General features: G+C 47.9%; 2 protein-coding genes and 1 long non-coding RNA gene across 10 annotated transcripts in view; 2 read left to right on the top strand and 1 right to left on the bottom strand.

Annotated features, from left to right (window-relative positions):
* The window catches only part of CGNL1 (cingulin like 1), a 69,084-nt gene extending 22,421 nt beyond the window's left edge, over positions 1–46,663 (top strand). For 4 of the 6 annotated variants that reach the window (XM_053272529.1, XM_053272527.1, XM_053272528.1 and 1 more), the window contains exons 2-19: positions 1,858–3,443; positions 5,642–5,736; positions 6,066–6,159; positions 6,497–6,598; positions 8,168–8,316; positions 9,103–9,238; positions 9,638–9,850; positions 19,853–20,059; positions 20,495–20,599; positions 24,689–24,841; positions 26,408–26,578; positions 29,101–29,262; positions 30,815–30,904; positions 35,425–35,508; positions 38,993–39,117; positions 40,092–40,200; positions 40,902–41,065; positions 41,854–43,593. In XM_053272529.1, the coding sequence (XP_053128504.1) occupies positions 1,878–3,443; positions 5,642–5,736; positions 6,066–6,159; positions 6,497–6,598; positions 8,168–8,316; positions 9,103–9,238; positions 9,638–9,850; positions 19,853–20,059; positions 20,495–20,599; positions 24,689–24,841; positions 26,408–26,578; positions 29,101–29,262; positions 30,815–30,904; positions 35,425–35,508; positions 38,993–39,117; positions 40,092–40,200; positions 40,902–41,065; positions 41,854–42,175 (4,047 nt within the window). In that variant the 5' untranslated portion in view covers positions 1,858–1,877 and the 3' untranslated portion in view covers positions 42,176–43,593. The other 2 variants (XM_053272532.1, XM_053272531.1) reach the window with 2 other exon arrangements.
* A 14,389-nt stretch (positions 46,664–61,052) lies between these two features.
* Positions 61,053–77,984, bottom strand: LOC128334948 (uncharacterized). Its single transcript, XR_008311456.1, has 4 exons — positions 77,774–77,984; positions 73,495–73,695; positions 64,990–65,101; positions 61,053–62,269 (listed from the first exon to the last, which is right to left on the bottom strand). It is a non-coding gene; the product is annotated as an uncharacterized LOC128334948 (long non-coding RNA).
* Positions 77,247–136,559, top strand: MYZAP (myocardial zonula adherens protein). 3 transcript variants are annotated; one of them, XM_053272536.1, is made up of 15 exons: positions 77,247–77,726; positions 85,269–85,352; positions 91,310–91,465; positions 92,517–92,609; positions 94,873–94,986; positions 96,077–96,229; positions 97,472–97,597; positions 98,211–98,339; positions 101,106–101,191; positions 104,511–104,616; positions 116,688–116,771; positions 117,794–117,894; positions 131,577–132,239; positions 133,129–133,339; positions 136,009–136,559. In XM_053272536.1, exons 1-15 carry the CDS (start codon positions 77,262–77,264, stop codon positions 136,147–136,149), a joined length of 2,712 nt encoding a protein of 903 aa, XP_053128511.1. In that variant the 5' UTR covers positions 77,247–77,261; the 3' UTR covers positions 136,150–136,559. The 3 variants fall into 3 exon arrangements, with proteins under 3 accessions (XP_053128511.1, XP_053128508.1, XP_053128509.1); XM_053272533.1 differs by lacking the exons at positions 131,577–132,239; positions 133,129–133,339; positions 136,009–136,559 and adding an exon at positions 119,528–122,570; XM_053272534.1 differs by lacking the exons at positions 77,247–77,726; positions 131,577–132,239; positions 133,129–133,339; positions 136,009–136,559 and adding exons at positions 77,924–78,361; positions 119,528–122,570.
* The last annotated feature ends 5,757 nt before the right edge of the window (positions 136,560–142,316 follow it).

The following is a 142,316-nucleotide window of genomic DNA, read 5'->3' as shown; positions in this document are numbered from 1 at the left end:
TGTGATTTCCCCCCTAAATGTTGAAGAACTGCAGACTGAAGAATCTTCCTAGCTGTCAATAAATGGCATGACCGAAATTGGAATGATCAGCTTTAGGAATAGCTAGACATGTTTTTCCTCCCGTTTCAGTGAAAAATCAAAATGCCAGGTGCTGAAGATAAGCTTTTTGGCCCAGATCCAAACACTGATGCAGCAGGAAGAGCATCACCAAGCTAACTCTTTTGTGGAGTTCTCCGCTGCAGATCACGGGCTTCCCATGTCAGCAGAGGCAGTGAAGGGCTTTCCTCTCAAAGCAGGCGGAGGTGGGTGGCTGGGGAGGGGAGGGTGGAAACAGGGTGGCTGGCTAGCAGGGCGGCATGGCAGAGGCTGTCGGGGCTGAGGGCCCTTGAAGGAGGAGGAACTCCTCCTCCTCCTCCTCCTGCTGTATGCTTCTCCACGATGACTTCTCCAGGGCAAGCCCTTCTCCAAGTTCCTCCATCTTCTGCAGTTAGGCTAGTGGCTACTAGGAAGATGGTTGCCCACTCAGTAAGGGTGTTGTCTTGAAGAGACCCGGAAGACTCACGTGACCCTTCTTTCTTTTTTCGGGACCCTGGTGAAGAGGTTTCCCTTCAGGCAGGCCTTTGGTCAACAGTGGCTGCTGCTGCTGCTTCTCTCTTGACTGACTGAGTGCTGGGAGTGTGAGGTGACTTTGGCTGCAGTGTGAGCTGCCTCAAGAGCCCTACGAGGGGGCTAGTGGGCAGACGTTTGGCGTGTTTCAAGAAGGGAGCAGCAGCAGCCACCGCCCAGCTGTCTTTATCCTTGCTGCCCCCCGCCACACACACACACACACACACTGCTTGCTCCTCACATGGCATCTGCCTTCCATGTGGGGAGAGCTGGCTTGTGCCCCAAATCTAATGTTTTCCATCTCTGTGCAGAATGAGTTTTCTTCTGGGTGGCAGTATCCAGGTAGGGTGTGTGCACCATGTGCATTCAGAGTGGGGCCTTCCTGATCCAACCTGAGCAGGGTCTAAATTGAACTGAGCAGACATCCAAGAACCTGTGAGTGCGTGCACACACCTTCGAGGGAACAGTGCCCCAAATCCTTTCAAGGAAGCTTTGCCTTTTAGCTATCACTTGTGGCTGAGTTGCAGCAAAGTGCTTGAAGGACTCAGTAGAGCAAAGCTGTAGCAAAGAAGGCGTCCACCTCCCCTGCTCTGACCTCTGACTTGTTAGCCTGAGATGCCTCTTCTCGGGGCGGGGGGTGGGGAGATTGATAGATGTTTCTGGCAAAAGATAATGGCTGAAGGTCATTGTGGCTTGGGGTGGTGGGAGTTGTTGTCCATCAACATCTGGGGACCAAGTTGGAGAACTCCTGGCCTAAGGACTTCCTTATTGCTTCACAGAATTTGCCTGTTTAAGGCATTTGCTATTCTTATGGTTCAGCACTGTGTGTGGCTTTTGATTCTGCTCTTGCCATTGTTGTTGTTGTTTTTGTTGTGTACTGCGTTAGACACATCATGGAGTTTTGTAAACAAAAAGCCCCGTTGCCGTTTGCAAGATGACAAATTGTTTCTGAAGGTGCTGGGTGCCAGGAAGGGCAGAGGACACTGAGCAGAAGCGTGGCTGCTGTCCAGTGGGGAATTCTCCTATGAAACTCCGTGGAAATGGGCGCTTTGGAGGACTCCAGCCATGCCTTTGTATGGCTCACGTCATTCCCCAGTGTATTTGGCGGATGCGATTAGGGTGTCCACTTCCGGTGACCCCAGGTGGCCTTTGAGTCAGCCCTGTACTCCGGCTCAAAGGCCCCGGGTTTCCTGCAATGAGAATGCAAGTGACAAGCTGCTGCTGCTTCCTCTCCCTCTCTTCTCCTTGCAGAGCGCAAGTTCCTCTGAAGTATGGAGTCCTGTTTCAGCAGTTTCAGGCATGTGCCGCAGCAGCAGGACTCTGGGGTCCCGCTCAAGCTGGCCAGTGACGAGGCCCAAAAGGCAAAGAAGGCAGGCTCCTATGGAGTCAGTATTCGGGTCCAAGGGATTGATGGGCATCCGTATATTGTGCTCAACAATACAGAAGGAGGAGGCCTGTCTGAGGATCACCTGGCATCTGAAAATGGTCCGCAGGCTGCATCTCAGACACCTCCTAGATCAGTGCCAATCTCCTCTTCTGCTCCTGATCTTGAGAAGAAAATTGGAGACAGCAGGCAATTTTGGGGAACCTGCAGTGCACCACCGAGTCTGTTTAAAAGCCTAAAGCAGGCAAGCATGGACGAGGGAGAGAACCCTGCGTCGCAATTCAAAGGTGCCTCCCCTCAGTCCTCCAGCCTACTGAATTTCCAGAGGCATCCTGAGCTTCTGCAGCCCTATGATCCTGACAAGAGTATCTTGAACTTGCATGGCTTTCCTCCACCTCTGTTCAGTAAGCCCCAAACTCTTGCAGATGAAGCGAAACACGATCCCAAGCCTTGGAGTTCACCACAGAAAGCTGTACCATTGGATAGAACAAACTTCCAGTTGGCAGAGCTGGCCAAATCAAAAGCAAAAACTGTGGATTTGACCAAGCCTGCAGCAGAGGAAGACCGAAGCCTGCAGGAACTGGAATGTGCGAGTGGCATGGACAGACCTAATGGAATGCACGAATTGCTTCCTTCTAGTGGTGGATCTCCATATGCTGTAAGCTCACCCACCTACCAGGAAACAAAGAAATGTAGACCTGACCTCCTTCCTTTTCGCAGACAAGATTCAGCAGGATCCATCCTGAACGGCTCATGGCGGTCATCTTCTTCATCAACAACTCCAACTTCTGCAGCTTCTTTGTACAAGTTCTTCCTGGATGACCAAGAGTGTGCCATCTATGCTGACAATGTTAACCGGCACCAAAACAGAAGGTACATCCCCTTTTTGCCTGGAACTGGTCGTGATATTGATACTGGTTCAATTCCTGCAGTCGATCAGCTTATTGAAAAATTTGACAAGAAGGTTGGTCCCCACAGAAGAGGCAGATTGGGAATTAGGAACAGGATCCATCCAGATGACCGCAAGCGGTCAAGGAGTGTGGACAGTGCTCTGTCCTGTGGCCTCAAGATGAATCCTGATTGTTTAGATGAATTTAGCAAAAGTTTGGGAACGTCTTCTGAACACTTACTACAACCGTCAAAAGTTTGCCTTCAGAAGCAATTGTCTCCCGAGCAGAAGTCAGCCTCTCATGGGGAACAGCCTGCCCTTCGGACTGTTGGCAAGCTCCAAGCAGCACAGAGAGACTCTCCTGGAAGCCAGTTCAATTCTTTGCAGTGTCATAAGGGAAGGAGAATCTCTGCTGAGAGCTTGACGTATAAATCATCCACCCTTCCAGTCCAGAATAAAAAAAGTGAACAGAAAATGGTGACTTCCACTCTCTTGTTACCGAACTGTGTTGCAACTCAGAAAATTTATGTGAAACCACTTGCTGCTTCTGCTTCAAATGCTCAGGTAACTTTACAGCATGCAGTATGTTTGTGACAGAACTAGAGTTTCATAGGATGTTAGGAACATAGGAAGCTGCCATATGCTCAGTCAGACATGGGTCCATGTAGCTCAGTATTGTCTGCACAGACTGGCAGCGGCTTCTCCAAGGTTGCAGGCAGGAATCTCTCTCAGCCCTATTTTGGAGATGCTGCCAGGGAGGGAACTGGGAACCTTCTGCTCCTTCCAGAGCGGCTCCATTGCCTACTAAGGGGAATCTCTTGCAGTGCTCTCACTTCTAGTCTCCCTTTCATCTGCAACCAGGGCAGACCCTGCTTAGCTAAGGGGACCAGTCCTGCTTGCTGCCACCAGACCAGCTCTCCTCTCCTTGTTAGAGTTGGAAGGATGTTAGAGGCGTTGTAGTCCAACCCTTTGCTTAATGCAGGAAGCTGCCCCAAGATGCCTGTTGCCAGTCCTTGGATGCCCTCCTCCAAAGAGACTCCTCTGGCTGTATTGCCAGACTGTCCATTCTGCCTGGGCCTTCTGGCCCAGCCATGCCGGGAGGGGCAACTTGGCATAAAGTGATTGGGGAGCTCAACTGCCCAGCGGCTTCCACCCTCTGCACAGCTAGTGCAGGATGGGTTGCGTTGGTGGTGACCGGTTAGGAGAGCATTGGGGATGTTGGGTTTTAAGCATGTATTTGTTCATTCATTCAGTTTATATACCCCCTTTCATAAAACTCATCCCAAGGCGGCTAACAAAAGTTAATACAATAAAATTCCATAAGATCACAGTAACATGTTAAAATCAATTAAAGGTCAAGGGTGCCGTCAAGTCGGTGCCGACTCCTGGCACCCACAGAGCCCTGTGGTTTTCTTTTGGTAGAATACAGGAGGGGTTGACCATGGCCTCCTCCTGCACAGTGTGAGATGATGATGCCTTTCAGCATCTTCCTATATCGCTGCTGCCCAATATAGTCCCAGCAGGGATTCGAACCGGCAACCTTCTGCTTGCTAGGACCATAAAAAACACACAAGACCATAAAAACACAGAGCTGTCTCTGAGGCAGTGAGGAGGGCCTGACTGGGCTCTGTCTCCCTGTAGACGGGCAGGGAGCCGTCCCTGGGCGGCCGGCTTGGCTGCCCACCTGGTTACCGGTTCCATCGCAGAGCTGGTCGGGATGGTGGAGATCGGGGGCCGCCTGGCCCCTGGAAGTCCCCAGATGTCCCCCGTGAGTGCGCAGGGCATGCTGGGGAGACCCCTGAGGCTGGGAGGCTTGTTTCAGCCTCCTGGTGGGGGTCTCCTCATGAGTTGCGGTGGTGTCTCACGATCGGGTAAATGGGGTTAGTGGAGCGTGTTCTCCCCTAAGCTTGTTTAAGGGGAGGGGTGTTCTTGGAGGTTTGCTGCTGGGAGCCAGAGGACCCGGAGAAAGCGGGCGAGGCTCCCTTAGCCTGATCTCTCCTGGGGGTGGGAATAGCCTCTCAGTTTCCAAAGCAAAGTGCTGAACAGAGTTGTAAGGAGGTGGAATCTGTTTTGTCTGCCTTGGGGCCAACACCGCCCCCCTTCTTTTCTGTCTATTTTTAGGAACATTAACTTAGCAGGATGTGATCCGAGACTGAATCCCAGGACCTCTGGCAGTGTCAGAGCCTGGCCATAGTTCTCTTTTATCCACACTAGACATGTGGGCCTGTCTCTGAAGGCTGCCCAGGAACTTCAGTTTGTTGGAAATGCAGCTGCTGGGTTCCTCACTGAGACTAGCCGTGGGGACCACATCTCTCTGGTTCTTAAAGAGCTGTGCTGACGGCTGGTCTCTCTCAAAGTGCTGACGCTTCATTATGCGGCCCTTCTAACCCTTGGGAGCCAGATCCCTGGAAAACCACCACCTCCCACAGCAGCCGGCCCAGACACTGAGAACATTTGCTGAGGTCACCCTCTGAAAAAGCATTTCCCTTTGCAGTGCTTTCTCCCGGAAGCCTTGCCTGGCACATTTTCTTAAGTCTTTGGCACCAGATGGAGGCCTTTTAAAATACATTCAGAATTGGTTCATTCTGCTGCTGCTATGCTTTTCTCGGCTCTGCTGTTTTAAGACCTTGGTTTTACAGCTTTTAATGGGGGCATCGCATTGTCTTGGGCTTGACCCTATTTGTGCTGCTGAGCTGTCCCTCTGTCACCCGACTTGAAACAAAAAGGTGTTCTTTATTGGTCTTCTGACTTTATATTTCTAGGTGACTCCTGATCTGCTAAAGGACCAGCAGCAACTTGCGCAGCAAACCAATGAGGAAACCGCCAAGCAGATCCTTTACAACTATCTTAAGGAAGGGTTAGTGGGCTTGCATGAACCTACGGTGGGAGTGGCATTAGCGAAACCACTTAAAGAGAGGACTACTAAAGATTGGTGCATATGAGCCCAACGTAAATATCTCCCTCCCTAACGGCAAATCCTCAGGACAGGCTTGAGCCAGAGCCGCCTTGCTGGGCCCACACAGGGGCGATGCGAACCGACAGCTTGCACTTCAACTTTTCCCCCTAAAGAAGTGGTTCTTGGAGACCTCTGGAGGATTGGGGGGCATTTGGATTTCCTGGCGGTGTGAGGGGGCCTCGAGGCATGCTACATTGCGGCCTTGCTGCCTGGTTTTTTTCATGTTTCAGGAGCAGTGAAAATGATGATGCAACGAAGAGAAAGGTCAACTTGGTGTTTGAGAAAATCCAGACCTTGAAGTCCAGAGCGGCTGGGAGTACGCAGGTAAAAGCCACAAGGAAAGCCACGGGGCCTCTCCAGAACTTCCACATCTCTATCCAGAGGGGAACGTGGCAGGGTGGTGGTGGGTGTGGGAAGTCACTCCAGACGCCTGGCCCTGTAGGGACTCGGATATGCGCCTGGAGCGCTGTGGCCATTTGAACTAACAGCCCACCCCAGATGATCAGGGGACGGGCTAGGAGGGTATTGGGATGTTTGCGGGAAACGTCCCAACGGTGGGCACACACACTCGCGGTGCTTCCCCTTTCTGATCCATGGGCTGGGAAGGTGTCAACCAAGTCTCTTTGAGGGCTCAGAAGTAACGGACGTTGTGTAACTGCAGGTTTCTGACACTTCAGCTGAAGTCAAAGAACTGAGGGAACAGAAGCAGGCGCTGGAAAAGGTGGTTTCTGAGTTGCAGAGAAAGCTGGAACTGGAAGTCAGGGTAGGAGTTTCTTCTCGTTATTGCATCAAGGTTGAAAAGTAAGAGAAATGCGACACAGTTTAGCCTACAGATCACTGCTTTCTAAGACAGACGACGTCAGCAATGGAAAAAACAGATTATTCCAGAGATGAGTAAATTAGGCTTATAATCCTGAAATCAGCAAACGTGTTTACACAGGCAGAGAATCCAGGGTCCTTTACAGCAAGTCAGCTGTGGACACAGCAGGGCACAAGCTGGAGCCATGTCTCCAGTGAACCCCTGCAAGTCATCTTAATTTGGGTGAGGGGCGGGGGGCTGAAGGCAGTGCCGTGGGGGGCTTGGCCTTTCCCTCTGAATGTTCACATTCTGCATTCCTCACAACAAGGATCAGCAAAGCTTGCGAGGTCTGCTTTCATGCGTCCATTCTCCCCCCCCCCCCCGCTACCAGATGGCGTCCTGGGTCAATCCTTCTCTGCTATATCTGTCCTGTGAAGGTCAGATTAATGATTCACCTAATAAACTCGCACCTTACGCCTAGGTAAGCCACCTCTACCCTTATTGCTTCCAGACCATTGTTTCAGGTCTGCTGGATGAACAGCAGCTCTGACTTTCTAATTGTGGCTTTCTGGTAGGAAATAAATTAATTTCTCAGGCACTAGACTTCTCCCCATATATTATAGTAAATATGGTTACTGAAGCACCATGGAAGACACACTTAATCTTCTGCTCCTTTTACTGCAAAGAACTCTGAAGCCTCCTGCTTTATGAGACGGACTAGTTCCAGGGCCTTCCCTTCATCCATCTTCCCCCCACGGTGTGGGGTGGCTTCAACAGTGTTCAGTAGCATGGAGTGATGTCACAAAGGGGCACGGAGTCAGATATAGGGTTTTCCCAGAAAATAGTGGATTAAAATATCCCCCTCCTTTGCATAAAATCTGCATTGATTTTTTTCTTTAAAAATGTATCAATTTTCCTGATGCCTTAAATAGATTGTGATCCAATTTGGCATGTTGCTTGATCTCCTAATGGTGCAGCAGGGAAATGACTTGACTAGCAAGCCAGAGGTTGCCGGAATCCCCGCTGGTCTGTTCCCCAGACTCTGGGCAATATCAGGCAGCAGCAATACAGGAAGGTGCGGAAAGGCATCATCTCATATTGCACGGGAGGAGGCCATGGTCAGCCCCTCCTGGATTCTCCCAAAGACAGCCACAGGGCTCAGTGGTCGCCAGGAGTTGACACCGACTTGATGGCACACTTTACTTTTGATCTATTTAAACACCCTGCAGCTTATTAATTTCCATTCACTGTGTCTTAAAAAGTTTTTCAAATAGCCAAGTAGAAATTTTAGAAACAGATAATTTTCGATGGGGGGAAAAAGTATGAGAAAAATATCTGGGAAATGCCCCGCACCTCTGGGTGGACCCTCTGCTCCATTAAATGAGGGCCTTTTGCCTCGGGGGATGGTCTCTTTTGCCTTCATTAAAAAATGCTGGGAGCCCCTCGAGGTTCTTGGGCCAGGGGACTTCCTCAGACTCTTCCTGCCGCTCGCTTGGATGCGCTTCTGAGCAGTCCTGATGTCCGCTGGTTTAGAATCAGCAGAACCTCAAAGATGAGAGAGACGCAACCCGAGCAGAGCTGAGGGAGCTTCAGCGCCGGCTTGAAGAAAGCCTGGAGGAGAAGGAGGCCTTCAGCAAGCAGCTCGAGGAAAGCGAGAAGGAGCTCCGGCAACACCTGGAGGAGTGAGTGGGGGGGGGGTCTGGTGGGCGGGTTGGAGACGGTCCCCCCCTTTGGAAGATGGCGACCCCTGCAGTCCCACCAGCCCTCTTTTGTCCTCGCTCTCCTGTTTTCCAGCATGGTGCCCGCTGAATGGAACCCTGGGTTATGGGAGTGTGATTCATGGCCCTCATAGTGAGCCTCCAAACTTTGAAAACCTGCCATTTGTTCATTGCCCTGGGGTGCTTCTCGGCCACTGCACTGTGGATGATGGGAGTTGTAGTCCAATAACATCTGGGGATCTCAGGTTGGGAAGCCCTGCTCTAGCAAGCAGAGCAATCAGCAGCATCTTCCCGAGTGTCTGGAAAGGGCCGCTCAGGGCACCTCCTCGGGTGAGGAGCTGCAGGGGTGCGAACGGGGATCAGCACTGAGGCCTGAGGTCTTGCCTGCTGGCAGGGCTCACGTTGGGCCCTCTTCTGATGGAGCTGTTCACAGAAATGCCGCTGGTGCTAACTAGGCCAAGAGGCACCTTTTTAACGTGGGGATTCTCTCTTTTGAGCAGGGGGAGAGCAACTGGCCCTCTCCGCCCCCAGCAAGCACCATCCCTCCAGTGGCTGTTGCTGGGGTCTACCTGATGTGCCTTTTTAGATGGTGAGCCCTTTGGGGACAGGGAGCCATCTTCTTCTTTATTTCTTTCTCTATGTGAACTGCTTTGGACACTTGTGTTGAAAAGCGGCATCTCAATATTTGGTGGTGGTGGTGATCCGTGAAACAATCCAGTTCAAAGGGTGTCTCTTCCTTTTCCTCTTGAGGCTCTTCCAAGTGAAAATGGAGAGGGAGCAGCATCAGACGGAAATACGAGACCTGCAGGACCAACTGTCGGAGATGCATGACGAGCTGGATGGCGCAAAGCGTGCCGAGGATGGCGAGAAGGAGCTCCTCGTGGAGGTGAGCCCGGCTGGGCGGCATCGACAAGCTGCGGCGAAACCGGGCAGGAACCAGCCGGCCTCCAGCAGGGCGACAGTGGCTTTGGGGATGATGTCTCTGTTTCCTGGAGGATTCGGGATGCGTCTTATTTGGGGTGGCTCTTTGCTTTTCTGCGCACAGGCAACCGACGCATGGACCGTCCTGCAAGCAGAAGAGCCGCTCCTGTGCTTGAGGGGGGCCTGGACCGGGGGGCGGGGGGGGCATCATCCCAGGCTGCTCACCGCCAGGCCAGGAGAGCCAGCCTTGGGATCTCTGGCCGGCCCCGGGCTGAGCTTGGAGGGGCATTTGGGCTGCCGCCTTCAGGAGCTCTCCTTCCTCGGGGGCCGCCCTGTAATGTCTTCCCCCCTTGGCCTGCTTTAGGAGCTGCTGCAGCTGAAGGAGGAGCTGCCAGCCGTCCTGCTGGCCAAAGAGCAGCTGGAGGAGCTGCTGCGCAGGCGGGAGCGCGAACTGACGGCCCTCAAGGGAGCCCTGAAGGAAGAGGTGTCCGGCCACGACCAGGAGCTGGACCAGCTCAGAGAGCAGCACAGCCGGGAGCTCCAGGCTCGGAGGCAGGCGCTGGCAGAAGCTGCGGAGGTGCGCAAACTGGGCCGGGAGCAGGGAGGGGGGCCGGGCAGCGGGCAGGGGAGGCACCCCACCCCTGCGCAGCTGGTTGCTGGGCCCTTGGGCGCGCCGGCACTCGGGGCAGCAGAGCCCCAGGGCTCTCTCAGCTGGGTCCATCCCCAGCCCAGATGCACAGGGCAGTGTTGCCCGCCAGCCGCTCCTTCGCCCACCAGGTCCCGTGTGGCTTGCCGGGCTCTTCAGGGGGTGTCCCCTGCTTGCTCCTCGCCCCTTGTGGGCAGCTGTGGGCCCAGGGCCTTCCCCACCTCCCCGTCCTGGGCGCCTCCTCGCTTCCTCTGTGGGCTCTTCCCAGAACCGGCTTCCCTCTGCCTGCCTGCTGACCAGGTTTCTCTGCCCGGGCTTGGGCTGCCTGTTTCCTTCCCAACCCCACGGCGTCTCCAGGTGAAACGCCACGATGCCTCCTCTGCATTAAACCTGCTGGGGTCAGCAGGCGGGGAGAGTTTGTGCTCAGTCCAAGAGGGGAGACGGGGACGCTTGCAAAACAGTTGGTTGAGCAGTCAGTCATCCCAGAGGCGGCTCAAGCCCAGCCCCGGTGAACAGCCTCTCCGAGATGCTGCCTGGGAACTGACTGTTTTTCAATTATGCAGCTGAAATGACAAATGACAGGAAATGAAAGAGGGGCCTGTTTGAAGCAGCAACAACACAGTCGGGGAAAAGATGCTGGGTTTGGGGGGCTGGGGCTGACGGGGAGTTATAAAGAGCCATTCTTAGCTTGCCAGCAGGACAGGCCTTAAGCTGTGGGGCTGGGCTGGGCTTGGCTGAGGAGCATTTTGCAGCTGCCCCCTCCCTGCCTGGGTTCGAGGGGCTTGTTTGGCACAGGCCAGAGATCTCTCTTCACTGAACTGAACGGGATGCTGGAAAGATAGGAATGATACGAATATGCAGAGTGGCCCAATGGAGTTGCTTTGTGTAGGGCCAGGAGTGACTAATGCAAGTCTTCCTTCGTACAACAAAGAATTAACTAGTGGAACTCACTGCCACAAGATCTGATGATGACTTCAAAAAAATATGTTGAGGGAAATTCCTGGAAGTCAGGTCTATGAGGCATGATAACTACATGGGACTTCCATGTGCAGAGGTGATCTGGGGATGGGCAAGAGGTGAAGGCCGGTTCTTCCAGTTGGGACACGTGGCTGCCCACAGTTGGAAACAGGATGCTGGACAGACAGGTTGTTGGTCGGGTCCAGCTGGCAGGGACTAGTCACTGTGCCTGGGCCCTGAACCCCTCCTGACTTTAGTGCTGCCTCTTGGGACCCCGGGGTTTCTCTCTGAAGAGGAACGCCTGTGGCTCGTGGCCATTGCCTTGTGGAAGAAGGAAGCGTGGCTTGTTTTGCTCTAGGCCACAGCTTTTGAAGGAAGCTCCCTGGAAGAGCCTCACTCCCTGCAAAGGGGTGTCAGTCTGGAGCCCAGTAATTTGGTTGCACTGACAAATATCTCCGTGTTCGAGGGTGGCCAGTGCGAGAGCAAAGCCTGCTGCTGGTGCACAGCACTAAGCGAGGCGGACAGGGCTCCTGAGCCCAGCCCAGCGGGGTCTTCCCTCCTCCGTCTCCAGGAGGTTTTCCCCACATGGCTTTATGCCTCGGGTCTCTGAGGAGCGCCTTCTACTTCGTCGCTGCTTCGAGGGGAATGAGGGGGGCAGTTCACATCGCCATCCGCTCCCCCCCCGGACTCCCTGCCATCTCTCTCCTTTGTGCGTCCTCACGGATTGCTCTGGGCTTTTTCTCCATTTCTCGCCTGACTGGGCTGGGGGTGGGTGAGGTTTGGAGCAGCTGGTGGCGCTCCTGGAGTCTCTCTGGCCAGGCAGGCAAGGGGGGCGGTGATGGGGGTTGCCTGGCAGGGAGGGAGGGCGTGCCCAGGACCCCCAGCAGCCAGGGAGGATGGCTGCAGAAGCTTCTGTGCTTCAACCTGGCACCCCCCTGCTGCTACTGCGGCTGCATCCCTGCGCTTCTTGCTCGGCACGGGGAGTCGATCCCCCAAATCCTCCTGGTTGGTGTGCCCCAGCAGGGATTTTCATTGCTGCTGCCGCCGCTGCTCCCGAGCCCATGATCCGACACAGCCGGCGGCCAGAAAAACAAAACGGGCACATACTAGGGGCGAGAGCGAGGAGGGGCGGGCAGGCGGGCGTGACGCAGGGAGGTCTTCACAGCTCAGAGGCGCTTTGCTCCAAAGGCATCGCCCCCTCCCCCAGGGCGAGCTGGGAAAGGGGTCACACGGTGGCGGCGGGGCTGCCTCTGCTCCCCACAGCAGACCAGAGATGTGGGCAGGCAACTTGCTGACCCTCCAAGCAGGGGGAGGCTGGGAGGAGAGTCAGCAGAGATTCCAGTCACATCCGAGACAGAGGAGAAGATGAGAGAGCTTGGCAGCTGGTGACGGAAGAGCAGAGTTTCACCAATCTGCCACAACACACACACCTGCTTGCAATTGCAAATCACTCCTAGCAGGCCAGTCTATACATAAAAGGAGGAATCCTGCGCCATTCAAGAAAGCGCGGGTCTTCAAAGAAAAGCTGCTGCAAATAGAGAATTTCTTTTACTCCGGACATAATTTGGGCCAAGCTAGAATGTGCAGTAATTCTTAACAGTAATTCGGGGGAAAGCAGAGTCAGTTGTGTCCTGGTCCCTGATAGCTGGCAGGGACTTTGGGGTTAATCCAGCTGATATGTGGACTTGCAGCCTCCATTCAGGAGGGGATGTGGGCTAAACGCCTTGTGTGAAAAGCCTCCAGGGGAGCATGTTTCACAGGACACCCAGGGCTGTCCTGGCCCCACCCAAGGAAAGCGGGGGCCTCTGCGGCCCTTGGAATCGTTCTTGGAAGGGTGTTCCCTAGCCATCTAGGCACTGGCTCCGGCAGTGTGTCAGGCGCTGATCAAAACAGTGCAGTTGGCACAAGAGATGTTTTAGTTTAGGGGTGGTCCTGGGTTCAAGTCCTGCCCAGGAGATTGGCTGGCTGTTCCTCTAGGGGAGGACCATAGCTGCATGCTCTGTGTGCAGAAGGGCTCCGGTTGCCGGTAGACAGTCCTGTGCTGGGAGGAGTGACGGTTATAGCATAAGGACCCTTGCAAGGCATTATAACCGTGATGTGCCTCGTGGTGGGTCCAATACGTGGCCCTGAATGACACCCCAAGTCCACTACTTTGCTCGGCCTTGGCCTCTCCCATTCCCAGCTTTTGCTCCTTTTATTTGCAGTCTTTTCAGGACGGGCACCCAGGAGCTCTTGAATGGCTCCAGAGCATCAGAGGGCCTGCATGTGATGCAGCCAAGGTCTCTGTAATGACTTTGGCGAGTCACTATTCAAAGCCTGCAAGAGACTGACTAGAGGGTCCCTTTATCCCTCGAAGCCTCTGAGCAGGCAAGGGCTGTGGCCTCGGCACGCCCCTCCCCCTCTGGTGGGTGCTGAAGGCTGACCAGCCCCCCCCCCTTGTGAACCCCCCCCCCAGCAGCAGGAGAGTCGTTGGAAGGCAGGAGGTGCTAACTTGTTCTTTGCAGCGGCCCTGCGGGAGGCTGAGGAGGTTTCAGGTGGACTTCATCCCCCCCCCCGTCCTCACTGGGAATTTGACCATCTCCACCGTGACCCGTGTTCTGGGCTGCTGCCTCCGATGTGGCCTCTTCCAGTTGTGTGTGGCAGGGATTGGAGCAGTGGCATCGTGAAGCGCAAGGGACACCCTGCTGCCCCCGGCTTCCCGCTTTGCTCCCCCGCTGGCCCCCCCCGGTGACGGCAGAGGCATTCCCGTGCGCCAGCCGCGGCAGCAGGTGGTGCCACGCTGGAGATGGGCAGCGCAGGAAGGGAGCGGAGCGGCTCTGGGAGGAGGCAGGGCCGCGCTGGTTCTTTGGACCTGCCCGCCCTCTGGAAGCTCCAGCTCTGGACTGGCGTCCTCTGACTAGATGGGTGGTTTTGTGTCTGGGGTCCACTGACCCTTCTTTCATCCCAGCATGATGAGTGGTGGGGGTGGGGGTGGTCCTAACCGCCCTGAACCATCTTTGGAAGGGCGTTCTATATAAATAATAATAAATACATACATGATGCTTTATAAACTTGCTCTACATGCCTATATGGGATGATCTGCTTGGCTGTCGCTGAGGAATCTGCAAGTTCATGGGCCAAGTTTATATATATATTTACTTGAACAAATGTTTTAAAACAAATTCAGTGTGAGCTAAAACAACTGTTGCTGTGGATGGAAGGAAAAGTCAAGCAATTTGCATTATTAGCTGGCATTATTTACACAGAATGCAGAAATTTGTTGCTTTACGGCATCTTTTAAAGCCCTTTCTCACTCATAGTTTTGCTGATCTCAGGAAGGCAAACTATGAAGAGTTTCTGTTCAGGTTCATCCGTATTTTTAAAGCTCTGATTCAGTTCTAATCAAACACTAACTTTAAAAAGTAGTTCAGATACAGGGATATTGCAGAATATTATCAGCTTTTGCTTGTAGTGCCACCCTGTTTATTATTTATTGTATAAATAATGCAGTGTTAGCTATTTAACTTAAGACATTTTTTTCATCTTTGTGTTTGAACTCTTAAAAGGTTTTTTTAAACAAACAAAATATAAAATGATAAAACATGCAGAAAATAAGCCATTAATTGTATAATTGGCATCTGAGGACATGGTGATCGAGGCTTTCTTTAGAACCAGTGATCACTTTTTGTGTTGAAGGTTTTGGTTCAGGTTCAATGTAACCAAGAGATCTTAGCTTTGAGTTTTGTTCCAGGTCATTGATAAGCTTTTCTGAACCAGTTTTGGGGTTCAGGTCTAGTTCACCTCACTGGCTGACATCCCTACTGGGGTCATTCAATTTTCTATAAGTACATTATTCAAGTGGTCCAGAAGAATCTCCCCATTTCTAGGAACTAAGATCCAAACTTAAATACTGTTTTGTGCAAAGGAATCTTTTATGTGGTTACTTGCAACCGCATGCAGAGAGCACAGCCATGTTGACTGTTATATCCTGACTGAAGGATCATCTTGAAATGATGGATTCAGGCGGGTTTGGGGGTCTCTGGGCGAGCTTTTGATCATCTGACAGATGACTAGGCATAGGGAGGTGCCTCCTTGGCTCTATGAGTTGAGGAGGCTTAGATGGCTTTTTTCTGGCCATGCTCAGGACAGAGAATGTGTCTGGGCATTAAGATGAATTGAGGATGAGGAGCAGGAGCAGGAACCTTTAGGGGCCATCAACTGCTTCTTCACTCTGTGATGGGGTTTGGGGTTCAAAATGGAACCTGGGAGACTTGAGCTACTCAGACTCTGATGGGGAGATCTCCAGTACAGGCCAGCCGGGGGCACCTTCTTACTACCAAACTTCCTGTCTCTAGTTCTGGGAATTCTTCATGTCCTGGTGTGTGTGTGTATATCCCAAATCATGTGAGGATGGTGTAGCCTAAACCCAGCGGGACATCAGAAGGTGTATCACTGAATAGCCTTCAGAAATGTATCCAACTTCTGTTTTGCACTGAGCGATATTCTTTATTCTTGTGGTGGACTCTTCCAAAATGGTAGACCTCTGAGAGTTTAGAAACAAATCCAGCTTTGTTTTCCACTTGAATCTACAACTACAACAACAACAACAAATATTTATATACTGCTTTTCAACAAAAGTTTCCAAAGCGAAACACAGAGAAATAATAAATAAATAAGATGGCTCCCTGTCCCCAAAGGGCTCACATTCTAAAAAAAACCCCACAAGATAGACACCAGCAACAGTCACTGGAGGTACTGTGCTGGGGGTGGATAGGACCAGTTACTCTCCCCCTGCTCAACAAAGAGAATCACCACGGTAAAAGGTGCCTCCTTGCCAAGTTAGCAGGGGAGAGTAAAGACACATCTACTGTTGTGTGTTTGTAGTCCAGCCGTCTAAGCTCAGCAGCTCTCTTCCCACCACTGTGCTGCTGCTGCCGCTGCCGCCGGATTGAGGGGGGCTTTGGTGGTTCCCCCCGTCCACAGTAGGCTTGCTCTGGAGTCAGCTGTTCAGACAGTGACATCCTTCTATCCAGTTAGGATAACCAGCTTATTCTGTATCCAGCATTAAGTCTGTTCAGCAAATCCGTCTGCAAGGTCACAAGGAGTGAGTGGCCGGACCCCTCAGGGCCTGTCTGAGAGATGCTGGCGTCGTTTGCTTTGAACTTGACTGCTGACATGAAGGGATGGTGGCCATCTACAAGAGCCTGCAGCTGTGTAGTTCATGGTAGATGAGGATGCAGCCAATCTCGGTGATACTGGGCTGTATCCGTGGCAATTGGGGCGCTGGTACAGGAGACACCCGTGCACTTGTGACAGCGCCCCCCCCCCCCCGGTGGTGAAATGCAAGGCCTGAGGCTCTGGCCCTCCGAGGCTCCTCTGCGGGGATTCTGGGTTCTTGATACATTTGGAGCAAGGAACTCCGCCTTTGTCTGCAGGAATGTCGCCCAACCAGTTCTGCTGCTGCTGTCCTGGGCGGTGTATTGACAGGAGTCCTTGCATTTTCACCCTTGGAAGTCGTCACTGAGAGGCACAGTTGGTGGTGGCACAGCCGTGGTCCGATACAGAGAGCCACCTCCAGCCCTCGCCTGGCCTTCCGATATGCCTGCCTTCCAGACGTTCTGAACGGGGGCCTGCGTTGGTGACCTGGGTTCTAGGGCCTGAATGGTGGGCATGGCCCAGTGCTCTCCGAGGCATCATTCCTGGCATCGCTCACCCAAGCTGTGCCCGGCCTGCAGAGAGAGCCCACAGGGACTGCTGTCTGTGATCCAGGCAGGGGATGGTGGCAGAGAGGGGTCGGGGGGTCCCCGAGAGAACCTGGCTTGGCTGCAGTGCCAGTCCAACCCCCAGGCCACTGCAGAGTTCGTTTTAGTCCAGAATTCGAATCTCTTCTGGCAGCCTTGCTTTGGGGCATGTTGAGGACTCTCGGTTGCACAACATGAAATGCAGCAAGCTGTTTTCAGCTGGCTTTCCTCTCAAGTGTTCTGTTATTATTGAATGCAGTATTTTATTGTTTCATCCCACTCTTCCTTCAGGGGGTTCAGGGAAGCTTATATCGCACCCACCACCGCCAGCTTTAATTACTCACAACGATCCTGTGAGGCGGGTTCAGCTGAGAGAGAGCAAGGTCACGCAGTGAGCTACCCAACCAAGTGGGGGGTTCGGAACCTGACCCACTCTGGCGCTTGAGCCCCCAGAGGTGGCTGGACTTCAACTCCCATCACCCCCTGCCACAACGACCATTGTGGCTGGGCACTGTGGGGGTTGAAGTCCAACCACCTCTGGGGACCCACCTTTGAGGAGCCCTGCATGACCCCCCCCCCCGTAGTCATATATTCATATCCTGACACTCCTCTTCAACCGTGAGTCAGGAGAGGGCACGTCTCTGGGGAAGTGTGGGTCCCAGGCAGTTTCCTCGTGGCTGTGCTGCTCCTTCCGGAGGCTGTTTCCAAGGACCTTGAGGGGCACCTTTGTGCTTGACGGAGCGTCAGGGCCGGCAGAGGCTGGGCTTCCCCTCACATGTCCTCATCTCTCTCTGGCTTTCTTGAAAGGCAACGTATAAACAAACTTTGTGTTCAGAGAGGTCAGCAGGGACAGTGTGAGGCTGTGCAACATTTTCATTTTTAAAACTCCAGCTGTTCAGTTTTTGGGTGTGGACTTCATGCCTCTGAACTTCACCTGATATCCAGAACGAGATGTTTGATGGCAGTGGGAGGAATTCCACTCTCTGTGGGTGAAGAAATGCTTGTACTCTGAAGATGCACAGGGTTGCTTTTGGAAGGGCCATTGGCAGGAGGGCCGAGCTGCCCTTGGTGTGGCTGCCAAGGTCTTGGGGGGCTGGGGGATTAAGGGCCGACCCACAGCTCTGGGTTGCCCTGGCCAGCTCCCCCCGCGTAGGCCCAGCCCCCCCTCCCTTCACAGCCTCGTGATGCTGACTAATGCGTCTGTGTGTGTGTGTGGGGGGGGGATACTTGGAACCTGTGTCCATGGTGTGCTTCTTTTAAAAGAACACCCTCATGATTGTATTCCTTTTCCTGGCAGGCTTTTCCAGATATGTCCAGAAAGAACCGAAAGGGGCAGACTAATTCTGATTAATTGGCACAGAGGGGCTGAGCTGGCCAGCCTCAGAGAGGGCAGTTTTGTACAGAGGCCTTTTGGGCTGGAGAGGTGATGGCCCTCCCTTCTCAGCTTAGTTTAATTTTTCTCCAGAAAGTGAGGCACCATTTGGATCAACTTGTGTTTCAAAATATCACCTCTAGGCTCAGATTTCGTCAGCTGGGCCTTGCTTCCTGGTTGCTTCCTCAAACACCTGGCAGCATGGGGCTGTTTTGAAGGGGGAGGTCATAGCAATGCCCCCCGCCCACCCCCTTTGCATTCTTTCCTGATCCAGCCTCTGCAGACACAGACAAATGCCGGGGACGCCTCCCCGGAGGGGCAGGGCTGGGTGCCCGTTTCACGGGGACTTGTCCTGGCCCAGCAGTGTACCTACAAGTGGGTTTGATGATGTCGTTGAGGCTGTGGGGTATGAATGAGAGCGCGAGAGAGACTCGAGGGACTCCACCCCCAGAGCCCCCCAGCATGCTCATGTGTAAAACTCTGCTCCGTGTTTGGGGAACTTGAAACAAGCCTGTATGGCAGTCCTAAAAAAACACTGGCTGTGTCTGTGTGTGCGCGCACACTTCATTTATATCCCATTTTCCGGCCAGTGGATCAAGACCGTTTACAGTTTAAAGCAGGCAAATAGATGCAATACGGTACTAGGGCAAAAGGGTTGGGGAGGGGAGGGGGGAATCGATGTGTTCCGGTGCGAATTCTTCATCAAGCTTCACACAAATGTTTCATGACCAGTGGCGGGGCGGGGGGGGGGAGACCCTTCTTCTGGCAGGGAGGAGCCAAAGAGCAGAGGCCCCTGCCAGGCGAGTGGAGGGTCCCCAAGGGCTGCCTCTCCCTCTGACGCAGCCAGGCTCTCAGACGCCGTGGCCTCTGCGGAGGTGGCTGCTGGGCTGCGGCTTCCTCTGGCCACCTGCCTCGCGGCGAGCAGCAGGAAGTGCCCCGGCCGTGGCCCTGCTCTTCCTTGCCCCCCTCCCCACACTGCTTGTCCATTCCCGCAAAGCAGGGGGTGGCGGCAAAGAGAGTGGGAGGGGGTTGGGGTCCTCTACACACGCGGTGTCCCACTCGCTGCGTTGGGCAGTGATGGCAGCCCAGAAAGGGCAGGGGCAGAGATGGGGTTGCCTGGAAGCCGTTGGCAGGAGGAGCCAGGGCAGGAGCGGGAGCTCCACTTGGGCCGGGTCGGCCCCACTCTGCACATCTCTGGGGGAGGAGGTCAGGCGGGATGGGGGTTGGGCAGTCCCTCTCGGGCGCAGCGCCTAGCCTGCCCTCCTTGAGGCTCAGGTGAGATGCACACAGCGGGGCGGCCTCTTCCTCCTCCTGGCAGGGGACCCCAAGTGTCATGCAGACAAGGACAGTGGCACCTCCCGCCTTCGATCTTCCTAGCTCCCAGAGTCGAGGAGTTTCTGTTGCATCTTCAGGCTCCCCTGAGCCATCTGCTGACACCACACCCATATGCTCAGCAAAGACCCTGACAAGATCCAGGCAGGCGACAGATGGAGCTGCCGCCGACAGCCTGCTGGGCGGCTGAAATCGCCCGGTGTGGTGTCCTGCCGGCATCCTGCTGACACCTGGCCTCTCCTCTCCTCTCTCGCAGCTGGCCAGGATGCCGCCTCTTGAGCAGGCGCTCACCTTGTCAGCCTCTCCAAGAAGGGTTAGGGTGGTTCCTCGAAGGGCCAGGGAGGGGCCTTTTTGCCGTCCTCGGAGCGCTGCCTCGGGGGTCCATGTCCTGCTTTAGGACATGGCTCTCATGCCTCCTGGTGCCACTTAGGAATGGCAAGCCAAACACTGCAGGGGGAGCCGGGTGGAAAGGCCAGCAGCCAGCTGGCGGGTCAGGATCTTGTGGCCTTGCCGCTGCTCGCTGCTGACCCACAGAATGTGTTGCGCTCCTAGCAAGTGGCAGGCCTGTCCCGGGCCAAGGCTGCCGCGGAAGAGATGCACAGGAGGGCAGAAGAGCGAGCGAGGGAGATGGAGGAAGAAAGCCAGCAGCTGCGGGGAAGCCTAGCCAAGCTGGAGAGCCAAAGGCAGGGCCTCTGCCACGAAATTGACGGCCTGCGAGGAGCAGCCGAGGAAACGGAGGCGAGACGAAAGCAATTCGAGGTAGGTGGCAAAGTGCTCAGCTGAAAAAGGGGCCAAGCGGAGGAGGAGGAGGGCTGGAGCCAGGAGCATCCGGCAGGGTGGAGTGGAGGAGCACTGGCGTAGGTCTTTCCGGGTGGCATCCCGAGGCCAAAGGCTGAGCAGAAGATGTGAACCTGACCTCTAGGGCAGTGGGCACTGCTGTGCAAGGCAGGGTGGTCTTCTGTCTGCTCTGCTGTGTCCCATGAGACTTGGGACCCAGAACGAGCAAGATCTGCCTCCCGGCGGCCAGGCCAGGCCAGCCAAGAGCCAAACGGAAGGCAGGCACCAAGGCCTTGGAAGGGGAGGCAGCCACTCTTCAAGGAAAGCGTCCCCATGGGGGCAGTGGGGGGGGTGGGGCTCCTTGGGAAGGCAGGAGGAAGAGGGCTCCGTCCTGGCTGACCACGTCTTTTCTGGCAGAAAGACAAGCTGCACTTGGAGGAGACCTTGGCTTGTGCCGAAGAGAGAGGCCAGGAGCTGGCATTGGCCAAAACCTCTCTGGAAGCCCAGCTGCAGGATGCGGAGGTGAGGCACTTCCCAGGAACCGGCTCTGGCTCCCCGCCAGAAAGCTGTGCTCCTCCTGCAAGGAGGCCACTCAAGGAACGGGGGCCTTCTTTCTCCCAACAAGCCTCCGTTTCACCATGGGTGAAACGCCCCGGGGTGTTCCTTCATGGCATTGGCTTTTGCTTTCCGTGGTTAAGTTTGTGCCTTCATCTAACCAGAGGTTTTGGATTTTCTCATGTCCGCCCCCCCCCCGGTCTTTCCCTTTTCTGCCTCTTTCTTTGAGCCATTTGGTTTCTAATTCTTAAGCCAGCGTTGTGTCATTCAGGAGCCAGTGTGCCCTATAACCAAGAAGAGCAAGTGGGGCGGCACGGTGCTGTGCTTGTGTGTGATGAGATCGCAGCCCAGCTGGCAGGATGGCACCTCCTCTCCAGGCCGGCCCTCTTCCTTTGGTCCCTTCAGGCTGCTGCTGCCTCCCTGCTTCCCTTGGACAAGCAGTCTTTACCCACCTTTTTCATCCCAAGGCACACTCGAAATGAAAAGGAATTGGGAGTGCTGCCTCCCGCAATGCCTCTTTGTGATTTTTTTAACATAAGCTCTGCTGGATCAGAGCCCTCAAGGAGGCCCATCTAGTCCAGCATCCTGTTTCCCACAGTGGCCCACCAGATGCCTCTGGGAAGCCTACAGGCAGGAGTTGAGGGCATGCCCTCCTCTCTCCTGCTATTGCTCCCCTGCAACTGGTATCGAGAGGCATCGTGCCTCTGAGGCTGAAGGTGGCCTTTAGCCGTCAAGACTAGTAGCTGTGGATAGCCCTGTCCTCCATGAATTTATCTAAGCCTTTCTTAAAGCCATCCAAGTTGGTGGCTGTCACCACATCTTGTGGCAAAAAAATTCCTTAGGTTGATTATGCATTGTCTGCAAAAGTACTTCCTTTTGTTGGCCCTAATCTTTCTTTTTCTATCTTTCTGTCTATTTATTACAATTCTATACTGCCCCATCCAAAGGCTCTGGGCGGTGCACAACAAGTACAATACTACAACAAACAGCATTTAAAACAAATAGGTTAAAAAATATATAAACGCAAATTTAAAACTGACATCAGACGCAGGGAGGGTTCAGCCACACCCCCACATCTGACGTCAGACACGGGAGTGGGGTTTCGCTCCCAAATGGGGTCGTGCGGCCCTGTTTAGGAGCTCAGTCTGCCAGTGCTGCGTTCGCCATGCTGTCTGATCTAACTCCAGAATGGGGCTGTGCAGCCCCGTTGGGAACAAAATCAACCAGTGCTGTGAACACAGCATGGCCAGGAGCAGCTCTGCCTGCCTTTAAAAGGCAGGGAGAGTTGCTCTGGCCATGCTGCAAACGCAGCACTTGCCTCGTAAGGTGCTCCAGTCCCGATCATCTTGGTTGCCCTAGGCAATGCTGTGCTAGATCATCTTGGTTGTCCTCTTCTGCACCTTTCCCAGTTCTGCAACGTCCCCCGTTCTTTAAAAAATGGTTCTATCCCACTCTTCTTCTAAGGAGCCCAGAGCAGTGTACATGGTTATGTTTATTCTCACAACAGCCCTGTAAGGTAGGTTTGGCTGAGAGACACATGATTGGGCCAGAGTCACCCAGTGAGCTTCATGGCTGAATGGGGATTTCAACTTGGGTCTTTTGATCCTAGTCCAGCACTCTAACCACTATGGCATGCTGGCTCTTCTTCTTAAGATATAGTGACCAGAACTATACTCAGTGCTCCAAATGTGGCCGCACCACAGTTTTGTAGAAGGGCATCATGATATTAGCAGTTTACTTTTCAACCCCCTTCCTAATGGGTCCAAGCATGGAATTGGCCTTTTTCACAGCTGCGGCACATTGAGTCGTCACGTTCAATGAGCTGTCCAGCATGACCCCAAGATCCCTCTCCTGGCCAGTCATTGACAGCTCAGACCCCATCAACATATACGTGAAGTTGGGTTTTTCCATCCCAGTGTGCATCATACATTTTTACTTGCTTCCTCTTCTTTTCTTATTCATTGCTGTCTCTCACATCCCTTCCGGGGTCAGCTCCGAAAGGAGGAATCTCACCGCCCTGCTTCTGGAGCGGACTTGGAGCAAGGCCATGTGGCACACGGGAGACAATGGGGGGCGGGGTGTGTGTGGTTGTGGGGCCTCACAGTGTTGTTTATTATTGCATTTGTTTATTGAGAACATTTATATACCGCCCCATACAAAAGGGTCCCTGGCGGTTCACAGTCACTTCTATTTGCTTTGTAAGATTTCAAGCTGCCATTTTGTTTTGACAAGTTTATTGCCTGGCCTGGTTTATGTGGATCGTGCAGGACAGGAGTCGAATCAAAATGTGAGAGCTGGAGTGACAAGGCACACCACCCGCAAGGGGCCCTTGAGAGGAGAGAGGCGGCCGGGGGCTGTGCTGGGAGCCAGACACGCAGAGGGCTTCTGGCCCTTGGGAGCTGGAGGAGTTGCTGCCTCTCTGTGGCTTCTGAGGCCTGGCACGCCTCTGGTTGGCCACCTGGGCCACAGGCCGGCCCTGTGCTTTTGCCTCCTGGCACAGCAGCTGGCCCCGGCCTTGCCCCCCCCCCCGCTCTGCATCTCTGCTGGTGGTTTTTCAAGGATGTATAAACACAGGGTGAGGTTAGATGGCCTGTAGAGGATGGATTTGTGAGGCTGGGTGCGTGTGTTGGAATGAGGTGTGCAGACAGGCCTTCTAAATTTTTGTTTTTAACCCTCCATGGTCAGATTGTCTTCCAGGCTGTTAAAAGTTGCATTTCTAGCTGAGGCCATTTTTCTTAAGCAGCACTCGAGCCTCAAGCTCCGAGGTGCTGCTAGGAATGTGTGCCCTCAAGCCCTCTTCACGTCACTCCCAGTCACGCTGGGTAGCTGATCAGAGGCCACGATTCCTTTTCCCAGGTCAAAGCCATTGCCGTGGCTTCTGCTGTTGGGGGCCTCATTCGCCCCATGATTGGTGTGGGGGGAGGGGGGATCTTGCTGCTCTTAACTGGGGTCGAGCCACAGGCAGGAGGGGATGGAGGGTCCCCAGAGCATGCTTTCCAGCAGGCTGATGCTCCCCTTCCTCTTGCTTGGGGAATTCCATGCAGAAGCCGGTGACTGGAGCAGAGTTTTCAAAGCTGAGAATATGAGGACTTGGCGGGGTGGGGGGGGTCATCTTATTAAAGGGACGGCAAGTTTCTGGTGTTTGTGGCCGTGGAGATAGAGTTGAAAATGCCCAGGCAATGTTCCTGGCAAGGTGTCTCTTGAATGCCTCACCTGATCTGTCTCTCTTCAGATGCATCCCCTCTCTTGGCCATTCATTCATTCATCCAAAATACGATATATAGGATACTTAAAACATTCATAGTGCTTCACAGTAAAAGTTTCTTCGTAAAAGAACCAAAACTGCAATCTGGTTTCTTCTTTCTCCCTTTCAAATTTGTAGACCATCCCAAACTTCTGTCTCTCTGGGAGGTTTACAACAACATAAAACAGATTAAAAATGGAAAAGAAAAAAACCAATTTAAAACCACAATCCAGTTAAAAAGCATGGGTGAATATTCAAGGTAAGCAGAAGAGCCCACAAGAACTCAAGCCTAAGAACAGCACCAAACCAGAGAAGCTTCCTCTTCCTTCTGGATTAAAAGGTCTGATTTCTAGGAAAAGCTCAAATCCCGAATGGAGCATATCTATGGAGCAGCCTTGGTTTGTTCTGGAAGAAGCAAGTCCCCCCTGCCTCCCCCCCCCTTGTGTGCCTCAATCCTTTTGACCTGCCGTAGGTCGTTTCATGTCGAACTGGGACTCCTTTTGGCCTGCAATACCAGCACCTCTGACGCTGGGGGTGTCTGCAAGTCATTTCTCCTAGAATAAAGCACCAGCCTTTCCCCCCCTTTTCTTATTTCTAATCGTTTCAACCCCTGAAATACATACTTCTTCTATTCTTATTGTTGCACTATCAAGACAGCTCCCTGCTCTGAGGAACTTAGGTTCTAAATGCTTTTCTCTTGTTAATGGGAGTGCTTGTTAGTCTAGTAACTTTGTTTTTTGCTTGGGATAATTCAGTGTACTGGATCCGAAAATGCTCAAGTTTCACAGCATTGCTTTTTTTTTTGGCTTCAGAAAAACATCAGTTGGCTAAGCCAGGAGCAGCAACAGTTAAATGACCGGCTGAAAGATGAAGCGAACCAGAAAGATCAGTTGAAGAGGATGAAGAGTGAACTGGAGAATGAGCGGTGGCAACTGGACAAGACCATTGAGAAGTTGCACAAGGAGGCAAGATTAAATATCGAGTGTGTGTGCAATTGTGGCGGAGGGAGGGGGGGAGCAAATAAAAGGCCAAATTGTACAAGAGGCTCTAAAAGGGTACAAATGGAAGTGAAATGTGAACTTTGTGCTTAATGTCTGTGACCTAGCGAGGATCAATAGCAGCTTTTAGGAGTCAGAGTTGAGGCAGGAACAGGCCTGTCCCACATGAAAACCTGCAGGAAGAAGCCGTGAAGGCACTGCACACTCTGCAGCTAGGGCTTGCGGTGTCACTCCTGGAGGAGAATTCATGATTTATTTCCAAGAAGTCTAAGAACAAAATGTTGGCGTTCTGTCGTTTTTAAACCTCAGCGGTTCAGGGCTGTTGCTGCATAGAGAAACAAAGGGGTACATCAAAGCAAGCTGTCAGCATCACAATGCAGATTAAACGCCTGGGCGCTTTCCAGATTAGACCCTGCAAGCGGGTCACGACGAATCTCTGAAGTGTGCTTCCACTCTTCCTGAGTTGTAACATCGCAATGCCTATGCTGACAGCAGGGTGCCGTTCATATTTCCAATGCACTGTTTCGAATTTAATCGCTGCAATATAGTGCTATGACGTCGTATATCCGGCGTAAAAAGGTTGCTGTTTTGGGGGGTTGTTAGTTTTCACGAGACTGCTCCCCCTGCTGGGCGCTTTGCTATTTATGTTTTGAATGCGATTTGCCTGAACGGAAGCATTTTGCCACTGTTGAGGGGCTAACTGGAAAGCACCCAGGTGCTGAGCTCTGCATATGGAGGGCGCCCTCTAGGCTGCAGTACCAGCCTGGCCAAGCAGGGTCGGTGATCCCAACAGATGGGGACCCACGTTGGAGAAGCCCCCTCTGCTCTCCTGCCTGAGCCACTGGTCCCATGCGCAAGGGCACTTCCCAACTAGGCTCCTCTCCCTTTCCCTGCACATCCAGCCATCAAATAATGTCAGAGAGAAGGAAGTGGAAGCTCAGCAAAGGGCTGTGGATTGAGATGGAAGGCTGAGGGGGCAGTTGTAGGGCAACATCGCTGGGGGACTCATTTCTGAGCCCCTCTGCCTTAGGGACTTTGTTGTGCAGATATAATTTGCGGAACTGGAATGTTTGTCAAGAGTCCTAGAACTGCCAGGGCCAATTGTCACCTACTAAGCCAGATTCTCTTGTTCTTAAGGCCACCATCACGACTCTCATGGTGGAGGCCAAATGGCCAAGATGGGGGGCAGCCGTAGCCCAGGTCTGCTCCCCTTTCAGCTGGGCAAAGAGTTCTTCTTCTAAGTGCTCGCGAAGGGGGTCAGAGCAAGGGGACACACACACACACACACTCTCTCTCTCTCTCTCTCTACTCCAGTGGCCATTTGGTTGGTACAAACATTTACTGATGACTAGACAGCATCTTATGTGCGCAACTCAAGCTGAAAAAAGAAATCTCCTGGCAGCTTGCTCTTTGGGCTTCTGTATTTGAGCTCAGAGGTTGGGTGCATGCATTTCCTCCTTGGAAGTCTTTGGAACACTCCTTGTTTCTTCCTCTCTCCCCCCTCCCCCCCCCCTTTATTTTCTGATTTGCTAGATGGCTGAAATTGTAGAGGTTTCCCGGACGTCAACCCAAGAGCTCCAGAACCAGCTTGATGAATACAAGGAGAAGAACCGCAGGGAACTTGCTGAGACGCAGAGACAGTTGAAAGACAAAAACCTTGAGTTAGAAAAGGCACGCCTGACAGCCATCAAAATGCAGGAGGAGGTAATGGCTTTGGAGCAGAATGACATTTGTCAATTCAATGCAAATTTTATGCAAATGAGGGGATATTTTAATTCACTGTTTTCTGGGGAAACCATATATCTGACTTGGTGCCCCTTTATGACATCACTCCGTGCTACTGAACACTGATGAAGCCACCCCACACTGTGGGGGGAAAGATGGATGAAGGGAAGGCCCTAGAACCAGTCTATCTCATAAAGCTCAAAGCAGTTTACATAGCTATAAATAAATACATGATTGAATGAATAAAATAAAATGGCTGCCTGTCCCCAAAGGGCTCACAATCTAAAAAAGAAACATCTTTTTCACAATCTAAAAAAGAAACAAGACAGACAGCAGCAGCTGCCACTGGAGGGATGCTGTGCTGTGGGTGGATAGGGCCAGTTGCTCTCCCCCTGCTCAAGAAAGAGAGTCACTACTTTGAAAAGGTGCCTCTTTGCTCAGCAAGCAGGGGACAACTGGGGAAAAAATCACTTTATTTTTTCTATCCAAAGTTGCAAAAGAAACCACAGTCAGGTTTAAAGTTGGGTTCAGATTGCAATTTACCTTTCACCTTTGAGGCAGAAGAAGCCGAGATCAGTTGGTTCGACCATGACAGTCCATCTTGGCTTGTTTCTGACTGCAGTCAGGAGTGGAATACTTGTGGGGCTTCTGCAGACAGGGGGGCAGGGGGCTAAGTGACGGCATGCAAAGCCGAGCTTTAGTGCGAGGTCTCCACGTGACGGCTGGATCGGCCCACTCTGGCCTGTTTAGCTTTGGCAATTGGCCATCACCACATTTCTGGCTTCAAGAAGAGTGCTAGTAAGTGGCTCTTGACAAGTGAGCCAGGAGCCTCCACTTAAACAGGCGCTCTGCTCCTCACTTTGAATGAGCGTCACTAGCTGGCTGTGCAAAGACTGGAGTGGGTGAGAGGGCTCCTTGTCCCAGGAGAACTGACCATGTACAGAAGTGCTAGAAAGCTGGGCGAGTGTGGCTAGGTGCCTGGGTTATGGAAATAAACATGTGTTTTCTGTCTGAGCAGCACACCTGCCTCCCCATCTGCCACACCATCCCTTCCCACAAAGCCACTGGAGTGCTGCCATCTTGTGGCTGGAAAAAAGAAGGCACATGGTCCTTGATATAGGAAGCTGCCACATACTGAGTCAGAGACCCTTGGTCCACCTAGCTCAGTATTGTCTGCACAGATTGGCAGCGACTTCTCCAAGGTTGCAGGCAGGAGTCTCTCTCAGCCCTCTCTTGGAGATGCTTCCAGGGAAGGAACTTGCAACCTAGATCCTCTTCCCAGAGCAGCTCCATCCCCTGGGGGGAGGGGGGGAGATATCTTACAGTGCCGACACATGTAGTCTCCCATGCATATGCAACCAGGGCAGACCCTGCTTAGCTAAGGGGAAAAGTCATGCTTGCTACCACAAGACCAGCTCTCCTCTCATGACATGAACAGGTGAGGGATGCTTTAGACTTAACATTAACACAGAGACCTTTTTTTCACACAGTTGTGTGAACAGTTCCATGTGGAAAAAATGTGTAAGGATTAGTCATCTGCACAACGTTCCTAGAACTGCATCCAGGGACCAGATCTGGCAGAGATTCAGGGTCCACCCTTGAAAGCGTAGTTTTCACATCCTCTTTCCACATGAAGTGCTTATGGAGTCACCTTAAAAGTCTGTTCATGAGCACAGGACACCTTGGCAGAGACAGTGCCTGTCAGGCCACGACTGGCCCGTTTCTTAATGGCCCAGCTGCAGTTCCTTTCCACAAGCGTCTTTGTCTATTGGTCTGTTCCTTGGAGCTTTTTCTTGCCTCTCCAGCTGGTGTCAGACTACCCTGCTTACCAGCTTGCATCCTGCTGCCCAGAACTGCAGTGAGTTTTGCTTGTGGAGCTTGTCTAGTGCCCTTTGTTCAATGATGCGGCCACCAACACTCCAGGGTATGAAAGCAGAAAGACCAGGAGTTCTCTCTGCAGTAAGGGGCTGCAGTGGAGTGGAGGAGGAGTACACACGTTTGCATGCCGGAGGTCCCAATCCCTGGCATCTCCAACACTGATGGTTACATCAGCTAGTCATTTTTCTTCCGGTGCCCAGTTCTTCTTCCTCTTCCCCCCACCCCTCGTGTCTGTATCCTAAGATTCCTTTTCTTCCCCTCAGAAATTGAGTATCCCCCACCCCCCCGCCAAATGGTTAAGCTGTTTTCACTTTGGCTGGGTGGCTTAAACCTCACGGTAAGGTTGCTTTCCTTATAAGAGGCCTGCACTCCAGCAGGGAGCAAGCCCGTTTGCCCACAGGATGACCCTTTGGTCTTCTGGGGAGCTGCCAGCAGGCCCATTGCAGGTCTGAATCAAGCTTGGATTGAGGGGAGGCAGATTTCCAGCTCAGCTGGGCCCACGGATCTCTGCCGGCAAGAGGAATGTGTTTTTGTCTGCACCTGTACTGTCTGCTGCTCAGAAGACAGAAGTGAGTTTGTCTCAGCCCAGAGTGACGGACAGTTCACCTTTCCTTTGGTTTTAGATGCGTTTTATGGAAGAAGAATTACGGGATCACCAGAGAGCCCAAGATGAGGCTATTACTAAAACGCAGATTCTGGAACAGACTGTGAAAGCCTTGGAATATGAACTGGAAGCCAAAAGCCACTTGAAAGAAGACTGGGCAAGACAAGCCAAGATCGTGGAGGTAGGAGGAGATGGAGCTGTGTGGGGTGGATGTCTGTGCGTGCACAATTGGGCAGAGTCGTGCTGCATGGCTGGCCACAGCAAAAGCTCATTCTTGCTTCAGCGGCCTGTGAAGAGCTTTCCATACCCCGAGTGTCGCCAAGGGCTCCAAGGGAGCTCTGATCTGGCCGTGTTTCTTCTTGGGCTCCATACAACTGAGAGCCAGCATGGTGTAGTGGTTAGAGTGCTGGACTAGGATCGGGGAGAGCCGAGTTCAAATCCCCATTCAGCCATGAAACTAGCTGGGTGACTCTGGGCCAGTCACTTCTCTCTCAGCCTAACCTACTTCACAGGGTTGTTGTGGAAGAGAAACTCAAGTATGTAGTACACCGCTCTGGGCTCCTTGGAGGAAGAGCGGGATATAAATGAAAAAATATAATAATAATAATAATACAATTTTATTGTCAATGTTGTTGCTGTTGTTATAGATATCGTCACAGAATATAGGCTGTTCCCAGTAAAGCTGCTTTTTGTAATTGGCTGATGGTGCATCCCAGGTCCTTGGGAAGGACTCGATGTCTGGATAAAACAAATCAGTCAATAACACCTGTCTGACTGTGTAAAATAAAATAATAATAATAATAATAATACAACTGAGGTCCATACTATGGTTCTCCCTTCTAGGTTCAGTGCCTTTTCAGTGCTGCCTCCTTTCCCCCGGCTTCATTTGGTTTCCATGTGGCAGCTATTTGATAAAGGATCCAGATGTGGCCTTCTGGTTACTGAAATGCAGCCAGATCTCCATGGCATGTCCCTCTCCTGTTGTTCTGGCAGTCTCGTGCAAGAGAGAGCACAAAGTTCCCTTGGCACTGAGGGACAGAGCAGGACCTGCCCCTGTGGCTGTCAGGGCTCCGGGGGGGGGGGACATGTTTTGGGTCACACACCGCTTCATTGGCCCCCTGCAAATGCTGCTGCCCCAAGTGAGCCCTTGAGTTGCATTCAGCCCATCTGGTTATGGGCACAGCAGCTGCTCTGCAGGGGTGTGCCCAACCTCCAGGCAACCCGTCCCCGCCACTTTCCCTTTTGTAGCCACAGGAAGGGGATTGTGAGGCCTGTGCTTCGGTTGGCAAAGGCCCCTGACTCCATGGCTAGTATGAGACACGGGCATGTAGTGCGATAGCATCCCCACTGACGATGGGCAGCAGCAGGTCTTGGCTGCGTTTGCACACAGTCCTGGAGAACATGGCGCTGCAGTTCATGGCTGACTTTGTCCTTAAACTTGAGAGCTTCACACTGAGATTGAGTGGGATCTTTCTTTAAATTCTGACACAGATTGTGTTTCTGAATTCTCATGACTCAGGGATTGCAACTTGGGCAGGCTCCCTTCTCTGTGTCTTGCATGTTGGGTTCTGTGTCACCTTGAAGGGGAGCTCTTCAGTAGCTCTGCTTGAAGCCCCGTGACATAAGAACCTAAAAACAGCCCTGCTGGATCAGGCCCAAGAAGGCCCATCTAGTCCAGCATCCTGTTTCCCACAGTGGCCCACCCGGAGCTTGTACTGTGTTCTCCCTTTTAGGACAAGATGTCTCAACTGGAATTCGAGCTTGAAGAAGAAAGGAACAATTCAGACATTTTGTCAGAAAGAATCAGCCGGTGCAGAGAGCAGGTACTTGATTGGAGAGGACAAAGTGTCCCGTCATCAAATGCTGGCCAGTTGCTGGGGTGGGTGGGGAGCAAGTTAAAGTTGCTGACGACCCTCTAGGTGGTGATGGTTGGGGCCAGACCAGCAGCAACTTTCCCCGTACAATGGAGCAGCATGAGTGGGCTAAATACTGTTGCTGCTGCACAAGGCATCCACTGGTGATGGTCACATCCTGCATTCTTCCAAGCTCACTGAACACTGCCTCTGAATGTGGAAGTTCCCTTTAGCTGTTGATAGACCCACAAATGGGTCCTGCTGCTCCCAGCCTCTCACCACCTCCTTTGGTAACAAACGCCATAACTGTGCAGCTGCAGTCTGTGATCCGCCTGTTTTTCTGAGACCACGTGGTCTCTGCAGTGATTTTGAGTGCCACGAGCTCATCCCCATCTGAGGCCAGGCCCCCTGGTTTGGTGGGGACACTTCCTAGGCTGCAGCCCCTTCATAGGCCAGAAGTCCTTTGCGATCAGAGCATGAGGAGATGCTGCTGTGACTTCAGTTCTGAAAATGAAAGGGAAATTTACACCACAGCTGGACAGCCGGCAGGTTGCCTCATTGGGGCAAGATAGGTGTTTCTCCCAAAGGGTCCGGAGCCCCTCATTTCAAGCGGGAGTTACAGAAGCGGCCTTGTTCTGAATCAGGGTTGGGCTAGCCAAGGGGGAAGAGATTCCCAGGACACTGTTTCATGGTCTGCTGAGCATCCACAATCAGGCGAGGAGTCCATAATGGGTTTGTTTTGGTAAACATCGGCAATTAGGGTGGTTGTCATCTGGCCACAAAAGGAAAGGGTCTGGCCTGTTTCTGTACCTTTCACCGAGGCTTGATCTGCAGCCTTGAGGAGGTGGTCTGGAGCCGGACGTGCACCTTCACTCGTGCCTGGGGGTCCAGCCACTGCCTTCTCTCACTGCAATGAAGAACCGTCGATCGCGACATGCAGCAGGACACAGAAAATGCTGCCTCTGTTTTCTGGGGAGTTTGCTGCTGCTGCTGCAGTTGGCCATAATTGGGAGACCAAACCCTTCTGCATGTGTACATACTGCCTTTGAATGCTGTTGGGGCCCATCTGGTTTTAGTAGTGTTGGCAGATGGGCATCATGGTGGCCTGACCCTGGGGGGGCTGTGAGAGGAAAGGACCCATTGGAACATTGCTGTAGGATGCACAGCACAACGCCGTGAGATCCTGCCCATTGCCAGTCCATCTGTTTGTGGTTGTAACCACAGGTCATCACACAGGCCATGTTTCCTGGGGAGTGAACTGCTGCAGCTGCAGCATATTTCCAGGCAAAGTACAAAGTGCTGGTTATAACCTTTAAGGCCCTGAAAGGCTTCGGCCCGGGTAACCTGAGGGAGCGCCTTTCTCTACAGGATCCTGACCCCTCCCTATGATCATCAGGAGGCGTCCATCTTCGGGTGCCACTGGTTCATCTGGTGGCCACCTGGGACCAGGCCTTCTCAGTTGTCGCCCCTGGGTTGTGGAAGGTGCTCCCTATGGATGTCAGAGGATGATTTTTCCTGGAGAACTTCAGGAGAGCCTTCAAGAGCCGTCTTTTTAGCCTGGCTTTTAATGATGTCTAGTTTTAGTTTTAATCTGGCTTAAATGTTTTTATTTTATTTTAATTGTTTTATGATGTGTGTTTGATTTCGAATGTAATCTGCCCTTAGCCACCTTAAGAAGTGCGGTATATAAATATTTATGTACACTGAATGAATGAATGCATGCATGCATGCATGACAGACACAGGCCCATTGCTGTGCTGGCATCAAAGCTGGGGCTAGAGAGGGCATGTTAGGAAGCCACCTCTGGGGGTCAGTGTGAGGGTGGTGTCCCTGTCTGCAGGCATAGCACTGCTTGAAGCAGTAGAGTTGGGATCCAGGAGCCCAGCACTCCAGAATAGGAGGGGCCTTCTGGGCGGAGTGACAGCAGTGCTCAGGAATGGCAGTTGCTTTTTCTGTTGGGACGCCTCCGTGTTGAGGCCTGCACTTGGACCTTCCTGGGCTGAGAGGGGGGCCCCACTTGGTGAGCTGCCTGGGTGTCGCCTCAAGCACAGAGAGGGATGCCCGGCCAGCCCCTGCCAGGGGAAGGCAGTCTCTCCCCACCCGCCTCTGGGTTCGGGGCCAAGGCTGGCCTGGCCTTCCACGCTTCTGCGCCTGCTGCCTGTCAGCTCCAGCATTCAGTCTTGCTCAGGCCCGGCTTTGATGTGTGGCAGCCACCCTCAGGAGAAGGAGAACGCCCTGCTTATAGCCTGGGTGGAGGTCTGGCCATCCACAGCCCCAGCCTGGCATGGCCTGAATGGGGTCTTGATTGCGACGCAAGGAGTGGCCTGGAGCTCTGCTCTGGCTGCGGGTGTGCTCCTTGCATGCCTGCAGCAACCCCTCAGATCTTTCTGTGGGGAGGCCCATCTGGCAGGAGTTGGCTGTTTGCTCCCCCACCAAGACACCCCGAACTGCCTTGATAACAGGGGCAAGGGTGGTGGGCTATTCCTTTGAACCTCCTCCCTGTGAAGATTCTGGCTGCCGCCTGCAAGAGTTGGCATCGAGTGATGGGTGGGATTCTGGGGGTGGGTTCAAGTCTCGGCTCGGAGACCTTCACATGGAAGCCCACACCTACGGAATGCAAAAATATTGCCAATCACCTAAAAGGCTGAAAGGCAAGGGACAGAGTGTGTGTGTGTGTGTGTGTGTACACACAGAGAGAGCGGGATGGCCCTCTTTCAGTGTCTCACACAGTTGTGTTCCCAGTGTCATTCCTTACCATTAAGTTAAATCAGTCATTCCTTACCGTTAAGTTAAATAGCTCCCTTTCGCTTACTGCCTCAGAGGATTCTTGGTGTGCAACAACTACAGGAAAAAAGAGTCTGCACATGAATTAATTGACTTCAGAAGATCGTCTAGTATCTGTGCATGAGGCCCGTTTCCATGGCGATGGCCGAGTAAATGAGCAAAGGATGGCGCTCCGCTGACAGCGCCATTCATTTCCTTTCACCAAGCAGTCCCAGTGGGGGCCACACATCTGCTCCTCGCTTGCTGCAGGTGTGCAGCGCAGGCAAATGAAAATGCGGGAAGGGAAGGCTCCTTTTTGGCAGCCAGGCATTGATGTTCCCATTAGCTCCCTTTTTATTGAGCAGCTGAACGTTTCTGCTGAGTCAGCCGGTTTAGGGGAACAGGAAGGCGTATATTTTATTTTCCTCCTGCTTTTCCCTTTTGCAAGAACGGTTTGTGTTGGAAAACGGCAGCTGTAGCAGTCTTAAAGCTATTAAAAATCAAATTACTTTTTCCTTGACAACCAGCCCTGCAGCTGCTCCCCGTCCAAGGAATGGTTGTCTTTAATCAAGCTACACAGAATCCAGTGCGTCTGCTCCCCACAATGCCTCCTATCCAGCTGGGACAGGTGCTGTCTGAAGCAACACACTTAAGACTTTCCTCTTGTCATGGAATTAGAATGGCTTAGAGGTTTTGGAGACAGGAAGAGAGAGGAGGAGGCTTGCATCCAGAGCCAGAGGCAGCCGAGATTTCTCCCGGCCCAGGCGGAAGCCCACGGAGGGCCAGAGGCAAACGTGTCTTGTCCAGGACACTCTCACTACAGGAGGGGCACCGCCGTTTTCAACTCCCTCTGGCCATCCACACCTCTTGTGCCAGAAGATTCAGTCACTATGGGATTCACTGCCACAGAATGTGGGGTGTCTGCTTCCTTAGATGGAAAAGAGGTTGAGACAGATTCATAGGAGGAGGATGTCAGTGGTGAATAGGCACGATAGCCCATATGGAATCTGCACGGCAGTGCCCAATGCTGGCCACCTGTACCAAGGGGCAACCATCCACTCTCGTGCCCTGCTTGTGAGTGTCCAACAGCAGCAGCTGGTGGGTCAGAGGGCAGGATAGGCGTGACCCTAGCTGGATCTTGTCCACAGTGAGCAAAGGGGGTGTGGCCTAGCTGCATGGGCATTTCATGGGATGTTGCTAAGGACTAGCTGCCATCCCTAGGAACAGAGAAAACATGACCATGTACATCACTCCGGGCTCCCTGGAGGAAGAGTGGGATATAAATGAACACAAACCAGAGCTGAACAGCTGCTTAGGGTGCTTGCCAGACCTCTGGGTTGGGTTTGCTTTTGAACTTCCCCACCTGCCATTGAGGGCCCCTCTTCCCCCACTGTGGCCCAGCTCCTCTTCTGCTAGTGCCTTTTGCCTGATTCACCAGCCCCGTTGCACCTGGGAACTGTCTCCTTCCTCTCCCACTGCTTCTACAACAGCCTGATGCTTCCGGATCGGTTCCTCCAGTTCTCATCTGCCTACTCTGCCCCTCCCCACCAATCCTATCTTGCTTCTGCCCTGCCTGTCCATTGCAGACTGCCCAGCCACTAAGGCCAGGTCCAGCACTGCTGGCCAGAAGTTGTGGGACTGTTAAGTTGTAGAAATCTGAATCCTTGAGAGAGTGACTGTTGCTACAGTTGGGTAATCTCAGCCCCTTTTTCTTTTCCCAACCACAGATTGAGCAAATGAGGAATGAACTACTCCAGGAAAGAGCTGCTAGGCAGGATTTGGAGTGTGACAAGATTTCACTGGAAAGACAGGTAAGGATGCTCGGAATGTGACTGCGGGGGCTCCACTCTGCTCTGGGTTCATCACCCTCCGCACCAGGGCTGAGCAATGGGGGATGTGCGGACTAGTCTTTAAGAAAAGTGCCTCCAAGCTTGGGTCGAGTGAGTGATGACAGTGGATGGCCCATCACCTAGGCGGAATCCAAGCTTAAACTCAGAGTGCCACCTAGTGGCAGACCTGCTCTTTGGTTGGCTATCCAAAAGGAGACACATTTCCTTTTCAAAAAGGGAAAGAAAGATTGTGCTGTTGAGTCGGTGTTGACTCCTGGTGACCACAGAGCCATGTGGTTTTCTTGGAGTGGTTTACCATTGCCCAGGCAGTATGAGATTATGCCCTTGCTCTTGTCACTGAATTGAACATCCGCCTCCAGCACCTTCCTCTATCGCTGCTGCCTGACATAGGTGACTACAAACATATATATTTACTAGGCACAGTCTCGGAAGCACACCAGTGAGTAGGGTTACTATATTCTGGCTTTCCCAATCCCGGTGCCTAATTTGCATATTATGTAAATTGGCTTTTTGCACATGCAAATTAGCAGCTGCACTCTTCAGTTGACTTGTGTTTGCTCTGGATAGCTACCAACAATAGTTGAGGAAGATAGCTTTGCCTGACCACTTTCCCTGACATGTTAACAGCAGCAACAGAACAAAAAAGGAAAGAAAAAGCACAGCTTTTTAATTAAGGCTGCAATTCTGTACACACTTATTTGAGAGAAAATCTTATTGAAACCAAGGGTGCTTATTTCTAAGTAGGCATGCATTGATCGTAAAGCCAAGAAAGTTAAACATCACAATACACAGCCTGGTAGGCAGGCAGTGATTTACATCAAAATCAAACTATCTTCTCAATTGCCCGATACAGATCCCCTGCTGATAAAAAAAAAACCAAAGGCAACATTCTTCAAGGGATTACTGTACTTAAAAGTAAAACCCTTCCAGCTAGCATCCTGTGCTATTCCTCTTTTAATCCAAGTCCAGTGGTTGAGCAGAATAGTGACTGCACGTTTTGCTCCATAACTCTGCTTCTACAAGAGCTTAGCTTTTTTTTTTTTTTAGCAAAGAAATGAAAGCTGAAATCTGGGTGACTCTGGGTGGGCTAAGCAATCCAGGTGAGATGCTTGAAACCGGGGTGAAACCTGGAATTCTGGTGGGCACAGCAACTCTCACAGCGGGGATTTGAACTAACAGCCTCTTGCTCCCTAGGCAAGCTGATTCCCCACTGCTCCACTACAGCTGATTTCCTTTTCAAAAGTGCTATTTCTAGCATGTTGAGAAATGTAGATGTTTCACGTTGTTCAGCTTCTTGCTCTTTCATTATCAAGTTTTAAATCCCTTTGAAAGATAGTGCAAATGGTGGTGAATACAAAGAGATTCTAGTCCCCAAAGATAATCAATAGCGATAAACTTCTAAAAGGAGACTTATTGGGTCTTATTTATTTATTATTCAGTTTTTATACCACCTTTCATAAAGCCTCCCAAGGCAGTGTACAAAAGTTAAAATACAATAAAATTCTATAAAAATTGCATATAAAGCCTAAAAATCGGTTAAACAATAAAACACCAAAAAACAACCACCTTGAAAAAAACAGAAGCAGGAGAGCTGAGCGACTTGGCAGCCCCTGAGTGGTAAAAGCCTGAACAAATAAAAAGGTCTTTAGTTGTTTTTAAAAAGCAGCCACAAATGTCAAAGAGTGGCCATTCACCGGGAGAGCATTCCAGAGCTGGGGGCCTGTCCCACGTGCAGGACAATTTCGTCTCTCTCCGTGTCGGCACACGGAGCAAAGGCCCCCAGACGACCTTGTTGGGTGGGCAGAAGCTGTGGGAGCAGGTGCTCCTTCAGGTATCCAGAGCCCAAACTGCCAAGGGCTTTCAAGGTAATAAGCAGCACCCTGAAAGGGATCTGGAAACCATTTTTCAGCCAGGGTAGCTCTTTCAAAATAGGTGACATATACTCGGAGCGAGCAGTTCCAGAGAGGACCCTGGCAATGGCATTCTGCACCAACTGAAGTTTCCAGATATTCTTCAAGGGTGGCCCCCATGTACAGCACATTCCAGCAATCCAGCTGCGGCGTAACTAAGGCATGGGTAACCATGGCCAGATCGGATTTCTCAATAAAGGGATGCAGCTGGTGCACGTCCAGAAGCTGTGCAAAGGCATTGCTGGCCATCGCCTCCACCTGAGCATCCAAAGGCAGAGCCGGGTCCAGCAACACCCCACCCCCCAGCTGCACACTTGCGCTTTCAAGGGGAGTGCCACCCCTTCCAGAGCTGGTTGAATCACCCTGTCCTGATTGGCTTTCCTGCTGACCAGCAGCCCCTGACTTGTCTGGATTCAACCCCACATCCAGCCCATCACTGCCTCCAGCCCCCGATTCAGTACATCCACTGCTTCCCTGTGATCTGATGTCAGGGAAGGGTAGAGCTGAGCGTCATCTGCATGTTGTGGACACTTCAGTCCAAACCCCCTGAAGAGAGGAGAGCTAGTCTTGTGGTCGCAAGCATGACTTGTCCCCTTAGCCAAGCAGGGTCCACCCTGGTTGCATATGAATGGGAGACTAGAAGTGTGTGAGCACTGTAAGATCTTCCCCTCAGGGGATGGAGCTGCTCTGGGGAGAGCAGAAGGTTCCAAGTTCCCTCCCTGGCAGCATCTCCAAGATAGGCCTGAGAGCGATTTCTGCCTGCAACCTTGGAGAAGCTGCTGCCAGTCTGTGTAGACAGTACTGAGCTAGATGGACCAATGGTCTGACTCAGTATATGGCAGCTTCCTATGTTCCTATGACCTCTCAGGGTCTTGTCAGGGTTGCTTGGAATCTCCCCCCTCTCCGCTATGTATAAGAAAGCTGTGCTTACCCACTGATAAAAAGGTTCTCTTCACATGCCCAATCACCCGATCACCATAATGGAGATATTAAGCTGTCTTCTACTCATTGGCCCATGGAGGGTCCAGGATTGTCTACACCGGCTGGCAGTGGCTCTCCAGGGTCTTAGCAGAGGATGGCCTTTCCCAGCCCTTCTTGGAGATCCCACCAGGGACTGGGTTTTGGATTTTTTGCATGCAAAGCAGGTGCTCTGCCTTGATGTGGTGGCCTCTCCCTGTCAGATTGGATGCTTGTATTTGCTGCAGCAGAGATCTGACTTCTAAGAAATTTTACACAGTGTAAACCATGGGATACTTTGAGGGATCTTCTCCATTAAGGTCAGTTTTGCATGTGTGTTAATCAGAGGGCTTGCAATGAGGTGGACTTTGAGTATGTACCCTTAAGGGTGGCAGAGTGAGAGATGGAAAGGCTTGAGCCAGAGGCCACGATCCACAAGGAAGCTCCCACCTATTTTAGTGAGAGGTTTTCCAGATGGACTGTGCCTCTAGCTGATCAGTGGGAGGAGGTGCCATTTTGGGTCTTCTGTCTTGGACCAGCTCCATCTAGTCAATAAACTCGGCACTTTCTTACTCCAGAACAAAGATTTGAAAAGTCGAATCCTTCACCTTGAAGGCTCCTACCGGTCCAACAAAGAAGGGCTCGTGGTTCAAATGGAAGCCAGGATTGTGGAGCTGGAGGGGCGGCTAGAGAATGAAGAGCGGTAAGGTGACCCCCAATAAGTTCCAGGGAAGTTGCATCTCCACAAGGCTCTCAGCAGCTTTAAGAGATGCAGAAGTCCTCCTAGCTGAATAGTGGGTGTCCATGATAGAACCTCCATGTTTAGAGGCAGTGTGCTGAGGAGCCACTCCAGGAGAAGGCTGCTGCCTTCATGGGCTGCTTGTGGGCTTCTTAGAGGCATCTGGCTGGTTGTTGTTGAAAATAGAGAGCTGCACTGGATGACTCTTCAGTCTGCTCCAAAGGGGGCTCCTCTGGAGTCATGTGAGTTCACTGCCCCCCTCCTTCAGTCGCTTCAAGAGGAGGGTTGAGAGAACAGATCCCCCCGTCTGCCTAAGAGGGTTGAGCCTTGGCTGGCTCAAATGCCTTCGCAGCCACTAACTCTCCAGGTGAGCCTCGGAAGGGGCATAAGTGTACCGATGACACTGCAGGTCAGTTGTAAGGAGCCTGCTGGGCTAATGCATGTGAAGTACTCCCTGAACGCTAGAAACGTGCTGCGTCATTCCCAAACTTTGTGCCGCAAGCAATGAGTGGGATTGTGAAAGGCTACTGTGAGTTTCCAGGAGATTCAGGGAGGAGTCTTCCTGCTGGGTCTCTGCCCGATCCACTGCTCCAGTCATCCTTCAGAGAGAAGGGAAATTTCGCCCCATCTCTGCCTCACATGTGAATGGAACAATCACTCCTCAATGAGACCTGCGGCAGAATTACCTGCTCTCTGAGGGTGGCACACACCCTCCTCTGCCCTCTGCAGAAATGACAAGGTGGGGCTCATCTGAGGGTGCCTCGTTCTTACGTTCTCCTGCACAAGCACAAACCCTCCATGATGCAAGGCTGAAGCGTTCTGCATGAAAATGAAAGGCAGAGTGTGCCTCGTGCGTCAGGAGTCTGAGACCCTGTCTGCAAGGTGAGTCCTCCATGGTGAGGTTCCCATGCATGTGTGTTCCCCTCCTGTTCTTCCAGGGATCGGGCTAACCTCCAGCTGAGTAACCGCAGGCTTGAAAGGAAAGTGAAAGAGCTGGTGATGCAAGTGGATGATGAACACCTGTCCCTGACAGACCAGAAGGACCAGGTAGAATGCCAAGGATCTGGCAGGCTGATGTGCTTCAGATGGGGCTGTCCGGGGCCCCCAGAGCACACTGAGTGGGGTATCAAAGCCTTCGCAGCGCCGTGCTATTCCTTTGCCCGTGTGTCCCTCCTGGCCACGCAGCCCCAGTGACTGTGCCCCACTTGCCTTGCTTGGGGTTTCTGCCCTCTCTCTCTCTCATTGCTAACATTTCAGTATTCTTTGGGGTCCGAATAAATGGTAAGCAGATATAGATGGGTTGGTTGAGTTTAGTTTACACCACATATTCCAGGCACGGGATCCTTCAGACTTCCCTTTGAAGAGCAGGACTCCTGCTCGGCTCACTTCTTCCCAGTGCTAGCTAGCAGCTGCAGCCGTGGGGCCCTGACAGCCTCCTCTTCTGTCCAAGGCATGTTCTGAAGGGCATGGGGAGCAGGAGGATGTGTCTCCCACCTCGCACACGGACTCCTTCTCCAGGTGAAACGTTCTTCTCGGAAGCTGCAGCTGCTCCCTTTTCGACTCTGGCTGAGCTGCAGCCAGAAGGTGCTCAGCAGCAGTTATGCCTTGCCCTGTTCACAGAAGTGGCACTTCTGTGATTAATGCCTTGCCGAGGCAGAGATCTTGCTCTACAGCCTCGGTCATGGATCGCTAAGGAGTAACAACTTGTTCTCCACCCCAGCTTTAATTGGCCCGTTTTCCTTTCACAGCTTAGCTTGCGTTTGAAAGCAATGAAGCGCCAAGTGGAGGAGGCGGAAGAAGAAATAGACAGGCTGGAAAGTGCCAAGAAGAAACTTCAGAGGGAGCTGGAAGAGCAAGTGGACTTGAACGACCAGCTCCAAGGGCAGCTGAATGCAGTCAAAAAGGAACTCAGGTGAGGAGGAGCAGGAGGCGGCAGCAGAAAGGAGCCTTAGAATCCCAGGCGGCTGCCCTCCCTCTGCCCTCCTGGCTCTCCAAGACTGGCAGGCCTGCCTTTGTGGTTTCTAGGATGGGGGCTCTGTGGCCCCAACATAAGGGCATAGAAAGCTGCCTTGTGCCAAGTCAGACCCTTGGTCCATCTAGCTCATTACGGAAAAGACCTGCCTGCAACCCTGGAGAAGCCACTGCCAGTCAGTGTAGATAATATTGAGCTAGAGGGACCAAGGGTCTGACTCAGTATAAGGCAGCTTTCTCTGCTCCAAAGGGTATGGAGAGCCTTGCATGTTGATAACATTTTGGGTGGCAGTCTCCTGTTGACTAATGCATCTTGTCACAGCTACTGGCTAATCATCCCTTGGTTAGACAAATTCCTGATTAATCACCCAGAATGACTGGCTGATGGGAGCAAATGGCGGAGAGATAGTGGGGAATCTCTCTGAGACAGAGAGGAGGGCAGGGAGAGAGCTGCTGAGTTAGCAGAAGGCAAGAAGCCCATTGGGGTCTCTCTTCAAGGCTCTGCTGTGTGCTGGCAGGTCTGCTGCCTTGTAGGAGTCTCTACTGATTGTCTCCGTGTATGCTGCACTTGTGTGTCTGTAAATCACACATTACAAAGATGCCAGCAGTCTTCAGCACGCTGTCTCAGGAGTTCCCAGCCTTAGTCCCTAGATGATGCTGGACTACATAGGAAAAACATAGGGACATTGGAAGCTGTCCTATACTGAGTCAGACCTTTGGTCCTTCTAGATCAGTAGAGTCTACACAGACTGGCAGCGGCTTCTCCAAGGTTGCAGGCAGGAGTCTCTCTCAGCCCTATCTTGGAGATGCGAGAGAAGGAACTTGGAACCTTCTGCATGCAAGCAGGCAGATGCTCTTCCCAGAGCGGCCCCCTTATCCCCCTAAGGGGAATTATCTTGCAGTGCTCACTCATGTAGTCTCCCATCCAAATGCAACCCAGCATGGACCCTCCTTAGCAAAGGGGGCCGTTCATGCTTGCGACCTCAAGACCCACTCTCCCCCTATCCCTTCTCCTTTCCCAACTGACTTGGGACCTCATCTAATTGAGTAGACCGCCTCCACAGCAAAGCATGTTCCTGTATCGTCTGATCCGTTCTTTGGTAAGTGGATCCCACCATTCAGCCTTCCCCAGACTCATTGTCCAAACTGGAGCCTTTTCCTGCCATTTACAGCCATTGACCGGACTGAGCTATTGCTCTGCAGACCTGCTCACCTTTGGCCCCCCTGCTGTTTTTGGACTTCAACTCCCATAATCCCCAGCCACAGTAGCCAATAACCAGGGATTATGGGAGTTGTAGGCCAACAACTGCAGGAGGGCCAAAGAATTTTTTAAAAAACATTTTATTTTAAAGAACAAACATTACAGTCCAAGACACTCCCCAAAATGAAACACTTTCATAAAAAGTTTTAAAAGGAAAAGGAGGGCCGAAGTTGAGCAGCCCTGCTCTAGAGCCATTGCAGTAGAACTCTCAAGGAGCTTCCTTCTTGCCTTACCTTGGAAGGAGGAGGACAGCTCCCTGGAGGCATTTCTGTGCTTGCCAAGTTGCACAAAGAGAAGATGTCCAGAACCAAGAACTAGAATGCCTGTTCAGGTGCAGGGCAACTTCTGCAGTTCACAAGACTGCAGAGGAGCCAGCTACCTAGATTACCTTTTCCAACCAGTCATGTCCATATCTTTGCAGACATCGGAGTAACTCACTTGGACTGTGTACAATTCTGGTCAGCACATCTAAGAAAGTTCATTGTAGAACTGGAAAAGGTGCAGAAGAGGGCAACCAAGACGATCAGGGGCCTAGAGCACCTTCCTTATGAGGCAAGGCTACAACACCTGGGGCTATATAGTTTAGAAAAAAGATGACTGCGGGGAGACATGATAGAGGTCTATAAAATCATGCATGGCATGGAGAAAGTGGATAGAGAGAAATTCTTCTCCCTCTCATATAACACTAGAACCAGGGGTCATCCCATGAAATTGATTGCCAAATTTAGGACCAGCAAAAGGAGGTACTTTTTCACACAACGCATAATCAACTTGTGGAATTCTCTATCACAAGATGTGACAGCCAACAACCTGGAAGGCTTTAAGAAGGGTTTGGATAACTTCATGGAGAAGAGGTCTATCAAGGGCTACTAGTTGGAGGGCTATAGGCCACCTCCAGCCTCCAAGGCAGGATGCCTCTGAGTACCAGTTGCAGGGGAGTCACAGCAGGAGAGAGGGCATGCCCTCAACTCCTGCCTGTAGGCTTCCAGTGGCATCTGGTGGGCCAATGTGTGAAACACAGTGGCCTAGATGGGCCTCCTGGACTAGATGGGCCTCCTTGGGCCTGATCCAGCAGGGCTGTTCTTATGTTCTTATATTCTTAACCAACCAGTGTCTTCGAAATATTGCATAAAAGCAGCTCACATGTTGGCAGGCACTTTGTACTGTAGAACACTGACCACCCTGTATATCTACACTTGCATGCTTCTGTCACTCTGCTTTAGCAGGCGCAGGAAGACCTCAAGTAAAATGCTGAGTGACCTGGATGACGAGGACGATGAGGACGATTTCAGCACTGATGGGGAGAGCCTTTACGAAGCACCTTCTGGATTTAAATATGTAAAGGATGATGACATCAAAAGCGAAAAATGAAGCAATCCCTTAACTCTGTCAGGGTGACGGATGCTCCATGGATGCTCCTCCCTAACTAGTTGTTAGGGAACTCCAGACCCCTGAAAGCCATGGCTGCAGGAACTGGAGTGCCGGGAGAATTTTAACTAGCCTTCCATAGTGTGTGCCATTTTTAGACTTGGATCAATATCAGAAATAAACATTTTAAACCAGAAATAACTTGCCTTCCAAACCATCTAGAAATACCATAGGTGCCTAAAACCATGGAGGGCATACAGCTCAATTATGGTGATGTCTTCAGCAGAAATAGGATTCTTACTAAACATTCTCTTCTAAGGTGCAAGAGCATTTCTGCTGCTGAGGAACCTCAGCTGAGTCTATCTGTAATGAATGCTACAGATAAAACAAGAGAGCAAAGGGTATTATTTAACCACTGTAAGTGGAGGAAATCATGTATGGAATGTACATATTTTAAAGTAGACATTTTTATGAACCATTCTAGTGCCACTTTTTGTAAAGCTGTGGTTTTATAGAACATGTGAAAAGTGCAGAAATTTTCATGGAGTATCATAGTGGGTTTTTAAGTTTAAAAAGCCAGTTACATGAGAGGCAAGTTTTTAGTTCTCAAAGTGAGTGGGATGACCCAGTGGCAGAGTCAGAACAGCTCTTACTCTCAGAGCTGTGTGTAGACCATTTGGAGCAAGGTCTTAGCATTGAGGTGTGTACTTCTAATACCCAGGTTCTCCAAGGCCACCCTCACTTTGCCTTCCACAGATAGTGTTGGGTAGCCCTAGGATAGCCCATCTGAGATTTGATTGTGCACTACTGGAGTGAAGAGACGGGAATTTGCTCCTGCGAGGAGATTCCACGCCCAGTGACCATCTCAAGATGAATGCAGAATGTCCTTGCGTTGCAGCAGGGTTTCCAGAAGCACACACGCAGCCTGCAGTGTGCCTAGAGCCTCTTTAGCTGCTGAGGCCTTCCACCATTCGTGAGAGCTCCCTGTGGAGAAGAGGTTCACCTGTGGATATGCAAAAGCTGTCCCCCGCCCATCAGCAAGGGCTCATTCCCAGCAAAGCACCTGACACAAGGTGGACACAGAACTCGTGACGTCAGAAGCCTTTGAGCTACCGTGCTGCAGAGCTGACTGGAGCCCAAACTGAGGCAGGAGAGACTTGCTCCCCCAGCCCCAAAGCTGCCATGACTTCTGACACGTTGGCTTCTGACACGTGGATCTGGCCTCCTGGATCGCCCTTTGTAAGCCCGAATAAACATGTGGGGAAAGGAGTTTCCCCCCGCCTTGTTTTATGGTGGTCTTGCTTGCTTGCATTTATCTGTAGGAGTCTGCGAGTCTGCTGTCGGGGTCTCTGTGTCTATTTTGAAAGGTCTTGTTGCAAGTTGCTGTCTTCTGTTAACTGATGCACTGCTCCTCTTTTCTCCACAGCCACACTCTGCAGTGTTTCCAAAAGGGTAGTCTGCTACATTTGGTGGAAGCTGCATTAGCTAGAGTCACCTTGAGGCTTGGATCAGTTTTGGGAATCCATGGTTAAAACATAGTGGGAATAAGCTGACTTTGAATGCTTCTCTGTTAGCAACTAGGGAACATGCTTCGATTCACTGTGGGGACAAAGAGAACGTTTCTCTTTGAATTATGGTGACTTTAGTTATCCTGGAAGCAGCAAAATCCACCCAGTTCTGCAAGGCTGCCTGTGTAAGAGGCTGCTAAAGGATGCACTAAAAGGGGTGAAACAAGAACAAGTCTTGCTGAAAGGGTACGTGGCATCCGTGCAGAGCACTGCTTTGAATAAGATCCAGAGCTGCCTTTGGCTTCACAGGAGTCAGATGCAGAGCCATTTCAAGTCCTTGTGAATCCAAACAATCAGGCCTGCATGCCTCCATTGTGTGTACACAATACAGCCGCTAAACGGGCAGCACCATAGACAAGTCCTGAAGGCGATGGAGAAGGCAGTCCACATAGCTTGCACGTGTCTGAATAAGCACACCCAAGCACAGGCACTGAAGACTCGGTTGAAAATGGCAGCTCCTTAGTTTTAGATCACCTGGGCTGCAGCCTGATTCTGTTCATGCTGGGTAAAAGTTTCCATGGACTGGTAGAGGCTTGGGGAGGTCTGGGCGTGAAGAGAGGCCCCAAAGCCCTGAGAGTGGCTAGCAGAGGAGGTGACAGAGTGGTCTGACCCCCAGGTAAGTTCTCCCATGCAAGCCTCACTGGAACAAAGAGGGACTTGCCAAGGAGATGGTGGGTGGTGCCCCATCTGACTTTGCTGGAGGCGGGGTGCCACCTCAGCCACCATGTGAGCCTGGCTTCCTTTCATGGCAATGCATAGGGTTAGGGTTAGGGTTAGGGTTGTCAATTGCCTGCAATGATGTCAGCTTCTAGAGAAATCCCTATAAACGGGGTAATGGGAATCTTTCAAGCATGCATGGTTTCTGGCCAGCATTGTGGGTCTTCCTCTCATTTCATCAGCACTCCTCCCCTCCCCCTATGTAACTCCTGACCCAGCGGCATCAATGAGACATGACACTGTGGGATGAAGCATTTTTAGAACGAATCAAGAAACTGGAAGCCTATTGTGTTGACAATCAAGAGATGTAGTCTGTTGTGATTTATTTTTGTGCTGAAATTTTATAATATAGACTTTATTTTACACAACTGGATATAGTTCTTTTTAGCAGTTCTTCCACATTTTGCCTTAACAAGTATAGGACAGACTCCACTTGGAAGTTCTCCTGTGCAGACCTTCTTGGTTTCCAAGACTTGTGCAGAAGAACTTCCTGGGGGGTTGTGCCCGTAAATGGAGATGTGTTCTCAAGCCATGTGAGAAAATACCAAGTCATTTTGCAGCTACCTCCAGTTATTCCCAACTGTAAAAGATGAGAGACGCTTTGAAATAAACTGCATTGGCCAAATCTCTCTGCTTCAGCGTTGGAGTCTCTTTGCATGGGGCCTGTGCCTTCTGCCTTGGAGGGACGGTCAGCAGGCAGGGAGGGCCCTGCCGTGAGAGAAGGCAAGGCAGGCCCTCAGGTGGCTGATGTCAGGCACTGGGGAGGACAGCAGAGCAGAATGCTGGTTTCAGCCATGGGCCCAATCCACTAAGAGCCTCTCTTCTTTAAACCTTGGGGTAGGGGTCAGTAGTTGCCATTAGGAGAAAACTCAGTGCAGGCAGAATGTTTTCTGATCTCTTAACCAGAGGCGTAACTAGGGAAAACGGCGCCTAGGGCAAGCACTGAAATCCACCCCCCACCCCCAAGTTACCATGGGCTGAAAAGGGAAGTTCCTATATAACGCTAAAAAGATGAGTGCATATCATCTTTTAAATAGTTTTCCCTATTAGGGAAAGAGGCGCCTTTTAATGTGGTGATTCTCTTTATTTAGCAGGGGAGAGTAACTGGCCCTATCAACCCCTAGCACAGTACCTACAGTGACTGTTGCTGGTTTCTATCTCATGTTTCTTTTTAGACTGTGAGCCCTTTGGGATCCATCTTATTTATTTATTATTTCTCTGTGTAAATTGCTGTTTTTTGAAGGGTGGTATAGAAATCAAATAAGTAAATAAGTAAGTAAAATACTATACTATACTCTGTTACCCTACCTTCCACCTCAAGTTATGCAATTATGATGGAGTCAATTCAAGTGTTAAGAAGTCTCAGACCTTGGGATAAGATAATTCTGTACTCAAGAATACACATTCATAATTCAAATTTGTAATGCATGGCTAAGTATGCACATTGCTGTAATTGGCATTGTCCAACAGAAACCGCAGCAATTTTTGGTTTCCAGGCTTGTTCTATGGCTAACATATAGCCCTGGGTCCACATCAGACAACACATTACTGCTGACAAATTGAGTTCCTGCCCTTTAAAGCAGGAGTGGACATCCCAATCTGAGAACATACCTCATGGTAAATTCCAGTGAACAAACCCTACTTCCAACTGTGTGTACTCAGAACCACACCAGTATGCACAGAAGAGAGAGAAGAATGTTGCATGCTTGCTATGCTAACAACACAAAAGCCACCACTGAAATCAGAAAATGTAACACTCATGTTCTGTCTAAGCCATAGCAAGGCCAATATTGCATGCTTCACTTATAAAATGAGAAGAAGCTAGGGAGAAATCAAATTTCTAACAAGGCTTTTACTAATAGATGTAAGTGGTAAGCCACTTGCAAGATAACTGTGGCCATCAAACACATACTGTAATAACAGCTTTAAGCTACTACACATACCTTGCAGGGAACAAGTGCCCCAGTGGGACACAAACTCAGCCAGAGGCTGTACTTTGGAGCGGGGGCAGGGGAGGGAAAGGTAACGTCAAGGAATCTGGGCTGGCAGTCCAAAATTTCAGTTGTGGTTTTTGGAATTAAAAGACCATTTTACCTCGAGAAGGGACGGGAGACCCTGGTAACCCACTACATAGTTTAGTGAAGGAGAAATCTCACAAGCTCTGAAGGGGAAAGCACTATGTACATAACATGAAAATGCGTAGAAGATGCGGAATCTTGGGCTGGAAAGAGAGGAAGCAAGCATTTTGGTCTCTCTGGTCTAGGAGAAGAAGAAGCAGCACCAGCCTGGCACACGACTCCACCTGTAAGTAGCTGTCCTTCCTTCCCTCCCTGCCACCCCCCCCCCGCGCCCTGTCTATCTTGCCAGACTAGCTAGGGGGAGAAAAGCGGGCAAAGAGCCGGGAAATATGCTGAGCCTGTCTGTATGCAGGGGGCAGGGGCGAAAATCACAGTTCTTCTGTGTCGCCTCTGGAGGGAACTGACTTATGTGTTATGTCCCATTCCTCCCCCTAGAAGACGCCACCCATATTTTATTGTGCACAACAGACTTTTGAAGACATGATCAGATTCTTCCCTTCCTAAAAACCTCCCTTTATGCGTGGCGGGCGGCTGCATTTCGCTTTGCTTCGCAGTTTTCCACCCAACACTAACAAGGAACGGAAACAAAACACAAGCAGCAAGGAGGCCACGAGACCCCCTCCCCTCTGGATACAGCGTGAGGCGCTTTCCTCGCCCTTCCCGCTCTCTTCTTCCCTTTGAAGCTGCGCGCACACGCGCGCCAGAGGATCCCGCCTCAGGACTCACCGTTGTCGGCGTGGCCGCCTCAGCCTCCGTCCTACCAACCTGGCCAGGTAGTGCCAGCGGTGGCGAGCTTGGGCGCCACACGCCATACACGCCACTCTCTCTGCCTCCAGTCCTGCACGATGGCGCGGATTGAAACCCGACTCGCGCATGCGCGACTCAGTGGGGGGGGGGCAGGGATTCGAGTCCCAGCCCCGGAAGAGGTCCGTCGTCCGTGTGTGCGGCACAGCCATGCCCAATGCTGAAGGCAGCAGCAAAAGCAGCAAAGGCGCTCGCCGCCCAGCCAGCCGGAGCTGAGCAATGGGGGGGAGTGAGCTCGGCATGTGGTTGGCTGCTCGGTTGCTCAGTCTGTGTGGCGACGACAGCAATCCAAACAAGGGGGGGGGGATTCGGGAAAGGAAGGGGATCGGCGGGGGCACTTTTTGGTGCCCCCTACCAAGTGGCGCCCAGGGCACGTGCCCTGCCTGCCCCCATCGTTATGCCCCTGCTCTTAACCATGATTAGGAGGCTGGAAGTTCCTATGGTTTCCCCACACAGTCTTAGGAACACAGGAAGCTGTCATATTCTGAGTCAGACTCTTGGTCCATCTAGCTCAGTATTGTCTACACAGGATGGCAGTGGGTTCTCCAAGGAGTCTCTCCCAGCCCTATCTTGGAGAAGTTGCCAGGGAGGGAACTTGGGACCTTCTGCTCTTCCCAGAGCAGCTCATCCCCTGAGGGGAAATTTCTCACAGTGCTCACACATCAAGTCTCCCTTTCATATGCAACCAGGGTGGACCCTGCTTAGTTAAGGGGACAAGTCATGCTCGCTACCACAAGACCAGCTCTATTCCTCTTCCTTTTTGTGATCTGGAGCTCCCTTACCTCCTCCTGCTTCCATTTTCTATTGTTAATGTGAAGAATCCTTTAAAGTTGAGATGTTTGCAGTATAATCTTTGAACAGGGGGACTATTTAGTTCTCCTTGTGAAGTACTGTATACTATAGTGATCTGTACTATTTTTCAAGTGGGGGCCACTCTGGCAAAAACCCCTTCAAGGTGAGAGCCATTTCCCACTGCACTAACCTCCACACACTCCCTTCGAGAGAGCCCTCTCTTAAGATCTCTAGGAAGAAAGCACTCGGAAGGAGGACACTTCCCAGCACTCTGGGCACACCTTCCAAGATTATGAGCTCCGTTTCCCTTAAAGAAACCCTCAGCGCTGGGCAAAGTGAAGCACAGCACAGGGGCAATTGTTATCTTCACTTGCTGCCAGGTGGGGTGACTGCAGAGTATTCAGCTCTGGGCAAAGCTTTACACAGGCCCAATAACCAATTAGTGAGCTGCACTTCAGTGTTGCTGGGGCTCTTGCAGTGAAGAACACTGACAGAGGGGGTGCACAGACGTGCAAATGAAGAAGCACCATCAACCATATGCTTACATGGGCTGAAGATGTTGAACAGACATCCATACCTGACTGTGGGGGTGGGAGGTGAACAACCAAATCAAAGGTGATGGTGTATAATGTTCCAAGCCTAACTGACAAAAATTAACAAGTTGCCAGGTCTGTATGGCACTCACCCAAGGGTTCTTAAATGTAAAATTGGCATCATGAGTACTGTAATGCCTCTACGATGGGTTGTATTTAGAATGCTATGTACACTTCCAGTGATGCCCAGCTCAGCAAGAACTAGAAAAAATGTTGGGGGGAAAGGCAAGAGAGATTAACACCTAGGACAACTGTGCCAGAAACAGCCGTTGAATTCAAAGGCTTTTTCTTTTTACCAATGACAGAATAGCCATCCAGATAATATTTTTGGACTTGAAACATCTTTAAGCATAGACGGGCCAGTGTGAGGTATTGAAGAGGGTCAATGCCAACAGCCTTCTTGACAAAGCTGTCACCCTTGGGCACTGTAGTTACCTGCCCGGTCATTTCAAGAGCCTGTACAGGCTTGCTCCAAGATGTTTACATCTTGATAGCAGTAACGCAGTTCTTTCTGCATGTGAAAGTGTTTGCCTTGTTCTCTTCATACCACTTTAGGAACACAGCCCTTTCAGCAGGCATCATAGTTTCAGCCCCGTAGTATTTTACATCTGGCATCTCCCCAACATACTTCTCATTTTCTTTGGTATTAGAGAAATGGGGAAAATACGCTTTGGTGCCCTGAAATCCCATAGCTTTAGGTAGTTTTGCCATGGCCATAGGTAAATGAGAGAGGGAATCTATACATTTTATATTTAAGTATTTGACTGTGATACACAACGGTTTTCCACACTGAGTGATCAATTCATCCAACCTCCGTTTCATCATTTCGTGGAGGACTAGGATTCCATTGTATCCTTTGCTATTGTGTGCCAGCAGGGTACAATTTTTAAAGTGTGTGTTGTGTGTGTTGCTAGTGACTGGACGAAGTCTGCAAGGCATGATCCACTGTGAAATTCCCAGAATTGTCCAGCAAGCTTCCATGCTTCCTTTTTCTTATTACATTCTCGAATGCCTTTCACTGTTTCAGATTGAAAAGCCTTTGCAAATATGTAATTAGCAATATGCTTGCCCGTTTCTTGCCTGCATTCACAATCATAAAAGACACACCTTACAAATATTTCTGGGTACTTAATTCTCCCCATATAGCACACATACGTTGTTCAAGGTCCTCAGCATAATCCCAGCACACTCTGCACTGCTTCTCCCGGCACTCTGTGTCAACATAATGTTCACACTTGCTACATAGTTTTAATAATTGAAATATCAATTCTATTTCAAGGACAACCCTTTAACGTGACAATTCTTCAATTCTATGCTCAAGTTCGGTCTGAAATTGACAGAACATGCAAGCAAGATCTGATGCTGGTGGTTGGAGACTGGAATGCCAACGTTGGAAATGGTAAGGAGGAAAACACAGTTAGACTGTATGGCCTAGGAAACAGAAATGAAGCAGGAGAAAGACTTACTAGTTTCTGCCAAGCCAACGATCTCTTCATTGCTAACACATTCTTCAGACAACCAAAGAAATGCATATACACATGGACATTACCAGATGAAGTACACAGAAATAAAATCCATTATATTATTGGTGCAAGGAGGTGGAAGAGCTCAGTTATAACAGCAAAGACATGGCCGCGGGCCGATTGTGGAACAGATCATGAACTGCTCATGTGCAAGTTCCAAGTCATGCTAAAGCGGAAAAACAAAGCTATCCAGCTTCCACAATATGATCTTGAGAATGCACCAACCATTTTCAAGGAGAACATCAAGAACCGCTTTGAAGTTCTGAACCTCACTGATAGGGAACCAGAGGAACTGTGCAATGAAATCAAAGAAGTTGTTAAGGACAAATGTGAAAAGAGACTGCCCAAGACGAAGAAGCAGAAGAAAACAAAATGGATGTCAGAACATATGGTGGAAATTGCCAAGAAGAGGAGAGAAGCCAAAGTCAAGAAAGATAGACCTCAGGAAGAAACTTAATAGGGAATTTCAGAAAGCTGTTAGAAGAGACAAGGAGCAGTACTACAATGACATCTGTAAAGACCTTAAGGATGGAAATAAACATAGAAAAAACAAGGAAAGTTTTTCAAAAGATCTCTGAACTCAGAAGGAGGTTCCAACCTCAAATTGGCATGTTAAGGGATGCCAAAGGACTGATAGTAACTGATTCAGCGAAGATCAAACAGAGATGGAAGGAGTATATTGAAAATCTGTACAGCGAGGATGTCAACATCCAAGATTCCCTACTTGCAAGACCCTTTAGTATGGGAAGATGAAGTTAGATCAGCACTCTAGTCATTACCAAGTCGGAAGGCTACAGGAATTGATGGAACAGCTATAGAAATATTGCAGGCCACAGAAGAAGAATCAGTCAAGGCTCTAACCAAACTATGCCAGCAAATTTGGAGAACAACACAGTGGCCAACAGATTGGAAGAGGTCAGTCTACATACCCATACCAAAGAAAGGAGACTGAACTAATTGCAAAAACCACCTCACCATATCCTTAATTTCACACGCTAGCAAAATAATGCTCAGGATCATCTAACACAGATTAGAATCCTACGTGGAAAGGGAAATGCCAGCATGGTTTTAAAGTTGGAGGAAGAAACATCAATAACATGTGCTACGCTGATGACACCACTCTGATAGCTGAAAAGCAGGATGATCTGCAAACTCTAGGCATGAAACTCAAGGAGCACAGTGAAAAAATGGGACTACGACTAAATGTAAAGAAGACTAAACTAATGACAACGGGTACTGCCACCAGCCTTAGAATTGATAATGAAGTCATTAGGAACACAGGAACATAGGAAGCTGCCATATACTGAGTCAGACCATTGGTCTATCTAGCTCAGTATTGTCTTCACAGACTGGCAGCAGCTTCTCCAAGGTTGCAGCAGGAATCTCTCTCAGCCCTATCTTGGAGAAGCCAGGGAGGGAACTTGGAACCTTCTGCTCTTCCTAGAGCGGCTCCATCCCCTGAGGGGAATCTCTTACAGTGCTCACACTTCTAGTCTCCCTTTCATATGCAACCAGGGTGGACCCTGCTTAGCTAAGGGGACAAGTCATGCTTGCTACCACAAGACCAGCTCTCCTCTCCTAAGAAGAGGTTTGGCTATCCACCATTGAAGTTTGGTGGATAGCTTCTTCCTTTTAGGATCGACCATCAACAGTAAAGGATCCATTAGTCAAGAAATATGCCTCAGACTAACACTTGCTAGGGTTGCAATGAAGGCCTTGGAAAGGATTTTTAGATGCAGTTACGTGCCTATACCTACAAAGATTAGAATCGTTTGGACAATAGTTTTCCCTGTGACACTCGATGGATGTGAAAGCTGGGCTTTAAAGAAGCAAGATAGAAAAAGTATTGACGCTTTTGAACTTTGGTGCTGGAAAAGACTTTTGAAGATACCATGGACTGCCAGGAAAACAAAAAAATGGGTCATAGAACAAATCAATCTGGAATATTCACTCGAGGCACAAATGACAAGGGTCAAACTATCCTACTTCGAACACATTATGTGAAGATCCAGCTCCCTTGAGAAGTCCAGAATGCTGGAAAAAGTGGACGGAAAGAGAAGAAGAGGACGACCAGCAATAAGGTGGATGGACTCGATTACAACAGTAATGAATGCACCACTGAGAGACCTTAAAGGCCAAGTTGAAGACAGATCATTCTGGAGAGAATCTATCTATGTGCTCACTAAGAGTTGACAGTGACTTGACGCCACTTTATCAATCAATGACTCAATCAAATGTCTCCTAAACTACTTGCAGCATAGACAGAGAAAGTAATTAACAAAAAACCCCACATACTTATCTTATAGAATTTGCTTCCACAAGATTGCTGCTGGCCATTGGCTCAGAGATGGATTTAAAGGGCAATTGTTCAGAGGAAGTAGACCGGTCATGGGGAGGAGGAGCAGTAACACCAGGGGAGGTCTTTGTGCCCTGCCTGAGAACTTCCTGGTGGCTAGTTAGCCCTTTGGAAAGGAGACAGCTGGACAAGATGGCCGTGTACTTGGATGGATGCTCTTCAGTGCTCTTCTCAAGGCCTCCCTGTCTCCTGTTTCTCACCATATGATCATTCCTGAGGAGCACTTGGACGTTTGGTTGTTATTATTATTTCTTGTTTACACAGTCAGACAGGTGTTATTGACTGGTTTGTTTTATCCAGACATCGAGTCCTTCCCAAGGACCTGGGATGGCTGAATTTTATCATCAATACTGTTGGTTATTATAGATATCGTCGCAAAATATAGGCTCTTCCCAGTAAAGCTGCTTTTTGTAACTGGCTGATGGTGATTTCTGTGGCCCCTATGGTGTTGAGGTGCTCTTCAAGGTCTTTTGGAACTGCACCCAGGGCGCCAATTACCACTGGGATTATTTTGGTCTTTTTCTGCCACAGCCTTTCAATTTCAATTTGTAGATCTTTGTATTTGGTGATTTTTTCTATTTCTTTTTCTTCTATTCTGCTATCCCCTGGTATTGCTATGTCGATTATTTTGACTTCTTTTTCTTTCTTCTCGACTACAGTTATATCTGGTGTATTGTGTGGCAGATTTATTATTATTATTATTATTATTATTATTATTATTATTATTATTATTATTAAAGAGCAACACAGGCTCAAGATATGGAAGAAGAATTACCACCAACCGAAGAAGTTGCTCAGGCGCAGGTGGAGGAGGAGGTGTTGGAAATAGAGGATGCCACCGTTGTTGAACTGTTTCAGAATCAAAACCAGGCAACCTCCCCTGTGCCTTCACCTCAAAAACCCGAATGCCATTTAACAGAAAAGCAACAAGAACTAAAGCAAAAAATAACTGAGCACATGAACCAAACAAACACCAGGGTTCGACTTCCAGCTCTAAAAACAGTTGCCAAAAAACAACTTGCTCAGGCATTAAAAGATGTCAGTGCTGCACTTGCAGAAATAACAACAAATAATTTGCAAGAAACAAACCAACTAATGTACAGTGCTGCAACAATAACAACACAAGAGCTCGGATATAAGATTAGGAGACCTGTTAAAAAAGAAAGTTGTATATCACCTAAATGGAAGATTAGATTAGAAAATAAAATCGCCAGGCTTAGATCAGACGCTAGTAAATTGAAAAATATGAAAGACAAGAAGCTGAAGAATGAAAACACCAAACAGTATCTGATCCAAAAATACCATCTAGATTCAAGGAAAATTAGAGAAGTCCTGGAAAAAATAAAGCAGCAAATAACAGCAGTGTCAAAGAAGATTAGCAGATACGAAGCCAGAATTACACAATACAGGCAGAATCTCCAATTCCAGTCAAATCAGAAACGTTTCTACCAAAGCATAGAAGGAGAAACTGCAAGAAATATAGAAACACCAAATAAAGAAGAAACAGTGCAATTCTGGGGGAAATTATGGGACAATCCAATAGATTATAATAAAAAGCAGGCTGGGTAAAAGAGATCGAAAAATGTAACCAACAAATGCAAGATCTAATAATAACACCAGAATTAATAAGTGAAAGAGCAAAGAAAATTAAAAATTGGAGTTCACCAGGCGACGATGAACTGCATGGCTTTTGGTTTAAACACCTAACAAGCCTTCATAAACAACTATCAAAGCAGTTCAATCACATTTTGCAAGTAGGAGATGTTGAACAATGGTTAACAACTGGCAAAAATCATCTCATAATGAAAGACCCAGCAAAAGGTGTAGTTCCAAGTAATTATAGACTGATAAGCTGCCTGCCAACCAAGTTCAAATTATTAACTGGAATAATAGCAGATGAAGTAATGCAACACTTATTAACTAACAAACAGCTTCCAGTTGAACAGAAAGGAAATTGCCCAAACACCAGAGGCACAAAAGACCAGCTGCTGATTGACAAAATGATTTTAGAAATTTGCAAGAGAAGAAAAACAAATCTAAGTGTTGCATAGATTGACTACAAGAAAGCCTTCGACTCATTGCCTCACACATGGATACTAAAATGTTTAGAAACAACGGGTGTCAGCAAAAACATTCAGATATTTATTAAAAAAGCAATGAGGATGTGGAGTAGACAGTTAACAATCAATGGTGAGACATTTGGACAGGTTAGCATTAGAAGAGGTATTTTCCAAGGGGACTCAATATCCCCTCTGTTGTTTGTAATCGCCATGACTCCACTTTCACAAATACTAAACAAAACAGGCCTTAGATACCAAACATCTAAAACATCAAGTAAAATAAACCATCTGCTGTACATGGACGATTTGAAGTTGTATGGAAAGTTCCAATCAGAAATTGAATCACTGCTAAACACTGTCCATACATTCAGTAGTGATATAGCAATGGAGTTTGGACTAGACAAGTGTGCTGCATTAATAATGAACAGAGGGGAAAATAACAAAAACAGAAGGAATAGAACTGCCCAATGGAAGCAAGATCAAGAACCTGGAAGAGAAAGAACATTACAAATACTTGGGCATTCTCCAGGCTGATAACATCGCACACACTGAAGTTAAAAGAAAAATTGGAAGTGAATACATCAGGAGAGTTAGAAAAATCCTAAAATCCAAACTCAATGGCGGGAACACAATACAAGCCATAAATACCTGCGCTATACCTATTATCAGATACACTGCAGGAATAATAGACTGGACCCAGGCAGAGCTAGAGATGCTAGATCGTAAGACCAGGAAAATCATGACCATCAATCATGCTCTGCACCCCCACAGTGATATAGATAGGCTATACCTCCCTCGCAGCTCAGGTGGAAGAGGAATGCTGCAAGTCCATCAAACAGTAGAGGAGGAGAAAAGAGGCCTTGAAGAATATATCAAGGACAGTGAAGAAGATGCACTTAAAATGGTCAATAACGAGAAACTATTAAACACCAGTGAAACAAAGCAGGCCTACAAGAAAGAACAAATTAAGAACCGAACAGAAAAATGGAAAAATAAGCCACCTCATGGTCAGTATTTGCACAATATAACTAGAAAATCAAACATCACCAAGACCTGGCAATGGCTTAAGAATGGCAACTTGAATAAAGAAACAGAGTGTTTAATATTGGCTGCACAAGAATAGGCACTAACAACAAATGCAATAAGAGCAAAAGTCAAAAAATCAACAACAAACAGCAAATGCCACCTTTGTAAAGAAGCAGATGAAACAGTGGACCACCTAATCAGCTGTTGTAAAAAGATCACATAGACTGACTACAAACAAAGGCATGACAAGGTAGCAGGGATGATACTCTGGAACATCTGCAAAAAATATAAGCTACCTGTAGCCAAAAATTGGTGGGACCATAAAATTGAAAAAGTTGTAGAAAATGAAGATGCAAAAATATTATGGGACTTCCGACTACAAGCAGACAAACATCTGCCACACAATACACCAGATATAGCTGTAGGTTAGGCTGAGAGAGAAATGACTGGCCCAGAGTCACCCAGCAAGTATCATGGCTGAATGGGGATTTGAACTCGGGTCACCCCGGTCCCAGTCCAGCACTCTAACCACCACACCACATCACACTGGTATATTAATATTTGATATATTATATTTTGGCCATCAGCCGTAAATAAAGTATCTATCTATCTTATGAAAATATTATATAGATAGATAGATAGATAGATAACCACAACAAATGCTGTTAAAAGACATGGCTTCTGTGCAATTTAATCTTGAATGCATCCAAGACCAGCCTTTTGATCCTTACTAGCCCAACAGAAACTTCTTCACATCTTCTAGAACCCAAAATGGTATCCCTGGCCATGTTGAACCACATAAAATAACCCCAAGCTACAGACACATTGGTGTTCTTTATGGCACATAGTTTCTTAAATTCTAAGCCAGAGGAATGCACCAATGACATCTCTGGCCTCAAAGGTGCAATCCTGCTAATAGCAGCTTTGTCACACCACCCACAGCTGCCTGACGAATGTCGTATGGAAAGACTTTGTTTTGTTTCTTGCATGATGCTACTGCTGAGATGCCACTCCAGGAAATAGCTAGATAATGTCGCCCCATCAAAGCAACAAGGCAGGGCACATCAGTCTGGTCAGCTGTTTATTGCATTGCTTCTGGGAGGTGTTGCTTTTTCTTTGTTCACAGTTGTTCACAGCTGCTTCATGAATATGCTATGACCGTGGGTGAAACCTTCCTTCACTACAGGTTGTACCAGTTTAACTGCAAACTGGTTCAAACATCAAATCAACCAGATCTGCCTTACTCTCTGGGTTGAAAGCAGAAACTAAGCGCAGAATATAGCTCAGAGAGATGGAAGTGGACACAAAACTTTATTCTTGACTGCCTGGGGACCTGCCTGCTGATGACCTCATGACTTGACAAAGGAGTTGCTTGCTCTGCCCTGGGCTTAATTAATTGTGAAGCCTTGATTGTAAGTGGCACAACTCATATGAAGACGCTATCTCTGAGCATGTGGAGAACTGTTTTCCTTACTGAATATGAGAAAAGGCTTCTGTGGCTAGCAAGCAGCCTTCTGTAGGGGGCATGTCAAATCAACGTTCCATTGCAGGAAGGTTTGTGGAGTTCATGATGCCACACGTCTTTGAACTTTCTATGTTACACAGTTTAGAATCTTCACCTACTTTAATTATTAGTTACAAGAAAACAAATAGTGACTTAAATGCTTCAATAAACACAGATGGATTTCAAGCAAAGCTAAAAGCATTTAGGTCAATGTTTTAAAAAAGAAAGATCTATGCCACTTCTAGGCCTATAAAATTTTACAGAAGTAAGTCAAAATATTCATCATGGGCTGAAGTCCTAATCTATGAATTTGAGACAAGATTCCAGGATTGTGAAATCTGTCAAACCTAATAGTCACTGCTTACATGTGACCAGGAGTGCTTTTTGTCAGCTCTGGCTGATACAGTCATTTCTTAAGGGAAATGACCTTAAACCAGTGGTGTATATGCTGGTAACCTCCAGGCCTGATGATGGTAATGCACTCTATGTGGGGCTGCCTTTGTATATAGTGCGGAAACTACAATTGCTGCAGAATGTGACAGTCAGACTGGTCTCCGGGATAACCCGAAGAGACCATATAACTCAGATCTTAAAAGAACTGCACAGATGTGTTGGACTTTAGAAGAGGAAACTTCTCAAAAATGAGGGGACTGGTAAAAAGGAAGTTGAAAGGGAAAGTCAGGAGGGACAAATCACTCTAGAAAGCACAGAACTCATTTAAAACCACAATACTAGAAGCTCAGTTGGAAAGTATACCAAGAAGGAGGAAAGGTACCACTAAGTTCAGGAGGACGCCAGCATGGCTAACAAGTCGAGTCAGGGAAAGTATAAAAGGGAAGAAGACCGCCTTCAGAAAATGGAAGTCCTGCCCAAATGAAGAGAACAGAAAGCAACATAAACTCTGGCAAAAGAAATGCAAGGATACAAAAAGGGATGCAAAAAGAGAGTTTCAGGAGCACATAGCTAGAAATGTCAAGGGGAATAAATTTATCAGAAGTAGAAAACCTGCTAGGCAGGTGGTCGGCCCCTTAGATGATGAGGGCGTGAAAGGGATTATTAAGGAGGAAAAGGAGATGGCAAAGAAGCGAAATGAGTTCTTTGCATCTGTCTTCATGTCGGAGGATACTGACTGTATACTCTCTTCAGAATTAAGCATTTCAGTTTTAGCAGCTGAATAACTGGGCCAATTTGAGGTGACGAGTTTGAAAAACTAAAAATTAACAAATTGCCAGGGCCAGATGGCATCCACCCAAGAGTTCTGAAGGGATTCAAATGTGAAATTGTTGATCTCCTAGCAAAAATATATAAATTGTCCCTACAATCAGGCTCTGTACCAGAGGATTGGAAAGGAGTCAATGTAACTTCGATTTGCAAAAAGGGATCCAGGGGGGATCCGGGAAATTACAGGCCAGTCAGCTTAACTTTGGTGGAAAACATACTTAAGGACAAAATTGTTAAACATATCGAAGAAAAGGCCTTGCTGAAGGAGGAATACTGAAATATGTTGGATCCAAGAACAGAAATAACAGCAAACAAGATTTTCTCTTTCACCTTCTGTATCTTACTTATCCTGAATTAGAAATCAATCTGATGCTCTAGCTGCAGAATGCAAATGTCTCTAATACTCACTTAAAGGAATCAATTCATTCAGAATACACCCACACGATTACATGCTGGGGTAACACGTTGAAAGCATATAGCTTGGATGTTGTATCAATATTGCTTGCAGTTGTTTTCTGGACAAATTCAAAGCACTGATTTTAAGCAGAAAATAACATTTTCTCATATGAACCTTCTCAGTCTTTCAAATTACATGTGGGTGTAACTGACAATGACAACGACGACAACAACTACTGATACAATTTTATTTATATCTATATCTATCTCAAAGTCTGTTGCAGGGCCTAGTCCCTGGCAGTGAGCCTCATTTGGCCGCTCTACTGTTACTTGTAGCTGTTTTAGATTAAGATTAGAGCTGGAGGGCCCTCAGGAGCTGGGGGCCCGTGTTCTTTGAACCCTTTTGCTCAATTATAGCTACGCCCTAGGCTGTCTGGAAGCAATGATAGGCCCACTATCCAAGACCCGAAAGAAATATCCTGCCTGTAACAGACCCGTCTCTGGAATTTGTCATGGTTAAAGAAATGTGGTTGCTATGAAAGCAGTAGCAGTGCTGCTTTTTGTCCACCAGATGGTAGCAGAATATATTGTTACATTTTCATAGTAGCCAAAAAATGTCAGGCACTCAGTTTGGTCCCATCGAAAAATATCAACCAGAACACTGCTATGATACATTTTATTAGGACCTTCTAACAATTTCAAAACAGAGAGCTGACTTTCAAGTTTCACAGAATTGTGGGGGGGGGGAAGGAGGGAGTATATTGATGAGACGGAGAAAGACAACGGGTTATTGACACAAGATGTGGGAGAAGCACCGTCTGCAATTTGTCATGTTTTTAAAACAGTGATTTGGGAAGCTCTCTGGAGACTTATCTGGCTAGTCTGTGCCTAGAACAGAACTAACTGGAACCCCTGCTTCTTTGTAGGGCGGGCAGCAGAAGGGGTGTGGGTGGCAGCCAGCCCAAGAGGTGTATCTTTGTCAAATAAAAGGACAGCTGCTCCTGAAGAAGGGCCCCCGCCACACCCCAAACACACTGGGCTGTCTTCCTAGCATCACTCGCCTGCCCCCTCTAATCCCATCCACTCTGGGCCCCCAAAGCTCTCAAGCAGGGCAAGGCAGACACAGCCGAGGGGCAGTGACAGCTCCACAGTACTGCTTCCAACAGTCTCCACATTGTCTGTGCACTGCCAACAGGCCTGCGAGGAGGTTTTGTTCGTTTGTTTGTAGATGCCTCACTTAATGGGTAAGATTCACAAAAGTACCCCATTATTCCCACCAAAAATACCAAGAAGCTGAAAAGAATATAAACTGCAGGTGCTTCCTGTCTCTGTGGTGGACTCATTGTCTGCTCTGGTCAATTCCCCATATTGTGCCTCAATAAGTGAGCTGAACGGAACCATGGACGTCAACAGGAATGTTGCTGTTGACCTCACGGGGGACAGGATCAAGGCCTGCTACTATATTAGGACCACGGTAAATATTTTCCTAAAGAGTAGGAACACCGGAATAACCACAATGGAACAAACTGATTCCCCCATAGCCCAGTATCCTGTTTTCCATGCCAGATAATTCACCCAGATGATTAATGCAGAGGAAATCCAGCAGCTCTCCTCTCCACCCCTTCCCTTGCAAAACATTCTGCAAGTTGTGTACTACAGCATGGCTGCAAGCAGTATCCTGGCATGCAGGCAGCGAGCTAGCAGGATGTTCACATCAGATGGTAGCCACTCTGCCCTTCCTTCTATCAGACCATTATTCAGCTCCATGCAGAGTTTTCAGATGAAAGCCATACCTTGACAAAAAGGATGATTCACACCCACTCAGCCAACCAGGGACCCAGTCAGTGTGATGGAGGAGCAGGAGCATCTACAGCAGCCCTAAGTGAGATGAACATATGAAGAGCAGGGTGAGGTTGAGGAGCACAAGCAACCTCTTTCCTCAGGGCTTGCGCAGAGATTCCCTTAAAGAACACTGCAGCTTGAAAATATACTTTCACTACAAAATAGATGTATTTAGCCTCTCAAAAATGCATATTTTAATATTTAGACACAATAGCTGACATGCAGAGCAAGGATGCACCAGTGCGAGAGAACAGCTTGACAGAATTTCCCCACTCACACCAGTGCAGTGAAGAGGCAGCAATTTTTGACACCCCTCCCCTTCCCCAGGAAGCCCTCTAAGGCAACCATAATACGTCCCTGAGTGTTGCACAGCCCTCAGGGACATAGTTTTGTATGGCGCAGAGGGCTTCCTGGGGAAGAGGTAGAGGTCAAAAATGGTCTCTGCTGCACTGGTGCAGTTAGTCAGGAAGTTCTGCCAGGCTGCTCTCTCGCTGTGTAGCCTTGCTCTGTATGTCAAACCATATTATATTGTCAACAGTGTCATGAAAACCTTGCTCCCAAATTAGATTTTATCCAGAATTGCAAAACTCAGATAAGGTATTTTTGGACAGCTTTCTCCATGAACAGTTATGGAACACACAAGCCTTCATGCTGGATGCTGACATTTGTGTAAAAGAGCTGTACATGCATAGGGCTCTTCCAGGCAATCAGAAACCCAAGTGATCAGAGGGAACACACACACAGGTCCCCTTGCACATGCACACGCACACACTCTCCTCCTATAGGTGGGTGTAGAAACAGGGCTATAGTGAGACAACACATACCCATCTATGAAAGAGTTACAGATGGGGGGTCAGCCCCCAGCTTGGCTTCCATTTGCATGGTGCAACCTCCCCACCCTTGTGTTTTATTGCGACGACAGCCTGGCTTTTTTAGAGACTGGGGAAACACATGAGGATACCTTAAATTTACCATATAACCAAGTCAGGCCCAGGCCCAGCCACTTCCAGCTTTTGAGGTCCCTAGTCATAACAAGTTGTTCTAGTAAGAACTAATCAGCCTACTTTCCTTTCACTGTCTCTACAGCTGGACTAAATTTGGTTCAGATCGAGGTCCACAGGTTAGATCTCTTGCACTTCAAATGTTCATGCATCCACCATCTTGGATCAGGGTGGGTGACATTATTACAAACTACACCATTGAGGTGTCCCTGTGTGTCATTCACTACAACTGTATGCAATTTTGTTTAGATCTGGCCACGGTTACCCACGCCTTAGTCACGTCACGGCTGGATTACTGTAACACGCTCTACGTGGGGCTGCCCTTGAAGAATATCCGGAAACTGCAGCTAGTGCAAAACGCGGCAGCGAGGGTTTTATCCAAAGCTGCCCATTGGGAACATATCACCCCCATTTTGAAAGAGCTGCACTGGCTGCCGGTTCGTTTCCGGGTCCAATTCAAGGTGCTGGTTTTGACCTTTAAAGCCCTAAATGGTTTGGGCCCGGGGTATTTGAGGGACCGCCTGCTCCCAAGGGTTGCTGCCCGCTTGACGAGGATATCTGAGGGTGCCAACAATGAGAGAGGCCCGGCTGTCGTGCACTCGGGACAGGGCCTTCTCTGTTGCTGCCCCCAGACTCTGGAATGCTCTCCCAGTGGCCATTTGTTCCTCGGACTCCATCATGGCTTTTAGAAAGCTTGTAAAGACTTGGCTTTTTACCCAGGCTTTTACATAATCATTTTTACTGCTGCTTCTGGGTGTTTTTATTTGTTGTACTGTTTTATGCCTGTTTTTATATGTTTTTATACTCTTAACATGTTGTTTTTATTGTGTTTTTATTGTATGTTTTTAACTTTTGTAAACCGCCTTGGGGCTATATTTTAACGAAAGGCGGTATAAAAATGCAAAAATAAATAAATAAATAAATAAAAATAATAAAAATAAAAGAGGACAACACATGAAAACAAGGAACCAAAAACATAGTTTCTCTGATGGGCTTACATTGGCAGCTCTAAGCTGAGAGTGTGTGTCACATACATTTTGGTCCAACAGGGATACATATAAAAACAAGTTGTGAAACTCATCAATTATCAAAAAATTAAAACTGAGACCCCCTAACCCTAACCCTAACCCTAACCCCCTTTGTGCTTGAGATCCAAGCCAAATGGCCCTCCTGATTCCCGACCATCCCCACCATGTGATTGGCCCTGGTCAGTCCACACCGTAGTGTGGTGGTTAGTGTGTTAGACCAGGACTGGAGAAACCCAGGTTCAAATCTTTCCTCCAGTGTGTATTTCACTGGATAATCCTGGGACAGTTGTTATATCTCAGCCTAACCAACCTCACAGGGTTGTTGTGATTAGAAAATGGGTGCCATTTTCCATCCCCATTGGATGGAAATGGAAAGACCACATACATTGCTTTGAACAATGTACATTGCCATATCCATTGCTTTGCTTTGTCAATAAAGCAGGATAAAAATTTAATAATAATGCAACCATAAGCTCTACTACTCAGCTAGGAGCTCTTCTCTTAGAAAGTAGTGGGGTGGGGGGCAAACTCCAGTTGCCAGGCAGTTGCAGAGGGAACTCCCTCGCCCGCTCTGGGGCTGGCAGGAAATGGGTACTTAGCAGGACTTCCCTGGTGTTAATCTCGCCTCTGCCATCAGCTCACCAGGGCGCTTTCCAGATTAGACCCTGCAATGGGGTCACGACGAATCTCTGAGACTGCTCCCCCTGCTGGGCACTTTGCTATTTACCTTTTGAATGTGATTTGCCTGAATGGAAGCATTTTGCTGCTGTTGAGCAGCTAAACTGGAAGGTGCCCAGGCAGCCTTAGAAAAGCCTCCCTCTCTCCATCTCAGCTTCCCACTGCAATATGAAGATAATACTTACATGAAAGGATTGTTGTAAGGATAACAATAATATGATACAATAACATGATGCACTGTGAACATTCAAAAGCTCTATACAAATGCCAAGTATTGTTATTATTATTACCTTTGTCTTACTAATTGATTTGTTGTGCTTTAGCATACATTGCTTGGTCAAAAATCAAGTTCAGCATGACTTATTATTATTAATTTAGTACACTATGGAAATAACATGTCTGTGGGTGATGTCTCAATAACTGGAAGGTAATGGATACTAAATTTTGGAGGGGGGGAAGGAATACTCGGAAGAGAAGTACAAAAAACCTGTTGAACCAGGAAGCGTGCGTGAACCCTGAGATTTACCGTGACGATTGATATGTTCCTAGGACTATTAAGTAATGCAGTCACAGGGTATGGATAAGCATGTTTTTGCTTGTTTTCATTTGGTAGAAAGTATAACAATACTATTTGCTAAAAACTGAAATGAACCTTGGTTGACTCCAGCATAAAGAGTATGGCTGTTTTGTATATTATTGTTATATATGATCACTTTGTATATACAGTCTTTCTACAGTTTTGTCACTAAATAAAATATGCTATTTTCCAATAAAACACAAGTAATAATTATTTTAAATACGTTATCTTAGACCATTTAATATAATAAAGATAGTAAATGATTATGCATTTGTTCCCCAGCTTCTGGGCAGGACATTTCAACCACCAAACACACACATCCACAACCAAGTGTAGCAGGCTGTGGGGCAATTAGTTTCCATCTTCCTAAGCAGAAACAGAGTGAATCCAGACAACCAACTCATCATGTGGAAAAGGTGTGAGGGAGCCTTCCTACTGGATAAAGACTGCCACATTCACTATAATGAGAATAAGTGGCAGAAAAAGATATACATGATACATGTAGTAATACTGATGATCTAGAAGCCACATGATAGAAAACCATTAAGCCAGTATGAGCCAGCATGTCTTTTTTTTTTTTTAAAGCCAACATGTTCTAGGGATATTAACAGAACTAGCGGGGGCCGGGTCGACGGCGAGGTGGGATGAGGGTGCACTTACCCCCCCCCCACTCCCCCCTCCCATTGGCACTGGCTGGAAAACCGGTCCGGCGGGGTGGCAGCATACCTCCCTCCTGCCCCATCCGCTCTTCGGACTGGAAGTAGCAAGCGTGCGTGTGCACGTCAGGTGAACACATGCCGTGTCTATACCTACAAAGATTAGACAATGGTTTTTCCCTGTGACACTCTATGGTTGTGAAAGCTGGACTTTGAAGAAGCAAGACAGAAAAATATTGACGCTTTTGAACTTTGGTGTTGGAGAAGACTTTTGAGGATACCATGGTCAGCCAGGAAAACAAACAAATGGATCATAGAACAAATCAATCCAGAATTCTCACTTGAGGCACAAATGACTAGGCTCAAACAATCATACTTTGGACACATTGTGCGATGAGCCAGCTCCCTTGAGAAGTCCATAATGCTGGGAAAATTTGAAGGAAAGGGAAGAAGAGGACAACCAGCAGCAAGGTGGATGGACTTGATTACGACAGCAGTTAATGCACCACTGAGAGACCTGAAAGGCCAAGTTCAAGACAGATCATCCTGGAGAGAATCTATCTGTATGGTCACTAAGAGTCGACACTGACTTGACGGCACTTAATCAATCAATTAACTTCAGCCTCTGAATGAAGAACTATTTCACATATATCTACCTATGGGAATTACTTCAGTAAATTTCCACTGATTTATTGCTGATGAAAAAGATTTGATGTGGGAGAGGATATAGGTTGTTAGGGGTAGATATAGTGTGATATGGATGGTGCTCATATGGTCAATTTTCAAAGTATCTTGGGTATGTGTTTCCATGTCCTCCTCAGCACAGGATCTTTCAATAAAAGTTGGGCGCTAGATAATTACAAAATTATTCCTCCTACTGGAATAATTTTATTCCTATTAGTAAGTCACATAGTTATTGAATCACCAGCCCTTCCATCTGAACATATTCTTCATGTTGGTATTAAACCAAACAAGTAGTTTGTAGTAAATCATGACTAGGTTAATAGAGTGCATTGAGACATTTCCCACTCACTCTCAAACTACTAAAATTCAAGGTCACTCAATTAAGTTAATTGGTAGTAGGTTAAGACAAACAAATGGAGTTCTTCACTCAACACACAATTAATGTGTGGAATTCACTGCCATAGAATGCGATGATGGCCTGTAGCTTTGATGGGCTTTAAAAGGGTAAGACAAATTCATGAAGGATATGATTTGTCATCAGCAACTCAGCTATGATAACTCAGTAAATCCTCTATGTATAAGGGCAGTATACCTTTGAGTAACAGGTGCTAAGGAGCCAGAAGAGTCTGGTGGGCTTCTGTTGAAAACAGCATGCTGGACTAGATGGAGTCTGGACTGATAGAACAAGGCATGTTCTCATTTAAGTATACTATTAAAATCAAGTTTACTATTCATGAGAAAATTGAAGTAGCTTCCAAATGTAAATATTCAACAGCCCAGGGCACGCTAAACAGTGAAAGAGCTCACAGCAGCTGATATGGCTCCAATTATCCAGAAGCTTCCTCCATTGTCCTGAGCCTACATACACCAAATCAACTGGTGAATGAGAATTGCCAAAGTGCCTCCTTACACTGAAGAATCCAGATTTCATCCCTAGGAATGAAGATCCAAACATTGTCTCAAAACATATCCACATAGTCCACAAAGAGTTAAGGTTTCCCCATATGAAGCAATCTTAGAAATAATGCTAAGAAGAAAACTTGAAGGAAATGTTCCCAGCAAAGGCCCACTAACCGCAATAGAGCCATCCAGCTGCTATCAGCCAATATACTGATCCAGTGCTGTCAAAAAGATAAATGTCAACCTCTCAAGCAAGCTTTGCTTTCCATGGAAAGAAACGCTTTCTTCCTCCAATCCATCCTTTTCAACAGATGATACAGTGCACAACTAAGCACGGAAGTGATACTGTATGAATGCTGTCCTCTTTTAACATCTCATCACCATTTTCTCACATTCCTCAACAAGAAAGTAATTGGTCATCATGTTCTGAATGTGAAAGAATAGCAAATCATAGGTAAGTGTGCAATGGACAGCCACTTCAGTCTGTTGCACACATAACTGTGATGCATGGTGTGACTCTTTTTCTGTTCCTTCATTTGGTTTAATTGCTCAATTGATGTTGTCAGGGTGACTCCTTGCCCTGCTGCAGTAATGTTGTTATTCCTGTACTGCATATTGTTTGAATGACACGTGCAGATGTTGTATCAGTCCACTTCCACATAATGTGAGGTTTTGTTTTGAGGAAAGGCAATTCTAACTATTGAGTAAAAAGAGACTTAAGCATTAAGGATTAATATTATTATTATTATATCAAATTGGGCATTTACAAGACAGCTAGAAAAACAAAGCAAAGTTTTATTTATTTATTTAACACATTTTTATACCCCCTAAAACGCAAGTTCTCTGGGTGGTTTACGACAAAACAATAAAAACAAGAAGTAAAAAGATTAAAACATTTCAACAATTAAAATTTAAAATGTTAAAATAATTAAAACACAATTAAAACAATATCTAATTAAAAGCCTGGGTGAACAAATGCGTCTTGACTGCCTTTTTTAAAGTTGTAAGAGATGGGGAGGCTCTTATTTCAGCAGGAAGTGTGTTCTAAAGGCTCGGGGCAGCAGTGGAGAAGGCCCGTCCCCGAGTAGCCACCAGACGAGCCGGTGGCAATTGCAGACGAACCTCTCCAGATGATCGCAATGGGCAGTGCGGTTCATAGCACAGAAGACGTTCTCTTAAATACCCAGGGCCCAAGCTGTTTAGGGCTTTATAACCAAAACCTTGTACTTTGCCCAGAAACTTACTGGCAGCCAGTGTAGATCTTTTAAGATAGGTGTGATATGGTCTCTCCAAGATGACCCAGAGACCAACCTGGCCGACACATTCTGGACTAACTGCAGTTTCTGGACTACCTACAAAGGCAGCCCCACATAGAGCGCATTGCAGTAGTCAAGTCTGGAGGTGACCAGCACATGTACTACTGTTCTGAGGTCATTTATCTCAAGAAACGGACACAGCTGGGATATCAGCCAAAGCTGATAAAAGGCACCTCTGGCCACTGCCTCAACCTGGGACACCAGGGAGAGTTTTGTGTCCAGAAGCACCCCCACACAGCATACCTGTTCCTTCTGGGGAAGTATGACCCCATTCAGAACTGGCAGATCAAAATCATCTCCCGCGTTCGGACCCTGCACAATAAGTACCTCCATCTTATCTGGATTCAGCCTCAGCCTGTTACCTCTCATCCAGCCCATCACTGCCTGCAGGCAGGCATTTAGGAAGGTTATGCCTTCTCCTGATGATGTTGACATGGAGAAAAAGTTTTGGGTGTCATCAGCATACTGATAACACCCTGCACCAAATCTCCTAATCTCTCCCAGCGGTTTCATATAGATGTTAAACAACATCGGAGACAATATAGAGCCCTGAGGGACACCATACCGAAGTTCAGTTTTTTAAGAACAATCCTGGGGACACCATCTGGAATCTGCCTGAGAGGTAAGAGTGGAACCACTGCAAAGCAGTGCCTCCCACCCCCAACCCCCTCAGATGCTCCAGAAGGATACTATGGTCAATAGTATCGAAAGCCACCGAGAGGTCCAAAAGGACCAACAGAGTCACACTTCCTCTATCAATTCCCAACTGGAGATCATCCATCAGGCCGACCAAGGCAGTCTCCACCTGATAGCCCACCCAAAAGCCGGTCTGAAACGGGTCTAGATAATCCGTTTCATCCAACACTGCCTGGAGTTGGGAGGCCACCACCCTCTCAATTAACTTGCCCAGACACGGAAGGTTGGAGACAGGCCTATAGTTGCTCAACTCTGAGGAATCCAAGGCAGGCTTCTTCAGAAGTGGTCTAATAATTGCCTGCTTAAGGCAATGAAGCATCCTGCCCTCCCTCAGAGAAGCATTTATGATCTCTGCTAGGCCTTCCACAACAGCCTCCCTGCCAGATAGTATTAGCCATGTCAGGCAAGGGTCAAGAGAGCAGGTGGTAGGCCGCATCGCTCCAAGCAGCTTGTCCACATCCTCACGAGTCACAAACTGAAACTGATCCAGCCTAACCACATAAGAGGAATTGCTGGACACCTCCGATTCAGACACTGCAGTAATTGTGGAGTCTAAATCCAAGTTGGTCCAAATACAAGATTTTATCCACACAAAAATTATTAAACACATCACAACGGGTAATCCAAATTCTGATACAAGGGAGGAGGGGCACTCACTAGCCCTCTCACAACCCTGAACTCCACTGGACGTGAACTTCCAGATGCAATACGGGCCGAAACGAATCGCTTCTTTGCCGCCAGTATTGCCAGAGCATAGATCTCAAATGTGCTCAATGTTGTAATCTGTCGGGTTCGAGTCAAGTCTTCCTCCACATGCGCTCCAGTCGTCTACCTCATCTCTTCAGCCCCCGTAGTTCTTCTGTATACCAAGGGGCCAATTTTGAAACGGGTTGGAGATGACGCTTAGGTGTGATCATGTCTACTGCCCTGGTGAGCTTGCTGTTCCAGTTCTCCACCAGGGCATCAATAGGATCACCAGCAGAGCCAACACTAAATCCCTCCAAGGCTTCTTGGAACCCTATTGGATCCAATAACCTTCTCGGGCAGGCCATTCTAATGGGCCACTCACCCCTGCAGAGGTAGGACGCAACTGTGAGTCCAAACTTAACCAGATGGTGGTCCGTCCATGACAATGGGGAAATCACAGGAGTCCCCACCCACAGAACACCACCCTGATCAGAATGAAAGACCAGATCAAGTGTGCGACCTGCAATGTGTGTCGGTCTCGAGATCCTTTGGGATAGGTCCATAGTCATTATGGCCGCTATGAACTCCTGAGCCGTACCAGACAAATTGGCCCCAAAGTGGACATTGAAGTCCCCCAGCACCACAAGCCTGGGAGACTCCAACGCCAAACCCAAGACCAAGTCCGTCAGCTCAGTTAGGGACTCCATGGGGAAGCGGGGCAATTGGTACACCAAGAGAAATCCCAGTCTGTCTCTGGTCCGCAAACTTAGGTAGACACATTCAATATGGTCAGACACTTCCACAGGGATTCTGGTCAGGGAGAGGTTATTCTTATAGACCACAGCAACTCTACCTCCCAGCACCTGCTCCTCAACAGAGTACTCTGGAGGAAGAAACTGGGACCAGACTGGGCCACCAGCCTTCCCCAATCAAGTCTCTGTAATACATACCAGGTCTGCCCCCTCATCCAGAATCAGATCATGGATGGTTTCCAACTTATTCTGTACAGACCTGGCATTACAGAGGAGTAAGGAGAGAGTCTGTGGGAGGTTGGCACTGTTCCCCAAGGTCAAAGAGCTGGCAGGGCAGCCGGAAGGGGAAACAGCTAATAGATTTCTGACTTCCCTTCCCCTGTAACGACACGCTGACCTGCCAACTTTACTTCCTCTATTCCCCACCACCACCGGAATAGCCATCCCACAGTCAGTGGACACACCCCTTGTCTCCCCATCCCCAGACAAACCAAGACACATATGAAACACCCAGGATCCAAAAACAACAACAGAAGCAAAAAAATACCACCAGGTATTCATTGCCCCCCAAAGTGGCTCCCCCAAAGGGGCAGCAGCCCTTTTATAAGCTTTTATATACAGTACCGATGCAGTGTTGCAGATTATACATTTGTTGTTGCAAGTTGCCTTGGTGGCCATTATGGGCCAAAGAATGGGATGGAGGTCTTAAGCACATAAATGCAGACTTTGGATTCTGCTGCTACATAGACAGAGAGACTCAGGCCCAAACCCTACTTGCCCAGGACTGTACGCTCAAGTCGGTGTCGACTCTTAGCAACCACACAGATAAATTCTCTCCAGGATGATCTGTCTTGGCCTTTGAGGTCGCTCAGTGGTTAGGGATGTGCATGGAACTGGCAGGGGGAGGTTCCGAAGGTGGTGGGGGGATAAGAACATAAGAACAGCCCTGCTGGATCAGGCCCAAGGCCCATCTAGTCCAGCATCCTGTTTCGCACAGTGGCCCACCAGATGCCGCTGGAAGCCACAGACAGGAGTTGAGGGCGTGCCCTCTCACCTGCCATTACTCCCCTGCAACTGGTACTCAGAGACATTCTGCCTTGAGGCTGGAGGTGGCCCACAGCCCTCCGACTAGTAGCCATTGATAACTCCTCCATAAAGTCATCCAAACCCCTCTTAAAGCCATCTAGGTTGTTGGCTGTCACCACATCTTGTGGCAGAGAGTTCCACAAGTGGATCACGCATTGTGTGAAAAAGTACTTCCATTTGTTGGTCCTAGACCTCCTGGCAATCAATTTCATGGAGTGACCCCTGGTTCTAGTGTTGTGTGAGAGGGAAAAGAATTTCTCTCTCTCCACTTTCTCCACACCATGCATGGTTTTATAGACCTCTATCATGTCTCCCCGCAGTCGTCTTTTTTCTAAACTAAAAAGCCCCAGGTGTTGTAGTCTTGCCTCATAAGAAAGGTGCTCTAGGCCCCTGATCATCTTGGTTGCCCTCTTCTGTACCTTCTCCAGTTCAACAATGCCCTTTTTAAGATGTGGTGACCAGAATTGTATGCAGTACTCCAAGTGTGGTCGCACCATAGTTTTGTATAAGGGCATTATAATGTTAGCCGTTTTATTTTCAATCCCCTTCTAATGATCCCTAGCATTGAATTTGCCTTTTTCACAGCTGCCGCACATTGAGTCAACACTTTCAACGAGCTGTCCACCACAACCCCAAGATCCCTCTCCTGGTCCGTCACTGACAGCTCAGATCCCATCAGCATATACTAGAAGTTGGGGTTTTTCGTCCCAGTGTGCATCACTTTACATTTGCTAACATTGAACCGCATTTGCCATTTTGTTACCCACTCCCCCAGTTTGGAGAGATCCTTTTGGAGCTGCTCACAATCCGTTTTGGATTTCACTACCCGGAAGAGTTTGGTATCATCTGCAAATTTGGCCACATCGCTGCTTACCCCTGCTTCTAGATCATTTATGAATAAACTAAAAAGCACCGGTCCCAGTACAGATCCTTGGGGGACCCCACTTCTTACTTCTCTCCATTGTGAAAACTCTCCATTTATACCTACCCTCTGTTTCCTGTCTTTCAACCAGTTAGCAATCCACACATGTAGTTGTCCCCTTATCCCATGACCGCTAAGTTTCCTCAGGAGTCTTTGATGAGGAACTTTGTCAAAAGCTTTTTGGAAGTCCAGGTAGACTATGTCAACTGGATCACCTTGATCCACACACTCGTTGACACTCTCAAAGAAGTCCAAAAGGTTAGTGAGGCAAGATTTACCTTTGCGGAAGCCATGCTGGCTCACTCCCAGCAGGGCCTGTTCTTCTAGGTGCTTTACAATTTTATCCTTGAGGATGCTTTCCATCAATTTGCCTGGAATGGACGTTAGGCTAACCGGCCTGTAATTTCCCGGATCGCCCCTGGATCCCTTCTTGAAAATCGGTGTTACATTTGCTACTCTCCAGTCCTCTGGTACAGAGCCTGATTGAGGGAAACGTTAAATATTTTAGCAAGGAGGTTGGCAGTTTCACATTTGAGTTCTTTGAGGACTCTTGGATGGATGCCATCCGGCCCTGGTGATTTGTTAGCTTTCAGTTTTTCCAGACAGTTTAGAACATCATCCCTTGTCACTTCTATCTGACTCAGCTCTCTAGCCTCCATCCCTAAAAAGCCTGGTTCAGGAACAGGTATATGCTCAGTATCCTCTGCCGTGAAGACAGATGCAAGGAACTCATTCAGCTTCTCTGCAACCTCCATATCCTCCCTTTCACTCCCTCATTGTCTAATGGTCCAAATGCCTGGCAGGTTTCCTGCTTCTGATGTACTTAAAGAAGTTTTTGTTATTCCCATTGATACTTTTGGCTAAATGTTCCTCACTCTCTTTTTGCCTCCCTTATTGTCACCTTGCATTTCTTTTGCCAGAGGTTGTGTTCCTTTCTGTTCTCTTCGTTTAGACAGGCCTTCCAATTTTAGAAGGAAGTCTTCTTCCCTTTTATGGCTTCCTTGACGGTACCTGTTAGCCATGCTGGCATCCTCCTGGACTTAGTGGAACCTTTCCTCCTTTTGGGTATACAATCTAACTGGGCTTCTAGTATTGTGGTTTTGAGTAAACTCCATGCACTCTGGAGCAAAGTGACTCTCCTGATTTCCCCCCTCAGCTTTCTTTTCACCATACTCCTCATTTTGGAGAAGTTTCCTCTTCTGAAATTCAAAATGTCTGTGTTAGACATCCTTGGTGATTCTCTCCCCGCATGTATACTGAATTTGATGGCACTGTGGTCACTGTTCCCTAAAGGGTCGATGACACGGACGTCACACACCAGGTCCTGGGTGTCACTCAGAATTAGATCCAAGGTCGCCTTCTCTCTGGTTGGTTCCATGACCAACTGTTCTAGGGCACAGTCATTTAGCGTATCTAGAAATTTGACCTCTTTGTCCTGACTTGAATGTGAATTTACCCAGTCTATGTGTGGGTAATTGAAATCACCCATAATTACAGCCCTGCCTCTCCTTGACACATCCCTGATTTCCTCCTGCAACTCCCAGTCACTGTCGGCATTATGATCCAGAGGGCGATAGCACGTCCCCAGTAGCACGTCCCCTTTCCAGCCTTGTATAGTCACCCACAGGGTTTCTGTGGAGGACTCCAGTCCACCTAGGTTTTCTAGCTTGTTAGATTCTATCCCTTCTTTAACATACAGTGCTATCCCTCCTCCAAGGCACCCCTCCCTGTCCTTTCTATAGAGTTTATACCCAGGGATAACAGTGTCCCACTGGTTCTCACTGTTCCACCACGTTTCAGTTATGCCCACTATATCTATTTCTGCGTTAGCAACCAAGCACTCCAGCTCACCCATCTTGGCTCGTAGGCTTCTGGCATTGGCATACAAGCACCTATACACTGAATCTCTCCCCTGATGTATGCTATTCTTTTGACTCTTTGACCTGCTGGCACAGGCTCCCGTCTGCTCTTTATGTGGTTCTGCTCCGTCCCCTTCTGTTTTATCTGAATTCTTTGCAGCCTCACGCTTTAGAGGATGGCTTTTGTCAAACGGGATACTGCCCAGCTCCCATCGGCTGTTCCCCAGGTGTCATTTTAAAAGCTGCTCTGCAACCTTTTTGATTTTAAGCGCCAGCAGTCTGGTTCCATCTTGGTTCAAGTGCAGCCCGTCCCTTTTGTACAGGCCTTGCTTGCCCCAAAATGTGTCCCAGTGCCTAACAAATCTAAACCCCTCCTCCCGGCACCAACGTCTCATCCACGCATTGAAACCCCTCAGCTCTGCCTGTCTCACTGTACTTGCACGTGGAACAGGTAGCATTTCTGAGAATGCTACCTTGGGGGTCCTGGACTTCAAAATGCTACCTATCAGCCTAAATTTGGCTTCTAGGACCTCCCGACTGCATTTCCCCACATCGTTGGCGCCGACGTGCACCACGACAGCTGTCTCCTCCCCAGCACTGCCTAGGAGCCTGTCTAGACGCTGCTTAATGTCCGCAACCTTCGTACCAGGCAGGCAAGTCACCGTGCGGTCAACACGCGGGTCACAAACCCATCTCTCTATCCCTCTAATGACTGAATCACCAACTACAAGGAGCCCCCCCCCCAGAGGAGTATCCCCTGTGCGAGAGGATATGGGCTCATCATCCACGGAAGGGGTCCCTTCCAAAGGAGCATTTCCCTCTTCCTCAGACCGATGTCCTCCTTGCCCAAGACCTTTATTCTCCCTGACAGCAGAGGAGCTACCAGCCCTGGAGTGGGATGCCTCTATCACATCCCTGAAGGTCTCGTCCACATGCCTCTCTGTCTCTCTGAGCTTCTCCAGATCCGCCACCTTGGTCTCAAGGGAACGGATTTGTTCCCTGAGAGCCAGGAGCTCCTTGCACCGAGCGCACACCCATGACTTCTGCCCATGGGGCAAATAGTCATACATGTGGCACTCTGTACAATACACTGGGAAGTGCCCCTTCCCCTGCTGACCTTCTATCTTCATACTGTTTTTGTTGGCTGTTTACAGTATTTAGGGAGCTTATTGTCCGTTTATTAGATACTTTATTAGGATAGGTCTCAGCTGTAATGGTCAACTATTTAACTGTCTAAACAGCCTTTCCCAAGAATATGAGGGAAACGAGGGAGGGATATGTACTTATGTTCTCTTCTCCACCAGGCTCCTTGTGATCGCAGGTGCTTGTTCCAGGCTCCCCCACACACTTCCTGCTAAACTCCTGCAAAACTCCTACGTCCTGTTTGCTATCCCTGTTCGTTATGCTCTGTTCCTTTAAAGGATACCTTTAAAGATGGTGGAGGATGTTTTTATCCCTCCTGCCATGCTTCCCCCACCGGCGCTACACTTTGAAGGGGTCTGGTGGGGCGGCAGCATGCTTCCCTGCTGCCCCTTTGGACCAGAAGTGGCAGGAAGCACCCAACGTGCACGCCCGGGGTAAGAGCACCCTCCCTTGCCCTTAAAGGCATCCCAGGAGCACCCCCAGCTCCACCCCTCCCTATTTGCTTCACGACCTCCCTCACTCCGAGGGGCCGTGGAGGGCTGGGGTGAACACCACGGCCCCCTTCCCCCCAGCTACGCCCCTGCCCTCCACCTTCGAACCGGTCAGGCTGTCAGTTGGGCGAACCTGTGAACCTGTTTGGGGGCCCCTAAGAAGGTGTCCGAAGAGGTCCCGCACAGGCCTGTCAGGGGTGCCTTCAAGGGCATGGTCCACCTGGCCCTCCGCTTGCCCCAGCGTGAGGATGGCCTCCTCCTCCTTCTCCAGGGAGCTGCTGGGTCTCCTCCGCATCATGTGCCAGGAGGGGGAGAGTCCGAGGCTGGCCACGGGGGCCTCGAGTGGGAGGCCTGGCGGGGTCTGTCCTGTCCCACCCCTCGGCTGGTCTTCCTGGCTGTGCTGCGGCAGTGCAGGGGCTCCTCCTCGGCAGCCCCGACCAGCCCCTGCCCTGGAGAGAGCCGGCTGCAAGCAGCGCCCCCTCCCGCCAGCAGCCGAGCCGACAGAGAGGGGCAGCCGGAGGGCTGAGCGGGACCCGGGCGGGGGGGGGCGGGATGGGAGCCCGTGGTGGCGGGGGGGGGCAGGGAGGTCCGGGGAGCGGGGGGAGGAGGCTCGCCCCCCACCGCGCGGGGCTGCCGGCCTTGGCCTGGCCTGAGGCGGGCGCCCGCCCCTCCGCCCAGGGAGAGCAGCGGGGGCGGCCCCCTCCCGTCCGGAGGAGCGCGGGCAGGGCGGCTCGGCCTCCCCAGCCCGCCCCCTCCGGCCCGCCCCCTCCGATCTCAGCCCGGCCCTCCGCGCCGGCCCGGCAGCAGCAGCAGGTCACACACAGGCGGGCGGCTGCTGCTGCTGCTGCTGCCAGGAGGAGCCCTTCCTTGCCCAAGAGGAGGCGGCGGCGGCGGCGGCGGCCTGAGGAGCAGCTGGAGCTGACGCCGGCCGAGATGCTGCGCTACAGCTCGGGGCTGACGCTCACCACCACCACGCCGAGGAAGCCCGAGAGTAGCGGCGGCGGCGCCCGGAGGAAGGTGAGAGGCCCTCCGGCGGGGGCGGCGCGGCGTCTCCGTCGCCTCACCTGGGACTTGGCGAAGCGGCCCAGGAGCAGCAGCAAGAGGCAGGCGCCCCTCCTCCTCCTCCTCCTCCGTCAGTCAGTCAGTCAGTCCGGGGCCGCCGGAGAGAGGAGGGGAGGAGGCGGGCGGCGGCGGCGGGCAGGGCGCATGCGCGGAGAGGAAAAGGCGGGAGGGACGAGGCTGCCTCGAGCCGCGTGCGCCTCCCCAGGGAGCGAGAGGAGACCCCCCCGCTCAGAAACCGGCCTCATAGTAAAGAAAAGAAACGCAGCCGCTGTAGAAGGGCAGCGGCGGGGACTCCCTGAGGCTGTGCAGAGAGCGCGCCCCCCGCGTGGACTGCGAGGCGGGGGGGGCGCGAGAAAAGGCTCCCTGAGAGAGGAGCCCCCGTGGCTAGTCGCACCCCCCCCCCCAAGCTGGGCAGGATTCAAGCAGCCACCAGTCGCCTGATCAGCAGGACGGGCGATACGCCGTGAATGTGCGGAGGAGGCGTGGGGAGGAATCGGGGCCAGAAGAGGCAGACCTGGTCGGGGCCTCGCGAAGTGATCCGCCCCCCAGACATGAGCCGCCGCAGAGACGCCCCTGGGAAAAAGCCTTCGGTGGGGGAGGCTGTTGGGGCTGCCTGGTGCTCGCGGCTGCAGGGCAGGGAGGGCCGCCCCCTCTGGGGACCCAGGAGGGAGGAACCCGGGCCCGAAGGAGGGTCTGGGGGGAGCAGGGGAGGGGCTGCTGAACTGGCCGAGGCCCCCCCCGCCCTGCACTAGGGCCCCCCTGGTGGGCTTCGAAGGGCAGCAAAGCGGGGCGGGGGGGGAGTTGTGAGTGAAAAGGGGCGAGAGAGGGCCGTCCGCTGTGGCTGTTCTAGAGAAGACGACGTATCTCGGGTAGAAGAAGATATCTGGGGAAGGAGCCCGAAGGGTTTCCTTTGCTGGAGCCAGGCGAGGCTAGCCGGGAAAGCCGGCCACTTGGCACCCCGGAGTCTGCACAGGGTCAGTAAAAGTGTTGGGGGGCTGCCAGACTGTGTCCCTGGTAGCCCTCCAAGCGTGACCCTTTGGGTGCCTGCTCTGCTTAGGCTGCCCTGGTGGGACCGCACCAGGTCATGGTGTGGGGCTGGGCTAGGCTGGGCTGAGATCAGGGAGGGCTGAGTTCCAGTCCCTCATTAGCTGTGAAGCTCAGTGGCCTCCTTGGGCCAGCCACTCTCTCTTTCGCAGCCTAGCCTAGCCTAGATATTTGTTAAAATGGGATTAGCCCCCATCGATAGTACCTGGAGCTCCTGGGAGGAAGGGCGAGACAGAAATGTAATAACAAAAATGATGATCTTGGCTCTCCTTGCAATCTCCACCTTGGTAACTCTGTCTGAAATGCATCCCCCCTATAAATGTGAATTCTCTTTCTTTTGTTCTGTATTAATTGTGTTCATGACGCATGATATTCTTTTTTTAAAAAGATTTTTAAAATGCTTTTATTAGTAGTAGAAGTAAAAACAGAAATGTTATATCTCTGGGATTTCGACAAAAATACAAGTTTACAAACAGGATCTTATCCATCCAAGAAAAAAAACCCCGTCATAAGAAAGATACGTGTTTCATGACAGTGATACTCATGGCATTAGAGGGCGGCATGGGAGGTCCTGCTTGCTTCAAACACAGCAACAGCTTGTTATCCAAGTTGTCTTTTTCTTCACACAAGTAGCAGACAACAAAGGTGCTTATACAGAGAATTGTGAATCTTTATCCAAGACACTTTCCTGCCCCAGGCATTTGCTCTCTGCAGCCTGAGAGGAGTGCCCTGGAATCTCTGGCAGTGTTGAGGATGCTGGCATATGCCTCATCTCTTGGATGGCACCTGGCTGCTGCATTGTCATTGTCACTCCTAAAAATATTGCTGCCCCGAGCAACCTGGGTTGCTTGTGCAGACAGGCTGGCCCCAGAGTCATCCATTGATGCCTGTGGAGTTAGAGCCAGTGTAGCAGAAAGAGTACTGGACTTGGGTGAGTGATAACCCAAATCACTGCTTTGCTGGGAAGTTTTCTAGCTGACTATAGTTAAGTTGCTCTGGGCCAGTCACTTCTCTCTAGCCTAACCTACTTCACAGGGTTACTGTGAGGAGACGCTGAAGTATGTAGTACACCGCTCTGGGCTCCTTGGAGGAAGAGTGGGATATAAAATGTAAAAATAATAATAATATTTCAGCCAACACCTACTTTGTGGTGAGGATAAAATGGGAAAACCACCATGCACTCTGTCCAAGCTTTCTTATAGGAAGTGGCAGATGCACTTGTTAGTATGGATCCAATTGAACAGCAGTGGGGGTATGTGCAGATGAGATCCCTACCCTGGTGCTGCCCGATTCAGTCTCAGCTCTAATACCAGCATATTCAGTACAATCCACTTGAGCACGCTCTGTACCATCCTTGAACCAGGTTCTAGGAGGCAGGAAGGAGAGACTCTTTGTATATTGCCTGCATGCCTTGGAATCTATGAAAGTGCATTGCATTTTGACAAACATACTGGAAGTGAGGCATGGGAGATAGCCGACGATGCATGATTCCATTGCCCCATCATTTGTAAATAGGCCTTGAGGTAGATGCTAGTTACCCTCTTATAATCATTCTTGTAAGCATCCATAAATAATGATTTAAAACTTCAGATTAATTAAGATGGGCCTTCTCCGTTGCCGCCCCGAGGCTTTGGAATGTACTCCCTACTGAAATAAGAGCCTCCCCATCTCTGACAATTTAAAAAAAGTCTTTAAAGATGCACTTGTTCACCTAGGCTTTTAACTGATACTGTTTTGATTGTTTTTAATGTTATAGAATATTTTTTTAAAAAATTTAAATTGTCATATTTTAAATTTCTTGGTTTTGTTTTTAACTAATGTTTTAATGTTGTTTTTATTTTGTTGTAAACCGCAAAAAGACGTAAGTTTTGGGCGGTATAAAAATATGTTAGTTAGTTAGTTAAATAAATAAATGCCTAGTATTCTGACACACATTTGGTGCCCCCCCCCATTTTGTGTGGCCTGGACAGGTCCGATTTGGATGGCAAGGAGGGGAAGGCAAGAAGAAGGTGCTCTTGATGGGAAATGCTTGCCTTCTGCCTGATGACAAATTTCAAGACCCACAAAACTGCCTTCTGACTATAAAGATCTCCTTGTGCATTCTGGAATGTCAGTGGCTGCAACCAACTTGATTTGTGGGTTCCTTAGTATTCCACACTTGGTTTAGCTGTAATAATCTGGAAGAGCCTCACCCCACAGGCCCACTGAACACAGAGAGACTGGCTTCTAAGTAAACCTGCTTAGCATTCTGCTCTCTCTCGGATACAAGGTCACATTTTAAAATTCTGATTCCTTTTATCCAGAATACTATATGTGACCCCTTGGGGGATAGGGATCCATCTTTATTTATTCTCATTTCTCTATAAACCATTTTGGGAACTTTTGTTGAAAAGCGGTACTGCATATAAATATTCTTCGTCGACTCACAAACCAGTTCAGCTGTTTACATGTAGAGTGATAATTGGCACATGTACATTTAACAGAGTGAGGAAATCTTTACCTTTTCACTATTTAACCCCAGTGACTGTTTAGGAAAAAAGGGTGTTCCGAGTGTGTTGTCATCTTGAGAGTTTGTTGACATACTGCATTTCAGCCTGCACATGGATTCCATTTGTTGCACAAATGAGCCACAACCCAACCTGGATGTAATCATGCTGAAGTCTAATGAAATCAATTCTTTATGTTCAAGCATGCTTAATTCTGCACTGAATTGTGGCCTTAACCTCATATGCTTTGCATTTCCACATTCCGTATGGTTATAGCCAAGAACAACTCTAATGACTGTAATGGCTTTGACAATTAAAGTATGGGCTACTACAAAATGTAGCGCACACATGCTATAGAAGAATCATGATGTTTCTCTGGAGCGTGTAATGGGTATTTATTTATTTATTACATTTATAGACTGCCCCATCCAAAGGTTCTGGGTGGTGCACAACAAGTTTAAAAAGACATAAAAACTAACACCATTAAAAACACACTGCTTAAAACAATATCACAAGAATTTAAAAACCATTCAAAACCATTTAAAACTAATTGGAATACTAAAAACAATTTTAAAACCTGGGAAGGCCAGGCCAAACAAGTAAATGACAACCTGGGCTTGCGGTGCTCGATAACTTCTACTGCGCAGGCGTGCTCAAGGCCCAGATGGATAGGCCCACCGCCACTGCCACGGGAGGATGAAGCCTGCTCGGCTCACCCCCCCCGCCGTGTACATGGCAGCAGCAAAGATGACAAGGAGCAGCGAGCGCGGGCAGTGGCGGGACAGCAGGAGGCCCCCCCCCACGGACATTTGGAGGTCCCCCTGGACTCAGGAGGCCAAGAATCAGGGCCCCAAGGTCTGGGGGTAAGAGCGCCTCTGTATCTTGCTTCACAAAACTCATCTTCCTACCAGACGAGTGAATGCAGGTTTCTGGGAGTACGAGCTGCGCTCCCAGACAAGCAGCTCTGCCTGGCACAGCACACCGCTAGTCTGGAGTCAATTCTAGTCATTGACTAGAATGAGCAAGAATCCTCCTAGCAAGAATGTTTTGTTCACACATTGCAGTTTTTTGGGTTTACTCCCAAGTGTTCACTTGGAAACTATAGAAAAAAGAAGTAGGAGCAAAACTGTTTTTGCAAGCATGTGTATCAAACACGGATGCTCATTAAGAAGCCAGGAGTGGTGGTGGCTCTCCTCCAAATATGCTTCCAGGTGCATGTCTGGCTTTGTCACTGTGAAAAAGCCCTTGGAGGTCAGAAGTGTCTGCGGCTGTTTTAGACACTGCTAATTATCATTTCAAACATTCAGTGATTCACTAGAAATAGTTAAATTATTTCTGAAATGTCTCCTCATTAAGATAAGATCTTGGCAGCTTTTGAATATGGTGATAAAACTCCAGCAGTTCCAATGCAAAGGACTGCTCATATACTGTCGTCATCCATTCTCGACATAGCTTTTCCCTATTTGTTTGACAACACAGGCTGTTATCATGCAAGGGTGCCTGTTCTTTGCATACTCTAGGGGAGATGAACTGATAGGGCTTATCTTGACAAAGCAGTGATATGGGTGTCTTGGAACAGGGTTATCGCACTCCATACAACAAAAATTCCACTCATAGATTCCGTGTCAACCAGACCAAGGAGGAACTTTCCTAACATTTGTCTCATGCTGTAACCTAGGATGCTTTATTTTACTATTTAAACATCTAAAATAGATGTCTTTCAACACCACTGTATTTGTTCTCAGTTTTTCTTTTGAAAATACATACTGAAAATAGATGTTTCAAAATGGTTAAACAGTTATCCAAAATGAAATCAATGAGAACAAAAGCCTTTTTGTTAAGAGCAGTGCAGCTTCTGCTTCCAGGTTGCTATTTACAGATACATGACTAGCTGATCCAGCGCAGAGCTTCTGTGCCCCTAGTTCTCCCTGTCTCTCCTCCCTTCTTCATTCCCCCCACCCTTCAGCCCCAGCCTGTTCTCCTCCTCCCAGTCCGCTTTCCCTTTCCGGCCAGCCTGGCTGGTGTTTCTAGTTCTCCCCGCCGCTGCCCCTGCCTCCTCCTCGCGCCCGCCCGTGCCGTTGTTTGCCCGTCACCACCGTTATTTCCCCGGCCCGCCATCTCGATGGCTGCTGCCACTGCTGCCATTTCCTTCTGTCTGCCTGTCCCCGTTGCTGTCCGGCAGATTAGCCTTGGATATGCCTTGGCAAATTATATACATTATAACAAAATGTATATTTTCTCCCCTCTAGTGTTCCCTCCCCCCCTCTCTTTGGGTGGCGCCACTCTACCACCACCAGCAGGTCTATAAGTATAAAATGTCAGGTGGGTACCAAGAGCACATGCTAGTGGGTGTGATGTCCAAACCCTCTTCTCCAGTTCCCATGCTTTTTGCCCAACATTCTGTACTCAACTTGGAATCTTAATTACAGATGTTAGCTGGAGAATCTCGGGAACCAGACTTGTCTTGCCCACTGGGAGCACACACTCTCAGTTCCCGACATTTCCCCCACCTACAGACCTGCCGGTGGTCATTTGAAGCTGCCCCCGCCCCCTCAAATAAAATGGCAGCTGCATAGCTTCATGAAATAGGACTGGCATTCCAGTCATTGGAGTGGTCAAATGTAGCCGATTGGCCACCAGTTATTTGACCTTAGCATTGCTAATTTGTCTTTTTGAAATTTCATTGGCACTACTCTTGAGTAATTTTTCTCATAATGTCAGCCATTATTTTAAATATAGTACTTACAGAAAGTACAGATTGCAAGCAGCATCATAGAAGAGGCATCCCTGCTTTACTCGCACATGGGGAGAAGGCCTCTGCTAATATAGCACCTACTACAACTTGCACATTACCCATTTAAAAACAAACAAAATATGCATTTTCCTTCAAAAGTATTTTATAGTCCTATGAAGATTTAATCAATTAACTGATTAGAACTAATTTGTTTAGTTGATGAATTGGATAGCAGCCCTTGTTAGCAGGGGCTGCTGGCTCCTTCCTCTATAGCAGTCGGGCCAAAGATGCCTCTGACAATGCAGAGGCAGCCAAAAAGCCCTGACGCTGAGGCTGCCCACGCTTGAAGGGTGGATTTTAAAAAATGCTTTTGTTTGTTTATGTATGTTTTATTTCATTCAAGAGGTGGACTGTTCAATGAATGGTTCAAATTTACAGAAACTTACATAACCTTGTTATAAGTTATAATAATTGATTACAATTTCTATAAAAGCTAATCTTGTTTCACAATAGGCGTTAGCAAATTTGTTATTTCTCTTTGTAAACCGCCCTGAGCCATTTTTGGAAGGGCGGTATAGAAATTGAATTATTATTATTATTTTCAAAATTAAAATAAGTATCAAACTGGTTGGTGAGTAAATTATCTTTCTGCTGTTCTAATAAAGTTAATGCCTTAACTATCTGCCTGTTGTGTGTGTATGTATTATATATATATATAGAGAGAGAGAGAGAGAGAGAAATCTCCAAATATTAGAATTGGAATTGATTACTTTTGTCTAAAGATCTTCACACTCTGACGTAACTTGTATCTCCTTGTGAAATATGGCAGATAGATGAACCTACCATATGTAAAGTTATATTTGTCCTTTTGTTAGAACAATGAACACCCTTCATTATTTGGCAACATTTGGCCAGCTCACTTGCATATTCTTTTACCAGTCAAGTGCCCAATCCCTACTATGAGAATATTTATTATAGTAATAATTCCAGTGGTCATGAAAGAAGAAACTTTCTTACGAAGAAAGGTGTTGCTCCTAAATAGTCCTTTTCTGTCGCTCCCCTGCTCCCTTTCTTTCAACAACTTCTAATCATTTTTGATACAAAGTTTTCTTTGACCTGTCTTTTTTTGCCTCCTCATCTTTAGGGATTACCCACTGGAAAGTAACGTTTCATCCTTTCACAATGGATGGAGTGTTCTTAATATACTGAAAGCTGGTTTTGTCTTTCCTCTAGGCAAATGTTTGCCGATTGCGCTTAACCCTGCCCCCTGATGAAGGCCCACAGAAAGGAAAAAATAAGACTGAAAGGACAAAAAAGGTGAGTTTTGCTTGGCCCCACAGCCAATAACAATGTGCTGTTGTTTTTCTTCTTCTGTCACAGAAAACAGAAGAGATAAGTGTTCAGTGAGATTTCTGATCTACTTAAAATAAACCAGATGCATCTTTTGTGTTATTATTTATTTAACATATTTGTATATTGCTCAAAATGCAAGTCTCTGGGCGGTTTACAACAAAACAATAAAAACAACAAGTAAAAAGGTTAAAACATTACAACAATTTGAAACTTAAAACGTTAAAACTATTAAAAACCATCAAACTTTTAAAACAGTATCTAATTAAAAGCCTGAGTGTCTTGACTGCCTTGTGTCTTGACTGCCTTTTTAAAAGTTGTGAGAGATGGGGAGGCTCTTATTTCAGCAGGGAGTGCGTTCCAAAGCTTCTGGAGAGCAATGGAGAAAGCCCGTCCCTGAGTAGCCACTAGACGAGCCGGTGGCAACTGCAGACGAACTTCTCCACATGATCTCAATGGGCGGTGGGATTCATAATGAAGAAGACGTTCTCTTAAATACCCAGGTCCCAAGCTGTTTAGGGCTTTATAGGTTATAACCAAGACCTTGTATTTTGCCTGGAAATTTTGTGGCAACCAGTGTAGCTCTTTTAAGATAGGAGTGATATGGTTAAGCAAATGCTTTGGAAATCGGCACTACAATCCCCAGATTTTGCAACTGAACTAAAGGACTACAGTACTTGTTTTATGGAAAGATGCTTATTCTTGCTTGCTTTCTCCTTGAAATTTAGATTTAATATTGTGGTGGTTATGGGTTAATTAAAAGAAAGCAGGCGCATGGGGAGCGCTGGAGGGGTCATCCTTTCCCATGGCGAAAAGTGCCTGGAAGGGCTGCCTTCCTTTCCCAGCGCTCCCCACGTGTTCGTTCCCAGCTGTGGCTGGACGATAGGATCTCTGCTTCCCATAGAGGAGCCCCCTTTCACTGGAGGCGTGCTGGACTGTGTGGCGATGGCTGTGCTGCGAGCAGGAGTGGCTTAACCTAGCGAGCCAGAGGGGTGCCCAAGGAGGCACCCCATCCCACCTCGGCATTAACGAGAGCCATGCTACCGGCATGTGTATGTAGCTCCACCAGACCAGTGGCCAGCCTGCAGGCAGTGTGGCTTTCGTGAACGCTGGGCGGGGCGGGATGGGAGAGAGGGGAGCTGCCAGCAGCCACAGGCAGCTGTGTCTCCTTGGGTGCCCTCCTGCTTGTCTGGGCGGGCTGCTACTGGCCGTGAGAGGCCACCGCCACACAGTACTGATGCAGTGTTGCAGATTATGCCGTTTCGGCAGTGTGGGATCACAGGCCTGCTTCGGTCTGTGATGCCCTTAGCCATCTGTGACTCCTGAATGGTGCTCAGTTGGCACAAGGCTCCTGGCCCCACATTACTGCTGCAGCCACAATTTCATAGGAACAGGGGAAGCTGCCATCTACTGAGTCAGACCATTGGTCTATCTAGCTCAGTATTGTCTTCACAGACTGGCAGCAGCTTCTCTGAGGTTGCAGGCAGGAATCTCTCTCAACCCTGTCTTGGAGATGCTGCCAGGGAGGGAACTTGGAACCTCTCCTCTTAGTCAGAAATGGGATGTGTGCGCTTCTGGCTCAGGATATGAGGACCTTATGGGCAGGATGGCTCTAGGCAGAAGGGATGCTCCTCTCCGCCCACCCCGCTCAACTCCAGTACCTTCCGTAGTGAAGCTGGACTGGCAAAGAGGTGAGGCAATGCTGAGAGCGTAGTAATTGCTCCATTAGCATCACACCCAGGACTTTATGAGGCAGTGTGGAAATAGCTGTGCTCAGTAAATGCCAAGGTGCCTTTGGAAATGGGGCTGGGCTCCATTCCTCTTCCTGGGAGGCCCAGGGTCACGCTGGTGGTGGTGGTGCTTTGGCAGGAGCTGGATTGGCCTGCCAGACCGCTTTTGCAAACTGCTAATCAGCAGCCTTCATTTAAATGATGTGTGCCTCATCATACTCAGGAGGAGAGATATTTTGTTTAGATGCCAGAGTAGCCTGTATTGTAAGGCAACCTTGCAAGTCAGCCCACAGCAGCAACTAGCATGGAGCGAGAGAGAAATCACCTAATCTGCCCGTGGAATAATCTCATGAAGCCACCACAACCGACCCAGAAAAAGGGTACCAGCCCTTTTTTTCAGTTTGCAGACGGTTCCCTGCCTGGCTACCTGGAGGTCATTCTAAGTGGCCAAACTGCATGTTACGTAAAGTGTGTCGTTTAGCTGGCGCATGCTTGGTCCCCACTCCCGAAATGAAGTGTCAGTCAAGAGTGGGACTACCGTGGGGGTGGGGGGGATGGAACTCTTTCCCCTTCTGCAGTCCCAATTCGGGTCAGATTGTCTGAAGATGGCAACTGTCGTTGTTTTCTTTATGTTTAGTGATAGATTAAAAAGGAAAGAAATAGCTGATCATGCCAAGTTGCCCTGGTGAATGAAATCAATATATATACCTTAGCTGTATTTATGATCTGCTGTGGGGTTTTCCACCTCCCCTTTTGGGGTGGAGCATCCTATAGTTGTTGTTGCTAATTTTAAAGGCAGGTTTTGGGAATGCTGATAACATTCTTTTGCTTCAGCTATTGCTGAGTATATATCATTGTACACATCACTGTTATTTTTATGCTGAGCAGGAGTGGGAAAGAGGGTCCTGGGAAAATATACTCCCCATGTTGGGCTTTTTCAGAGCTTGTGGGGGGAAAGATGTCTTAAGCACTGGCCCTCCCTCATTGAGTCTTGAAAAGTGTGCCAACAGTTGTGTGCGTGCAGAAAGACTTTTGCTTATTTCCCAAGTAACAGCTCCCAGAACTGCTTTGCAAGCTTCAGGCAAATCCTTTGATGGCTATGTAACTAGTTAAAAAGGGGAAGAGTAATAATAAAAAAGGAACTTTTTTATAATGGAAGGAAGTAGGCGCTGGGGTTCCCCAGGGGATTTGTAGTGGGGCCATTATTTAAGTTATTCATAAATGATCCAGTCAGGGGTGGACAGTGAGGTAGCCAAAGTACTGTGCAGAATGTCTCCACAGTTTATACCAACCTATTTGGGCAGAGTAGAAACTTGAGAAGAATTTATGGCAGTCTATTCGACTTTTGCAAAACACAAGAGTTTCTGTTTCTGTGTTAAACTGTGATATAGTTCAGCCAACTTTCCTCTGAAGTGAGTTGTGTGAAAAATGTGTGTGTTTGATTTAACACTCCTCCTTGATCGCAGTTCCTTGGCTGCTCTCTTGAATGATGTGTCCGATGCGCCATACTTTCCCCAGTGATGGTAGGCCCAGGGTCACTGCTTCAGGACTTGGTTTCCTTTGGATAAAAGAGAGCACTGGAGATGGGTCTTTGTAGTAGCTACTTACAAATATTTAAGCAAAGCATAGTGGAAATAGACTCCTATAATAAGTAGCACGGAATCTAACCCTGTTCTGAAATGCCAAAGAGGAACCATACTCCAAAGAAGTTTCAGTTGCCAGTGACTCCAGCTGATGTTTGGTCCTGGTTTGTTAACTAACTATGCTTTGAACAAAACATCGTTTCCTGAATTTGGATGTAATGAGAAATCAGTTTTTTACAAACCACAAATAGAAACTTTAAACTCCCTTTCCATTGTGTGTGAGAGAGCAGAGGGGAATGTTCAGGCCCAAGACTTGAGCCTGCTCATGCATAGAATCACAGATCATTATTTGTTATTATGTCTGAATCCAGTTTCAAACTGCTTCTTGCTGTCTGTCCATTTCCCCCACAAATTCTGATGGGTGGCACATTCCCAAAGGCTGGAGAAAGATTCCCGACACTAAAGATTATCATACTTCTTTTGTTAAGCTCCTGATAACTCATCAGGTTAGTCAAAACTACAGTGATAGGATATGGTGACAACAACCAAACTCATACTTTGATGTAGAGTAGACGGTTCTTATCCCTTCATGACAGTTCTAGCATCTAACATTTTTCAGTGTTTTCCGGTTTTATGCAAGCACACTGTGTGGCATGATGAAAAAATGTCTTGAGCAGATGGAATGTGATATTTGTCATGATGCCAGGGCGACTTGTTCCGTGTGTAATGTGCAGGTTCTCAAAAGAGTACATGTTGAAGCAGTTATTCCTAGTTCAAATTACTTTGCATTTTGGTATGTCAAATGATTCTTTAAGGTTTCAGTATGAATAATAGTAGTGTAGGGGAGTGGTTGATACGAAGCCACCAAAGAAAATATTTAACCCAGGAAATGAAAAGCTGTTTATTAGACTGAAAGTCTCGCACTCCACCCAGTTCATATTGAAAGTTCGCTTTCCCCCTCCCTCCCCCCTTGACAAGGTAGAATTCAGTTATGTAAGTGGGACTATAGACATGTATTACAGAGTGAGCTATACATGTTTATTTGCCATTTAGGCGACATACTAAAATGGACTGTAAAGCATTTCTCTGTGTGTAAAAACCAAGTGCAGCAGGAGCTTGAAGAATTTGGCAGTTATTTAGACAGATATGTGGATAGTCTAAAGCATTCTATTCTAAATATATGTAATCTCTGGGTTTATTCTTACAATCTCCACAATGCTGGGAAACAGGAGATTTGTGAGCTGTGTGCATGCCCAATTTCCAATTGTAAGAAGCCAGAAATGTTCAGCAGTGTTGGGTTGGCACCACACCAACCTGGCATTTAACTGGGATTGGCAATCCTAGATAAAATCCCAGATTATCAATCCCAGTTAAATGTTAGGTTGGCACAGTGCCAACCCAACATTGCCAGAAATGTCTAGCCCCTTACTGGAAACCAGGAACAGACATGGCTCTGAATCTCTGGTTCCCTAGCACTGTCGAGATTGAGAGAATTAGCCCTCTCTCTTTATAGACACATACAATGAGATCCTCTAGTGAAGAAAAGCCAACTGTCCCTGAATCAGTACAAGGTAGTTTTTTGCTCGCAGAATTTACACTGAAATATCAATCCATAAATACACTGTAGTGTCCTCTACAAAATCATTGGGTCATATGCTAACAGCTTCATTCAAGTGTGTGCATCATTTTCTCTTCTGCTGCTCTGTCCATAGTGGCCCACTTAGAGTCTTCTCTGTTGCACCCTTAAAATTTTGTAGGTTACCTAGGAGAGCGCCGTCTTCTGCATGATCCCCACCTTCTGCATGATCCCCACCGCACATTGAAATAATCAAGAGAGGTCCGTCTCCGTATGCCTCCGGCTTGTCTGACAGGGACTTGGGAACAGACCTTCTGTCTGTAGTCACTCCTATAGACATTTGCTCCCTATAGACATTTGGTAGTCGCTCCCTATAGATATGCACTCCCTGTAGACATTCAGGGTTTAACATTTTCCCCAGCCTTCAAAAGAGCCCTTAAAACACATTTTTTCAGCCAGACTTTTAGTACTCTCTGAAATTTTGCAATTTTTAAATTGCTGATTTTAACAGTTTGTTTTATTTTTTTCTTGTGTGTGTTTTTGTGAACCGCCTAAAGCCTTTCAAGTCAGGAGGTAAATAAATCTAGTACATAAATAAATAGGCATAGGACACAAATTAAACTTACCTAGTGGGTACCTGTATTGTCCGCAGAGTTGAAGCTTTGGGTTAAAAGGGTGTGATTGGCTGGTACCCTGGATTAGAATTGGAATCCCAAAATCGCCTTTTTAAAGTACACACATAACTATTCTCAGCTAAGTTTACAAGTTGAAGAAAAGAACACTTATTATTTATACATTGTTAGATGTTCCTTATCTATTAGTGTAGTTCAGAATGCAGTTGTTATTGTCTACAGAGTGGTTTTTATGAAGAACACAATAACTGCAGTTTGATTGATTGATTTAAAAATGTGTAGTGCACCTGTCCTAAACTGATGTTCAAGTTGGAACTATCCAATGATGGTCATATAGCATGATATCTCTACCTTTGTTTTTCCATATTTTGAGGATGAAATTATTTTTGTGTCTGTACAGCAGCTCTACCATGTTCCCAACGGATTGTCTTCAGGAAACTTCTCGCATGGTGTGGTGTATGGTGTGGTCCACAGATCCGACGATAATCATAACAAAGAAATGGTGGTTTATGGATGGTCAGCGAACCAGCTGAAAGAAGAAATGAAATATATAAGAGATGTAAGTTATGTTTCGGCACATTGTTTTGTTTTTTGCATAGATGGTTGGCTTCTGATCGGTAAGCCAGCAGCAATACTCACCATAGAGTTGGGGGGAGGAGTGACCCGGCATCCAGGGATTTCCCCAAATGCACTGTGCTGTTTGTGTGGTGCATTGTGGGCTTCCTGGGCGCTGGGCACCCTTCTCTCTGGCTCTCCCTTGCTGCGCCAGTTGCCGCCCTGGTGCTCGTGCGGGCATGTGAGTGGCAGAGCCTTGGTTGGGTTCAGCATTGTGTGCGGGGAAGACAGGTAAGCTCCTGCCTGTCTCTTCCCCAGCTTCCCCCAGGCTGCGTAATTTGGTCTTCTGAGTGGCTTTACTGTGTGCTACCATCCCTGACCAGCCTGACTCTGTCTTCCTGCTCATAGCCTGACCTGTTCAGATAAATGGCACTAAAACAATACTTCCCATTGTTTTCCTGGCCCTGGATTGCATCTTTGATCTGTGTCTTAACTGCGTTTCAGTATTCTGTATGAGAAAAATTTCAAGGTAAACTTTATGTCCAGACTGGTTGGTTTTGACCTCAGCCTGCTCCAATCAAATGTAAAATGCAGGCTCCAATCTTTCAAGCAAGAAGGTTGAATGGAGGAAGGGAACTGAACCCTCCCCGTGCCTGCTGATTACTTCCTACAATCCTTTTTTGGTTGCCACACAATGTCAACAAAAAGAGAGAACCCATCTCAAAATACTTCTAAATGTATGATACTGTATATTTTATTGAAAGCTCAACAAATTTTGGCCCAAACGGCCTTCTTCGGGGCAAGTAGACTGAAAATCATACAAGACAGCTCTGTGAAACTTACTCTTTTCTTACTGAAACAATGAGGTATTAGCCTGATCTTACATACTCAGGTGGACTGGCTGTGTCACTGTAGTGAAAGCAAAAACTGGATTCTGTTATGGAGTAAGTATTGGGTTTTGTTAGTTATCATTATAAAATGCAAGAGTATCTTTGAGATCTATAATCTCCATAGCATTGGGAGCAATATTAAATATTGTAACTTTTCTGTTTCAGGTGAGGCTGACGTTGGAAAAAGTAAGAAAGAAAATGTATGGAGAATATGATGAAATGAAACGCAAGATCCAAGAGCTTACAAATGAACTGACAGTAAGTACCCATGCACTTTTAACAATTACAGAAAAGATGAACGGAATAATTTGTGAATTCTGATGCTATGGAATGGGAATGTTTTACGTCCACCTGTATTCGTTACAAAGGCTGCATTCTCAAGACCTGCATGATGAGTAAGCCAGGTGGGCTCCCGCAGAACATGACATGAGAACACATGCTTTAGCACAGATTGTAGTCCCGCCACTGTGGTTATCTGGGACTAAACTGCGATTGGTGACTGCGATCTGATAGTGTTTACTAGGGCTGTGCAATCAGTCCGATCGGAATATTGGACCAATATGACCGTTATCAGCCATTCTCAGAAGGATTTCTGATACGACAGTAGGGAGTCCTGAGAGTCGGAATTCTAACTAAAATCCTTGCTGTCCTTTTGGAAATCCTTCCCCTTCCAATAGTAATAATGGAGAGAGAAAAAAACAGCCCCACTGCTTGGAAAGACTTTCTAGGCCAGCTGAGGGCTGGTTTTTAAAGCCTACAGCCCCAAAGTCAAGGGGGTGCTAACAATAGTGTTGGGGAGACCCTGTCGGCCCACCCAGTATTTTTATTCCATATTGTTATTGGATCAGAGTTGATCCAAAATTGCTGCTGCTGTACAGGCCTAGTAGTTGCCAATCCTAGTTTAATCCTAGTTGTCTGCGATGGCCGGACTCTGCCTGGCACTGAGGAGTGGGTTCCCACATCACTATCCGTGGAAGTGTGCTCAGCTCTCCAATCAGAGTACTCTGTAACTGCAGTTGAGCAGGTCATGACAATGTGGCCTGTTTGTGAGAAGACGAGAACTATGTTTCCACAGTGAGCATTCCTTGCTTAATGTTGTTGATTTTATCATCTACCTTCCTTCCCTCTTATCAGCCCTAGTTTAGAAACACAGATGGACAGATTATAGGACGCTCTTCCATTCTGTACCTTCTTTGTTTAGCTCCTCCCAAGTTAATTCCCCTTTGGAGTCTGTCTGCGGAATCCTGGCTCTGCATCCTGCACGTGTCTCCAAAGTGCACCTTGGCCAGTGACTGCCTCTGCATGTGCTGGCCTAGTTTTGCGTGGGAACATCAGAACAGCCCTGCTGGATCAGGCCTGAGGCCTAGCTAGTCCAGCCTCCTGTTTCACACACAGTGACCCACCAGATGCCCCTGAGAAGCCCACAGGCAAGAGGTGAGGGCATGCCCTCCTCTCTCCTGCTGTTGCTCCCCTGCAACTGGTATTGAGAGGTATCTTTTCTGAGCCTGGAGGTGGTCTGTAGCCATCAAGACTAGTGCCTTGGCGGGTTAATAAACACTTTAATTTACTAATAAATATTTATGGGAACTGGCCTCCAGAATATTTGATCTAGATGTGGATATCGTTGGCCTTTCAGATTAACTGACATAATTTCTATTTGTGTGGGTTGCAGGTCACAGTTTCTTGTGCTGGACCATCCATGAGATATTCTGCTGTTATCCTGTTCAAATACAGTGGATCTCTACATTTGCTGTTGTCTTGCATTTAGTTTATGCTTTCCTTGTGGGTGTATCTGAAATGATTTCCTGCCCCCAAAATTGGCTGAATCCTGAGCAAATGTGTAATATTTCTTATTATTTAGGGTTATCAGCCTTTCTTCTCTTCAAACTCCTACCCATCTCAGTGAGGAATGTGGAAATACTTACTGGAATTGAGTTTTTCCAGGGAATATCCAGAGTTTTAAAATTGTATGTGGGTTTTTTTAAGGAAGTATGTAGGTGGTTTTTTGGGTAACTCTTTGGCTCTGACCTGTAATCCTGTGAGCTGCTGCATTAACAAAACCTCAGAGTGATGATTGGGAGTGAAGCCCACAAGTGGTACCTTTTCCTGCCTGTCCCCAGTACAGGTGCAACAGTAGCCAATGGAGCTGGTCTCTCCTGTGCCTTAGAAATGCTATATATTGGATGGGCCAGAGTCAGCAGCCCCAACATGGTAGCATACGGCTGCAGATTCTACGCCTTTGGTGTCGTTGTGGGGAAGGGAGGAAGTAGCAAATAAGATGGCTTGAATGGACCCTTCGTGGCAAATGGGGGAGAGCTCCTTGCCAAGCCCAGAATGCAGCCTCACTTGCCCTTGGAAGAGTCTGAGTGCTGGCAAGCAATGCAGGCTTGTAAGATATATATTCCCATCAATATCTGTAACATTCGGAACATCATGTAACTCAAAGCAAGACCAATGCTTGTTAAGTTTGCAGTTCCTGCTAAATCTTTCTAATGGGGAAATCTTGTTTCTGTTTCTCCAGATATCAAACACTCAGCAGGAATCGCTTCAGAATCATGTCCAAGTGCACTCGGCAGCTTTGGATAGCTTCAGTGAAATGAACAGCTCCTTGACTTCAGCCTCAATTGAGCTGCAGGTAAATGACTGATAGGGTCACCATAGATACCTGGTTCTGTGAGCAAACAGAACTGCTCTTGCCCATTCTGTTTAAAGTGCAGGTAGGACACAGTCACCATGCAGTAAACATTGGGAGTGACGATTCTGTTCCTTCTAATGTCCACTGGCCAGAAGGGAGGGAGGAGGGGTAATTATGAACTTTAAAGCAAATAACTTACATTTTAATTAATCAGATATATAAAATAAAACGTCATTTTCCTCTGTTGTCATACAAGACTCTGTTTATGAAAAAAAGGACATGGTGCTGAGAATTCATGTATCTTTATCCCTCACCTTATTGGGGTTTATTAGGTAATTTAATGAAAAACTGGTAGACTTCTTAAATATTTAAGAATTTGCTAAGAAGTCCGTGTGCTTCATTTAATAGTTTAACATTTATTTATTTATCTGCAGAATAGATATATCTATATTTGGGGCAAAGTGCTTTACCACTTGATATTGATGACCAGCCATACTTTCGTAAAAACTGAATTCCCTTCATATTAGTATTAATTTATTGTGTCGGCTTCTTTGTTTCTCACCTCGCAGCCAACCTTTCACGGTTGACAATCTGCTGCTCCATAGTAATCCCTGGTTAACTCCACATACTGGTTTATTTCTGGATGAATCGACATCACAAGATTACTCTCTTTTTCAGGCATCCAGTAGGTCAAGATTTCTCAAACTTGGGTCCCCAGTTGTTGTTGGACTGCAACTTTCATCATCCCTGGCCACAATGGCTTGGCTGTTGTGGCTGGGAATGATGGGAGTTGGAGTCCAGTGACATCTGGGGGGCCCAGTTTGAGAATCTCTGTTGTAGGGAATTCCATGCAGAACTGAGTCTTGTGAATAGTTCACTATACTGGAGAATCCCTTTGTATAGCACACGTTTTGCCAGTCTGGTTGTTGCTAAGTGTGGTTGGATGGATAGAACCATTCAGAAATCCTAGTTCTGCATAGCCCTTGCCAAGGACTGGTTGAAAAAACTGCCACCTTGTAAATCTTTTCCTTGTCTTCAGTTTTTCAGGCAGTTGTGGATTAATTTTGTATTTTGTTGCATGTGTTCACAGAAAACCTTAGTCGATGTTACATTGGAGAATACAGTTATACGAGATCAGATCAAGAATCTAAAGCAAACACATGAAGAGTCCATGGAAAAACTGAAGGAAAAGCAAAAGCAGCTGGAAACAGCTAGAGTTGAAAATGAACTGCTTAAACTCAAGGTACATAAGAACAACCCAGTTCCTCCAAGAAGCCCACAAGCAGGAGGTGAGGGCCTGCCCCCTCTTCTGCTGTTGCTCCCCTGCAACTGGTATTCAGATACATCCTGCCACTGAGGATGGAGGTGGCCTGTAGCCATCAGTGGCAGCAATGGGCAGAGTGCATTTCTGGGTGGATGTGCGATGTTCCACAGGCTTCTGGAACAGACGTGGGGGGGGATTACTTGCCCCCTAGAGCCCCCCTGGGCCATTGGTAGACCTGTCCTCCATGAAAAGATGACCTGAGGAGTCTACTGACATTAGTTGTCAAGGATCATCTTGCTGGTGACTTTGGGAAAAGCAAAATGGCAGTACTACTCAGCGTTAGGAATGTATTAACCTGACCTTGGAAAGGCTGGTCGTGTCTCTGGCATGAAATGTCGTTATTCATAGAATTCAGCACAAGGTTTTATTAGGCAAAACAAAACCTCAGAGATTATCAGTTTCTCTGCATCTTGTTTCTGAGGGATAATGCCAATAAAACTGTGGAAGAATAATAAACTGTACATTAAGTGACTTTTATTAACATTGTGTTATCTGCTTGAGCTTTTTGCTTTTTAAATCCTCTGCCGTTTCTTCCATTGTCTTAGCTGACAAAGTAAAAAGTAAACTGTTTACATATAAGAGATAAGTCTTTTAGGTCATTCACCCGGTTCTACCCGGGTTTGGGAGCTGTGTATGCTCCCAGTTTTTGCTTGTGTGGAAGCAAGGGAGGAGGAAAGCCTGCCCAGGTTTTCCTTCTCCCTTGCAACTGAAAATTGAGAGCACACACAGCTCCTAAACCTGGGTAGAACACAGTTTTTGAGTGTATGAATGACCTCTTTGAAGTGTTTTGCATTGGTGCTTCATATTAGTTGGTCCATGTTAGCAAGTTGTAAGAGTTGTCTTGCCTTGCAATGGACAGCTTTAATGCTCTCTCTTCTGTACACAAGAACCACAAATTAACCAATCCAGTGCACAGGCAGGGCCCTCTCTAAGCAGGAGAACCCTTTATGTGCTCTGTGGGGAGCCACATTTCTGCAGGAGTCATTGCCCTCGGGCATTCAAATCAAAGCCCCCTTTTGCGCTGTCCTTGACTCACACCCAGTGTCTTAAGCCTAGCCTGCTCGTTAAGAGTGTGGCATTTCCCCCAGTATCCTTACAATGCTTTTCTTTTCTGCCTTGTCATTGGTTTGGCTGTGGAAAATGTCCCCAACTCTTTTCCAGGTTGATTGTTCACAAGAAGCTAATGTAGAAATAATGCGAGAGATGACCAGAAAACTATACAGCCAATATGAAGAAAAGCTCCAGGAAGAAGAACAGAAGCATAAACTGGAGAAAGAAACCCTGATAGTAGGTGGACAGCTGGGTCTGGGTGGTGCATCCTCGGGGACTCTGGGATGCCCAAGCTTTGGTCTGCAGATGCTGGCAGACTACAACTCCCATCATCCCCAGCCACAATGGCCTTCAGCCCCAAGGTTGGGAGCCCCTGTCTTAGGGCCAGGAGGGGCTTGTCCTAATGAGCCAGGGGGGTGCCAAAGGAGGCCCAGCTGCCTCTCCTCCCCTGCTCCAGTGTTAATGAGAGCCTCACCGCTCTACCAGGCAAATGGCCAGCCTGCAGGCAGCACAGGGTGGGAGAGAGAGACGCACAGGTGTCAGGGCTAGCATCATCAGGCAGCCACCAAGGGCCAGGACCACCTGAGGCCATCTCTGTGCCCAGTTAGGGTGATATTTTTGGCCAGGAGAGTTGCTCTGATGTCACCTCCTTTGTCCTATTCCCATCCACCAAGATAAACCCCACCACCACCACCAACCTTAGTCGGGGCTCACCCAGAGGAGACTTGGGGGTGGGGGGAACTGACAAGCCAATGGGAAGCAAAGGTGCCATTTTGTGGGCAGGTGTCTGTAGGAACTTTGCTGTCCTTGCTCAGCCTGCTGATAGAATGTCACACTTTTCTGTCTGAAGAGTGAAACCAACAGACTACTTACAGCGATTGAAGATGCTAATAAAAGGATGAGACTTACAGAGATGAGTTTACAAGAAAAAGACCAGAGGATTGGTGAGCTGGATCTGTTCATTCAACGCATGGAAGAGGCAAGTGTCTACACTCAAGCCAGCCTCTTAATTAATGAATGAATTAATCTTTCTTTTACAAATATGGTACAGAAAGGCAAAGATCACAGGAAGGGCAACCCTTGCGATGTATTCTCTTGCATATATAAAGTGGTGGCCAGGAACAGCCACGTTAGTAAGGAGTTGATACTTTTCCATGTCTTTGCATCCTGTTGAGTTTGACTAAGAGCCAAACGTGATGGGCCATCTGAGGTCTATGACTGAATCTCCCACCGCTTTACTTTTTTGTCAAAAGCAGCCACGAGTGGAAAGAATTTGGATCAGGATTGTGGCATTGGGCAAGGCTTTAAAAAACAAACAAACAAAAAACCACTTGCTCGGTACTGTTTTTGTTTTCCTGATGAAAGTCGTTCTCTGACTTGCTATTTGTCTTGTTAGGGAAAACTTGTGTGTTCCCTTGTAAATCCAAGAGTGGCTCATCCAGGGGGCACAAAGGAGGAGCTCTGTTTGCTCCTCTCTCTCCCACTCTGCACAGCCTGCAGGCTGGCCATTCATCAGGTATAGCTACACATAACCAAAGAATAGCCAGCCTGCAGCTTTCATTAACATTGGGGTGCGGCGGAAGAGAGAGGAGCAAATGGAGCTCTGGTAAGCAGAGGCAGCTGTGCCTCCTTTGCCGCTCCCCCCCCCCCATCATTAAATCTTCTGTTTAAATCCCAGGTGGGAGTGCGGAGGCTGGGTTTTTTTTTTTTTTTTTTAATATAGAAAGACAGTTCGGAAGGGGAAGACTAAAAACCAGACACCAAACCACCCTTCCTCCCATGCTGTGGTCCCAATACAAGTCCCGACCCACCAAGGCTGCTTTTTGCCAAACCTTTAAGAGGCTGGAGACTGGATTATCTCTCTCTGCTCTCTGGGCTCAGTGGGTCCCAGGCTCCCAGGTACAACATAGGGGTCGTTTTCAGAAGTGAGTTGTAGCTATTCCCTGGGAGCAGCAATCCTGCTGCCCACGTATCTACTGTGACATTCCAGGTACTGCTGTTGAACAAGTTCCAGCAGATTCTCTCTCGCTTCCTTAAGTCTCCCCTGCCCTGCCCATTACTTTCCTTGGACTTTGCCCCAGCTGAAAGTTACGGTGGTTTTGAAGACAACTATTTCTGGATGCAATTAACAACATTTCCCTTGAGCTTAATGTACACTGGAAAATCTGGAGCGGACCTTGCTTCTCCAGGTCTGAGAGTTTTCTCTTGGTAACTGGTATTTAGCAATCTTCCTGGTATCAAATCTATTTAGATTACAAGATCTGCATGTTTACACACACATTTTTGGAGTTTTGGTAGACGGACTTCTCCACTATATGTGCTTTTCACACAAATTTGCATTATTACACGTTCTGAATGTATAGCATATTTCTTGAGAAGGCAGATCGGGCCACAGTTACCCATGCCTTAGTCGTGTCATGGCTAGATTACTGTAACACGCTCTACATGGGGCTGCCCTTGAAGAATATCCGGAAACTGCAGCTAGTGCAAAATGCAGCAGCTAGGGTTTTATTTAGAGCTGCCCGGTGGGAGCACATCACACCCATTTTGAAAGAGCTGCACTTGCTGCCAGTTTGTTTCCAGGTCCAATTCAAGGTGCTGGTTTTGACCTTTAAAGCCCTTAACGGTTTGGGCCCGAGATACCTGAGGAACCGCCTGCTCCCAAAGGTTGCTGCCTGCTTGATGAGGTCATCTTAGAGGGCTCTGCTCCAGGTGCCAACAATGAAGAAGGCTCAGTTGTCATGCACGTGGGACAGGGCCTTCTCTGTTGCTGCCCCCAGACTCTGGAATGCTCTCCCGGTGGCTATTCGCTCTTCGGTCTCCATCACAGCTTTTAGAAAGAGTGTAAAATCTTGGCTTTTTGCCCAGGCATTTATTTGATTCTCTGCTGCTGCTCTTTGTACTCTGTATTGCTTTTATGCTTTTGTTTTAAATTTTTCATCAGATTTGTTTAATATTTTTTACTTAATATTTTAATTGTGTCTTTTTTTTTTACCATCTTGTTTTTAAATTTTGCTGTAAAGCGCCTTGGAATTGTTTTAATGAAAGGTGGTATATAAATTTATCAATCAATCAATAAAATGACAGTTGGGCTGCAGCATAATGTTGCTACTGGGCTGCAAGGAGTATTGCTCTGAAAGCAGCACTCTCTGAGATTACCTGGGGAGGATCACACTCTTCAGGATGCATGTCTTTGTTGTTTAAGGACCAGTTCTCCATTTACAGTGAGATTAAAAAACAACAAAACCCTCCCTAAGCAAAGCCTCTAATTAATACTGGAGTACTATAATGGTGATTTTACTTGAGCAGGGTAGTGTTCTTTGGCAGGAGAGGAAATGAGTGTGTGTTTACATGACCACAAAAGGAAGACACCCATGTTGTTCTCTTAGGCCTGAAACACATCGCTGTTTGCACAAAGCTTGTATGTAAATGGCTAGTATTCAGTTCATTAAAACATGGCATTCCCTTTCAAAGTGTAATAAGGTCTCAGAGAGAGGAACAAAATGCAGTGAGCTACAGCGAGTGGCCACCAGGAGACTTTCCAATGAGAGTGAAGCTTCTCAGAAGGGTCGGCTGAAAGCTAGTCGAGGACAGGGAATTTCAGTTGCTCTCCGTTGGCACCTTGGAGGGCCTCAGCCTCATGGTGGGAGGGAGCCTTCTGCTGAGGCACACAGAGCCAATTTACATGTGCTTTATTGTTGAAGTATAACCCATTAAATGGCAGGAATGATTTGCCCCCGTTTAGGAACGCCATCAACTGCAAGAACAACTAATGGAGTATGAAGTACAACTACATGGAGCCAACCTTCACAGCCAGGCAGGCAGGCAGAGGTAAGGATAGACATAGGAAGCTGCCATATACTGAGTCAGACCTAGGTTCATCTAGCTCAGTATTGCCTACACAGACTGGCAGTGGCTTCTCCAAGGTTGCAGGCAGGGATCTCTCTCAGCCCTCTCTTGGAGATGCTGCCAGGGAAGGAACTTGGAGCCTAGATGCTCTTCCCAGAGCGGCTCCATCCCATAAGGGGAATATCTTACAGCGCTCACACTTCTAGTCTCCCTTTCTTATGCAATCAGGGCGGATCCTGCTTAGCTTAAGGGGACAAGTCATGCTTGCTACCACAAGACCAGCTCTCTTCCCATGGTGGTAGGAGCTGTTTTCGCCGTTCGTATATTGCAGGGTGGCGGATGGGGAGTTAATTTTGACAGCAAAAGGGATATGTGGGTGAGAGAAGCCCTCTCTCCCTCTCCTGCTTTACACCCTCCAGGTACTTTAGACTAATCTGAGACTGTGGATAGGTAAGGAAGAGGAGGGTTCTCTCCCCTCAGCTGCCTGGCCATTTTGCTCTTTACGTCCAGCATGCACGCATGTGCACACACAGCTCTAGATACAGACTGCAGACATGTGGATCAGCAAACATGGCTGCTGCCTACCCTTAGCAAAAGGTATTGACACCAAAGGATATTCTGTTTTACATTGTACTTTGGCTTATGTACACTGCCTAGAGAGAGATATATCAGGCAGAATATAAATGTGATAGATAATAGAAGCTTTTGCTTGGAAGTTGAGAAAAACAATATTTTAGAGGACCACAGATAAGACTATATATATGGTCAAGTCCAAATTTTTCTGGTATTATAGTCCATGTGTAAAAGATGCCATGCATACTTACAAATTGTAAAATTATCTCCCTTGCCAATTGGTTCAGGTTCGATTGCTTTCCAGTTCTGCTCCCTGCTCACACACTCCAAAATAGTTCAGCCTTGTGGGAAACTTACTCTTTCTGTAAGATTAAGGGCTGGAATGGATGATCCCCCTCTCTGATGCGGCCCATACACATGGAGGGAAGTGAGAGAACACCCCATTCGCCCAATGTGCCTGCCCCACCTCTGATGTCCGGGGATGTTTTAGGGCTAACATTGGAATAAAGGCTACATAAATACAATCCAAAGCATGAGAGCTGTTGTTGCATGGTCAGTTTCCTGGTTAAAATCTGGCCATCAACCCGGCTCTCATTCCACTCCATGAGGATGGGCTGAATCAGGGAGAAGTATTGTCCTGCCCACCCCACTGGTGAATTTAGGTGGGTGGCATCTGGCTCACTGAGAGTATACCTTTCAGTCCAATCAGTATCCTGATAATAAGGGGAAGATTGTCGGGAAATGTAAACACTTACAAAAGCATAGGTATTGGAAAGGGAATAAACCAAGATTGCCATAACCCAAGGATCCAGACCCTGTCTTAAGAAGGTTGAAACTCCCAGTGAGCTAAGGACTAAAATTGCTAACCCACCACTTGGCCTGTCCCCTGCCTGTGGTGTGGTTGGCAAGGCAGAATATGCTTCACAGCCTGGCAAACGGATCTCTTTTATATAGCCAGGTTTCCCGAAATAGCAAAATGTGGCATGTGCTGATAAAAGTCCAGGAACAGATTGTCCTCCCTTTTGTTCCTTCAGCCTGCCATTTAAGATTATCTTCCCTTGATGTCATATCATATCAGTTGTCCATTATATCAAGTTTATCCCCTTTACCATCCCAACAAACAGCACCATTTCTAAGCAGTTGCTGTTTGGAGATTTGTGGACAGACTTCAGCAGTAACAATGAAGTTTTTATTTTCTACATGTCCAAGTTCATCTGGGGCCAAAAGCCTCAATGAATGTCATTTTTTCGAGGGGAAAGGAGATTGATAGGTCATATAAGCAGGTGGTCTATCATCATTATAGTTGGATTCATCAGAAAGGTTAAAGTATTATACGTGTAACCGTTTCATGCACCAGAGACAGAGGTCTGAGATTAGTTTCAGAAGCTGTAATAGGTTCTGCATTGGGAGCTAAAAACACATTCACCTTCTTTGTCAGTCTATCCATGACTATCAAATCTGCATATAATTGCTTTTTGCTCTCCTAAAGGCAGAGTATAAAGTGAATTATACTCGCCTTAACCTTAAGATAGTCTGTTGAGCACTGTGATTGTATTTTTTCTATATTTTGCCAGGTAGGTACAATTTGGTCTTGGACATATTTGCTCTTATGGCTTGAGATAGGAGGTGCAGGAAATAAGATCCTGATCAGGCAGAAGAGCTTTCAAGTTGGCTGTAATACATAATTAAGCAACAAGGGGTTGGGTTTTTTTGATGGTATCAGAGGCAACCCCCCCCCCCTTGAAATCAGTGGCCTCTGGCCATTCAGTTTCTTCCTACTCTCCAAGAGTAGAGAAGGAACAAGAGAGCTAGCAAACAAAAAAATAAATTTGGGAGAATATTGTACAACTGCTTCCCTAAATCAAGGTCAACTGCAGCTGGAAATAAGTCTAAAAGATTGCAAAAGATGGCAGACCACAGAAGATTTAGATACCCAACACTAGAAGCTTCAACATATAATAATAGTTATCTTGTTGCATTTCAAACCGAGAGCTCTCTGGGACAAGAGAGCTACTACAATTTCAGATGTCAGGCCTGATTCAAGGTCCTTGTTAATTCATTCAGTTGTGAATAAATTATGTTAACTGTTTTAGGTATGAAAAGGCATTGTTTAGATTGCTCAGACTTTGAGCCCTGTGGACTAGCCTCTGGGCTAGTTCTACCTGTAAGATAGGTTTTGTCATTCCTGTTTTACTTAAAACTATGCCATAATACTCTCAAGACTATGCACCATATACATATAGGAAAAAAGTTGAAATCACGCTAGGGGAAAAAGAGTATTTTCCTTTGAAAATATTCTCAGTCAGTTACAATTAACTCAACGTAACCATGGAACATATTATAATTCAAAGTATATCCGCATAAGAAAAACTAACATTAAGTTAGCAATTCCATGCAAATTGCTAACTGTGAATGACCTGTGAATGCAGGTGCAGCCGCCAACTCCTCTTATAGTAGGAGCGCTTCTTCTTGGGCCCCAACCTTACATCTGCAGTGGGGAGCTCACAGCTTCACACAGGAGTCCAGGTGATTCAGATGCAAACTTCTGCCCTCTCAGCCACAGACAGATACCAACACTTCTCATTTGTATATCTAATCTATTTTATCTTTATTTATTTAATTTTTTTCAGATCTCTTAGAGAATTTGATATGCTGCTTGGGGAGGGAGTTATTCTCGCATAGATGGCTGCAGTCACACTGATGTAACATTTTCTGTCTTCTGCGTCAGGTCACACCAGTTGCAAGAGGTCACAGCTAGTCTGCGAGAACGAATCAAACATCTGGATGACATGGTGCTTTGCCAACAAAAGAAAGTCAAGCACATGGTTGAGGAGGTTAGTCTTAGCAGTTTTTTTGCTTTGAATAACATAGGATCCTTTCTGCAAGATTCTCTTAGGGCCGGGATTTGAAACTTATTGCCAGACGCATGTTTAAGAACTTGAAGATTGTTTTTAAAACATAAGCAGATAAGAACAGCCCTGCTGGATCAGGCCCAAGGAAGTCCATCTAGCCCAGCATCCTGTTTCACACAGTGGTCCACCAGATGCCGCTGGAAGCCTACAGGCAGGAGTTGAAAGGGGCATGCTCTCCCTCCTGCTGTTACTCCCCTGCAACTGCCTTTGAGGCTGGAGGTGGCCTTTAGCCCTCCGACTAGTAGCCGTTGATAGACCTCTTCTCCATGAAGTTATCCAAACCCCTCTTAAAGCCATCCAGGTTGTTGGCTGTCACCACATCTTGTGGCAGAGAATTCCACAAGTTGATTATGCGTTGTGTGAAAAAGTACTTCCGTTTGTTGGTCCTAGACCTCCTGGCAATCAATTTCATGGAGTGACCCCTGGTTCTAGTGTTGTGTGAGAGGGAAAAGAATTTCTCTCTCTCCACTTTCTCCACACCATGCATGATTTTATAGACCTCTATCATGTCTCCCCGCAGTCGTCTTTTTTCTAAACTAAAAATCCCCAGGTGTTGTAGTCTTGCCTCATAAGAAAGGTGCTCTAGGCCCCTGATCATCTTGGTTGCCCTCTTCTGCATCTTCTGCAGTTCAACAATGTCCTTTTGTAGATGTGGTGTCCAGAATTGTACGCAGTACTCAAAGTGTGGTCGCACCATCTTTTTGTATAAGGTCATTATAATGTTAGCCGTTTTATCTTCAATCCCCTTCCTGATGATCCCTAGCACGGAATTGGCCTTTTCCACAGCTGCCGCACATTGAGTCGACACTTTCAACAAGCTGTCCATCATGACCCCAAGATCCCTCTCCTGGTCAGTCACCGACAGCTCAGATCCCATCAGTGTATACTTGAAGTTGGGGGTTTTCGTCCCAATGTGCATCACTTTACATTTGCTAACATTGAACCGCATTTGCCATTTTGTTGCCCACTCACCCAGTTTGGAGAGATCCTTTTGGAACTCCTCACAATCCATTTTGGATTTGGACAAATTGCATTTTGAGCCATGATGGAAAAGTGACAGCAGGATTTGTGATATGTTTACAAGCCAAAAGGGTGTGGGGGTGGATGCCCACATGTTCAGCTTTCCAAATGCATCATCAGCATCTTCCACTATCAGGTGTGAGGTGCATTCCCTGATATACTGGGCATAGTTTCCATTAAATCAAACCACATTCAAGGTGCAAAAGAATTGTTGCTTAGGTGCAAAATTGTTCCAAGGTGCAAAAGAATTGTTGCTTGTGCTGCATTTTCCAGTCCCCAAACCTGTTAATCTGCCAATATTCAAGAATATTGTGTGTACATAAGCAAGTTAGCTTTCCCCTCGTGGTTACTGTTTTAGAGGCTATTTTCTGTTTGTTATCCAAAAGCTTTGCATGCTTTCTATATATCTTTTTTTAAAAACTGAGCACTGGAAATGTTTCTGTATGAAACTGCAGTTTGTAGCAAACTGCAATCAGGTTATGGTTAGGGATGTAAAGCCTTAAACCAGTTGACTCAAGATTGGCTATTTCATTAAGAAAGTCCACAAGATATATAAGAGTTGGGAAAAGGAAGTGTTCTGATATTGATTGCTCCAACATTGATTAATCTCTCTTCCCACTTACGGCCTGCTACAGCTACAGAGACACTCGGTATTGTTCCATGGATGACTCTGTGTTCTCCCCAGCTGCCTGCAAATGCAGAGAGGGATTCAAACTCTCTTTGTCTCCCCGTGTTAGTGCTTGCAGTTGCTAGAGTCTCTGAAAACATGTCCTCTGAAACCCACAGTAGGCAGATGCCCGCTGGGTCCCATGCATCAAAGAAACCTTAGGAAGTCACAGGCGGAGTCAGGAGTCCTGAGTCTGTCTTAACCCCATTTTGCTTTGGCGGGCATCAGGACCACCTCTTTCACTGGGAGAGTAACTCCTGACTGAACCCTACATGAATGGTTTGTATTGGAGCTGCTAACAACTCATGGGTAAATTATTAATTGATTAGATTTTAAGCAGTTTAAACGTTCAATCCCTTAAGCAATCTTTACGTCCCTTCTTCTCACCTCCTCCCCTTTTGCAAGACAATGAAGGGAGAAGGGAGTGTACGGGTGCCATGTTCATTTTGGTAGCAGCAAACCTCCTTACATCGCAGTTGGACCATTGGCACAGAATGAAGGGATCTTATTATTAAGAAAGATAATTTAAGATCTCAGAGCCAGCATGGTCCAGCAGATTCACATCTAAACTCAGCCATAGCCTTGGGCAAGCCATCTTACTATTGGGGCCTCTGTTCCTGCATTTGCAAAATGAAAGCATTAATGCTTTATCTGCGGGTCAAACTAGATATGGGAAGGGTAGGACGAGGGTCCTACCCAGTTTTGAGAGTGGTGTGTGCTCCCAATTTTTGATCACCTTTGAGAGAAGAACAAGGTAGGAGGCACCAGCAGTGATCGCCAGAGAACTTCCTACTGGGTAGGAAGGCTTTTCCTGATACCTCGTTCAGCAGCGGGGTAGGATGGAGCTTAAAGCCTACTACTCTAAGCATATGCTGTGCTCATTTTCCTCCCTGGTCAAATAGCAAGTGGGTGGGGTTAAAATGAAAGGGTCATAGTTGTGTGTGGGAATGTGGATACATTTTGAACTAAAATGGAATGAATCTTGTAATAAACAGATGGTAGCGAAGGTCCCATTGGTGAAAAAATACCCATTGCTTTCAGTGATGCTGCATGGATCCGTTTGTATAGTTGTATTCACAGACCTTGCTTTCCTTTGCATCCGAGACTGGTCGAGCTGCAACAGCAATTAAAATTAATCAGATCTTTTATATACGTTATCTCGGGTTTTGAATTGTTCTTCACATGCAGTATTTTGTTTCCTTGCATGTTTCTAGCTTTTAACAACATTAGGCAACATCTGATTTGAATCAATCTTGTGTTTATGCTGAACAGTTGCGCAGGATTAATTTTTTACATGCTGTAAATGTGCAATATATGTGTAAGAGCAACAAAACAGATGACATACCCGGAAAAACTAGTTTTGGAATTGGTACTTTATACAAATATTAATAAAGAACTGAAAAACACACAGAGGGAGACTTTGATTAAATCTCTAAGGGCTTTTGACTCTAATCTCTGAGGGCTTTTGGCTATGAGAGAGTTTTATTCCAAATGAAGCAATAAAAACAGCATCAAGGTGGAAAGAGATGAATCATCTTTAGACAAGATAATTGTCTATTTAAAGGTATGATATTTAGCGAGGGTAGATTTTTTTTTTTGAATGGATTATGACAATCTCTGTTACAACCTGGATGTATGATTAAAGAAATCTGAGTAAACGCAGAGCTCAGAAAAGTGGATTCAGTGTGTGACCTTGGCCTAAATGAGTAAAAGGGAAATTTCCTTGTTGACAAGGAGCCAGTCTGCATGATGTTCCATCCCAAGGAACAGTTTGCCTTCATTTCTCTGTCCCTTTAGCAGCAGGGATGCAGTTTCCCATGGTAGCTTTCTGGACTACTTTTGTAAGGCTTGGCATGGAAGGGAACAACATCATCCATGCCCCAGGTGTGACCCCCTGGCTCAATGGTTACTGAAGCTGCTAGGGGAGGAGCCAGTAGGAAGTGACAAGCATACTGCTAAATTCCATAAAAGCAGGTTCCTAGAGTGAGAGGTGCACACAGACTTCTGTGTTTGTTCCCTCACTTTGCATTTTCATGGTATAGTTTGTGGTAATCACTTCCCTTTGCCTGGATATACAGCTGAGAATTAATGGAATTGCTTCCAAGCTACTAAAGTACGATGATTGTGCTTATCCAGTTTGCATTAACCTTCTAGGCAGAGATTAACGTAGAACCAGGTGTCTAGAACGGGTGCATCTCAGTCACTTGCTAGTGGTCCAGTAGTGTTCATGCCATCTTTGGAAAGCTCAGGGAGAGGAGGGGAGGAATCGAATCGAATCAGCTGTGGAATGTCTCTAAATGATAGATTCTCTCAGGGCTTAGCAACAGGGCACTAAGCCTTGCCTGACCACCATCCTTCTTCTCTTGGAAGGCTCAAAAATATTTTTCCAACAGCAAAATAGACATATTTGTTCTTTTGGTGTTGGTTGGGAGATACATTGAGAATCCAGCATCAAGCTGCCAGGCAGATCAAACAGAAGTAAAAGAATCAAGCCTGAACAAATTTGACTGAACAACAAAAATATTTATTGAGGTGCTTCACACAATTGGTGTGAAGCGCCGTTGGGGCTAGTGCAGGGAGAGCGGGCTTAGCCTTCTCTCCCCGCACACGGGCAGGGAGCCGTCCCTGGGTGGCTAGATCTGCCGCCCACACGATTGCTGGCTCCGTCATGGGGGCGGTGGGGACTGGGGCCCAGCCGGCCCCTGGAAACGCCAAGATGCCCTGCGCAAGTGCGCGGTGCATTCTGGAGAGACCCCTTTAGCCTTCCGGGAGGGGTCTCCTCGTGTGTTGCCATGGCGTGGAGCCGTGCTGTGGCAGCACACGATCAACCAGGCGGGGTTAGCGGAGCGCTCACTCCGCTAACCTCATTTAAGGGGAGGGGTACTTTTGGCAGTTTGCTGCTGGGAGCCGCAGGGCTGCTGTGGCAGCAGACGACCCGGGGCTCCCTTAGCCCGATTTCTCTTGGTCGTGTGAATAGCTTCATTTAGTTTGAGAAGTCATGTGCTAAAAACAGCCTGCTAAGAAGCAGAAAAGGCAACATTCTGCTGATTAAGTAGGACAGTTAGTCCCCTTCTCAGTAAGCCATAGATTCTTGTTCATCACAGGAAGAGGAGAATTGCAAAAGCCTAGATGGTTGATAGATGGGGGTGTACAGAATGAGCCTAAAATAAATGGGTTTTAAAAGAATGTGATCCTTGGTTAAGAAGTTATTTACAGAATATAGAGCTAGAGTGATGTTCCCCTAACCGACTGAATTGAACTGTCCCTAGGTCATGGCACATGAGCTGTTCTCCACATTTAGTCTCAGATTCATTGGAAGATGATAAATGATGACCACCTGAAACAAGACGCTGTATCCTTTGCACATGGAGAGAAATAATGCTGATGCATCACTGCCAAGAACTGTTCTCTGATCCATTCTCTGAAAGCTTCCCCCGCCCAGGGCAAACTGAATCTTGATACTTGCAGCTCCTTCCAAAACTTCAGTGCAATATCGTGCCAGTCTTTGTTAATACAGAATCATCTAGAAATCCAGGTGTAAAAGAAGCAACAGTGAAATATCTTGTTACAAACACTCACACCATTGCGAGCTCCATCTTCATTCCATGAAGATTCTTGAACATTGAAGTAAACAGCCGAAAAAGACGACAAAGCAGAGAGGTCATGAGCTCATTTTCAACTTTTGGATGTATCTGAGGAATACTGGATCATCACAGTTGCCAAAAAGGGATTTCTTACTGGGACCTTATAGTGGTACATGGTGATAGAAACCAAGCTGGCTCATTTTCAACTTTTGGATGGATCTGAGGAATACTGGATCGTCACACTTGCCAAAAAGGGATCTCTTACTGGGACTTTATAGTGGTACATGGTGATAGAAACCAAGCCTGCCATTTCTGAGTACTTGAAACTTACAAGAACAAAACCTTCAGAATTAAACAAGCTGCTAGTTCTAATCCAAGGCTTGTGCAGTATATTCTAAAAATCTACTAGCAAGGCGTTTATGGTAGAGCAAAAAGCTGCTATAAAACTGACTGGAAATATAGTATCTGTAAAAACCTCTGCAAAATGACAATTTTACAGAAAATTTATGTAGATTAAAAATAATACTAGTAATGGACTGGAATTTTCAAAGGACACAAGAGGGAATAAAAGTTTAACCATAAATCTCAGCTGGAATATTCAGGCAATGAGAATTTTCTGTGAATCACTTGGGGAAAATCAACTTCTGGTAGCTGGGCTCAAATCTACACAGCTTTTAAAGAGACAAAAATAGAAACATTCAGACTCTAAGGCTCCAATTTTAAAACATAGCTTTTTGAGTTACTCTTATTTTACTGGAACTAATAAGTGAATGTAATTATATGTTCACCACAATGAAAGTCCAGAGTTTTGTTACTGTAATTGCATAGTGTAAAATGACAGATGACATTATTTTATAATGCATAAAACTGCCAGAAGTTTTATGCAGCTCATTGTGACAAACATACATTTTCCAGCTCCTGGTGATGCAGTCGGAAATGCAGATAGCCAAGAGGAGGATGTCATGGCAGTGCCATGAGGAACAGAGTCCCTCAGAGAGTGCCAGTGTTTATCATGGCTTTCTCTTCAGTCATTCTCTTTTAGCTTTTCATAATTTTATTCTTCATTCTGCTTCATGGTTCACCTCTACTTCTCTTCTGCATTTTTCTCTCTCTAATTCTAACTTGACTTGTCTATTAGTAAATGGCAGGAGATAAAATTCTGGGCCTCTGACAACAAAAGCCTGAGTGATTGTGGTGAGTTAGGACTGGCACAGAAAATCCCATAGATAGGGATGGATGAAGACATTAATGTTTAGCATTAAGCATTAGGTGCTTCACTGTCACGTTATCTGGAAAGAAATGAATTTGGGTGTAACTGTGAGCAGCCTATTGGTTCTAAGAGAAGATGTTGAAGATATTAGGACAGAGATTTTAAGAGGGCATTGCACAGTGTGATATTTCTTTGGATCATTTTGGCTGTGACGCTGGAGGAGAAATTATCTTTAGGGAAGAAATATTGGAGCAGTGAGTGAAGATGAGGTTGCAGTACCACATTTGGAAATAAGCATCTCTGTTGATTGAAGAAGGGAAAAGGACATAGTGTCTGAAGTGTTGTAATGATATTACAGTACAAGATGTTGCATTTGTTGTGAAGGAACAGTAAAGGGATGAGAGTTAAAAGATGGTGTGTCAGAAAGACAGAGGTGGCCGGCACCCATAGCAGCAATGAGTGATGGGCAGGACCATTTGCAAGCTGCCTTTGCCCAAATGATGTCGCTGATCAGGACCTTTCACAGAAGGATCCATTTCTCTGACCTAGATTTTTAAGGGCAACTCGAAGTCACTACAAATGGAAAGACCGATAATCTTTTCTAGAAGACAACTCTGCCTGTTCTTGTTGCTGCAACCAGGAGTGAGGCAAATATCATTGGGTCTTCCATCTCCCTAGAAAAGGGTACAAGAAAAGGGATTATTTTGGAAGCAGTATTGAATAGTTTTATATGAGGGGAGTGTACAGTGTGGGTGGAGTAAAGATGCAGATAGAAAATATACTCACAGCAAAGAAAAGACTCTTTCCTTTCCTTTTATTATGTATTGCTCCTACCTGTTTTTGCTTGTTGTATAACAAGCAAAATTTGCAATATTTTGCTTGTTGTGTACATGGACACAATCTCACAATCACTCCACTGGTGCCATTCCTTTTCTGAACACGCAACTCAGTTTTCCTGTTAATTTTCACAGCTTCCCTGCACCTGGGCCCTTTTTCATACAGTCTTGTGAAATGTGCCTATGGTACCAAAAGCATTGCATACCATAAATCATTGGAGGCAACCACCAGTGGTGGTGAATGGTTTGGAATCTAGGGGACCCAGTTAAAACCAAAACCCCTGTAGCATACTTTTGCCATGGCTAGTATTTATTCTTGCAGATGGGACTTAAATGTAGCCTTACCTTTCCTTGTGTTAAGGGTTTGTGGGGATTGGTTCTGACTTGAAAGCTGTTGCAGTCAAACACCATAAACTTCAGTTGACTTCTTGACTAAATTTACTAGCAAACATCCTATTGAAACTTTGTAGTCCTTTAGCCTACTCTCTGAGTAGTACTATTGAGAAATCTAGTCATGATGTTAGCCATTATAAGTATTAATCCAATGTTAACCATACTTTAGCAAAACAATGCAGAAATGAGCCAATAACCTTATCAATCAGTGCACTTTTATTTTATGCAGTGTTATAGTATAAAATACTATTCTGTAGTACCATTTTGTTTTAGAATATGTACTTTGTTTTAATAAATTTTTATAATAACTTAAACTGGTTTCCCATTCTTTTTTAAAAAAAATATAGATAATATTTTTTATAAATTTGATGCTTTTACCCCACCCCACCCCCCACATTGAGGTTGCTTGAAAGGTTTGGTGGGGGGCGGGTAACAATTTTCCTTAAGAAAGATTTATAATAGTGTCACTGCTGCTACGCAACCATCTTCATAAATGCCTGTCCTGACCCATTGACAGGACCTGGTTCAAGGTTTATACTGTCATGCACCCACTAGCTATTTCCACATTGGGGCAAAAAGGTTTTCCAAGATTAGAATATTGATTTGCAATTATTCTGGAACTCTAAGAGTTCATTCTTCTCAAGCTGTGGTCAGAAGATCTTTTCTTTGTGTAATGAACTTCAGTACTTATTGGGCAAAATCCAGCCAACTTTTAATCAAATATTCAACTCTCCCATTGAAATGAGTGGTACTTACTTTTGGTGCATTGGGGAAATGACTTGATTAGCAAGCCAGAGGTTGCTGGTTCGAATCCCTGCTGGTCTGTTTCCCAGACTATGGGAAACACCTATATTGGGCAGCAGCAGCGATATAGGAAGAGGCTGAAAGGCATCATCTCGTACTGCGCTGGAGGAGATGGCCATGGTCAACCCCTCCTGGATTCTACCAAAGACAACCACAGGGCTCTTGGGTCGCCAGGAGTCAACACTGACTTGACGGCACACTTTACCTTTAATTTTGGCTGGAATGAACCAGTCATCCTTCAGTAGCTGGCCGTACATTGCTTCAAGCTCTTTTTTAAAGAAGCATTTATAATTTCCAGCATAAAATAAATAATGGATCACACCTTGAATTGAAAAAGAGTACCTTTCAACAGCCATGTGTAAAACAACAGTTGGACGTGGGTCTGTCTCAAATACTCCTGTACCTTTTTGACCCAGAAAGTTCAGTATAAGCTTATCGCATTTGCAGGCAGTGCTTTCAATGCTGGTCTTCCATATGTATGTATCGAAAGATGAGTGGTGGTTTTTGTAGGTTTCTTAAGTTAACAGTGTCGTTCACTAGAAAAATATTCTCATAATATTGCTGACTTGTTTCCTGTTATGTTGATTGTTTGACTTAAAACTCTTTTCTAATATATGGGTCTATTAACAACGCTCTTATTAATTAAACATAGATTTTTAAAGTATTGCACAATCAGAACATTTAAAAACATTTTACATCTATGTATATAGCACAGAGACTATTTTAGATGGGAATCTGCTTTATCCCAAATAAGAAACCAACTCTTTCTCAAGAGTTCATTAAAACAAACAATCCCTTTGCTATAGTTTCCCTTTTTTATTTCAGTATATTTTATAAGCAAAGGTGAGAGCTATTGAGAAATCCATTTAATTGAGCATATGTTTATAGAAAATTCCTATTTATATTGCCCCTGGTCTCTCTCACAGTTTTCTTATGCTGACATAGTAAAAACCATTTATTATGATTTTCCTTGGCTCACAGCCCCTGTTGTTGAATTTATTTGGCCAAACAAGGAGGTTTATGAGTGTGCTTTCCTGTGTGTCCAGTACAAGTGGCAGCTGGCATATAAAGCACGTAGGAATGTCCGTATGGGACCAGACCCCCCGCCCCAGTCCTGCTATGTTGCCTCATAGTGTGAGGGTGGGGTGTTCCTGGGAGGGATGAGTGAAGTACGCCGGGAGGTATACTCCCAGTAGAGTCATTCAGAGCATGAAGGTCATCCCAGCTGCCCAGCTAAAGCAAGCAGGCACCTATATAGGAAGCTGCAAAGGAATGACAGGCTATTGAAATAAATGAAATGTAATAACCCTTGAGTCATGGGTGTTATGGTTTTCCAGACCCATCTTGGTATGCGGCATCCCAGCCCTAACAGGTTTTGACAACAGCCTGTATCCTGTTTAGTGCCTCCTTCCTTGCTGGCTGCAGAAGGTTTCCTCCGGCAGGCCAGAACAGCTGCCTCCCTCCTCCCACTCTTGCCTGGAGGTCCTTCAAGTTCTGGGACCCTCCTGCTGCGACTGCAAATGTGATTTCCCACACACAGAGGGGCAGCAGGATCCGGCTTTCCTGCAAACACCCAGGGCTTTTCTTTCACACTCACTTTTCAGCTCTGATAACAGGGTCTAAATGATAATGGCTGGCTAGAGTCTCCTTGTTGAGGCATATTCAACTGATTCATTCTCCTGCTGTTTTCTGCTGATGCCCACAAGCTGCATTGCAAGGGACTTGGGCAGGAGACAGTCCCAGCTGGTTGGGCCCCCTGTGAAGTGGCAAGGAAGAGGGCGCCATTCTTGGTTTTCCACTACAGGCCCCAGAATGTATCCGGCTGTTTCTGTGGTTGGACTTGGCCCATGCTCCAGCCCCCTCCCCTCCCTCTGATCTGGAACCAAGGCTACCTCTTGGCTCTGTCCATCTCCGGAGCGGGAGTTCCCCTTCCCTAAGGTTGAGGACCTCTGATTTGACTAGAGGGGCCAGCCAGGGCCTTAGACATACATCGTGCCGTGTGGAGGCCTGCAAGCCGACATTCATGCCGCGTTATACAAAAAGTCGCCGCCACAGAACAAACGCAACAATAATCTGGTCCTCCTCTGTGTCCTTACCCATCATCCTCTGAGGTGGAGTAGGTAGTCATGCATGAAAAGGCCTCCTCAGTGGTTACCGGAGGCTCTGGAGTTCCCTCCCCAAGAGGCTGCTCTCCTTACCCTTTGCGGTTTTTTGCGGGGTGAGAAAGATGGGGCTTTGGGGTGTGCTTCCTCTTGAAAGAAGAGCTTCCCCATCTCAGATAATTTTCAAAAGGCTCTAAAGACCGTGTTGTAGTTCTGTGATTCAACAACATTTTTAATTAGATATGTAAACTAATTATCTAATTAATTAGACATGTACACTATAAACCTTTTTAAAAGCTCTTTTAATGTTTTGTTTGTAATTTTTATTGTGTGTTATACTGTAAACCACCTGGAGATGCAAGCTTGAGGCATTATACAAATGTGTTAAACTGCAGCAGCTGTCAAGATCCTCCAACAGCTAGCTGTTTCCTAGATGCTGTTACAAAATGGCTACTGTTGTATTGGTGTACACTGTATAACTGAATTCTTATCTGAATGTAGTACAATTGTCTCTCGCCAACCATGAGGGTTCCGTTCCTGGAAACCCTTGTGTTTGGCGGATTTGCGGTTGAGAAGGCATAGCAATGCATGGGAAAAGGGGTTAGGGGGATCGTGGTCGGAAAAGACGGGGGGGAAAGGTAAAAATAGAAAAGCCACCCTGATCCCTGAAATGACCCCCTGACCCCCAGAAATGACCTCAAAAAAGCCCAAATTTGAAAAAAAAATGTTGCTGAACCGTAGATACTCAGGTTGTGGTTGGCGAGGGTGGACACAATTTCCCAGATACTCAAATCCACAATTGGGAAAGGGACGAGAAGGGACGACTTCTGTTGGTTTGCTTGTATGTCTGATCAGTGGTCATAGACAAGCTATTTTTTCAATGTGCTAAATAAACAAACTATCCTATGAGCCATTTGCAGATAGGGCAACGTAGCTCCCACGATCCGCTGCTCCCTGCATATTTAATTGGATTGCTGCAACTTCTTGTTGTTCTGTGTCATTTTGCTGCCATTTCCGCACATTCATGTAGGCATATTATTATGCTTCAATATTTTATATACCCATTACAGCAAAGTAGTTCTTAAATTCTATGCAAGAAAGGTGGAATTAAAGTAAATCCATAAAGTTAAATTAGTCCTCTGAATCATGAAACTAGTTCCCTGTTTCCTTCTGTAATTTATGTATGTGTTTAACAATCGCACTTTGAAAATGTTTCCACTCTGCAAAAAGATACAATTATTCTTTGTAATTAGGCCTGAAATTAGTCATTTGCTGTTTTAAGGAATGACATGGATGTGTAACATTTTCAGTTTGACAAACAGTGCTTTTTTGTTGTTAAAGGCACACCTTTACAGTCTTTCTTTCTTTTCTTCACAGATTGAGTTGCAAAAGAGAAAAATGAAGCAAAAGGAACTGTTTATATATCAGCTTTTGGAAAAAATATCTTTTCTTGAAGGAGAGGTAAGGATTACATTTAACTAAATGAACAAAAGTTATTTACCTGCTGATGCTTGACTCATTCCCTCCTATTTAAAAAAATCTCAGAACTCACCTGTTCCAGCTAACAAACATCCACCTTGTTATGGATGGATGTTCATATTCCAGCATTTGCCTCCTCCGGTTTTTAGTTATTTTGTCCTCTGTTGTTATGGATTATACTATTACACTGGTGAATATCAAGCCACAAGGGTCAGCGTGTGAAAATTCACCGAAAGGGTTTTCTCGCACTGCCCACGAGCAGTTAGATTTGGGAGATGGGAGTGAAAGAGTATGAGAAGGCTGCCCACCTGCTTACGTTCTCTAGATGAAATGGCACATGCGGAGAGGGAGAGCGAGGAACACTGAAAGTAGTCAGTGGGCCCACAAGTATGCTATGAGACTATTGGACTGTTCCAGCTGAGTTCAGGATCTAAGGCACTGGTAAGTGCTGTAAAGGGGGATCTGTATTTAGAGAATATAAACCAAGGAATACCATTGTGGAAGTCATGGGCATGATAGTTCCCATCCCCTGATGATCCAGTAGATAGAGAGTTCCTCACTCAACAGCCCTGTGAAGCAGGTTAGGCTGAAGAAGAGAGTGAGTTATCCAAGGGCACCCGATCCTCTTCATGGCTGAGCAGAGATTAGAACCCGGATCTCCCCAGTTCAAGGCTGAGGCTCTTGCAGCTCTACCACACTGGCTTTCAGCTATTTCTCTCTCCTTTTCTCCACTTCCCATTAAAGAACATTTCTTTTCACTTTCCTGGACTTTTCCTTTAAGCAGCTCTCCTCCCCTCTTGGCTACTGTATTCATAACCATCATCTGCTGCGATTGCTTCCTCTAAATGATGCCGGCCTTTTGCCCCGTCTGGAAGAAAACCTCATTTTGACACTTGTGTGAGAGAAACGCTTTGCTTTACAATGTGCGTGAGCAAAGAGCAACTGGGGCAGCATGTTGGCATCCTGCGTTTTGAGGAGATGTGCTGAAAATGAATGTCTTGCAGAATAAAGAACTGCAAGACCGTTTGGACTACTTGATGGAGATGCAGCCCAGAGATGATGTGGAAACCAGAGACGTTGGAGTGGGATGTGACCTGCCACGGAGGTACGTGAGCTTCTGTCCATTATGGGTCCATTCTGTCCGGGCCCAGAAAGAGCGGCCGCAAGCCTCTCCCCACCCCCACCCCCGCGGATTTCAGAAATGTACCCATTTTGTTGGAGGAGGGGGAGAAAACTGTACTTGTCTGTTCCCCTGGGTGAAGCTTTGCTCCGAGGCAAAATGAGAAACAGTTATTGGCCGCGTGTAATAAACGTTAATAGGTTTGCTGTATTTTTACTTGCCAGAGGCACCTTTGTCTTCGCAGCCTGCAAAGCAAGCCATTTCACGAAAGCAATTTAACGAGGCACTAACCAAATTACTCAGCTGTGATTTTGCCCTCCTGACATTACAACCAACTACACGGGTTTGCACAGTTGCTGCCTCAAGCTCAAACTGGGAAAGTTAGACCATTTCCCAAGCCCCAAGGGCAGCCCTTTACAGGGAGCACTTTCTGGGGGCTCTCAAGGTGCCAGAGCTTCTTGACGTGGTCCATTTGGAAGTTTGTCCTTGACCTTTGCTCTGTTTTGCTTTATGGAGTGGCTTATTCTCCTGTTGAATGTCTATAAGTAAAGCAGAGTAATGAATTGGTATGGATTGTGGAGAGCTCAACCAGACACATCAGTACAGGAAATGGGGCAGACACTGGCAGTCTCTCGCAAGGGACCAGAAGACATTTTTCATGCAGTTTGTCAATAGCTACTTGTCATTCATCAAACACAGCATGATGTAACAGACAAAAGGAATATATATATTTTTAATCTGATATTAAAAAATGGCAACATGAAGAAACTAATTCAAGGGTTTGCAACCAGATGATGTTGGATTACAGCTCCCAGAATCCTCAGCCAAATGGCTGTATTTTTACTTGCCAGAGGTCTCAGCACGCCCCTGGAAGATCTCCAAGGGTCTTCCAAATATACTAAATAACACCCCCACCAAATATAACAAATAAAAATAAATAAATACGGTGGCAAACTTCACCCAAAGTGCCAGGAGTGGGGAAAATCCGGCCACCACTCATGGACATTGCTAGGAACTTAAAAGATCAGAGGCCCTGGCCCACAGCCCCCTTCTGCTTTTGATAATTAAATCCAATCATATCTGCCCACCAAAAATAATTGAGTATGTTTTTTTTAAGTCTCCAATATACAGCACCTCTGAAGGTGACAGCAGCATAGAGTTAGATGAGGCTATGATCTCTCTCCCATGCTCCATGGAGGAGGGAGGTGGCTGTTGAGATTCAGGACTCTGAGCATTTCATTGGGGGCCCATTCCCCATGGGCCTCCCCCTAATGGTGACCCTGCTGACCCCACTGGTTTAGGGGCATCATACCTCTGAATGCCAGTTACTGGGGAGGAACAGCAGGTGGTGGGGAGAGGGCTCTTGCCTTCATGCCTTGTGTGGGGCATGAAGAGCCCAGAGGCAGCTCTTGGCCACTATGGGGAGGAGGCAGCTAGACTTTGGTCTCATCCAGCAGGCCTCTTTTAAAGTTCTTATTGAATACACAGCTTAACTTCTAGGGCCAGAACCATATGCATAGTAGTAAAGCAGTTTATATCCAGTTTTGATCCTTGAAATTTGCAAATTTCAGCCGAACTCTGAAATGTCTAACATCATGTGCTGTTGGTGTTTCTTCAGCGCTGAAAGCAGCAGCAGCAGCAGGGTGCCTCCCGAGGTGGTGAAGCCTACCAGGACATACACTCCCTTCATGAGAGTCCTGGAGTATTCCTCAAGGCACAGCCCGTCCCGTAACCTCCCAGACCCAGGCGTCCCTCACAAGTGATCTGCTGCCTGGCCTCCCTGCAGCTTGAAGGATGGATGAGGACCACCTGCATGAGGCCAACAAGAAAGAAACCCTTCAGTGACTTGGTGCCTGAAGTTGCAGGAGACCAGAGGTGAGCCAGACTGCATCACCTGTGGCTGCTTCCAGGGAGGAAGCTGTGCTATGCCAAAGGGACGGCTGTACAGTTTGTCCCGTGGCTGAGAGTCCTCACTGTGAAGGGGAATGCATCTATCATTTGAATTGTAATCTGTTACTTAATATCGCAAGGAGTAGCACCCCTATTTTCCACAAGGGCATTCCCTCCCAAGTTGCTCCTTTGCTTTCCTGGAAAGGGGATCAAGTTCTGCTTCTGAAAACACTGCCTAGGATTCCAGGGCTCCATAAGATGCCGGTGGAGACCGTCCACTGTGCATCCAAGTACTCCATGCATTTCAGCGCCCCACCAGCCCTGGAGAGCCTCGTTGAAGGGAACAGAAATCACTCCACAGCAGTACTTGGCTGACTGCATCCCAGGACTTGGCTTTTTGCTGGGGGTGCACTTTGGTTTCTAAACTCAAGCACAACAAAGGTGTTAACTGCCAAGTTTATTTTAGTGGCCAGTAACCTCAACTTCTGAACCTTCTGCATTATTTTGCTGAAAGGGACTTTTCCTGCCTTCCTGTATCCACCTTTTGCCTGTCTCCAGGAAAAATAGCATTCTTGGTGCATTATAATACATGGAAGTTTTCACACTGCTGTTCATAATCTTTGTAAGTTTGTATATTTAAAATCTCTGGATTTTGTTCTGCTTAAATATTGTTAAAAATACTTTATGCTGAAGCTTCAACGGGACTTGACTAAACCAACCGTGTATATATTTTATATGTATAGTATATATTTATATAGTATTATGTTCTGTTTAATGTCACTCAAGAGCATACTGGAGGGGTTGACTTTCCCTCAAAGCACCCTAACACATAGCACAAATGAGAAAAGTTAAAGCAGGAAATTGGATTCAGAATCTTTTGCCTGGTGCTTTTTAGGCCTCTCTGGGCTGTTGCTGGTATGTTTCATATTCAACCCTATACTTGACTGAAGAGTTCTTCATGGATTTGCACTATTTAAACAGTCAGTGATGCAGCACATTCTGCAGGATGGCTCTGGATCAGTGTGGGTCTGCTGGAAAACTTTGCAACAAGATAATTTATTGCTTGTTTCACTTTTGACTCTCCTGTTCTGCATCTTTCTTCACTAAGCAGATTTCACTGTGATGCCAAAATGAAAAGGTCTGCACTGTTGCTGTTGGAAATCCTTTCTCATTCGGTGCATTGCCAAGGTTTATTGTCCAGTTACAGTTACTTCTTCACGTGACTTCATAATGTGTTTGGTCATTTGAATCTCAAACCCCAGTTGGGGCAATGAAGAGTCTCCCATTAAAATCGGCTTGATGTGCCAAATAATGTCACCCTGAAACATGATCTGATGCTCAGAATCTGGGGCTAAAAAGACGCAGTGGCCTTAGTCTGCTTTGGGAAGATGGACAAGAGATAAATATAATGATCTGTGAACTGGAATGATGTGATGTCTTGGATGACACCTCAGATGGTATAAAGACTACAGTTCACATGATTTGGTATCTCACCTGACCTACCACAAATCCACTTTTGGAAAAAGGTATACAAAGTCCAATAAAAATGGCAAATAAATAGAAGAGAACCTCTAGGATGTGCTGAAGGGGAATGCATTAATGCAAATTAATTCCACAATGCGTTCATTCACCGGAATGAAGTTCTCTTCTATCACAAGGCACCTCCTAAGGCTTTTAAGTTTGTGTGCTTTCAGTCGTCTCTCCTGATGAAGACATTTGTTGCAACATGTTTGTCAATTCATTGAAAACACTCTCCTTTGGCACCTGCTTTTGAGGTTTGTCTCTGTATCTTTTGTTGTTTTTGTTATGGGTCTCCTTTCCTGTGTTTGCAATAAAAAGAGCAGCTGTGGGCCAGATATGGGCTGTGCCTACAATGCCACGTGTGGCAATTCTGCCCTGCAACACGGACAAAGTTGAACCAGAAACACTGGAGTGATGCCAACACAATTCTGCCCAGTGAAGCAACCAGGTCACGCCCTTGTCAGGGTGTCGGCAAGTAGCTAGTGGGTTTGTGCCTGAAGTGAGACCTCACCTACTGCTTTTTGTCTCCCTTTCCTGCATCTTCCAAGTTTTCCAGAGGCCCCCATCAAATTTGGGGGAGAGGAGAGCTGGTCTTGTGATAGCAAGCATGAGGTGTCCCCTTAGCTAAGCAGGGTCCACCCTGATTGCATATGAATGGGAGACTAGAAGTGTGAGCACTGGAAGATATTCCCCTCAGGGGATGGAGCCGCTCTGGGAAGGGCAGAAGGTTCCAAGTTCCCTCCCTGGCAGCATCTCCAAGACAGGGCTGAGAGAGACTCCTGCCTGCAGCCTTGGGCAAGCTGCTGCCAGTCTGTGTAGACAATACTGAGCTAGATAGACCAATGGTCTGACTCAGTAGATGGCCACTTCCTATGTTCCTAAATTGCCTACTTACAGCAATCAAGAAATAACTGCCCACTATAATTCTGCCAAAGAAAACCACATGGCTCTGTGGTTGCCAGGAGTCGACACCGACTCGCCGGCACAACTTTACCTTTATTTGGGTGCAGGGTATTGTTCTAGTTTAAGCTTTAATCTGACTGTGCCTTATAGCTCTTAAAATGCTCGGCCAAAGAGAAATTTTGAAACTCTCTGAAGAGCAGGGTGTTTCAGAATATGCTGTATGATTTCAGAGACTTTCACCTTTGCCCCTGCTTGCCTGGTCTTAAAACATGTCTGCTACAGTGTTAGTTGATCCTTCTGCCATGGCAACTGGGGTGCCTACTTGAATAAAGACTCGTTGCAAGTTGCATTCTGTACAGTTTATTCCATATATTTAACAGGCAAAAATCATAAATATGAGGCAGCTAATTCCCATGTTTTAATATCTTGCACTTTAATGTTTGTAACCTGGATGCCCTTGTGAGATGTAGAAGGTTGTTCGAACTGGAGGTAAAAATGTGGTTTGAGCCCTTCGCCTAAAGCAGGTCTTTTCTTCACATCCTTTCGACCTGGGGTTCTCAAACTTGGGTCCCCAGTTGACTTTGGACTGCAGCTCCCTTTGTCCCCAGCTACAATGGCCTTTGGAGAGGAATAATAATAATAATAAACCTCTCCAACAAACATTGGTTTTATTCCAAGTCTTTCCCTGGTTTGGTAGCACTGCTTACAGTAACTGCATGTTACCTCGACACATCTGAAGCCTTCTTGGCTGGCCTCCAGTTGTCTAGAAATAACCCTGACTTTCCCTCTATCTGTACCAGATAAGCTGAGGGTTTTAAATTATACTTTGATGAAACAGAAGGTTGGGAAATTTAGGACCAACAAGAGGAAGGACTTTTTCACACCACGCAAAATTAATCTCTGGATTTCTTTGCCACGGGATGTGGTGATGGCCACCAGCTTGGATGGCTTTAAGAGAGGCTTAGACAAATCCATGAAGGTCTGGTCCATCAGTGGCTACTAGTGTGATGGCTGTGTGCTACCTCCAGCCTCAGAGGCAGGATGCCTCTCCATACCAGTTGCAGGGGAGTAACAGCACCAGGAGAGAGGGCATGCCCTCACCTCTTGCCTGTGGGCTCCCAAGAGGCATCTGGTGGGCCACTTTGTGAAACAGGATGCTGGACTAGATGGGCCTCCTTGGGCCTGATTCAGCAGGGCTGCTCTTACGTTCTTATGATTTGTCAAAGCCCAAACAGGGATGCATGTGAAAGAAGTCTGTATCCCGAATGCTCCTCCTCTGTGCATACAACTAGAACAAGATCCCGCAGGCAAAAGCTGCACCTTTTGGTAAAAATCCAACCAGGCTCTTGACAGGTGAGCTCTTAGCAATGAATGAGAACAAGAGTGCCTCTTGAAAGCAACAAGCTATGCGTGCAAGTCACACCTGAAGCTGCCCTTGACTTCTTGGCCCCTGGCTTTGCTCCTCTCTGAATTACTCCTCTTGTTCCAGGGTGCTTCCCAGACAATACTAGGAAACGCCTCTCCTGAGTCAGAGGGACCGGAGCCTGGACTCTGAGACCGTATTAGGGTTGTGTGTTTCACCTAGCTGCCTTTCAGTGACAATTTCCTTTGTGGTTTGAATGTGTGTGGGCAGAAAACTGCATCACCGAAGGGCTCACCCTCCTGGGCCGCGCACGCACGGATTGCTCCATGTGGCTGTCAAGATATCCTTCCAGATATCTGTCATGGTCACATGAAATGGGTTGGCAGAGGATTCAGGGAAGGCCAAGCAAGGCCCTTAAATAAACACACTCCATAAATCAGGGTGTTGCGGTAGCAGTTTCCTGCACTGAGCAGGGCGGTCCAGCCCTCACACTCGAGGGTTCAGTGACAAAAGGAGGCGATGGCTATTGACAGGGATCCTACAAGCACATGCAAGGGAGACCCATCAATGGCTATAGCCACATAGAACCTCCATGCTCAGAGGCAGTATACCTGGGGGGGGGGCAAACTGTTGTCTTCATGCCCTGCTTGTGGGTTTTGCACTGGGGCAACAGCGGGACTACTGTGAGAAGCAGGAGGCTGGACTAGATAGAGCAACTGTAGTCTACCCTGATCCAGCAGAGCTCTTGTGATGTTCACTTGAAAACTGGCTAATTTTTTTTTTGGGGGGGGGAGGTTCTATATCTCCTTGCATGTTAAACTTACTCAGCTGAAATAATAAGAAAGCCATTCCAGGTGGTGGATCTCAGTCTTTACAAAAAGCAAAGAGTGACTCCTTGGTCTAAATAATAGGAAAAGGGAAACATTATTTAGACCCGGGCAATTGTTTTGTGAACAGGATGGACTGTGGGTTTGAGCCAATCCCGGAGGGAGGAAGCCTACGGAAATTCCCCTGCCTTCAACCTTTGTTTGCTCGGCTAGATCGGGAAAGATTGGCTTGCAGGGCCCCCCCCCCCTTTCCCCAGCCCAGCCCACCTAATTGGGAACAGCTGCCTGTGGAAAGGTTCTAAGCAGGTGAAGAAAAGCCAAGCTCCAGAAATGCATGGATGCCCGGGCCATGCATACAACTCTCTCATTCAGGAATTCAGGGCTATGATTCTCACCCCCACCCCACACACACCCATGATAAAAATGTGTGAAGAAGATCTTGCTGCAGCTCCGAGATCCATTTTTTGACTGCTAAAGCTAAGTTTTATGCTTCGTTTTTGAGATACATGATGTAAGCCAGTGCTGTGAGCCCTTCTGGAAGGCGTGCACAACACACACACCCCGCCCAAATGCTGGTGGAATGTGCAGCACCCCCAGTATGGAGCATCCAGGGAATGTTTATTCCATGGAGGGTGCAGGAAAGAAACAGGTGTATATGGAAAGGGCAAGGAAATGGCTCAGAAGGAAGAAAAGGGAAGGGCTTTGTTTCCTGGGACCAGCCTTGCCTTATGGATGCTTCAGACCCACTTGTACCCTACTTATGTGGCAAGAGGTGCTCAGCGATGGAGCCTCTGCAGGACTGGAAGAAGTGAGGCGGTGGTTTGAGGATGTAACGGAAGGACCATGTGCACCCCACTTCTGGACTGTTGGGGTGTGTGCTGTAATTATGCAATCCAGTTTCTTCTGTGTTCAACATTAACTTTCTGCCTGCTTCTCACAAAGTCAAAAACTAAGATGCTGGATTCCTTGTAGTTCAGCAAATGGTAGTCCACTTGTTACAAAAATTAAATAATATTTAAAAGTAGATTAAATTACCACATTTTTATGTACCGTGTTTACCCGAACTGAAGACAACTCTGAATTTAAGAGGACCTTCTGATTTCTAATCAGAGGTGTAACTATAACAGGGCAAGGGGAGATGGTTGTCTGGGGGCCCACTGCCTTGGGAGGCCCCCCTGAGGCAAGTCACATGACTGACTCCCCCAGCCGCACACCCATCTGGGCTTCCTTCAGTTGTATTCATCCTCTGAAATTGATGTGAGTGTTAAGACCTGGAGCTACCAGAACAGCATGTCTTTCTCTAGTACCATTAAATGACTTGCATTGACAAAACCTTTTGAAAAATAATTTAGGATTGTGAAAGTAGGTTTACAAAAACTTAGAGAATATTTTGAGATAAATTTAAAGGGCGATCTACAAATGAAGACAATATGGGACGCAAGTAAGACGGTGATGAGGGGTTTTTTTATTCAACAAAATGCATATTGGGGGGAAAAAGAAACAAGAGAATAAGGATTTAATCCAGATCCAAATTAAAGATTTGGAAGGGAAACTGATTGGGAAAAAAGGTGATCAAACTTTAATTCAACAACTAAAGATATTAAAACAGAAATACTCCATGTTGACGGTGGAGGAGAGGGAAAGAAATCTAAATTTTTTAAAACAAATCTTTTGATCAGGCAAACCAGGAAAATATTTGGTTTGGAAACTAAGAGTTGAACGACAAAAGAACTATATAACGAGTCTGAGCACGTCCAGTGGTATTATCAACCAACAGTCAATGATTAAAAGAGAATTTTACAAATACTATAAGGACTTTTATCAAAAAAGAAAGGCTGAGTTAAATAAAGTAGAACAATTTTTACACTTAAGAAATTTGCCACAATTAAATTCTGAACGGGAAAAATTGAACTTTCCCATTTCCAGTGAAGAAGTTAAGGATGCTATTAAGCGAGCAAAAGGGGGGAAATTGCCAGGGCCAGATGGGCTCCCAATTATATATTATAAAACCTTTAGTGAAGTATTGTCCCAACCATTACAATGGACAATGAATGAAATTATGATGAAGGGTTGGTTTCCTGAGTCATGGAGGCAGGCGACTATTACATTAATACCAAAACCCGGTCAAGATACATCTGTGGTTAAAAATTATAGACCAATCTCCCTGCTTAATAACGATTACAAACTATATGCTTCTATACTTGCTAAAAGAATGGAGGGGGTCTTAGCAGAGTTAATTCATGAAGATCAGGCGGGATTCTTACCTAAAAGGCAAATAAAGGATAATGTTCGAACCGTCTTGAATGTACTAGAATACTATGAAAAACATAATGATAAACAATTGGCCATGTTATTTTTGGATGCAGAGAAAGCATTCGATAATATCTCCTGGCAATTCATGTTGAAAACTTTGGAAACTGTAGGGTTTGGAGTTAATTACATAAGGGCGATTGGGTCTATATATTCGGGTGGCATGCATATTTATTTTATGACAAGGTAAAGTAAATAAAGACTGTAAAAAGGGTTTTAACCAACTAAAGTCAGAATCAGAACTACAGTTGTGCGATAAGGAAGAAAAACTCGTATCCAGGATGTATGGCCTATTACTATTGGAAGACACAAAAACGGAGGTAGTAAAAACCTCAATGATTAAATGGGCCCAGGACCTTGGTTATAACATTGACTTGGGAAAATGGGAAAAACTTTGGATAAAAAATATAAAATTTACTGCTTGCTCTAATTTAAAGGAAAATATTTTGAAAATGATGTACAGATGGCATCTTACGCCCAACAAGTTGGCCGTAATCTACAAGAATATGTCAAATAAATGTTGGAAATGTAAGAAAGAAGAGGGTTCCTATATACATTTATGGTGGACATGCAATAAATTGAGAGGTTATTGAGACTTAATATATAACAAGCTTTAAAAAGTATTCAAAATGACTTTTCCCAAGAGTTCAGAATCAATACTATTAGGTATTGATAACAATGCTCTCCCGAGCATTATTGGACCCTCTTCATGTACTTAGCAGCGGCAGCAAGACTGACATTTGCGTGCAAATGGAAAGACAGTCAATGCCCGTCTAAAGAGGTTGGATTCTTAAAGTACTAAAATTGGCAGAAATGGCTAAATTAACATCACTACTAAGAAATAAATTTGAAGAATTTAAAAAATGGGACCCTCTTGTTGTCTGTTTAAAAATACATCACAAAATGGATTTTTGTCAGGCTTTTGAGGGCTAACAAATGTTTCAAAAACACCCCAAAGTTGTTTTCTATATGAATTACTGGGGAGAGAATGTTTAATCTATAGGCAAGATCTGGTTATTGTTAACAACACTTGTTCCAATGATGAGATGGAAGTCTTTATTGTGTGTGTTTGTGAGTGTTTGTATCATTTGTGTTTGTCCTTTTGTGTTGTGAAAATTGAATTTAAAAAATAATAATTTAGGATGATGTTCTATTGTGGAACATAGGTGTTTATATATATTTACTATGCTTTTTGTTACCACTATTCAGCCTCATTTAAGATTTCTTTACTTCATGAGCAGAGCTTCAGTGGGGGGGGGGCATTTTAAAATCTTGTCACTGGGCCCACTCCAACCTTGCAACACCCCGTTTCTAATATTACAAAAACGGGGGGGGGGGCGCTTGGATCAGGAAAATACAGTATTGACAATAAACTATACTTCTAAAAGTAATGTACCAAACATGATCCATGTTCTGAGCAAAGCGGTTATACATAATAAATTATATGCTCCTAAAGAAACAAAGTGACTTTAGATCTGTAAAGGGTGCTTAACAAAAACTTTTTGGAAATTTTACATCTGGGGGCCATGCAGAGGATGCCGGGCCGGCACTCCTCCCCACCCAGGGAGATTCTCTGAGCAGCAGCAGGATGATGCGCCCCAGTGGAAACATAGGAAGCTGCCACATACTGAGTCAGACCCTTGGTCCGTCTAGCTCAGGCTTGTCTACCCAGACTGGCAGCAGAGGCTTCTCCAAGCTTGCAGGCAGGAATCTCTCTCTCTCAGCCCTGTCTGTCTTGGAGATGCTGCCGGGGAGGGAACTTGGGACCTTAGATGCTCTTCCCACAACGGCCCCATCCCTTAACGGGAGTATCCTACAGTGCTGCTCACACATCAAGTCTCCCTTTCATCTGCAACCAGCACAGACCCTGCTTAGGTAAGGGGACAAGGCATGCTTGTTCCCACCAGACCAGCTCTCCTCTCCCGGAAAGGCACTCCGCACTTCCTCAGAGGAACACGCCGCCTGTTTAAGAATTAAGGAGCCAGTTGTTCCCAACTTCGCCGTCATTCTGCACATGCCCCGGGGCGCTCGGCTCGGAGTCCCGCTCCGCGAACGCGTAAAGGCGCCTCTCAGCCAGGAAGCCGGTCCCTGTCGCCTTGCCGTGGCGCACTTCCGGTAGGAAGATGGCGGCGCCCAGGCGCGGGCGGAAGTGGCCCCCGGGCTCTCCGACTGCTGCTGCCTCCGTCGCCGGCCGGGCTAAATGAGCCCTCCCGGGCCGGCAGCATGGCGCCGCCGGAGCAGGTGCGGGGCCGGAGCCTGCCGGAGCTGCGGGAGATGCTGAGGCGGCAGGAGAGGCTGCTGGCAGACCGGTGAGGAGGACGGAGAGGGAGCGGCTGGTGAGGGGCCGCCCTGGGAGTCGGGAGCAGCGCCAGAGAGACCTCGGCGCCCGCCTCCGGCCCTGACTGCGGCCGAGTGCGGCGGGATTAGCCCACGGAGGAGGGCGGCCGAGGCGCGGGCGGCTGCCTGAGTGTGGAGCTTCTATGTGCAGAGAGAGTCTACCTCAGCCTGCCTCCGGACGGAATCCCTCGCAAACAGCTCGGCGCCCGCAACGGAAGCGAGCGCCGCGGATCTGTGCCTCCCCCTCCTCCTCGCTGCTGAGGGGAGCTTCTTCCTCCTCCCCGAGGCGGGGGGTGGCTGGAGGCCCGAGGGGGGGCAGCAGCCGCGAGGCCTCCCTCTATAGCTGTACCTCTTGGGATGGCTTCTGTCGGGGCCGAATTGAGCAAGCCTGGCCGGGTGGGTGACGGGAAGGGGGACCCCCCCAATCTCCACCCCTGCCCCCGGGGGCCCCGTGGCAGGGTCTCGGCTTGCTCTTCGCTTCTTGCCCCCCAGGCCCCAGCCGTGGCCTGCCCATAGTCAGGGGTGGCCAAGCAGAGGCTTCCCTCCCAGTTGTGGGTGGGCTGCCGCTCCCATCACCCCCCCCCCCACCGCCCAGCAGCGCCTCCAGCCTCTTCCTCTGGGTCTCTCTCTTTGCCCCCCCCACCCCAGTACATCTTCTCTTAGCTCTGGGGTGGCATGGCTGGCTCGCCAGTCCGTGGGCAAGTGGCCTGGTCTGCTGCCTCCTTTGGGAGCATCCTGAGGACCCCCCAGGGGTTCAGCCGAGCTTCTAGTGGGAGTTTCATTTGCTGTCCAGTTCAGCTGGTTGTTTAGTTGTTTGTTCTTCGATTGTGGGTCCTTTGTCTGTGAACCTCCTTGAGATGTTGGTTACAGGTAGCAGATGAGCATGTTCAGTCAATGTGTTTGGCCCCAGTCAAATAGTCCATCACACCAAGAATGCCACTGTAAAGTTGATCTTTTCCACGGCCTTTAAAACTTTTGTATTTTGTCATTGCTTTGCTTTATGTCTCTGTCTTCTTTTCTTTTTGAATTATAACTGTCGACTGACCCTGTACTTTCTAGGATGAAAGCCAAGGAGAAGAGCTGTTCAGTGAATTGTTTTGCTTGTACAGAAAACTTTCAACAAGTCCTGATTCATTATGTTTTGCTAAAGCTTAAAACTCACACATCATCACCTCATGCCACAATCTTCATCTTACAGCCTGCCATAAATCTGCTGAAACAAAAATGTCTTGGCCCGGCATCTTGAAGGCGGGGAGAAGGGGGTGCTGCTGCTGTTACTGCACAAGGACTTGGGATGTTCTTAGTTTTGTGATGGGAATACAGATTGCAATTGGCCTGCAATGTTGGTCTTGCAATTGCCAACCTGCAGTGGATGGAAGGGTTGCTAGCAGGCTGCTTATTTAGGGGCCAGAAGGAATTATTATTACTTATTACTCAGTGTTAAATCTATTTAATATACAGGAGAAGCTCCAGTATTCACGGGGGATCCGTTCTCCGCTACTACCGCCAATATGGAAACCGCAAATACTGAGTTACTGGTGCAATAGGATCATGGGGTTAGGTTCCAGGAGTGGGAAATCGCCATTTTATTTTTTACATTTTCCTTTTAAAATGGGACTAAACAGCCCTAGAAATGCAGGGTGGGTGTGGGTGTGTGTCTAATGTGCTCTATCAGTCCACAGCAGCCCATAAATGTCCCCCAAGAGTTGAAAATCAGCTGAAAACCAGTTGAAAATCATCAAATTTCTACCCATTTTAAAAAAAGAAATGGGTCTAAAAGGCCATAAAATGTGAGTGGGGGTGGCCTAGTGTGCTCCACGGGTCCCCAGCAATGCCCCCCAGGAGTTGCAAATCGGCCGGAAATATCACCATTTTATGCCCCTGTTGTTTTTTTTTAAATGAGTCATAAAATGGTTTCCCATGTCAAAATGGAGACATATCTCAACCTGCGGATATGCAGATCTAAGCCTTTTTAAAAAACACCACCCACCCCTGTGTATACTGAGGTCCGGTGTCTATTACCCAACCACGGATACGCGAAACCATGGATAGTGAATTCGAGATTAATGAGGTTCTCCTGTATTAAGTTCCTTTCTGTCTTAATAGCCAGACACTCAAAAGTGGCACCCATCAGCCAGAATTTATATTAATAAATAAACCAGCATAACAGGATCACAAAAAGTCAAAAACAAAGCCAGGAGAAAGCGATCAAAGAGCTAAGTGAGCCATAGGGGTGCACCTTGGTGCCACAAGAGAGAAGGCTCTCTCCCCAATTCCCCTTGGATGATGGTGGGTCATGGAGCAGAGCCTTCCTAGGTGACTGGAGTGGACAGGCAAGATCATGGGGGAGGAGTCGGTCTTCCAAGCTGTCTGTTCCCAAGCCACTTAAGACTTTAAAGGTCTCTGATTTGGGCTTGGAAACAAGCTGGTAACCCATGCAGCTGATATAGTTATGGAATCACAATGCAAAGTATTTACATTCAGTGTACCTATCTCTCTTATTATCTGTGTTGCAGGAAATTTATATCCAGACTTGCGGATAAAGGTAAAAAGATCTGTGATCTTGCTGAGCGACTGAAGATTGCTATTTCGCAAGAGGAAGAGCTAAGGAGAACAAGTGAGCTCTTGGCTGCTGTTAGACTAGAGTTCCAGAAAAAGCAAGGGGAGACTCAAGCCAGGGAACAAAAAACGGCTGCCAGCAGAGACAATTTGACCCCTGAAGATTCTTCTGTTTCTGAACACCATGTTCTGAACAAGGAATTCAGATCAGCTTTGCAAAACGATCAAAGTGCTTGGGCCAGAAAAAGAAGTGCAGAAATTAAAATAGAACCTGGAGGCAGAGCTCTTCTGGACTCTGATGCTCCTGAAGGAAATGAAGGGGTATCGGAGGGAGCTGCAGTCGGGCTTCTGCAGAGTGACCGGATGCCTCCTGAGCACAATTCACTAGGCAATACTGGGAATGCAGCCCGGCCTGCAGGTGGTAGCCATGAGGAAGCCTTTGGAAGCACTTTGACTGAGAGCAGAACGTGTGAAGGAGGGCTGGGGAAAGGGCAGACTCTCCAAGGGCATCCTTTGCAGAGCCTTCCAAGCAGGCCCCCCCAAACTCCCCATTACGCCGAAGTACTAGAACTGAGAGCAAAGAGCCCAGCCGTCAGGAAAAGCAAATTCAAAACTCACATGTAAGTATGGCAGGAAAATCGGTCTCCTTGGAATGGTTTTTATAATATGTTTGCGCTACTGTGTGTGATGCATGCTGGGTAGTTCTTGCTACAGTCTGTTTGGGGAGTGAATAAAAAGGTAGCGTCATATACTAGCAGTCTAGTATTAAAACTATCATTATTCTGAATGTGTTAATACATATCCGTCTAGGAAAGTGTGATGTCTGCTAATCTGACACTAAGGGGAGGAGAGCTGGTCTTGTGGCAGTGAACTTGAATTGTCCCCTTTGCTAAGCAACATCTTGGTTTGCATATGGATGGGAGACGACGTGGGAGCTCTGCAAGACCAGTCCTTAGGGGATGAGGCCGTAGCTCAGTGGAAGAGCATCTGCCTGCTTGCATGCAGCCGTCCCAGGTTCACTCCCTGGTGGCAGCTCCAGGTAGGGCTGGGGGACAGACTTCTGCCTGAAACCCTGGAGAGCTGCTGCCAGGCAGTGTGGACAGTTCTGAGCTCAGTGGACCTGTGGTCTGGCTCAGCCAACTTCCTGTGTTCCTAGGAAGTTTGTACGCCATTGTCCCTGGAACCGGATCTGGGTGCTCTTTTGCTCTTGTGGTTGCTTTAGGTCCACACCAGGTGTAGCAGAGGGCAGGCAGTTGTCCCAAGATGTTTCGGCGTTTGACGTGGAAAATCCAAAATGGCAGCACCATCCCTCAACATGGGGCAGAATCTCCGGGAAACTTTTTCTGTGCAAGCCCCATTGAAAGAAGCTTGCCAGTGGGTCAGACCTTGGCCCAACAGCATCTCTATGCCCAGAACCTGAGGCTGTAGCCTTAGAAAGAGGCAAGGATCAACTTGTTTGGGGTCAGAGGCCTGGGGCTGTTATGCCACCCTTCCTTTGGTTTCTTGTAGATTACCGGCAGAGTCAAGTGGGTCATCTCGGAGCTCACCAGGTGGTTCTTCTCCTGAAGGTCCCTCTGCAGAAGAAAGACTCCGTCGAGATAGGAAGCACCTGGATGACATCACAGCGGCCCGCTTGCCTCCTCTCCATCACGCGCCTACCCAGCTACTCTCCATGGCAGAATCGATAGCCATTCAAATCCAGCAAAAAGAAACCTATGAGGTACAAGAAACGTGTTGAAGCTTTGCATAGATGTAAGTTTTGTATTGAGGAGACAGGTGGGGCAGGGGAGAGTTGCCTGCAGGAAGCCCACCCAGTTTTGAGGACCCTGGGTGGTCTTCCTTGGAGGTGGGAGAAGGAGCAGCGTGCTCTTGGCGGGGGGGAGGGGAGAAGCCGGGAGCCAGCCACTGCCGCCCTGATGGGGAGGGACTGTAGCTTCTCGGAAAGCACATCGCTTGCTCGTCCAGCACTTGGTCTCTCCTGCCCAGAAGCCCTTGGCTAGCAGGGCTGGGAAGGACCCCCTCTCTGACTTTGGAGAGCTGCTGCCAGTCAGAGTAGACTGTGCAGAGCTTGGTAGACCAGGGGTCTGACTCTGCATACGACAGTATCCTGTAGAGATGCTTTGAAGGACTTTACTTCACCTGCTGCACAGAATGTGGGGTTGGGGGCACCAGCCAATTCCAGGTTTGCTTTTGAGTTGAGATTTGGGCTTCCTGAAAGCATTTCCTATGAGTGGAATTTTCTAAGCAAAAATAACTTGGAAGTTCTGAATGCTGAATTTGAATTAATTATTATAAATTCTTCACTGAGGGAGGGCAGGATGCCTTCCTGTCTTAGGAGACAATCATTAAACTTCTTCAGAAGAACTCGGCATTGGATCCCTCAGAGTTAAGCAACCATAGGCCTGTCTCCAGCCTTCCATAGTTGGGCAAGGTAACTGAGAGGGTGGTGGCCTCCCAGCTCGAGGAGGTCTTGGAGGAAACTGATTATCTAGCCCAGGGGAGCCCAACTCAAATGCCCCAGTGGGCCAGAACCAACCATGCCTTGCTGTGCAGGGCCAAAGTCAATTTTCAGGCCTGATCTAGACCCATTTCAAACTGGCTTTCGGGCTGGCCATTGGGGTGGAGACTGCCTTGGTCAGCCTGATGGGTGATCTCCAGTTAGGAATTGACTCTGCTGGTCCTTGTGGATCTCTTGGTGGCTTTCCATTCAATCCTTCTGGACAGTCTGAGGGGGTTGTGGGTGGGAGGCACTGCTTTGCAGTGGTTCCACTCCTACCTTTCAGGCAGATTCCAGATGGTGTCTCTTGGAGACTGTTGCTCTTCAAAAAGTGAACTTTTATATGGCCCCACATTAGGGCTCCATATGGTCTCCAATGCTTTTTTAAACATCTACATGAAACGGCTGGGAGAGATGATCCGGAGATTTGGAGCAGGATGTTATCAGTATGCTGACACCCAAATCTATTTCCCCATCTCAACATCATTGGGAGAAGGCAAAACCTCCCTAAATGCTTGTCCGGAAGCAGTGATGTGCTGGATAAGGGAAAACAAACTCAGACTGAATCAAAATAAGACAGAGGTACTTACTGTGCGAGACAATTTTGATCTGCTGATTCTGGATGGGGTCACACTCCCCCTCCAGAACGAACAGTCTGGGAGTGCTTCTGGATCCAAGCTTCTCCCTGGTGTCCCAGGTTGAAGCGGTGGCCAGAGGTGCTGTCTACCAGCTTCGGCTGATGTGCCAGCCCCATCCATTTCTTGAGATAAACAAGCTCAGAACAGTGGTAAATCTGCTGGTAACCTCCAGACTTGACTACTGCAATGTGCTCTGTGTGGGGCTGCCTTTGTATGTAGTCTGGAAACTGCAGCATTCAGGTTGGTCTCTGTGTCATCTCTAATATATTAATCCTATATAGTCACTACACTGGGTGCCGATAAGTTTCTGGGTGAAATACAAGGTGCTGTTTATAACCTATAAAGCCCTAAACAGCTTAGGCCCAGAAAACAGCATCTTCACCATGAGCCCCATTGAGATCAAGCTAGGATAGGTTAGTCTGCAGTTGCCACCAGCTCATCCGGTGGCTACACAGGGCCGGGTCTTCTCTGTTGCTGGCCCGAGACTCTGGAATGCACTCCCTGCTGAAAAAAGAGCCTCCCCATCTCTGACAACTTTTAGAAAGTCCCTAAAGGCTGCTTCTTTTTCCCACCCAAGCTTTTTAACTTGACTGGTTTTAAATTGTTTTAAGGTTTTCATTTTTGTTTTAATTTGTCTTGTTGTAAACCACCCAGAGATGGAAGTTTGGGGCTGTCTACAAATTTGATTTAAAAATAAAATAAATATATTACAATAAACAGGTCGGTCTTTGAAGAGCAGCAAAGTTGGCTTACGCGAACCTGGTTATACTTCTGTCACTAGCACCTAAGCCTGAAGAAGAACCCTGGATAGCTTAACAGCTTGCTTCTAGCATTAAAAAAACACACAAAACAGTCAGATAAAAGGTGGCTTAGTTTGCTGTGTGAACTCTCTTGTAAGGGTTTACTGAACAATAGTCCATCCACTCCAGCGTGGGGGCTGCTGGAAAGGGGGGGGGGGCTGGATCCCTCCCCACCTCTCCCGAGTATGCAAGGATGCTTATCCTTGAGCTTCCCTTTTGTCGCCAGCACCTCGCTGCCGTGCCTTTCTTGTGTCCAGAGGCTCTCCCGTGTTCAGCACGGGGTGGCCAAGCTGCTGCTCGGCGGCCTCCCTCCCCTTTCCTGAGATGGGACCTAGCCAGGATGTGCTTGGCTGTCGAAGGCTGTGGCGGTGGCCTCCTTACCGGGCGCTCCGTCCAGCATCCGCCAGGAACGGCAGTGCCACCCTTGTCACAGGCACGTCTCTCTGTGTTGCAGGAAATGCAAGCCAAGCTCGCAGCGCAAAAGCTCGCCCAAAGGCTGGACGTTCCGATGACCCGTTACGAGCCGGAAGGTGGGCTGGCAGCCAGCTACAGAGAAGTGAGGGATGAGGAGGACTCCAGCTCAGCCGAGGACTGAGTTCCAGAGAGCCTTGGCAGGCGGCCTCTGGGGAAGATTCGGCACCAACCGAGAGTGTTCCGTGGGGCCTGCGGGCCCTGGGAGGAGGTCCCCATACCCCTTGGCCCTTGGCTGCGGCTCCTGAAGGGAGTGGGGGCATGGGGGGGTACTTGTGGGGCAGGAGAGCAGCTCACTGCGGCCCCCTACATAGCCAGGCCAGGCCAGCTGGTGCAGGAGCTGCCCTCCATGTCCAAAAGAGTGATGCGAAAGTGTGGCCGGATTCCGCCAGTCGCTGCTGCCTTCAGGCCTTTCCTGTGATGGTGGCTGCTCCCCGGCAAATGTAGGAGGGTGACTTAACATATTTTCTATTTAAAATTCCTGGTGTCTTGTTTCTCTATTTTTGTACATGCATTAAACATTTGGAAATCGCAGGCCTTGCCATGGCTCTTTGTGGCCTTAGATAGAAAGCGGGGAGTGCCTTGCAGACTCCTTGCATTGCCTCTGAAGGTGTCCTCCAGGGATCAGGGAGGGCAGTGCCGATGGTCTTGTGGGGCTCACTCCATGCTGAAGATGGACAGAACCATCCACGCCCCTCATCTTGGCCTGCCTGCAAGATGGCCTGGGGGTGCTGAGCGGGGAGGGGTGGGAGTGGAGCTGGAAAGCGTTTGCTTGGGGCAGGGGGGGGCCTCCTCAAGGAGCAGCCTGCTGGTCATGCTTGCGTGGAATATCTGAGCACTGGGGCTGGTTGGTGTTTTGTTTGCCACCTCTTAGTTAAAGTCTGGTGCAGCCACTGTTGGGGTGAGGCCTCTGGGTCCAGAGGCTGTGCTGGCAGGTGGTCACCTCTGCTCTGGGGGCTTTCAGCTCATGCACTTGCCTCCAGCGTTTTAGTGGCTAGAGTGACAAGCCTGAGCCCCACTCCGTGTAGCCAGTGTGGTGCCCTCTCCTCGACTCCCAGCCGAGAACGGACTGCAGGGCAGGGAGGAGACGCAGCCGGGGTGGCCGGCACACGGTCGCCACCCCCTTCTCTTTGCCGAAGTGGTAACTGCCTGTTGTCCCACGGCATGGAGGTATGCTTTATTCTAAATGCTCATGCTTCCCGATGTGTTCAGCTGCCTTGGGGTATCGAATAGTTGAAATGCAAAGAATTTCTGTTGCATACACTACAAATCCACTGAAATTGGCCCCTGGCTGCAGTGCGGAGGGAATCACACGTGTCTTCTGTGCTTCCATGCTGCGCCTTGGACCGGAAGTGTAAAAGAGAGGCTGATTTTCCCACCCCGCAACTCAACACCTTTTCTGGAGATTCTTGCCCCTCCCCTCCTGCTTCCTCTGTTGCCCAGCCTCACCCCCTACTTCACTTTCTTTTATTTGCATTTTTTCTCCTGGTGGTCACAAGACAGAGTTGGAGAACTAAATTTTACAACACCTATCTGAAGCTTGCATTTGTGGCCCATCACTGGACCATACTTGCTGGAGCTTCATGACGACGTTTCCTCTCTCCCTCCTGACCTCTGCCTGCTTATGCTGTGCTCACACTTTTTATGACGCTCTTGGATGACATTTAAGGGCAAGAACAGGCTAACTCCTCATTAATAGGGCGGGGCTCCTTCCTTTCCTGGCCCACATCCCTGTGTGGACCACTTCAGAACTCTCCCTTTATTCCATAGCTTTCCTTTCAAGCCGTTCTGACTGTCACCACACCAATTACAGCAAGGGTTTAATGATAGCTGGTGATAAATACTGGCTTTCCTTGGGCTGAAGGCAGAGGGTCGTCTCTCATGTCTGTAGGCCCCTTTTTCTTTTTTCGCAAGCCAAGCAGATTGGGGTGGTGGGGGTGGGGTGGTGGCAAAGGGCCAGGAATTTTAATGAAAGAAAACATCAAAGTTGCAGAAGAAATGAGAATATTAGTCAAGGAAGATTCGCAGCGTTGCTCCCTGATAACCTCTGCTAACGGCCTTCAGAACTATGTGGGAGCAACTTAAACAAACATCTGGACACCAAGTTGAGCCATCCCCAGTGACAGAACCCAGACAGATCTGTGAGACTTGCAATAATAAATATATCAGGGAAGCCTCCATGAATCAACTTAAACTCTCTGTTTTCAATTATTCTCGTTTTTAGAAAGACATCAGAGTTAATTATCCATGGATAGAACCTCTTCTGAAGTTTATTGAATTTGAGTTTGTTTTCCCCCCTTGTGCTAAAGCCCCCTTTTTATTTGTATCGTGTATAGTTTTGTTTGCCCCACAAACAGCAGCAAAGGTACCAGCTGCCAAGGGGCAGGAAGGCAAAGGTGGCATGTGAAGGGCAGCAGAGAGACTAGGGTGGTGCTCTGTTAAATCAGATATCATTTCTGTCCCGAGGTGAGCTGGAGGATGAGGGACAAAAGTGTTGTGCCGGTTTTTGGCATGGTCCAGCTTTAACAGGGAAAACTGGCTCTGGAGGGGGCCTCTTGGCTGGGGCCTGTGCTCATCCCCCGCCCCCCCCCCCGGCAAATGTTCCTTCCGTGGATGAGCTGGGTGGAGGTGTGTGTCTATGAAGACATGCACGTGTGGAGCTTTCTCTTTTTAGAAGCGCGAGCAGACTGGTCCTTCCAGGGAAGGGTGAGGCTGAAGGCTGGCTTGCTGGAAAGCAGGCTTGCGAGGTGAGTTACGGAGCTGCGCTCCCCCCGCAGGCGAAGAGCCAGCCTTCAAGTTCGGTAATGCACAGACTCGCCACCCTGTGCCTTCTTGGGACGATCGGCAATGCACGCGCCCTGCGCGGGAAAGAGAATGCATTTGTAACGCTTGTCTCCATTAGTGCACACACATATTAAGGCGGAGACCCGCCTCGCGCGCGGACACGCTCTCGCTCCCCGCTTCTCCCTCTGCCTTTAGGAGGAAAGTGAAGACTGCCCTTCTTCCCCAGGCTTTTGGCCAGGGAGCGCTTCCTCACGCCTAGAACTTCGAGCTGTGTGTTTGTGCTTGATGTTTCTTGCATGATGGTGCCATTATCCCTCCGGGACCCGCAGCTGCTGATGGCGGCGGTGGTGGTGGTGTCCTGTGTGGAAGCACAGACCTGCCTGCCTGCCTGCCGCACACCGCCCCAAGAACGCCTCCCCCGGCACCTTTGGCTTTCCACTCTGCCTGCCTCTCCCCGGCCCGGTCCCTGATCCTCAGCGTCCACGGGCGCGGTGACTTTCCCCTCGCAGACTAAAAACAAAGCAGCCCCGGTACTGCAGGCGGAGGGGGCTGGCTGGAGGTGGCCGTGGGAGCAGGCAGCCCCGGCGCGGACGGTGTGGGGGTCCCGCTAGGCCGCACAGACTAGGGGCGGGGGCGGGGGCGGGGGCTTAGACCTCTCCCTCGTGTGGCTGGGGCTGCTTTGTGTGCAGACGTTGTCCACACCCCCCGGGCCTGCTTCCAGAAAGGCCGAGGGGCCTCCCAGGAGGCCGGGCGGCAGTCGGGGAAAGGCGCTGCTCTGCCCCTGGGGTCCGGACGCTGCCTGGTGGGGGGGGGGTACAACAAAGGGGAGCCCCCCAATGAAGGCACGTGGGGCACCACAGCCAGCCCCCCGAAAGGTCTGCTGCTCTGAAGGTCCAGTGTGCCGTCAAGTCGCGTTTGACTCCTGGCGCCCACAGAGCCTTCCTGTGGCTGACCGTTGCCATCTCCTCCTGCGCCCTGTGAGAGGAGACCTTTCAGCACCTCGTCTGGGAAACAGGCCAGCGGGGATTCGAACCGGCAGCCTTCTGCTTGTGGGGCGTCAAGCACCACTTCCCCGCTGCTGCTCTAGCCTCCCTCCAAGGCCTGGGGGGCGCAGCTGGGCAGGAGCCTGGCTGCCTTGGCCACGGAGGAGCCAGGAGAGGGCGCCCCAAGCACGCCGGTCTGCGCTGGGCTTGCAAGCCGCCCCAAAGGAGCAAAGGCCAGCCGGCGCTCTGGCTGCCCCGCAGAAGGCCGGCTCCAGGGCTTGTCTGTGTTCCTTTCGTGGGGAGAAGGAGCTGCCAGGCTGGAGATGGGCTGGAAGGAGCCGAGAGCAGGACTGTCCGCAGGGACGGGCAGCAGCCTCCGCGGGCTCCGCTTCCCTGCAGCAGCCCCAGCAGCAGCCGCCGCCGCCTTCCGGGCAAGGATGGGGGGATGCAAGGTGGCGAGGAGCAGCGGCAGCTCCTCTGGGCTGCTTCCTCTTCCGTAAGGCAAAACCAGGGGGAAGTGTCCACCTCCTTCCATGCAATCCTCGCCTCCTTCGCTGTACGCGCACGTCTTTGGAAATGCGCCCACCTAACCCTTTGGAAAGTCAGAGAGTTTGGAGGGGACTCAAAAGGCTCCGGAGTGCCTACCCAGACTGGCAGCGGCTTCTCCGAGGCGGCAGGCAGGAGTCTCTCCCAGCCCTCTCCTGGAGATGCTGCCTGCCAGGGAGGGGCCGGGGCACCTTCTGCCTGCCGGCAGCTAGTTGCTCTTCCATTGAGCTATGGCCCCAGCCCCTGGGGGAATCTCTTGCCTCTTGCTCTCCTGCCTAGCAAAGGGGACAATTCCTGCTTGCAAGCACAAGGCCAGCCCTGAGTCAGAAGAAGCCACTGCTGGCGGGAGGATCTTGAACAGCTGGGCAATGGATCTGGCTGGCCCAGTGTGGCTCGCCTGCCTTTCATGGGGACTCAAAGGGGCTGCATGGCAGTGGGGCCCCCTCCCCCGTGGCTGTCTAAAGACACAGTTTCTATGTGACGGTTGGCCCATGTACCGACAGTGCAGAGCGAATGGCTGTGATGTGGCCGGCCGTCTCCTAGCGGCCCCGGGGCTGCTCCACTTTGGCTCTCCTGCAGCTGTTGGCCGACAACTCCCATAATCCCTGACTATTGGCCACGGTGGGGGCTGGGGATTGTGGGAGTTGTAGTCCAGAAACAGCACGGGGGGCCAAGTTGAGCAGCCCAGGCCCAGCCAGTTGCAGGACGGACCTGGCACAGCTCTCCTGGCGCGAGGAGGGCTGTTTCCTGCGTCCGACCAGCGTGCCTTGCGTAGCGCAGCAAGGATGCATCAGGCATGCCAGAAGTTCCTTCCACAGCTGCTGGCCGGTCCGGAGGAAGTTCCCGCGGCCCCCCTGGGCCCTGCAGCTGTTTGGAGGGGAAGAAACTCCTTTTGCTTGTGGCTGCAGAGAGCTGGGCCCAGGGGAAGATGCCCCAGGCCATTTGGGAAGCCAGTGCATTCCAGGGCCATTGGGAAGGCGGAAGGACATATGACTGCTGGGGAAGAGCCTTCGATAAGCAGGAGCAACCGATCAGCCACCCCGGATGGGCTAGCACACGCATCCTACCCAGCTTGGGGAGCTGTGCATGCTCCTGCTTTTCAGGGGTGGGCTGGAGGTCACCTGGGTAGGCGGAGCAGAGAGTGGTGGTCATAGGAACCGAGGAAGCTGCCTCCTTCTGCTGAGTCAGACCTTTGGTCCACCTAGCTCAGGATTGTCTACCTAGACTGGCAGTGGCTTTAATCACAGAGAACCTGGCAGGTCGGTAGGTGATGTTGGAGCTGGAGTCAGTAGGGAGGTGTCAGATGGGTCCGTATGATCTGGATGCTTACGTAACAGCCCATTGATGACCGCTTGGACTGGCTTATCGGTTTCTCCTGCCTTTTAAGACGGCTGTTCAAATATCTCTTCATGTTACAGAGAAGCAAATGGTCTGGGAGCCAAGCAGCCCGACTACCTGTGATTCCAAAATGTTTTCCCCCTGTAAAACAAACCAAAATAATGCTAAGGAGACATTTACATAGCAGGGAAGTGTGCTAATTGTTTAAAATTCCCCACTTCTTTCTTGTTTTTTAAAAAGCTAACATTTATGCAGCTGTGTTTATGTAGTTGCCTGAAGATTTCAAAGGTGATGGGAAATGTGTTAATTTTTAAACGCCTGCATCCACAAAGAAGGACGATCTTCTCTTTAATGCTTCTAGGAGGGATTTTATCCAGGCACAGGATAGGAATCTCCAAAGAAATCACTCACTGGGAAGTTCTCCTGCACAAATCCCATTTGCTTCTACAGGAGAACTTCCCTGTGGCTTATGCCCTGATTGAGGGGAGTTAATTAAGTCTCTGCTAACGCAACGCAGATGCCGCTAATCCATGGACATCCTCCGAGAGACTTAAGCAGCCGCATTTTAGTCTGATCTTCATTTAGTTACATTTGGCAAAGCTCTTGAGATTTGCATCCATGACACTGTCTGATTGCATTT

The sequence above is a fragment of the Hemicordylus capensis genome, chromosome 10 (assembly GCF_027244095.1).
Source record: "Hemicordylus capensis ecotype Gifberg chromosome 10, rHemCap1.1.pri, whole genome shotgun sequence".
Classification (NCBI taxonomy): Eukaryota; Metazoa; Chordata; class Lepidosauria; order Squamata; family Cordylidae; genus Hemicordylus; species Hemicordylus capensis.
The sequence above is the reverse complement of the archived record's forward strand: the minus strand, read 5'-3'. Positions and strand labels throughout refer to the sequence as shown.

Bases quoted from the DNA above. Each gene is read 5' to 3' on its own strand.
- MYZAP (XM_053272536.1), top strand. From the start codon at position 77,262: ATGGGAGCCCGTGGTGGCGGGGGGGGGCAGGGAGGTCCGGGGAGCGGG. The intron at 97,598-98,210 runs GTAGGTGGACAG...TTCTGTCTGAAG, and splicing joins TGGAGAAAGAAACCCTGATA to AGTGAAACCAACAGACTACT. The intron at 117,895-131,576 runs GTACGTGAGCTT...TCTGTGTTGCAG, and splicing joins GGATGTGACCTGCCACGGAG to GAAATTTATATCCAGACTTG.